Source organism: Anomalospiza imberbis, chromosome 3 (assembly GCF_031753505.1).
Source record: "Anomalospiza imberbis isolate Cuckoo-Finch-1a 21T00152 chromosome 3, ASM3175350v1, whole genome shotgun sequence".
In the NCBI taxonomy this organism is placed as follows: Eukaryota; Metazoa; Chordata; class Aves; order Passeriformes; family Viduidae; genus Anomalospiza; species Anomalospiza imberbis.
Genome location: NC_089683.1, coordinates 3,870,507 through 4,002,449, shown reverse-complemented (window position 1 = coordinate 4,002,449; position 131,943 = coordinate 3,870,507). Strand labels below are relative to the sequence as shown.

Below are 131,943 nucleotides of genomic sequence, written 5' to 3'. Positions count from 1 at the left end.
CCCCACCTCCAGCGGGAGAGGGCAGCAATGCTTGTCCCAGGTCCAGGCTCCCTGCATGGAAACATAAATGTACCTAGGCTGATAACAGCCCCCTTGAAGACTGCTTGGCACCAGGGAAAGGGAGCTTGGACATGGTGCTCAACTGCTTCCTTCCTCTTGAGGACCAGGAAAAGATGCTCCAAGCAGTCTCCAGTGATCAGAGAAAACACTGAGGCTGTGACTGACAGGAAGCTGTTGATCTTGAGGTGTCTGTTAGAGTTAATATCTGACCTGGCAGCCAAGCAGTAGGTGGTGAATTTTGTATGGGACCTCTCCTTTTGGAGAAAAATAATTTTGTCATCCAGAAAGAGCAAATTCATCTTACTGGTTTGGCTTACTGATTCTTCAGGGAGCTTGGGAAATTTGCTTTTACACCTTGGGAAATCACCACCTGTGGTCTGTATTCTAGACTGTGGGGAAACCAGTACAAATATCTTTGGCTCTGAAGTAATTTCCCTGCTTTTAATTACAATTATGAACAGCTTTTCTGGCTGATCAGAAGAGGAGAGTTAATTTAGTGACAATCTCTTCTGTTCCAAAAGTAAATAAACAGGCAGAGGTAAGAAGCGGTGTTGAGTTCCCCTGTCCCAAAGTTAAGGAACAAGTGACAAAGAGAGGGACAAGTGTTTGCAGCCACAGTGAAGGTGACAGTGGGCAGAGGATACACGATGTTCATTCTCCTTGACAGAGCACTCAATAAAGGCTGCTCATGCATAAAACTGATTTTCAGTGGGGAAACTCCAGTCCCAGTGACAGAAGTGCCTGCCCAAGGCCAGTCATGGGACCACCTCCAGTCTTTGTCCTGGCCATGGACCAGAGCAGGGAGGGACATAAGTCACTGATAGCAGATTTTTGGAAAGCCATGTTCCAATCAGCATTTTGAAAACTGATCTGTTCTTCAGGTTACCAAGGATGAGCTTTTCTGAGGTCCTGCATCAGCTTTGGAAGGGGAATATCAACCAAAACAACCCTTTTCTCCCATAGCTTGAATACTACCAAAGAGTTTGGTTTGAGCTGCTGCCCTGCCAGCCCTCCATGGGAAAACACTCGTGGTGTCCTAGGAGACAAGTTCTCAATAGACATGGAATGAGGAAATCCTTGGGAAGAACTCTCAATGGTCACTGCAGGAGAGAAACAAGGCAGGGAACTGGGATGGGAGAAGCAGATCCCTGTAGGGCCATCAGCAGAGGACAGCAGTGGGAGTTGTCTGACATGAGGCCAAGCCCAGATTCCACTCAGGCTCATGGGGAGTGCAGGGGTGAGATGGACACTCAAGGGACCCTGTAGAAATTGGGCACAAATGGAAGAATGAGCCTGGAGTGAGGGTGGCTGCTGGGCTGAAATGGATGGACATAAGGTCCAGCATTCAGAGACAGGAATGGAGACAATCCCTTTTGGAATAACACCTCCGTGATTTATACACCAGAGATGTGTTTCATTGGGGTAGCAGGGAAATCTGAGGCTCTGTTCTGAATTTATCCAGATTTAATACCAGAGATTTTCTTCAGGATGTTGTGGTTTAACCCAAGCTGGAAATTCAGCTTCAGGCAGCTCTTGCTCACTTCTGCCCTAGTGGAATGGGGAGAAAATCAGAAGAGTGAAAGTGCAAAAACTTGTGGGTTGAGATAGAGACAGATTAATAGCTAAAACAAAATCTGTGCAAGCAAAGCAGAACAAGGAATTTATTCACCACTTCCCATGGGCAGGCAGGTGTGCAACCATCTCCAGGAGAGCAGGAATCCACCACAGTTAACACTGACTTGGGACGAAAAACTCCATCACTCCAAGTGTCCCTTCCTTCCTTTTTCTTCCTGCAAGTTTTATTGCTGAGCATATCCCCACATAGCCTGCAATACCACTTGGGTCACCTGGGGCCAGCTGTCCTGGCTCTGTCCCCTCCCAAATCCTTGTCACCCACGCCTCAAGTTGGTGGAGTGAGGAGCAGAAAAGGCCTCGACTGAGTCCTGCCCAGCCATAACAAAAAACATCCCTGAATTATCAGCACTGTTCCCGGCACAAACAGAAACCACCACCCCATACTGGGAAGCAAATTAAATCCATCCCAGCCAAAACCAGCACACAGAAGGAACTTGAGGAATGTAGAACAAATCATCAATGTCTGTTTTTTAAGTTTGTCATGTCCAGGCTATGGGCAGTGAGATGTCCTTGCTACAGTGTGTTCTTTAAACATTGAATTTTGTGACTGCTGTTGAAAACAGGTCTGATGTTTTAAAACCCAGTCTATACACCAGCCAAAATCTTGCCTCTGTGGAGGGATAGTTCAGATCCCATTGTTGTGTTAATAAATTCAGGTGTGTGTGTATATTTGTAATGCTAATATAATATAATATAATATAATATAATATAATAATTATTATATTATATTATATTAATTATATATATTATATTATATTATATTATATTATATTATAATAAAATTTGTAATACTGCTGGTGTTTATTGGTAGCCATACAATTATCCTCTGTGTCCAGGCTTGCCTGTAAAGTTCTTCCCACTCATCTTTCATTCCTGTCATCCTAAATACTTTATTACCATCATCAAAACTGGTTGCTCCTTTAGTCATTCCCTTTCCCAAATCCTTTGGGAATATGTGAGACTTCACAGACTCACTTGTTTAAAAAATACTGCATCACTCTGAGCCTTGAGTCAAAACCAGAGAGGAAATTACTGTGAGTAACAACAAAGATCACAGGTTTTGGTTTAAGAAAACCTTTATTTCATGTGCGAATAAAATAATAATATATATATTGCTTCACATCCTCCAAGAGCTGCATGAACCTGATGTGATTGAACCTCCAAACACCCCTGTGAGGTAGGCTGGAATAGGTGGCCAAGGAGCCAAAGTGGCTTGAGTATTAAAAGCAAAAAGGGAGTGACTTCAGCGAGGAAAAACCCAGATCTCCAGAAGCGGTGTGCTAACAGGACATGCCCTCTGGAAGCTTCTTTTAAAGCTCATTTGAAGGAGGCTTTAGATAGAGGAGGAATCCATGAAAATCAGCTCCTCAAGGCAGTGGAAATGTTGCTGGTCCAAGGGCCCTGATCCAGGAAAGCCTTTTCTTCTTACTCTGCCAAAACCCTGCAAGGATACAAAGGGCCTTGTTATTGTGCTGCAGTGCCACCTCAGCTCATTCTCTAAAAGCCTCAAATACCTCTAAAATACCTCCTAATTACCTTTCAAAATGAACCTACAGGGTGGGTTCAGCCTGCAGGTTTAAGAACCTACATCTCTGTGTTGGGTGTCAAGGTCTGCAGATTACCAGTGTATAGGAGCTGTGGCCACTGGCAAATGAGTTATATGAACACTTGTAATGACTTTTTTTTATTCAGTTTACACCAAAATAAAAATCGGTGATTTGAAGTGGTTACTGAACACACAAGTCTAGTACCATCTGAAGTGGTCTGGGGTATCTACTTCACCTCCAGACCATCTCTCTTTTCTGAAAATCAGTGTTTTCTCTTAGAGCTAACTCAGCCAGATACATTGATATGATTTAAATACTCCAAGACACCTCAAATGCCACTAAACATCTCAATGTATCCTGCTGAATCAAGCCCTTCATGTCTGAATTCAAAAATTTGTTTTCAAGCAACCCGAGCTGGAAAAAAATATTTATATTGTCCTTCAGAATACCCCGTTGGTTTTAACTTGTGATTGCCACAAACTTCTACTCTTGTATTGGTCAGCTCAGCTGAAAATCAAACAGCCAATATAAGAACTTTAATCCTGAACACTAACATCCATCAGTATCAGGTACATTCTTCTAAGAAGGAGTATTTCTGTAGGAAAATTACACCTGAAACCAGACTCAAGAGGTCTTGTTCCTTTCCCAGGCTCAGTTTTCTTTTTGTCAGGTCTAGCAGATGTTCTGACAGAAATTTGATGTTGGAGCTCTCCCATCTGCTCCTACCAGTCCATTTGCTATCAGTGGAAATTGCTTCCCAAGGAGGATGAGTGGTCACAGAAAGTGAGGGATCACATCACTCCTTTGTAAAATCATCTAATATCAGATTCCTTCTGTTCCGTTTATTTTCCTGAATTCCCAAATGCATCCTTAGCATCTTATTCCTTAGCATCTTATTCTCCTGGCAACAAACCTGTCCTATTATTGGAATTACTTGGTTTCCTGAAACCACTGAGGATCCCCACTTGGTGAATAAATGTATAAAACTTTTTTCTAGAATCATCTCATCAGATTTCTTCAGTTTCTGGGAGCCTTTAAGCCCTGGCAATTCTATAAACAACAGAATCACAGAGTAAGGAGTTCTGGAAAATTCAGACATCACAGATCTTAGCTCTCCCTTTGTTTTGAGCCAAGGTCTGTCCTGTCATATCAGTGGCTGGGGACCTGCCTGAACATCGTGGCTGGGATAAATTTTATCATCACACCAGTCCTCTTCACCAAAGGTACAGGAACCTCTCCTAATCTGGTGCTGCATTTGGGGGTGTGAATGTCACTGCAGCTGGCAGGGATCATCTCGTGGCCATTAATAGAAAAAAGATATTCTAAGAATTAAATAGCTGGAGAATATATTTTATTTTAAGATGAAGAGCATTCCCCAAAAACATGTTCAAAACCTTAAGGAAAGAAAAAATCTGCCTATGAGGGTAACTCCAGACATTATTAGAAAGTGGTTTCCCAGATCAAAAGTGAAACGCACACTCAAATCTCCACTCACTGACAAATTCACTCCTCTTTGCCCTTCTAAGAGCTGTGCAGTGGTGGGAGGAAGGAGAGATGGGGAGAGGTTGAAAAGCAGAGTTCTGTGAATACTTTTCCCTCTTTAAATGTACATTTTCTAGGTAAATTTTCAAATAAAAACAAGAGGGATGATAAAAAGGTTCCTCTGATGGGTATAAATACTGTGAAGTATTTTCCTAATAATTTCTTGAAAAAACTTATTTCTTTTCCCATTAAAATTCAAAATAAAATGAAAAATAGTGAATTCTTGGAAATTTTGACCGTTCTGAACCCTTTCTCCCATACACAACTTCCATTCAAATGAATTTTTTCCCTAAACACACATCAGCATTATACACGTGTTCCTCCTCCATTGGGGCTTTCCCACCAAGGGTTGCCCTGCAAGCCCCCCAGAAGTTTTGCTGATTATTCAGAGAAATAGTGGATAAAACAGGGGACCTTCTGAGGCCCCTGAGATGTTTTGTCACCTACTTGGAGCAGCAGTTCAGCAGCCCCCCGTGGCACGTCCCCGTGGCAGCGAAGGTGGGTGGGCACGCCCCGGCACGGCAGAATTTTCCCTGGCTCCGGCACTCGACAGTGTCAGCAAAAAGAGGGTCTGCAGAACCTGTGGGGAGTGGCAGGAGTTAAAATCTCAGCTTTCTGCCTGAAATTATGAGAGGCAAATGTTCAACAAATCACGTGTTGTCTTTTTTAGCAAGAGGGTCATCCTGAGCGCAGATGCTCCTGGTCCCACCACTGTACCATCCCTGTGGGATCAGATTTTGCCTTTCAGCTGATGGTGGCTTTTCCCCCCCATGAACACTCTTCTGCTTACAAACCCTTTTGCTCTTTGTAGGAGTTTTGCTTCTCACCTGAAGTAGCCTGGAAGAGGAGGAGGAAGACAGCGAAGAGCAGGTAGAGGATCTTCATGGCTGTCAGTTGTTTGTGGATTGTGAGGTCCTGAAAAGCACCTGAAAGACCAATGGTGGCTGGAGCTGGCTTGAGCAAGGGCTGAGACAAACATCCAGTATTTATAGGGCCTGTGGGGTTGTGCAAGTGTGACAAGTCAATGAGTAACTGCCATGAACTTTCTGGAGAGGGACTGGACCCCTTATCACAGGTGGCAGTGAATGTGTTGCAATCCCCCAAGGGTGAATTTCCACTTCATGTGTCAGTTATATAATCTGACCATCGGCCAAGCCTGACTGAGCTGCACCAATTTTCATGGCTTTTGGAAACCTCTTCCCAACACAAGCACCAGGATGGGTCGGTGGGACTTGGAAGTCAGTGACCATTGGAGTGGGGACCCAGCTTTGACCCTGGATTCGTCACTCACTGACAGTTCATGTAACGTTTTGTCTCCATCTCCCCATCCCTGTAGCGAGGTGGATGATGTCAAAAGCAGAGGAAAGCATTGGGAAAGACTTGAGGTGATGCAACTGTTCTCTGTCACTTTCTAAACCGGTCACAGGACAGCCTCACCCACTGCAGGGGGCTGACACAAAGCTCTCCCCCTCCTTCAGTCCTCACTTGTATCATAGAATAACAGAACAGTTTGGGTTGGAAGGAGACCTAAAGATCATCTCATTCCAACACCCCTGCCATGGGCAGGGACACTTCCACTAGAACAGGATGCTCCAAGCCCCATTCAGCCAGGCATTTCATCCCACATCATTCCCACTGCTCTGCCTTCAGCCTTAAGGCGTAAATTCTGACCTCTTTGCATTCAGTTTGTTTGTCCATATTAAAAACCTCAGGAGTTAAGAGTTCTAACACTCACTAATATATCTCTTTTCTTTTAAAGGAAATAAACTACTTCATATACATGCACAAGTTTGTGCAAAAAATGCCAAATATTTCCCCTCTTATTGCCCTTAAGGTTGGGAGAATGGGCTAAAGGTTGGGAGAATGGGCTGATTCCACAAGAATCAGCTTTGAAGGGCAACATCTTCTGGGGTTTCACTTCAGAGCATGATCCCTGTGGCTGTAAATTTTATTAAAATGAGATCAATGCAGGGAAGGTTCTTCTTCACAAAATCCTGGGCTAATAAACACCTTAAACACTATCACAGCCCAGGTGTTTCTGCAGTTCCTATCTCTGACATTCTGGTTCAGTGATTTGCTTCCTTATTACCTCATTCCTTATATTTAACTCAGAGTTAATGGCATTTTTGTTCCAAGATTTGTTTGAAGGATGAAAACATTACTGAGGTTTATGTTTAATTTGCACGGTAATGGGCCAGCTTGAGCAGCTGAGAGAGGTAACAAGGTGAGTTTATGCAGCAAATAACAGCTAGATAAACACTGATTTCCCCCTTGCACTCATAAAATCTAATTAACCAATAAATGCCAAGCCTTCCTTTTTTGTCCTTTTTTTGTACCCTTGCCTTGAAAATTATCTTTTCCTTTGCCAGCAACTCTTCAGCTTTCCCCATTTCTAATGGAGAAGAAATTTAATTTGTCACCCCTCTCTTTTCTCTTTAGTGGGATACAGAGAGGCAATTGCCTGACCTGCAACACCAGCATGAATAAACCGCAAAATAAAACCCTTTTGTTTTTCTCAAGACACATTGACATGTGAATTCTCCTCACCTATCTTTCACACAGACAGAACAGTTGGGAATGTTGTGCGAGTGGAAGTACTTGTCCATAAGACATCCAAGTTAGGGAGGAGGGGTGTTTTTCCCAAATAAAATCAGAGTGTGGCGCCAGGGAAGGTTGTGATTACTTTTTGTTATTTTAAAAAGCTCCACTTACTTCCATGGCTTTACTTTTTCCCTCTTCTGGAACTGAGTCAATCTATTATTAGAATTAAATTACTTAAATTTCATTTGTATGGATTGCCATAGCACTCAGATTTTGCTGAACAGCCTCCTTCCTTGCAGAAGGAGAATGGCCCTCTAGGAAACAGGGAAGAAGATTTTTGCAATGAGGGTGGCAAAACACTGGCACAGGCTGCCCAGAGAGGTGGAGGATGCCCTTGGAAACAATCAAGGATGGGGCTAGGAACAATCTGGTCTAGTGGAAGGTGTCCCTGCCCCTGGCAGGGGGTTGTAATGAGGTGAGTTTTAAGGTCCTTTCCAACCCAAACTCTTCAAGGATTCCATGATTCGACAAAAGTGACCAACACTTTGAGCCCTGCTAGCACAGGCAACCCAAAAATGTCAGTCAGAGCAAGAGGAAAATTCCATGACTTCGACTTCTAACAAAAACAAAGACAGGAGCAAACTGGTTGCTTGAAACCGGGCAAAACTTGTATAAATCAGGCAAGGAGCAGAACAATTCATGCAGCACAGCAATGACCTGGGGCTGGAACATGGAAGTGTGTGCATGGAACCCTATCCCACAGTACCCAGGGCCAGGATGAAGTCCTGGAGATCTCTGTTGAACATTAACTTCCACACATCAGCTGGGAATTCAAGGAGCTGCAAGTACCTATCCCAGAGAAATCAAGCTGTCTAAGCAAAGAGGAGCTGGGAGGACTTTGCAATTCAATTTTCCTGAATTTTGCCCCAGCAGTCCCTTTCCAAAGCTGATACTGCAAGGAAAATCTGAAATGTTGAGTGGGGAAAACTGTTGCAAACAGCATTTCAAGCTGATTTTTCAGTCTTCTGCAAGACAGGGGTTTTTCTTCTCTTGTTCCCTCCTTGGGTAACAAACTACCCCCATAATAATTCACAGCAAGCACCATACATGATGTTATATAGGAGGGGTTTGTCTCAGTATTTTAAGTGTGACTCATCAACTAATGACAAATGAAGTCTAAGAACTACTATGCTTTTGAGAAAGGTTGTTTAAAATAGGGTACATGTGTTTGGATGGTGGCAAAATGTCAATTTACCATTGTAGATATAAATATGCCTTTAAAATCTCATAGGCACATGGTTATTTAAGAAATCATGTGTTTATGTTCCATTAAAACCAAACGCATGTTAAAACATAATCCAGTATTGTCCCGGCTTTTCTAATGATAGTGCAAATCATTATTATAGAATCATAGAATCATAGAAAGATTTGGGTTGGAAGGTGTGAGAAATGAATTTATAGAAAATTCTTGAAACCTGACAGAAAGCTCACTTAGCATACATCTGTATGCAAACTTTGAGATAAAAAATGCTGACTTAGAAATACTATAGAATAAAATAAACATTGTTGAGAGAGTTTTTCCATTCAAAAGAGACAGGAAATGTAAAAAATAAATTTATAAAAATTTTCATAGACTAACAAAAAACTCGCATAATATACAACTGTATATAAACTTTAAGATAAAAAATACTAACTTAAAAGTACCATAAAATAAAACAAACATTGTTGAGCGAGAAATAGAACTAGAAACAAGTTTCAAAAGATGGCCTTACAAATAAGATTAGATACTTAAAAAAAAATAAAACTATGAAAGATGCATTGTAGTAAGACCCATGAAAAGTAATTTTAGATACTTAACTTCAAAACATTTACAACATAGTGTAACTATAGCTAATAGACCAAGAAACACTTATAATTTAAAAATAGTTACCTTCTAATTGTGATAACATCAATTATAACATCTATATTGTCTCACCCTTAACATGAGACTAAAAATAGAATAAAAGCTTTTAAAACACTTCTCAGTTGCCCCATCTCTGAGTTAGAAAAGAACATAACCCAACAGGAAAGGACCTTAAAGGTCATCCAGTTCCACCTCTGCCATGGGCAGGGACAGCTTCCACTAGCCCAGGTTGCTCCATCTGGAACAGCCTGGTCTAACAGAAGGTGGAACATCCTTGGCACTGTTTAAAACCAGGCTAGATGAGGCTTAGAGGAACCCGGGGTAGTGGAAGGTGTCCCTGCCCATGGCAGAGGGTTGAAACTGGATGGTCTTTAAGTTCCCTTCCAGCCCAAACCATTCTGTGATTCCATGTTTCGACCCTTTGACATCATCCTGCTAAGGGCATGTGGAAGAGGTTTTACAGTGACTTCTGTGAGCCAGAGAGAAGTCTGATAAGAGGATCCATGTTTACCCCTGAAAGAATTTTCTATCAAGGTTGTTGACATAGAAACTGAGAAAGAAAGAAGGATAAATAAGAGAAACCTGCAACTGCCTATTCCAATAAGCACTTTGTTTGTCTCGTGACCAATGAGCAAAGTGTAAACTTATGAGCTTTGTAAGAATGTATAAAAAGCATGCATGCTATCATAAAATCAGTTTGGAGCCTTCTGAAATGGTTTTATATTGTCTCCGTCTCAGCTATGACAAGGGCACAATGAGAATGGGAAAATGAGGGCCAAGGTTGCTTGAAAATGAAAATTTACTAATGGACATCCTCTAATGGATACACTTGGCTCTCACACACAATATTCCCACATGTCACTTGTCATTAGAGTGGTTTGTGCCATTTCCCATGGGCTAAATGGGTGCACAGGACAGCTTTTACCTCTGTTTCTCCATCAGTCCTCACTGCACTTGGCAACAGCTACAAAGGTCTCCAATTAAAGAAATATCCTAAAATTTTTAGATGAGGAGAAATACAGCAGATCAGTTAATGAATCCTGGTGTGTGAGACATTGGTTGGTGCCACTGACAGGGCACAAGGGGAGGCCTCTGCACATTTAAGGTTCTGGGATGGTGCCGTGCTGAGGTCTGGGAACCTGGTCAATTATTAGCTGCCCTTGCCTGCTTTGATCTCAGCTGCTTGTGCCTTCGTGTTGCAATCCAGACGCTGAGTCAACATTAAGTAGAAATTTAAATGACAGCACTGAACACCAGCTGGGAGAATGTACTGTCCTCTGTGCCTCTAAGCTAAAGGGGAATTCCTCTGTGGAGGGGAGGGTGAGGAGGAATAATAATGAGTGTTTGAGAGGAAGGAAGAAGGCAGGATCTCCTGTAGGTTGTGGAGAAAAGACTGGTACTTCTCTGGTCCTGATGAGGAGTTCCCTGATCTGTCACACAGCCCTAGTGCTGCTACTTTTCCTGAAAATACTGAGACTTCTGTGTGGATGGTATCCTACAGAATAACACAGAAGCGTTAATTTTAAGAGTTATTGTACAGTTGATGATAAGCTAAAACACCAGAAGTGTCTTCATTAGACAGTGAGCAGGGTCTAAATGCTTCCATCGGTGCATCATTTAAATGTCTACTCCCATGGTGTATTGGGTAGGTTCTGCTGCCTTTGGCACCATCATCATCAAAACCAGAATCATGGAACTCCACTGGTTCTTGTTAGATAGGAAGCTGCTAATGCTGCAGCCACAAGAATTGGATTAATATATATTTATATCTGTTGCCCTGATTTTTTAAAGTGCTAAGTTTTCTTTTATAGTTCTTTTGAAAGTTTTAAAGTTCTCATAAAACTTTTTCAGCCTTCTGATCTGTTTACATATTTCTACTGGAGTTCTCATGCACTGTTAATGTAAATAATGATTGTTTTACATTCTTCTTTGTAACAGGAAAAAATTGATGGACTGCTAGTGTGACCAGTGTGGTTGGAGAGGTGGTCATTCCATCCTCCAATCCACGATCACCTCTGAAATTCTATAAATACCAGATGTTTGAATAAAACTTTCTCTTTTTTCTCCTTTAAACTTACCAAGTGTCTGTGTACTCCATGTCCAATAGCGACATATATCTATAATCAGTCAAGTCAGCATGGCATTGACCTTCTCCTTGTTTTCATCTGAGTAGACAATTCCCTTGTGCCTGCTACTTCCAAGATCACATTACAATTTATTGAGCTGCAGCTAGTTCAGGTAGCAGAGTGTGAGCAGTGAGTCAGGATGTGACCACTGAAAACTCATCATCCGCAATATTCAGTTGTTAGAACAGCCCTGGCATTTTTGTCCTCTGCTAGCCCTCTGCCAAAAATCCCTGGCTATCTCGATGATTAGTCCTGGATAGGAACTATTCCAGCAGGCAGCCTGGTGTGGTCACCTTGGACTGGAAGCCAAAAATTGCACAATATGGGTATGGTCAAATGATGTCATCTTATAACCCAGAGAAAGGCAATGTTATGAGTCCAGAAGCTTTCCAGACTGTATTTGCAAATAATCATATTACAATGATTACATATTGCAGCTGACAGAATGAGAGGACACAGTCTTAAGCTGCACCAAGGGAAATATTGACTGGATATTAGGAAAAAGTTTTTTTACAGAAATTATCAAGTACTGGAATGGCCTGCCCAGGGAGGTGGTGGAGTCACCATCCCTGGATGTGTTTAAAAGTGATTGGATGTGGCACTTGGTGCCATGGTTTAGTTGAGGTGTTAGGTATTGGACTTGATGGTCTTAAGGGTCTCTTCCAACATAATGATTCTGTAATTCTGAGAATTATTCATATTTGTCTGGTTTGACACTAGCTGCAAATGAGGCTTTTATAAGATGCTTAATCAAGTGTTCTTCTCCCCCTCCTCATGGTTCAGGTGTCTTGAATTCGTCTGTCCTGCTGCTAGCAATCTTTCTTCTGCTATAAATGATAATTTTTTTTGTTTTTGTTTTTTTTTTTGGGGATCTAAATATCTGTCTTCTACAAAGGTCAGTGTCCTGATCAAAGTTTGGAATTGCATGGAGTTTCATTCCTGTCTCTGCTTGGATGCCACTGTCCCCAAGAGAAATCACAGTGATTAAGGACGTCTAAATCCCACTCTGTGAGTCAATCACTGCAGATCTCCACTTTTACAGATGGCACACAGTGAGGGATAACACTAAAAGAAAAGGTATCACTAATCTAACAAAAAAGTGTCCATTCAGTTAGAAAAGATGGTTTGAAATATCATATGATGGTTTGGGTTGGAAGGACCTTAAAGAACATCCAGTCCCACCCCTTGCCATAAGCAGGGCCACCTTCCACCATCTCAGGTTGCTCCAAGCCCCATCCAGCCTGTCCTTGGACACTTCTTAAGAGCAGAGAAAACCAGCTACCTGGAGGAGTCGCCTGAAATGATTAGATACTTTGATTTACTTTGATTTACTCAGTTACCTCTTTCTAGCCCTCTGTAAAGCAGCCCACAACTTCGAAAGTCAGTATCAGGGACAAAACCCAGTTGCGCAAGCCATGACATCATCAAGCACGTCACCAATTTCCAATGAGGCAATCAGGGCATTGTGCAATGCAGGGCCCAGAGATGGGGGTGGGGTTTGCTTTCTCCCACCCAATGGGCTGCATCTGCTGGGGATGAGAAGTGTCAGTGCCTGGCTCTTCACCTGTCCCTACATCACCCAATTGTTTGCTTCCCAGGTTCTAGTTTAAATTTAAGTTAGTTTTTTCTTGAAACTTTTTTTCCTGAAATTATTTTTTCCTGGAACTACACCCTTTGAGGATTGAAAGCACTTTTTAGATGACTATGTTATTTCTTAGGAGTCATAGAGACAGGATTTTGAGAATTTCCTTGATATCTGATGTCCTTTAAATATCTCCTTGAGATAAGCATGAAGGTGGTGAGACCCTGGCACACGTTGCCCAGAGAAGCTGCTGTGGCTGCCCCTGGATCCCTGGAAGCATCCAAGGCCGGGTTGGACAGGGCTCTGAGCAACCTGGGATAGTGGAAAATGTCCCTGCCCATGGCACAGGATGGAAATGGATGATCTTTAAGGTCCCATCCAACCCAAAACATTTCATTCTGTGATCTATCAGATTAACCTCTGGGAGCATCAGCTAAATATACTTTCTGCCTCTCCTTTCATTTCATCTCTTTCATTTCATCTCTCCATTCACAGATGTTTTTTCCCCACCATGCTGGTCTCCATGCTGGGGGGATGAGGTTTGCTCCAACCTCAGCTGGGAGCAGGGCTGACATTGCAGCAACTGTACAGTTCCAGCATGGAAGAATCCCTCAAAAAACAGGGAATTCAAAGAGTTAATTTTTTATCTCCCTTCTTCAAAGACACGTTGACATGGCATGAACCATCCTGACTCTCATCTGCTGAAGTTTACAAAACGTTCAAGATTATTTCCAATGACCCCAAGCCCCCTGTGCACAGAGGTCTCCACAGAGCCACGCAGGGCCAATAGCTCCTGCTCCCCTGTGCATAACTTTCCTGGGAAACCAGGTCTTGAACAGCAGCACCTCATGCCCTCCTTCAAGGATGGGATTCCTCCTGGGTAATGAGCCACACACTTCTAGGAAATTGACCTTTGGAAAGGCCAAGACTTCCTAGTAGCATTAGGGGCTGCATTTCTCAAGTCATCTGCACATTTTCACTCCCACGCCTTTGCTGGGGGTATAAAACAGAGTTTAACCCACCTTTTACCCCCATCTCTGGCCCTCCAGAGTGGCAGTGAGGTTGAGTTTGTGGGTGTAGGTGCAAAGGTCCTTTCCAGCCCAAACCATTCTGTGATTCTGAGGCAACAAGGGTGGCTGGCCACATCCATACTGTTAAATTTCTTCAGCTTCAGGAACAGGTGGCTGGATTTAAACTATCCACAGGGAGTGGTTCCTAGCCCATACCAGCCCTAAAGGATTTGTGGCAGTTGTTCTGGGCCCAAACTGAGCCAGTTTAGCTGATATTACAGATCCAGGCCCTGTACCTCTGTCCCTACACTGCTTTACTGCCAACATGGACATGGTGCTGCCCCAGGACATTTTGTTATGGATGTTCTCACAGGAGAGGGTAAATAGAGCTTTTCCTTCACTCCTTCCCCTCCACTCACTCCTCCTGCCCCAGGACACTCAGCAATTCTGCTGGTACATTATTTGTACCACAGCTGTTGCAATCACACCACAAGTAAGTGAAATCTCTGGCTTTTACCCGAAAATCTAATTGGCCTTTCGGATTACAGCAGTTCTGTATTTAATCAGCCATTTCCACCATGTAAAGGACATAGGTCTAGTATGTTGATTTAATTGCAAGAATAATTTTGGTCACGGGAATATGATATAAAATCTCAAAAGCATAAAGGAAGGAAGGAAGCAGCCAAGCTGTTGATCAAATCCCATTTGCAGACAGCTCCTGTTCTTACACGAGGGACAAAATCCCAGGGAAATTTCAGGCAAAGGAAAGAAATTTGGTTGATTTTACATGCTCAAAAGTGTAAGAGCTATATAATTTCTCTATCAACTTTAGGAGATGGGGAATGAAGTGCTGAGCAGGGCCATCTGCTCCAGCCTCATCTTGCCATTTTCTTTCTTGGGAAAAATTCCCATCATTACTTTTTCACCGCAAATATAAAACATAAAAAGTGTCTAACACACTTCTGGGGCTTTGAAAAGCTAATGGATTGTGATAGGGAAGGGAATGCAATTAGAATGATGGGTACCTACAAACTGATGAGCTCTGGCTTGTATTCATTTAGACATTTATTCATTTTATATATCTATTCTTGATTACATCTCACTGCCAGCGTTGGTGTCTGCTCACAAGGCTGACCGGTGCTTTGTACAGGTTTTCTTGGAATTTATTCTGATATTCACCCAGTTCCTAAGACAGCAACCTGAAAATCACTCATGAGTACATCCTAGGTATGCACCTGGCAAAACACCTGAAAAAATAGGAAAAAAATAAGAGTTTACAATAAATTAATTATGAATTAATGTCTGGAATCTGATGACAAAGAAGTTTGACGATTTTCAGGCTTGGGTATTGCAACAGAGATAGAGATAAGAGATTGCTTTGAGCCTTTTTTATTGTTGTTTCCCTCTCAAATAAATCCAAGGAAATATTTCTCTCTTGAAGATTCTTAGCTGATAATCAATCCCATACTGGTTATGGCCTGATTTTAAAGATATCAGTGTACAAGCTGAAAGCCCTTCTGCATCTTGATAGCAAAGAAAGATAAATATCAACTTCATGCTGTCAACAAAATGTACATAGGGAAAGAAATTATCCAGTGTCACAACCTGCGTTATTTCCCCCTAAATCCATTAGCCCTGAGTACTTCTCTTATATATTTTCCCACTTGCTCCATTTTATGAAGTTCTCTGCTGTTGGTGTGGCTTTTAAATAACTGAAATAAAATTGTCAAAACCCCACTCTTTGGGGTTTTTTCCACACCATTGCTGAAGATATAAAAATTCATCCCCACATGGAAGACTGAGCAATCACAGGCCTGACACCCCCATCCTGCTCCACACTAAGGCAGGAGTGAGATGTAGATGTAAACAGGGAAGGGATGAAAGCAGCAGGGACAGGCTTGGACAGAAGAAATGAGAGACACAAAGTTTGTTAGAATCACAGAATCACTGAATTATTTAGGTTGGAAAAGAGCTCCCAGACCACTGAATCCAACTTGTGACTGATCCCCACCTTGTCAGAGCACTGAGTGCCACATCCAGTAATTCCATGGACACTTCCAGGGATGGAAACTCCACCACCTCCCTGGGCAGCCCCTTCCAACTCCTGACCACCCTTTCCATGAAGAAATTCTTCCTGGTATTTAAATGTTAATAGGTTCCTCCATCACTTCTCCAGCAGTAACTTCATTGATTGATTCAAGTTCTGAGGGAATAACGGCTAAAGGCTAAAGATCTTTTTTTTTTTTTTTTTTTTTTTTTTTTTTTTTGCAAGGAATGAGCCTCCCTCCACGAACAGGAGGACCTACAAGTTGCCTGGAGAGGGTGTGGAATCTCCTTCATTGGAGATATTCCAGAACTGTCTGGACAAAATCCTGTGCAATGTCTTCTAGGATGAGCCTGCTTGAGCAGGGAGGTTGGGCCAAATTACATCCAGTGGTGCCTTCCAACATGATCCAGTCTGTGTTTCTGTGGTCTTTATCCTTAGGAAGGTCCTGCAGACCAAAAACAACCTTTCCCTGGTCACTCACAGGGAGATGTGACCTTGTCCTCAACTTGGACATTATGACTTGAGCCAACAGGGTGGAAAGAAATGAAAACAAAATTTCAGCTTCCAAAACAGTCATGGGATCATTCTAGAAGAAACCTGGTGACACAAGAGTGACACTGTTGCTTATACAAACAGAAAAAAAATAAAAACCAACCTTGCTGCCTGACAAAACATACTTCAAGTTTCTACAGAAAAACATTTCCACCAGACACAAAGAGTCCAGAGTTGAACCCAATCTGTCACTGCGTGAAGGAGTCCCAGCTTCAGGTTTCACATCCTCCTCTGGTCAAGCTACTTCTGTGTCAATTTTCAGATTAAACGACTTTGTGTAACAGACCTCAATTGGGCTGATCACAATTCTCTGAGAACTGGATTTTCACTGGAAAATAAAGTTATATAGGGAAAGAGAATTTGTTACAGGAATTTACAGCAATATGGAATATTTTAAGCCTTTCTCCCTCACATTTCTCCATTTGATACAGCTTCAAAGATTTCCTTGTTTATGCAAGAGAGAGTATTTTAACTGGAAACATTTGGAGAGTCTCAAGATTATGAAATAATCTTGGTTATTAAGTAGTTTATGACAACTTTCCTTGAATTAGAGACATCAAGTTCTACTCTCTGTTGAAGTGTCCCTTTGATTAAACCTCACCAGGCTCTTCATAGAATCATCAAATTGTTTGGGTTGAAAGGGGACCTTGAACAAGATCCTCTTGTTCTAGCCCCCCTGTCATGGGCAGGGACACCTTCCCTAGACAGTGACTCAAAATGCTCCTGCTTTAAAAAAAAAAAAAAAAAAAAGGCTTTCAGAAGTCTCGAGTTTGGCCCTTTGAAAAGTGAGAATAGTTGTAACTCAGCATTTTTTATGAAATGTAAAACTGTTCCCGTTGCCTGCAGTGAAAATATTTCTGATGAGAAATCTACAAAAATAATGCTTCCTACCAGATATCCTTTCAAGAGAGTGCCAGTTGTCCCAACAACAGCATCTTGAAAATTGTACTCTTTGGGGCTTTTTCATCTGTGGAAGATTTACAAAAGGAAATACCTGAGTTTCTTTCCATTCTGAGAAATCAAATGGACAGAAAATCACATTATGGAGACAGAGCCAAAGACAAGGACATTTGACTTAATGGTCTTGGAAGTCTAGTCCAACCTCGATGATTCTGTGACATTGAAAGCAGGGAGGCAGCGACATCTTGAGGAAATCCCTGCTCACTCAACCCTTTGGTGGCACTCCAGTAGCTATGGAATATGGGATCTTAGGTTCTTGTCTGTCATTGATCCATTGTCTTATCTCAGTATGTCTCCTGTTTATATATTTTTAAATTCACCTTGAAAGAGCCCTTAAAGGAGTTCAACTACTTTTTATGAATTATAACTCATATAAGGTCATTCCTACGGATTCAAGCCTTTTTTAAAGCGCTCTCTCCCCTCTGTCCATCTCACCATGGGGAATCAAGAGAAGACTAAGCAGAGAGTAAAAGATCCTGATGACCAGTCCTGATGGCTCAGCTTAGGCTCCCCACAGCCAGGTGTTTCAACAGAATCAACAAAAAAACCTCACTGACATAGTGAAACAAGTTCAGTGAGAACTGTCAAGGTGGTGGGGGAGTTGGATACAGGGGATGTGAAGAGAGATGGGGAGAAATTGGGTTTATTCAATCTGAGGAAGAACATACTAAGGGATCTTATCCCCCCTAACAGCTACTTACCCTTCCAAAGGGGTTTTGGGGCCAGAAGAATTGATACCCAGACATGAAGCCACATCTGGGGTGCCCACTATTCCTGTCAGATTTGCAAACATAGGATAAGGGAAAGCTGAAGTTATACTTTGAAGAAGCATAACTTTGAAGATACTTTGAACACTCACCCAGCAAGGAAAGACCACTCTGCCATGGCTCATCCACTGCCCTTCAGCAGGGATTTGGGGTACAGAGTTATGGAGTGGGAGGGCAAAAGGGAGCACCCATCTCACATGCCCACAGAGGAGGCATCCTGACCCCGGTGTGATTTGAACACACAGCCTTCTGATCTGGAGTCAGATGCGCTACCATTGCGCCACGAGGTCAAAGGTAAGGCACTTTTTGCTCAAATATCATCCTGGAGTTTGGGGCATTCTTTGGGGAAATGGGAATTTTGCTTCACCTGACAGAGGAGTGGCACCATCGTTACCTGCCTTGCCTTGCTAAACAAAGAGGGCTCTAAAGGAGATACTTCAGAGGAAGAAGGCCAAAAATGGTCACTGCCCAGAGCAGCCCTGCAGAGCCTCTCCCAGGAGAAACAGGCTCCTGGATGTGGTGTCTCTGGAGGGACAGGAAAAATGGTGGCCCAGTGTTGGAACCTTGGTTACTGAGAATTTTAGACTTTCTGTGCTGACAGACACTGACCCCCAAGAGAACACTGCATTTGACCTGAGGCTTTGGAGAAAGCTTCCAAAATTGAATGATAGAACTGGGATTATGGGTGTGTAGTTTGAATAGAAGTGTGTAATATCACATAGTAGAAAACTTAAGAGTTTAAGATTTCAGAATATAGTAATATAAATAAAACAAGATAGAGGTTTTAGAGCAGAAGCTAGTCCTTCTTCTTCACCTTCTTTTTCATAGTATTATGTCATTAGATATAAAAAAAATCCACATTGTGAGCCACGAGTAGTTAGTTATTAAGTCAAAAATAAAAATAATTCAAGTGTCATTTTGTAATTAGTTTATCCTTAAAAAAACTTATAGAGAGATACAGCTCCATTTTTATTTTGTTGAAATAAAATACTGTAGAACTCACAATTTGTAAAACTATAATAGAGATATGAACCAATAAACATCTGAGTCCAAACATGAAATACCATCTCACGCATTTAATCCTAACCTTAACAAAAAAAAATAAGCAAAAGCTCCACAGCCCAGCACCTCCCAGGGACAGAGGCCCCATTCACCTGGAAGATGCATGGATATCAAACACATGATTCACGTGTCACAGGTCATAAACAAAGTGCAGAACAAAACAGGGAGATGTGGTGGGTTTCTGCTGCACTTTGCCTCATGAGGAAGCTGAAGGGGGTGAAGGCTTTCTCTGAAAAGTGGAAAATGCTTCACAACTGTAGGCTCAGTCACTCCTGCGGGACCTGGACTTATCTCCATGTGGTATTTCCCAAATAGGAAAGACCAGGTGAGGTGGTACAGTCAGTCCTGGAGTGTTTAAGGACAATAGTTCAGTGTAAAATTATGGAAATAGAGAGAAGTTCCTGATGAACACCACAAGGACATTTATCAAGAAAAGAGTAAAAAAGAGTCTGGTCCATCCCACCTCAGAGGCCAGGTGAGAATGCTCCTGAAATGAAGGAAGAATGTGATACTGGCTGGAGACAGGGACCATGGACTTCCCAAGGGCAGAACACTCTGGGACAGTACAATTTCTTCCTCGATGGCCAAATGGACACTGAGGAACATAATTTATCTTGACTCTGGTTTCACCTCTGACAAGGTCTCCCAGACATGTCCCTGCAGCAGGACGTGCACACAGAGCAGCTGAGCTCAATCCAAAGGCAAAGCAATGGACCAGGAGCAGGCACTGAGGGCACTGGGGTCAGGGGTTGGTGGTCCAGGGAACCCTTCACTGCTGGATGCTGAACTGGGCGTGGTTTGAGGTCACTGTGGTGGGAGCAGAGGCGGTTCCACAGAAGGAAGGACATGGCCAGCATGGGGGGGACATGGGAATGGCAAGGGGATAGGGCCAGTGGCGCAATGGACAACGCGCCTGACTACGGATCAGGAGATTGCAGGTTCGACTCCTGCCTGGCTCAACACTTTTAGCCCACGGAAGTTCCTCCTGCTCCCTTTGTGAACACCTTCCTTCTCCTGCCCATCATCCATCCTCCCTCAAGCTCCTGATGTCCTGTCCCACACTCCAAAAGGGGCAGGGCTGGGGCCCACACCAAAGCCAGGGACACCACAGCAAATCCCACAGCAGAATGCAGGTACTGCTGTCCCACAGCCAGGACAGAGCCAGCACTCCTAGGATGTGCTGGCACCTCGTGTGCCCTGGTCACCAGCCCCCTCCAAGGCTCACACTGGCCTTGCTGCCCTTTGTCAGTGCCTTGACAAGTTCTGCTCTGGAAGCAGTGCCCTGCTCACAGCTTTGATGTCACAAAATGATGTTCCTGTGATGGTGATGTTGGAGACATGGAAGGTTAAGGACCTCAGGAAGACAGCTGTCCTTTGTCACCTCCACCACCAGTTTCAGGGTGATTCAGGCGGGACTTAAACCTGCAGTCTCCTGATCCATAGTTAGGTGTGTTCATAGTCCATTGAGCAACTGGCCCCAGCCTCTGATCCCACCTGCTGTCCTCATTTCAGGACCACCTGGATTTATTGGTGATTAAAGGAAAGTGGCAGGATTTCACCTTGCTCCCACCTGCCCATTCCATGTCAGCCTTGCGCTCCTCACCTGTGGTCCCACCGGTTCCACCACCCAGCATAGGAGATGCCTGTACTGAGCTCCAGGCACAGCTCAGCTGCTCTGTCTCCTGCCTTCCTATGGGATGTGTAGTTAAACTTCCCAGACCTTATAGAACTCTCTGGAGCTGTGGTGCCCAATGGAGGGGAAAGCTTAGCCCAAGGCCACCTCTACTTGCTCCTGCCTGGTGACAGAGGGGCGGGCAGGTGAGCTGTAGCAAGATCTTGCTTGATGGCCAATTGGTCTGGGCTACCCTGCACATGGACATCTTCAACCTTCCTGGCCCAAGCCACAGACACCGTGAAGGTACAAAACAGTGATGATAGGACCACGAACAAGCAAATAAGGGATAAAGCAACAAAAGAAGATCAAAATGGAAATTTTACATCAAATAGCAGTGATTCGTGTTGGAAATTACATGGCAGTCTCCAGTCCAGATCTCTGCTTAATTTATAATGTGCAGATCAGGACTGCATCCTCAGACTAAATATCTCCAAGGATGTAGAGGCCACAGCCTCTCTGGTCTCCTCTCTTAGTGATTTACCATCTCACAGAGAATTTTTTTCGCCAGTGTGTCCAGTCAGAGCATACCCTGATGCAAGGGAAGTTTTGCTGTGCAGGAAGCCCATCAAGAAGGGACAACACCAGAGAGCGGCAGGTCACCATGGGGGATGATGTCCCCTGTCACCACCAATATGACAGCCAGGCTGTGGACAGGAAAATTGCGAGCCAGGCAGGAGTCGAACCTGCAATCTCCTGATCCGTAGTCAGGCGCGTTGTCCATTGTGCCACTGGCCCAGCCCTCCCAGAACTCTGGGGGCTTCCCATCGCTGGATGGGCTTTGTGACAGAATTAATTAAGTAGTGGAAAAATAGATTTAGGAGATCCCTGGGAAGCAGGTGATCTAATCCCTGCTCAGGGAACAACAGTCTTTGACAAACCTTAAAAAACCTTAAAAATCTTAAAAAACTCCAATGATGGAAACTCCAAAGCTTCTATGGGACCTTGTCCTACTCTAAGACCACTGTTGTCACATGCAGAACATGTCAAGGCACTGACAAAGGGCAGCAAGGCCAGTGTGAGCCTTGGAGGGGGCTGGTGACCAGGGCACACGAGGTGCCAGCACATCCTAGGAGTGCTGGCTCTGTCCTGGCTGTGGGACAGCAGTACCTGCATTCTGCTGTGGGATTTGCTGTGGTGTCCCTGGCTTTGGTGTGGGCCCCAGCCCTGCTCCTTTTGGAGTGTGGGACAGGACATCAGGAGCTTGAGGGAGGATGGATGATGGGCAGGAGAAGGAAGGTGTTCACAAAGGGAGCAGGAGGAATTTCCGTGGGCTAAAAGTGTTGAGCCAGGCAGGAGTCGAACCTGCAATCTCCTGATCCGTAGTCAGGCGCGTTGTCCATTGCGCCACTGGCCCTATCCCCTTGCCATTCCCATGTCCCCCCCCATGCTGGCCATGTCCTTCCTTCTGTGGAACAGCCTCTGCTCCCACCACAGTGACCCCAAACCACGCCCAGTTCAGCATCCAGCAGTGAAGGGTTCCCTGGACCGCCAACCCCTGACCCCAGTGCCCTCAGTGCCTGCTCCTGGTCCATTGCTTTGCCTTTGGATTGAGCTCAGCTGCTCTGTGTGCACGTCCTGCTGCAGGGACATGTCTGGGAGACCTTGTCAGAGGTGAAACCAAAGATAAATTATGTTCCTCGGTGTCCACTTGATCACCAAAGAAATCATCTCTTCAAAGAAATCTATTCTTTTGGTCTAGGTGCTCTGCCTTTGGTAAGTCCTTGGCCTTCCAGTCATTTTCATGTTTTCTCCTTTTGGGCATGGCTTTCTGAAAGATAGCTTCCATACTGTTCAGGCAGACTCAGAGCTGTGATTGCCCAGAGTACAGCTTTCCAGATGGTCTTAATATTCTTGAAAAAATCTTTCTGTATTGTTCATCAGAAACTTGTCCCTTTTTCCATAATCCTACACAGAGTAATTGCTCTTGATTCCCCTCCAGATATGCCCTGGACTGACCATACCACCCCATGTTACCTTGCCAGGCAAGCATGTGCAGGTCCTCCAGATGTGACTGAGCCTGTAGTTAAAAAGTTTCCTGCATTTTCCTGAGGAAGGCACTAACTCCTTCTTGAGGTAAATTATGGCAGACCCCCACCACAACACAACCTCCCTGTTTGCATCCTGACCCATAATTTCCATCCAGCACAGCTCTCTGCTCAAAGGAGAGCTCTGGGCATCATGTTCCCCATATAGTCTATTCCATACCCCTACCCCCTAAGCCCTGCCCCTCTGTCTTGGTTTGAAAAGACAGGTGTCTGCTGAGGAAGGCAGAAGCCTTCCTTGAAATGGAAAATGTAAACCCTCTCCCTCCAAATTTTTATAATTTTGAAATTAAGGGGTTCTCAGGCAAAGATATGGGAAGAAGAATAACAGTTCTTTAGTAGGAAAATTAAAACCACAAATGCAATAGTACAAAAAGAAAACAAACCACTGACAGAGTCCGAATAGGACCTGACACCCTGTGGTGGTGAAATCCCATTAAATGGTGGCTTCAGTCCTCCTGGAGTGTCAGGTGTGGTTCCATTGAAGCAGTGGTCCCGTAGAAGGGTGGAGTTTTCCTCTGAAGGTCCAGTGCTGGTGTAGATGGGCCTAGTCTTCCTCTGGGAATCCAGTGGAGAAGAAAGCTGCTTCTCTGGGAATCCAGTGGGAAAAGTTTGCCTGTGCTGTTCCAAACCTCAAATTCTATCCAGGTAGGAATGCTTGGCTCCTCCCCCTGGGCAAAGCATCTCCCAATGGGATGGTGGAATTTTATCAGCCATGCAGTGACACTCACTGGCCCATTAACAGAAGATAGCTCCCTGGAAGGAGGATGGATTGTGGAAGATATAAAGAAAAGCTGCCCAATTAACAGAAGACAACTGCCCCACCTCCAACAGATGGAAATAGAATATACACCCCCTGCCTAAGACACCCTCCCACAGAACAGCCCCCCAGAAAAGCAAAGGGGTGCCAGTGGTGCCCCAGAGTGACCCCGGTGTGATTTGAACACACAACCTTCTGATCTGGAGTCAGACGCGCTGCCCTTGCGCCACGAGGTCAGGGTAGAGAGCTCCAGGGGCCTTGGATTGGCTGCTGGGAATGTCCTTTCCATGGGGACCACCCTGGGGTGTCCCTGCACCCCAGGAGCAGGGCTGTGGCTATGGAGGGGCAACCTGAGAGGAGCGTGGCCAAGGCCTGGCTGCAGAGACCAGGCTGCAGGATGAAGGTATGGGGTGGGATGAGGGGACCTACAGAGTCAGTGAGGGCAGGAACCAGGCTCAGGGATGCTCCAAGGGAGGATGGTGGCTCAGGGGGGAACATAGGGCAGCCCAAGGTGGGTTTTGGCTGTGGACCCAGACAGAAATGGTTTTGGTAGAGTAGAGCACATGTGAGCTCAGGCCAGTCACAGATCCTGATGTCCTGCCCCAGGCACAGCCCTGTGCTGGCTGGGAGTGGCACCTGGAGCTCCTGCAAGGCAGGCAGGATGTCCCACAACTGCAGGCAAGGTCCACCACCAGCTCCAGCTGCCCAGTCCTTTCCTCATGGGCTCTTAGGGAAAGGCTGCCGTGGACAACAGTATCAGTAAGGAGGTGAAGCCTTCCTTAGCCCTCTCCAGCTCCATTCCCAGCTTCACTCCCACCCCATGGGAGACATACTGGAGACAGTCTGCTGGGCACCAGGGTGTCTGGAGAGGGGCAATACAGGCAGGGGCTGTGGCCAGCAGTGCAATGGGCAAAGTACCAGGAAACTCCTCTCTGGCTCAACCTAATCCTGGCAAGAGAAGAGCTCTCAGTATTACTGTAGTTACAGAGATTTTTAAAGTTATAGAAATGTTATAAAATTATGTGAAGTGAGGAAATATTAAAGTTAAACACTTACCTTGAATGTGACTCCCTCCAAAAATTCAATTCCTCTGTAAAATTTGACGCCTGAAACCAAATCTCATCCCTGCTGTCCAAACATATTAATAATCATCACACATTTTCCTTGTGAACTACCAGTGCTAAGGAGGGAGCATAGAGGCATTTTCTCTTGCTTTTACCTTTCCACCTGAGCAAATCCTGTACCACGGGGTCCCTTCCTCCTCCATCACCTTTTCCCACAAGAGGGAGCCAGGACCCAGCTCATGGGCTCCATGAGCTGTAAGTCAGGCTGGAGATTAATTTTGTTCCATGAAGGATCCTCCATCCCTAGGTCAGACTGGAAATTCAGCTTGTTTCCTTCCTGCAAATACAGTGTTTTTTTCCTCCACAGCCCAAAGTTTTTGTATATTTAACCCCAATGATTGCTATTAGATTCCCCCCCCCCCCCCCATATTTTTCCCTGCTGACCACCCCCAGTGGCACCTCTCCTCATCCATCCTACTCTGTCACTTACTCCTTACAATGTTGTAAATAAAGTCGGGTCTTCAGCCAGTTCCAGGACCACTTCAGCCCAACTGCAGTCAAATCCTGCTGATTTATATTGCCATAACACAAATCTGGTTAAGTGGTCTGGGAAAGCAGATGTTTCCCATAAATCTAGCATCCCAGGTATTATTTTCAGAACTGTCCCATTACTCAAAATTAAAGAGAAGTCTTCCCTTCTCATAAAAACTCCCTTACTCCAAGGGATGTGAATCCCAGGCCAGATCAGCAAAACCCTCCAGGGATGGGGACTTCACCACTGCTGTGGGCAGCTGTGCCAGGGCTGGGCAAAGCTTTGTGTGAAGGAATTGTTCCCAGTTTCCAATCTAAAACTCCCCTGGTGCAATTTGAGATGATTCCTATTGCTCTGTTCTTTGTTTCTTGGGTGAAGATCCCGACCCACCCCTGTCTGCCCCCTCCTGTCAGGGAGTTGTGCAGAGCCAGAAGGTCCCCCCTGAGCCTCCTTTTCTCCAGGCTGAGCCACCCCAACTCCCTTGGCAGCTTCTCACAAGAGATCCATAGGTGAGGGGCAGAATTTCCACTGTGTGTAAGCATTTCTTTTGTGATACATATAAAACATGTCTCTGACCTGAAATAACCCGGGAAAGTAACCTGGGAAAGGAAGAGAGAAAAAAGAGCAAACAGTGCAGTGGCATCAAGGCAGACTGAGATGGTATTTGAATTTCAAAGAGTTGGGGTTTTTTCTAGGATAATTTCTGATCCTAATTTGAAGGGTACTGTGATTGTATAAGCACTTGTGGTCTGATAGTGAGGACATTCTGGGAATGAGGAGGGATTTTGAATGTGAGATTACTGGGCAGTCACTCCTCTTCCATCATTGTTAACACACTTGAGGTTTTGAATTTGTACTTCACCTCCCATGGAAATAAAATTTTAAAAGGCAAACAATTCCAGTCCATCACTACAAAAAAGGACATTATTTTGTGATTTAAAAAATAATTGTTGAGAAAGCTGAGTGTCTGCTCCAGTCTGACAAAGTACAATGACAGATGCTGTCTGAGAGCTGAGATTAATATCTCAGCCAGGATCCCCTTGGATTCAGTGGGAACCTGAGCCAGCTGAAGGGTTCTCGTTGCAGCCTTTGTTTCATCCTTGTCCCTGGAGTACCTGGAAATGGACACAAACATCTCTCCTTCACTAGTGCATGGCACCTGCAAATTTGCAATTGAAAGCAAACAAGAAAGCAAGGAGGCAGACAGAGAACAATGCACATGGCTGAGAGGGAGGTTTGTATTGTTGATATCGAGGCTGCTGGGTCAGAACAACATCAATAAATACCTTGTACAGAAAGAGGCTGAAGTAAATGATGGAGGGAGAACCTGAGCTGTTAGCTGCCACTTCCACGTGTCTGTTGATATCATTCAAACTCTGCACAGACAAATGCTGAGGAAAACTCATTAATCTCACTTGTCACATGCTCTTTGTGCACCTACAAAGTTGAAGGTTCTGCTGGTGACACCTGAAAACTGATAATCTGCACTTAATGTATCATAGAAACATAGAATGGCAGAAGTGTTGGGTTGAAAGGGATCTGAAAAATCATCTCGTGCCAACTCCCTGCCATGGACAGGAACACCGTCCACTTTGTTTTTCTTCACAGAACCTTTGACAGAAAAATATACAACAATTTTATATGTTTCCTGTACATTAAAAATGTACACACAAATTATCATTATCATTTATTTGTTTCTCTTGGGAGCAACTGTTACATCACAGGACATGCAGTAGGATCAGATATTCTCTGTTGCCCAGAGAAGCTGTGGCTGCCCCACCTCTGGAAGTGTCCAAGGCCAGGTTGGACAGGGCTTGGAGTAACCTGGGACAGTGAAAGCTGTCCCTGCCCATGGAAGGGGGTTGGACTGGATGATCTCTAATGTCCTTTCCAACCCAAACTATTCTATGATTCCATGGTGATTCTATGATATTCCATCTGCCTTCTCTCCCACCCAACGATGGCTAATTTCCTCCAGATTATCCATTACCAAGTACATTGACTTTTCAAGTTAATGATGCTCTCTGGGTGGATCCATATTGATAAGGGACACTCACAGCAGCCTTCCCAGTGGGGAAGGCAGGGAGGCACAGCTATTTGTCCCCTTGTTTTTGTGCCCCTGAGCCATTGTTCAGGTTGAGCCATGTGCAGAGGTCAGCCTGTACCTGCTGCCTTCCCCTGCCACCCCTGCCAAGGTTCCCGAGATAGCCACAGCTGTTCCCACTGCCCTATAAATGCCAGAGTTCTCCCCCCTCCCCTGCTCAAAGCTTCTGGCATTGTGGCCCTGTCTCCACACTGCAGCTGAGACCTTCCACCATGAAGCTCTTCTCCTGCCTCATGGCTCTCCTGCTTTTCCTCCTCCAGGCTGTTCCAGGTAAGGGACAAGCCCCACGCCGGGGTTTGCCTGTGTAGGAGGTACAGCTCGCTCGTGTGGTGGTGCAGAGTGTTCTCCTCAGCTCCTTACCTTAGAGCAGTTCCCTTTCTCTCAGTCTAAAAGCAGAAGTGAAAAATTATGCTATGGTGGGCAGGTGTCACACCAGAACCTCCCCACAGAAGCCTCTGCCAGGTATAATGACTCTTTGAAATATCTTTATGCTACTTTGTGGCACTATTGGATGGTGGCACCATGGAAATCACCTCCTCTTCTAAACCCAGGGTTAAAAATTGTCTCCTCTGTGTAGGTAGAAGAGAGCAGAAATGCTCCCTGGTATTTTTCAAGTTGAACTGCACCACTGACTTCAGCTCTCTGAATATTCTGGTTCCCCTTCCTCAGCCCTTCTGCTGCACTGACTCATTTTCTGATTGTGTTTTTATCCTACCTATTCTTCATGCTTAAAGAAACTCCTCACCTTGAAGAAAGGTTTTTAGAGAAAGAAGGGACTGGGCAAACTTTTTGTTCCTGTTGTTAATTGAGCCAGATCCTGCTTTTGGGAGTTTTTAAAAGTCATAATTTTATCTTCAGAGCATGTGATGACCTTGCATGTCCCTTGCATGTCCCTGCAGCACTGCAGTCCCAGAACTCAGAAGCATCCAAGACTGGGCTGTTCCTTGCCATTATAGCACGAATGGCCAGGATATGTTCAGAAAATTGCCATCAACCTCTATGTTTCACTCCAGTTGTACAAAAACCCTCCTTGAAATGCTCTGAGGTCCCATGAGTTCCTCAAAACTTCTGGGTTTTGAGGGTATTTGTGTCAGATCCCTAACTGGGATCTGTGGGGTTTCAGCAGGAGGAAGACCATGAGAATGGACTGATCCTGCAGCACAAGTGGGAATCCCATTCCCCCTGTAGATCTCGGCTTGCCCAGGGACACCTTGCGTTGTTTGGAATACCACGGCTACTGCTTCCATCTGAAATCCTGCCCGGAGCCGTTTGCTGCCTTTGGAACTTGCTATCGGCGCCGGAGGACCTGCTGCGTTGGTATGTGTGGGAACCCTGCCCAGGAGGGAAAAATCTGGGGGGAAATGGCTGAACTCAGCAAAACAAACTTTGCCTCCAAATCATAGAATCACAGAATGGTTTGGGTTGGAAGGGAATTTAAGCTCATCCCATTCCACCCCCTGCCATGGGCAGGGACACCTTCCACTATCCCAGGCTGTTCCAAGCCTCATCCAGCCTGGCCTTGGACACTTCCAGGCACAGACTCTAAGCCATCTCTTTCCACGTACAAAGATGGACCTGTGTGTTCCTCCACTGACATCAGTGTGGAGCTTTTGGTGCTGGCCAAAAAGACCCAAAGCTCTACGTCCAGCTGGGGAAATAAAATAAAAATTTTGGCCCACAGAAGAGTCCTCCTTCCTTGGTAAATCTTCCTATAATCATCTGTTGGGGGACTGCTTGCTGCACCCATCCTTCTGTGCTTAATAGGTGCCAACTGACCTCTTCCCTGTTCTTTTATCTGAATCTTCCCAGAATTGCTTGGTTTTGCTGCTCCTCACTAGATAATCCTCAGTATAAATCATTCATGAATATATACTTTAGAAACAACTGTGTTAATCCTAAAGTTCCTCTGATCCAGCATCCTGGATCTGCCCATGGCCAGAAGTGGATATTTCCTCGCAGTTACTCTGTGTGTGTAAAGTGACCACAACCATATCATTACATTTCCTTATATATCATTCTGGCTTTCGTGAAATTGCAGCTCAGGATTTTTAGATTTAGGCATCCTTGTGTTTAAAAGTCCTTACTGGCTTTTTTTTTTTCCCCAGGTTAGGAATTCCTTCCATTTATTTTAAAACCTCTTCCGTCACAATTTTATTCAGTGCCACCTGCTTGAAATGTAGTCATTCTGCATCCATCTTTTTCACAGCTCTGCAATATCCCTCCCTCATTTAATTATTTTCTAAGCTGGTGGGTCACAAATTCCTTCTTTTACAGAAGTGCTGTGATAAGCCCCAAAGCTCATCTTTTTGTCTTTGCTTTTGGGGACACAGTAAACACAACTTCCCAACAATCTTTTGTGTATGAGATGGTTTGGATGGCACTGTCAGGTTTGACTGGTTTGACTTAAGCCCTCTGAATTGCAGACACGACATCCAATTTCCACATCTGCCAAGATGAGGGGGGCCATTGTGTGCCCCCAGAAATCAGATGTGTGCAAGAGCAAGAGGGACTCTGCCCTCGCAGAGGATGGAAGTGCTGCACAGAAGTGTGATAAAAACCTCGTGGGACTGCAGAAAACCATGGGAATGAACAGCCAAGAAAAGAAACCAGTTTTATTCCAAGTGTTGTAGACATGTTTGCTCTTCTTAACATGCAAAGTGTGTAATTAACTAGAGGTGACATGTGTCTTTGTATAAAGAAGGCAATAAATGATAAATAAACAGGTATAACAGTAATTTATTTATGGAAAGAGGCAGAATGTCTCTCTGTTATGTATAGAATTACACAAAAATTTGCTGTTGTATCCTTGGGAACCCCATCCCCTAATCCTTCTTACCAGCCTAATCTTATTTACCATGTTGATTTTGCACTTGGATGCTCTAGAGGACTGAGAACAATTAATCACAGAATCATTAAGGTTGGAAAAGATCTCCAAGTTCATAGAGTCCAACCCATGACCAATCCCCACCTTGTCACACAGACCAGAGCACTGAGTGCCACATCCAGTCATTCCTTGGACACTTCAGGGAGGGGCTGAGGGAGCTGGGGAAGGGGCTCAGCCTGCAGAAAAGGAGGCTCAGGGGGGACCTTGTGGCTCTGCACAACTCCCTGACAGGAGGGGACAGCCGGGGGGGTCAGGCTCTGCTCCCCGGGAACAGGGACAGGAAAAGAGGAAATGGCCTCAAGCTGTGCCAGCAGAGGGTCAGGTTGGACATCAGGAGGAATTTCTTCATGGAAAGGGTGGTTAAGCATTAAAACAGGATGCCCAGGGCAGTGATGGAGTCCCCATCTCTGAGGGATGTAAAAGAGAGGCAGATGTGGCATTTGGGGACATGATTTAGTTGTGCCTTGGAAGAGCTGGGAAATGGTTGGACTCGATGACCTTGGAGGCCTTTTCCAACCTAAATGACTCTATGATTCTAGTTACGTTGTTCTGTTTGGGTACTTTTTTAGGGAGAAAGGGGCTTTTAATTTTGCTCTTTAGCCTGTCATTTTAAGATGTGTTCACAGAGCAGTTTTATTACCACAGCTGAAGGGACAGCAAACAGCAGGGCCAGGCAGGGCAGCTGGAATATCACATTTTACAGCCAGAGCTGCACACTCACCACAGATTTACCACCACGGGGTGCACTGCTGAACTAACAGCTCTTCCACCAGCACTGTGTGCTCATCAGACTCAGGAATGAAGCCTCCCAAATTCCTTGGAAGCCAAAGCTGGGAAAAAAAAAACAAAAAACACCCAGGTTTCAGCTGGAGAAAATATTCACACAAGCTCAGATTAAAAATTAATCACTCCCATCCTGCATCGTTCTCCTCCTTGCAGATCCTCAGAAGTCTTCCCTTGCAGGTTGCTTCCCTCCTCTCTGTCACTTCCAAGGGATTTTGCTGGCTGCAGGTGAAGGGCAGAGGATCCCTCTAAGCTTCTTTTTTTCCGGCTGGAATTCTACCAGCCCAAAATGCCAGCTGCCAAGGAGAGGAATCAGGAAAGCCAGTAACCAGTGAATGTGAAAAAAGTCAACATAGTTTGGAGCAGCAGCGCTGGGTCAGAACGACAAGAAAGGGTTTCCCAGCACCAAATGTTACTCTGGGACTGGAATATAATTAACTCCTGCCTACTCCCCACCCTCTTCCCAGATGCCATCTAGCATGCCAGCAGCACACAGAGGCTTCTGTGAAATCTCACTCCCAGCCCTGTGATTTTCCAGCAGAGCCAAAGGAATGGGGATCCTTGTGCTTGTTTTCATATTCATCTCCCTGACCCAGCACGGTAAGACCAGGAAGGCCTGGGGTGGTGAACTGGATATTTGGGAACAGGGATGGTCTTTCTTCACTGTGTGATAGGTACAGAGGAAAGAGGTTTCCTGGGTGAGAGAGTGGGTGAGGTACTTTGGGAAAATTCAGTATTTGATTCCTTGGGGAAATACAAAAAATGAGCAGGGAGGAAGCTGTGAAAATGGGGCACACCACTGAGTTAGGAGAAACCCTAAAAGAGGAACCCCGTGCTCTGGGAAAATGTTCCTGCCTTTTCTCAGGCTGGGAGAGGACAACCTCTCTAACCTCCCATGCACAGTCTTTGCCAACATCCTGAAAAAACAACTCCATGATAAAAAATTCCTTGAGGGAGTTTGGCTTAGCAGCTTGGGATTTCTAGCATGGATATCTGAACCTGTCTGTGGGATGGGGATCCTGGGTGTGCTCAAGATGCCCAGGCTCTCTGTGTGCTCCCAGTGCTGGTTTGGCTGGCTGGGAACATGGTGCCAGAAGGAATCCCACAAATTTTATCCAGGAATTTGCTTCTCCCTTGTCCAGGAGATGCTCATGGGCCAGACAGCTGTAACCACGGAGGGGGCTTGTGCCGAGTGGGAAGCTGTGTTTCTGGTGAATATGTGGCTCAGTACTGCTTTGAACCCATCATTCTCTGCTGCAAAAATCTGACACCTGCCACCACAGAGAGCTGAAGGTCTCCAAAGGAGCCACTGCAGCACATGGAGAGCTGCAGGCTCCACTGGCACGGCATGAGCAGCTGTTGGGAAGGAGATTTTGTGGTTTCTGTGACTGTTGCTCCCCTGCGAGAATATGGCTGTGGATTCACTCGTAGACTCCTGAACACTTTGGTTTTGCTGTAACTTTTCAGGAAATACTGTGACAAGAAGAAGTTGGGGCCACCCATATCTGTGGCTCTTTTGGGACTCTGATTGTTATCTGACATGCCCAGGTGAAAAATTGCCTTTCTGCTTACCTGAAACCAATAAACCTGAGGTTTAACAAAGCAGCAAGTGCCCACCTGTGAGTCAGCAACGCTGACAGTGGTGGGATGGCACTGACCAGGAGTGAGCACAGCATTCCTCACCTCCCCAGAACACCAGGGGGACTCTGTCCCTTTATTTCCCTTCCCAGAGAAAACAGCTGCAATGGAGAAAGTTGTTTTGGCATCACTTTTGGTGCAAAAGGTGCCTGGTTTGACATAAAAGTGAGTGTGGTCTGTGCTTCTCAGGCAACTTCCCCCATACACTTCCCCTTTCCAGGCTGTGCCAGGTTCTCAAGGCAGTCATGGAATCCCAGAATGGTTTGGGCTGGAAGGAACATTAAAGATCATCTCACTGCCACGGGCAGAGACACCTTCCTCTATCCCAGGGTGCTCCAAGCCCCATCCAGCCTGGCCTTGGACACTGCCAGGGATCCAGGGGCAGCCACAGCTTCTCTGGGCACCCTGTGCCAGAGCCACACCACCCTCACAGGGAACAATTTTTTTTTCCCCTAAGATCCCAGGTTTACTTGTTTTAAACATGGTAAGGAGGGGATCTGAAAGCTCTGGACAGCCTGTCAGGGCTCCATTGCTCTGACAGACTGCCCTCTCCACCCATGGGCTGCATTTCTGGTGCAACTCCTTTCCTTTTTGGTCATGCAGCCCCAAGGAAATCACTCTCTTTGTCCCTCACAGCTTTCTTCCTATGAGCTCCCTCAGCCTAAAAAAAATTTCTGTCCAAATCCACTCTCAACCCTTCTGTGTCTTTTCAACATAACATTTTGACACTTCCCGGCCTTTGTCAGCTCCTGGTCTCCCTTTCCAGGTAAAATATTTCTCTCTGGGTCAATCATTTCTGTGAAAGCAAGGAAACAATGATGTAATGAGAGAACTATGCCAACCAGCTGAGGCACTGCTCAGACAGAGCCAGGGAAAAGTCCTCTCTGGGAGATGAAATTCTTGTTCTGATGAATCAAACAGGAAAATTCCCACTAACCTCACCAGGGTCAGGCCCCACTGCCAGAGGGATGACAATTCATTCATCCAAGAGTCTCCATTCACTGAAGAGCAGCCCAGTTACTCTCCTTGGGTCATCACTGGGACTCCAGCACACACAGGAGATGCCTGCGCTCCCCTGTAGATCCCTTGCAGCTGGATGAACCCTCAGGAGAGACAGATAACCCAGAGCTGGCTGTTGGCCTGGGAACTGATTGTGAAGACAGGGACAGGGCTGAATCCGGAGCCAAATTCCTGCCCATTTCCAGCCCATCCCTCTGACGCGCGCTGATGTACGAGTACAGCATGGGGAGGAGTTTGAACCACGGCACCTCTCCAAATCAAACAGTTTATTTCTCACATTCATCCACAGGGTTCACTGTTCGTGCCCCTCATCTGGGAATGCTCAGCCACGGTGGTTATAGCCTGGTTTCCTAGTAAAGTGAAGAGTGGGCTCTTGCAGCTCATCTTGCACATCTGCCTCATAGTCACTGGGCATCCTGCCCCTGATATGCTTCAGACCTACTGGCCAGTCCACCAGGAAAGGTGGAAAAGCTCACTTTATAGGGAATATTGTCCCTCTGGCACTAATGGGCATGCTCACAGGCATGGTCCTGCTGTCCCACTGCTGGGTGATCCCTTCCAGTCTCACAGAGAGGGAGGAGAGAGAAAGCACCAAGGGTAGAGTGGATGGTGGAGAGTGGCACTTCCAGACCTTATAAAACTGTTTTTTTGATGTGGTTTCTTTACCCCTGAATTTACCTGGGGCAAAGCAGCCAGCTCAGTTCATGGGGAGTTGCTTGAACAGCAGCATGAGCTGCTTTGGTGTTAGTGTATGACAGGGAATGCTGCTCAAATTAATTAAGCCCTAGATGGAGTATCCTGTAACCCTGGGGAGGAGGAAGAATCATAAAATCATCATAGAATCCCAGAATGGTTTGGGTTGGAAGGAACCTTAAAGATCATCCAGTTCCAACACCCTCCCATGGGCAGGCAAAAGACAAATGAAGAAGAGGATTTTAGTAGGAAATTCTTGATTGAGCTCTGAACTCCAGCTGTCTGTAGCTGATAGAGCTCAGAAGGATGCAAATTGGTGTTCCTTAGTACTACTTTAGCAGACCTATACCTAAAGGAGATGCAGAAATCATTGGGACATCTTGGGATGTATATTTGGGATCTCTGCAGCCACACAGACAGCCAGGATAGAGCTCTACCTTCATGCCAGGTCTGTCAACCAGCACAAGCCTCCTGGATAACTGGGGATTTCAGTCCATCAAAGCATGGCATGGATTCCCTCAGCGGGATTTGTTTGCTGTTCCCAGGCAGCAGGCCAGTGTTTGTTTGGCAAAGAGAGCCAAATCCTCCTCTTCTGCCCGAAAAATGTCATTGTGATGTGCAGTCAGGTGCAGGATGGTGTTGGATGGGCTCCTGCTTAGGGAAGGTGAGGTGCCATAGCCGTGGCCAGCCCCTTGGATCCAGTTGTCTCTTACATCCCTGGCAATCCCACACAAACCAGTGCAACCCCCTGCAAGCCTGGATCTTCCTTCACCCCAACCCAGTAGAAAGGGGGTCACATTCCAACATTCCACCCTCTCACATGGAGCTCTTCCAAATCCTCTGGGGTAAAAGAAATTACCTCATCACAGCCCAGCTCCAGGGCGTGCTGGGGAGATAAAACAGGTCAGGATTCAGAGGCTGTACCTACATGAGTAAATCAAATCACATGAGACTCAGAAGTTAGTGGCTATTCAAATGTGCTGTCAGAAAATAAACTGTTTTCCATGCTGTTCCTTGGCACAGTTTGGAGGTGGGCACATGAGAGGAATGATCCATAGCTGACACCTGGATGTGGCCCTGCACTGGAAAGGAGAAGTTAATTGCACAAGGTGTGCTCTGACCATTTTCTGTGGGGCAAAACCTGTTATTTCTTGCTGTGTCCAGCTCTGGAGGCCTCAACTTAAGAACAGACATGGACCTGTTGTACAGAATACTGAGAAGGCCATGAATAGTGGTCTGAAAGGAGAGCCATGGGGAGTTTCTGGAGGGCCGAGCCCAGAGCTGAGCCCACAATCATTTCTTCACAGGTGGAATTGCAGGGCTCTACCAGTGCTTGCTTGTTTGGCAAGATGCTGTCAGTGGGATTGGGAGTAGGAGGTGGCATTACAAGCTGGCAAAAAGGTTCATTCTTCCAAGGAATTGCTCCTCCTGGCAAAAACTTATCCTAGGATGCATTTAAAAATGAGCCTGCTCAGGTCCTGGCCTGAAGGCAATGAAGTCAGTGGAAACATCCTTCCCGTTTGGGGCCAGAGAGCAGATATAGATTGATTCAACTCCTCCCAGCCCCAAAACCTCTCAAGCACCCAGGAGCCGATTCCTGTGCCACGTGTCTGAGCACAGATCAGCCTTTGTGCATGGTGAGCTCTGAAAAAAGACATCTGCTGGCAGGTTGTGAAGCAGGGGAGGGTGGGAGGCTGCTGGGCCTCACCAGAGGCTGAGGCCAACACAGCAGTGGGACCATGCCAAAGGAAGACAGACCAGCTGTTGTACAAGCAGTTGCCCAAGGGACAGAGATTTCCTGCCCCTGATTTCTGGAGGAAATCTGTTTTTTGTTGGTACTGTATAGCCCTGGATTTCTTTCCCAAGGCACGTTCTGCAACTCAACCCATGTACCACAGCTGCAGAGCTGGGGTTTGTAGTGGTGTGGAGGATGCAGCCTTGTCCCCTTGGAGCCTGCAGCATCCAAACAGCTCCAGGAACAAATCACCCTCTGCAGTGGTGCTGTCCTCAGCACGGGAGAGCAGCTGAGCTGGAGACAAACACCTGGAGTTTTGCCATCCGTCATTGGGAACACCATGGCCACGTGGTACCCTGGCTCCGTGCTCCACATCCTCTCTGGAGAGCACCAAGCCATCTGCACACACATGTTCAGACACTTCAGGTCACACACTCAGAGCAGGACACTCACAGGAGCATACACACATTCCTTCCTGCTTGGACTGTAGCTCAAGAACTGCTGTCTCCTTTCTGCTGGATAAGCTCTGCCCACATTTTTTGCTTTGCAAGTTCTTCCCTGTGAGGGTGGGGAGGCCCTGGCACAGATTGCCCAGAGAAGGTGTGGCTGCCCCTGGATCCCTGGAAGTGTCCAAGGCCAGGCTGGACGGGGCTTGGAGCACCCTGGGATAGTGAAAGGTGTCCCTGCCCATGGCAGGGGGTGGGACTGGGTGATCTCTAATGTCCCTTGCAACCCAAACCATTCTATGATTCCATAATTCCAGGAAATCCCGCTGCACCATCTCTCACATTGGAGATGCCAATCCTCAGAGGTACAGGGTGGGTTATTGTCTTCCACCCAGGCAGAGCACCAACACTTTTCCAGAGGCTCACACACATCCTTGCATCCAGCTCTCCCCCAGGTGGGTTTCCAGATCCATCTCCCTTCCCAGGCTGTGTGTGGCCAGTTTGCAGGACACCCTGGTTAAGAGCTCAGTGTCCCCTACTCCAAAGTCCAACTGGTGAAGGCCCCTTTATCTGCACTGTTTGATGAAGGTGATCCTTGTTCTGTTCAAGCAGCCTGAAGGACACGGGGTTTGCATTTTCCAGCACTCCCTGGTATCCAGCCTGCAAAGAAAAATACATTGAGGTGACCTCTGAAGGGAAAAGGGAAAACTTGCTGATGGCCTCCACTGCATCGCCACTGTAAAAAAAAAAAACTTTTATAAAGTTTCTATTTCCTCTTCCTCCATTTGTTGTTGGCTGGGGGACACTCCTGCTCATTGTTTGCTTTGTGTTGTTTTCCCAAGTTGAAATGCAGGTCTCACCTCTGCTGATTTCCTGGAACTGACCTGGAGAACTGGTACAAACCTGAGAGCCTGCCAGGATCCCTGGGAGAGCTGTAATCCACCTGCTTTCCTGATGCCACTTGAGTATTGCAAGGAGATATCCCAGCTTTCCCATTGAATGAGTACATAAATGAATAAAATATTAAATTTCCATTTTTTTCTTGACAGTTGTAAACAAAACCTTGGCAAGCATCCTCTCTGCAGCCTGGAAGTTGAGAAATTGAAGCAGACTCATGATTTTTTTAAGGATCCCATTATTTTCAAGTCAGCTTTGTGAGCTGGGGAGTGCTGAGGAGGGGACTCTGGATTTTTTCACACTTGACTGTGTCAGTGCTAAACACAGAGAGTGAGAGCTGGAAAAAAAAAAAAAAAAAAAAAAACAGAAAAAACCCCAACCAAACCAAAACCCAACACTTTGATACTGCAAACACTTGGATAGGATTTTAACATCACATGCTCAAGCCTACAAACAGAGCCAGACTGGGTCAGTCCCAACATCCTGTCTCCAGCAGCAAGCAGTAGCAGACTCCCCAGTGCTCAGTGTAATTGTCAACAAAACCCTAATTTTCCCCCCAGGTTTTGGTCTTTTTCCTTCTATTTTTTTTCCTTTATTTCCCCTTTATACTTTCTGTCTGTGACACGATGTGACTGAGAGCAGGTACACCCTGTGCAACTGTTTGCCGTCATGTTGAAATGCACCTGAGATTGACAGTGTTCCCTCCACTCCAGGAAAATTACACAACCCCCCTGGCCTCTATAAATCCAGAATTGCCCTCTTATTCCTCTCTTTAGGGCCCTTCACTGCTCCTCGGGGTGGAACCTCCACCCACATCAAGCCATGCGGGTTCTCCTGCTGCTCTTTGCAGTCGTTGTCATTCTTCTCCTCCAGGGTGCTCCGGGTAAGGACAAAATTCTCACGGGGGTTCCTGCAGGACTATGGAGAGAGAAAAGGCAGGTCCCTACTCTTCTGAGGTAGAAGAGGACAAGACAGGGCCCTCAAATCAAGGCTCACCTAACTCATCCTTCCAAGGAAAAAGTTTCTCCTGAGATGGTCTCCATGAAGTTCCTGGATGCAGCTGTGCTGAGTTCATAGGTTGTGCATCCCCTCCTCTCAGCACCCTCAAAACTCATGCAGAAATGCTGAGCCTAAGCCAGGAGCCTGAGCTTTGCTCCTGACCAGGATAAAAGCTTCATCCTCCACCAAACATGGAGAATCCTATTAAATTCTCCATGAGTGGACTAAAGATGTGGCAAATGCAGGAAAATGCAAGTGTGACCAGAAGGCTGAGGGAGGCGATTTTCACCCTCTGATCTGCTCTGGAAACATCCCACCTGCAAAGCTGTCTCCAGATTTGGGATCCCCAGCATAAGAAGCTGATGGAGCAAGTTCAGAGGAGGCCATGGAAATGCTCCAAGGGCTGGAGGCCCTCTGCTCTGGGGCCAGACTGGGAGAGCTGGGGGTGTTCACCTGGAGAAGTGAAGGCTCCAGGAAGACCTGAGAGCCCCTTCCAGAGCCTAAAGGGGCTCCAGGAGAGCTGGAGAGGGACTTGGGACAAAGGATGGAGGGACAGGACAAGGGGGAATGGTCTTGAGCTGAAGGAGGGTAGGTGTAAATTAGATATTAGGAAAGAATTCTTGGCTGTGAGGGTGGTGAGGCCCTGGCACAGGTTGACCAAAAAGGCTGTGGACTCTCCATTCCTGGAAATGTTCAGGGCAAGGCTGGACGGGCCTTGGATCTGCCTAGGATAGTGGAAGGTGTCCCTGCCCATGACTGGGGTGGAAGTAGACAGTCTTTAATGTCTCACGCAGACCAGTCTTTAAGAGACTTCCAGAGCTTGCTGGATGGAGAAGCTCCTCCCAAGCACAACTGATTCTCACCGTGGAACCAGCTGAATTTCCCTGCTGCCAGCTGAGAACATCCCATTGCTCAGCCACCAACACCAGCACAGTTCCCAGTAGGTTTTGTGGCTCTAAGCAGGTTCTAGCTCTCCTAACAATGTCTCCTGCCCCCTTTCCGCAGCAGCCAGAGGCCGTTTGGACACCCAGCAGTGCAGAAGCAACCGTGGCCACTGCCGGAGGCTCTGCTTCCATATGGAGCGCTGGGAAGGGAGCTGCAGCAACGGCCGCCTGCGCTGCTGCCGGTGACAGCAGCCACACCAGGGTGGTGCGACAGCCCCAGGAGAGCCAGCCCAGTGATCCTGCAGCCAGAACTGTACACAGAACCTGCCCTCAGACACCTCCGTGCCTCCACGTGCAGCTCAGTTTGTCGGTCACCAATAAACCTCTGGGTTTTCTGTGTCCTGATGGGTCCAGAGTGCAGCCGTGCTTCCCACTCAGATGGACCACCCTGCCTGACACTCGGGGGTTTATGGTGCTAGAGGTGCACTGGGGGATCCAAATTGTCTGCACAAAGGTGGCAGATGTGGTGTAAGAGCAAGGGGTGTCCTTCCAGATTGGCAGCAAGAGAGGGATCTGCTGGGGTGGTCCAAGCAGTTCTGAAGCTTCTCTTTGGACCCATTCCTCCACCTCTGTCTCAGTCACTGCCTTTAACAACCTCAATTTCTAGCTCTGTTCAGAAGAAGCCATGGCAGGATTCATCCTCTTCAAGGGGATGGACCCAAGACAGAGGTATGATTTTCCCTACAGAAATTTCTCTTCCTCTCCCATAGCAACAAGGTGAACCTGGGTGGGTGACTCAGGTCATCCAACCTGATCTCCTTGAAGATGTCCTTGCTCATTGCAGGAGTGCTGGACTAGACGACCCTTAAAGCTTCCTTCCAACCCAAACCATTCCATAATTCTGTGATCCATCTCTGTGAGGGGGTAAAGGTAGGTAAGGCTGAGAAATCCCTGTGGGGAAAGCAATTTAAACAATTCACCCAGTCTCATAGGGAGTGTGGTGGGTTCTGCATCTGCCCTGCTCCTGCATGGAGCAATTCACAGGTGAAATCTTACTTCCATAGTGCCAGTGATTCCAAATTCTATCCCAATATTACCCGAGGGGTATCATTGCCTCTTGTCTTGCATAGGCTGAGTAGAATTAAGAGTGGGAATGAGCCAAGGCCAAGCTCACTTCCAGCAGCTCCTCACCAGGGAGTGAGAGTTGCTGGCTGTGGACTGTTGTTTACTGAAGCCCACAGTGTGCTCTGGAGCAGGACCCCCAAAGCAAGTCTTCACCTTGGAGGTGGTGAGATGGAAATGAGGTGGTGTAGGAGGAGCAGGAATAGAGATGTCTTGGAGCTGTGAGTAGAGAGTTGGCTTGAAAGGGTATGAAAATCTCAAGAGAAAAGCTGGAAGATTTATCCCTGGAAAACACCCAGTGTGGTACTCAGGACATGGAAGAAATGAGGTGTGCAAAATTCCCACCCTAAAACCCCCAGCTGCACACCTGGTTTCAACCTAAACCCACTCTGCTATCCATCCCAGAGGCACCAGTCTTGCCCGGGAGGAAACCAGTAAAACCAGTGACCCAGTTGTGCCAGTTGACACCCAGTGGAGATCTGACCCATCTCTGGCTGGACTGCAAGCAGGGAATGATCCCCTCACTCCTCCCCACCATGAATTGAGGCAGTGAGGGACTGCTGGGCTCCATGCTGGGATGCCCCATCCTGGCTCGTGTGGCTCTGCAGGCTGCAAACACGGTGGCAATGCCTCCATGCAGTCCCCTCTCCTGGACGCTTCTTCCCTCCGTTGAGTGACAGTCTGGCTCCTCAGGGACCTCGAAAAGCTCAGCCAGAGGTTAGCAGCCACTGCAGCTCGCAAAAGCCATCAGCCCATCGAGAGATAAGGCTCTCCTTGATAACAAGACCTGCCAGAACTGAGCCTCCAGTTTTTCCACCTTTTTGAAGTCTGGCCGGTGAAGTTTTGCAGAACTTTTGTCTTTTTGCCAAAGTAACCAACTTCCAGCTCCAGCCTTTGCCTTCCCTCTTTTTCCCCGGCCTCCTCCCCTTTGCCTTCCCTCTTCCTCCTCACTCCTCCGAGCGCAGCCTCTCCGTGATAGGGATTCTGGGGGGAGGATGAACACGATTCTGGGGGGTGATGTCATCTGTTTTTGGCCCTTCAGAGGAGCGAGGGTTAGACATGTCTGCCTCTACCCAGCCTGGCGCCGGGAGCAACTGGGAGCCTTCCTCTGGCAGCCGCCCCTGCGCCTTATCAGGGGCAGGATGACATCCCGGGGCCGGGATGCCGGAGCTGCGAGGGAAAGGAGGTGGGGAGCCCCTGAATGTGAGCCCTGTGAGAGGCGTGCACGCCTGGCTGTGCACAGGGATGTCTGTGTGTGTGTCTGAGCTCACTGGCAGCAGGAAAATCACTCCCAGCAGGATGGAGCCGGCTATCAGCCACCGGAGAAGGGGAAAGCACCTCTGTGCCAAAGCCCGGCCAAATCAAGGGTGATGCTGTCACCCAGATCTGCTCCTGGAGGGGTTTAACCTCTCATATTCCAGGCAGACAATCTGGAAAATTCATCAGAAAAAGGTTAGAAGATGCCCCTTGCCATCAAATGAGAAGGTCAGGGCAGATGGAGTGAGATAAATTAATTTGTCCCATACCCAAAGCTCAGGGTCTGGAGTGCTTTCAAGCAGAGCTGGGTACAACTTTACCATGGAAATGGGTTTGGGATAGACCATTGTCTCCTCCTCTTGTTTTGGCACCTTTCTCCAAGGTGGAATGCAAAACTTTTGTTCTTTGTAAAACACTAACACCACCCCCTCTTTTCTTCTCTACCCCAGAAAAGTGGTTTGATCAGAAAAGTGTGAAATATTTTAGCCTAAATTCAGGGAAAACTGGGCCTCCTATCTCCTACAACACAGGCCTCAGAAGGGAAAAGCCTTGTGGGACATGGGAGCCCAAGGAAAGAGACAGTTCCCCACAGAAATGATCTCCAAATAAATTTAATTTTGTATTATTTTTTTATGTTAGAAAGAATATTTTCCCCCCATTCTGATGGATCATCATGCTCGCTTTGGAGACCAGTGTTCTGGAAGGAAAGAGCAGAGCATCTATAGCTCCTGAGGATTGGGACAGAAATCTAAACAACTGGTAGGTGTCCTTCCAGCTGGAAAATTTATTAAATTTATTTTCTTTTGCTTGGAATAAATAAGGTTTTCTGCAAAAGTAATTCTCAGTTGTTGTAAGTAGAGTGAGAAAATAGATACCGAAAAACTAGGAGTGCTATAAAATTAGAGGGAATGGCCTCAAGCTGTGCCAGGGGAGGTTCAGGTTGGACACCAGGAGGAATTTCTCCATGGAAAAGGTGGTCAGGCTTTGGAAGAGGTTGCCCAGGGAGGTTTGGAGTCCCCATGCCTGGAGGTATCTAAGAAATGACCAGCACTCAGTGCTGTGGGCTGGTGACAAGGTAGGGATCAGTCACAGGTTGGACTCGATGGTCTTGAAAATCCTTTCCAGCCTGAATGATTGTGTGATTCTGTGTCAAATGAACCTCTGCCAGCCAAACCCTGGCACTTTTTTTCCATTAATAAATTGGTGCCCTGTTCATACATCCCTTCTTCTCCTGGGAAGAAACGCTGGCACTGGCACTGCTCCGTGCTGACCTTGGCTCTCCACATCAGCACAAAAACCTGGCAGTGGCTCAGCCCCAGCATCTCAGAGGCTGTGCAATAAAGTACACATTTTTCCTAGGCATAAATAAATGACTTCACCCTTCTGGCGAGCTGCTCTGGGCTCTTTCAGCAGCTCCACGTGGAAGAAGGGCAGCATTGGAGCAGCACAGCCCCTCTCCCCACAGAGGGAGCACTGGCTGATGGGGAAGCTCCAAAACAAACAACGTGGTGAGTAGCTGCTGGGCTGCTCCCCAGCACAACAGCAAAGCCATCTGAAGCCAAAATCTCGTGGGTCTCCGTTTGGAGATGCCCAAGGGCAGGGAGGAATTTGGGGAATGTGCAGGGGAATGGCTTTGCACCTCAAATGGGGAGAGTGGATGAGCCCTTTCCCCTCTCCAGCCTCCTCCCCAGGACCACAGCCTGCAGGACCTTTCCCCAGATCCCACAATGATTCAGGTCTTCTTCCAGGACTATCCCCCCATGCCTGGGATGGACACGAAAGCTGTCAGGAGTCTTTATTGTCCAGATCTTTGCGCCATTATCAGTGACTCCCACACACTGGAAGTGAGATATGTGTGACAACATTTTTTCCATCAGCGAGCTTATCATGGCTGAGAAGAGTGGAAGGGGTTGGGGAGGGTGATGGGGAGGGGGAGGAGGAGGAGGAGGGAAGGAGGGGAGGTACATGGGCATGAACACCCACCCAGCCCATCCTCCACCCACCCCATGATCCCACATCTACGGAAGAAGGAGAGGAAGAAGAGGGTTTTGGAGCAATGCATTGTCAAAACAGTTGTGTCAGACCCAAGGCCTCCTGATGCAGTAGAGCCAGTCCTAAATTCTTTGGGTAAGATCTGAAAACACCCTTCCTGCAAACGCATCTCTTAATTCATATGGGTGTATATGCAAATGAGGAGAGCCTCTGCAAGGATGTTGGCTGGGCTAGCAGAACCCCAAGGGGTTTGACCCCTCCTTGGTGTCAGGCAGATCCTTCCCAGGGAAGGGGGAAGCTCCAGCCAGCAGGAAAAACATTAATGTGGAAAATATCTCAGCTGTGTCAGACCACAACAGAGCTACTGGGACCCCAGCACTGCATCTGTGATTGTGAACTGTGTGCTGCATCTCGCTGGGTTTCTGCTGTTGCCACTTTTCTCAAGCTCTGGGCCTACAACCCAGGTTTGTAGGGTAGAACCTGAAACCTGCCCTTCCCTGTCTTCATCTGGAGAAGGTAGAAGGAGCAAAAGCAGGGAATAATTCTTTAAGACTGGAAATTCATCCCCAGCCTGGAGGACCTGATGCCATGTTCCTGAGGCACCAAGAAACAGCAAAGTTTGTGCTGCAGGAGCTGTGGGGACAAAACACAACCTGCAGCTGGGTGTTGGGAAGATTTTAGGGAGCTACAAAACTTGGTAATAGAGATGTGGAGCTGGCAGCACTTGCCAGGGCAACACGTCCCAGTGAGGTCTGCAGGACAAGGTAAAAATACAGATGTGATTTCACAGAATCATAGATTGTTTAGGGTTGGAAGGGACCTGAAAGACCATTTCATTCCACCTCCTTCCATGGGCAGGGACACCTTCCACTATCCCAGGTTGCTCCAAGCCCCATTCAGCCTGGCCTTGAACACTTACAGGGACAGGGAGTCCACAACTCCCCTGGGCAACCTCATCACCCCCTATAGTAAAGAATTTCTTCCTAATTTCAAAGGCTCTGTACATTTGCTCTGGAAATCACTACGTTTATTCCAAGTTCATGCATATCCCAAGTTTGCCATGAACCCCTTTTCTCCCAAAGATCTGGGTGTCTGTTTGGCCCATAGCAGCCACTTCAAATTAAACACATTTCTTTTGTGTTGGGGTGAAAAACACAGAAATTAAATAATCCCTCCCTCCAGGCTGTTACTTTCAAGGAAAGCCCAAGAAGATGCTACCCTGGTTTTACTTCAAGGTGAGGAGTCTGGCAGTGCTGTCTTGAGACCATGGGGAGTTGGTTGCCCAAAGGAACCAGCTCTGGAAGCAAAGGTGAAGCTGAGGTCCCCCTTGCTGGCATGGGAACAGCCTTATCTCCCCAAGGAGGACAGTTATAGATTTGCCTGTTAGGATCTGCACGATGGACTCTCTGCCCCATGAACAGTTAAGGATTTGCATTACAGACTCTCCAGGCTGATGTTTCCAAGGATGAGGCTGGATGACAACACAATCCTTCAATATATGATCCACAGCTCAGAGGCAGCCCTATCTGAGCACCAGACAACTCCTGACAGAGAACACATGGAGGGAAAACACATGGGAGGGTAAAAATGTGGATGCTTTGTCTGCTCGGGGCTGTGACTGGTTCTGGTAGCTGGGATGGGGAGGTGGTGGCTATGCTCCTGTGATTAATGGGAGGTTTCACCATCAGCATCTTTGCTCCCAGGCTGCCTGTTCCCTCAGGAGCTGCTATCTGCTGGGAGATGCTGCTCTTCAAGCACAGCTCGTTAGCAAGGTCCCCTGGGGGGTGACAGACTGTGGTGGGTTCAGCACAGGCTGGAAAAGGGGATTTTGGATTTTGTGAGCTGACACGGTGGGGGATGATCCAGGGTCCTGCTGACTGTAGGTAGAAGCAATTCTGGCTCAAGCTAATCCAGTTATCAGCCCCCACAACAGCCCTGTCACTCACCAGAGTCACGTGGTGAAATACTGCAAAAATACCTTCAGAGATGGGAAGTCATCCCACCAGGCATTGTCAGTCACCAGCTGGACAATCCTGAGGTAAAAGTTGATCCCAAAATATGTGCAGAGACAGTCTGTAACTTGGGCATGGGACAGAGATGAGTGGGTTTCTCATGCATGATCTGCAGCAGTGACTCTCTCGTCAGCCTTAGACCAAGAAATGAGGTTTGTGGATGGAGGTGATGCAATGAAAGATGGCGACAAGCTTTTTAGCAGAGGCTGTTGTGACAGGACAAGGGGTGACGGTTTTAAACTAAAGGGAAGTCAATTAAGATTAGATATGAGAAAACACTTTTGCAATGCAGGTGGTGAGGCCCTGGAACAGGTTGCTTTGGCTGCCCCGTCTATGGAACTGTTCAAGGTCAGGTTCTGTTCAAATCAGTGTTTTCAGGGCTGAATGGTTTGGGTTGGAAGGGACCTAAAAGCTCATCCAGTTCCACCCCCCTGCTATGGACAGAGACACCTGCCATTATCCCAGGCTGCTCCAAGCCCCATCCAACCTGGCCTGGAACACTGCCAGGGATCCAGGGGCAGCCACAGCTTCTCTGGGCAGCCTGTGCCAGGGCCTCACCACCCTCACAGGGAGCAATTCCTTCCCAACAGCCCATCTAACCCTGCCCTCTGGCAGTGGGAAGCCATTCCCTGTGTCCTGTCCCTCCATCCCTTGTCCCAAGTCCCTCTCCAGCTCTCCTGGAGCCCCTTTAGGTACTGAAAGGGGCTCTGAGGTTTCCCTGGATCCTTCTCTCCTCCAGGTGAACACCCCCAGCTCTCCCAGCCTGGCTCCAGGGCACAGGGGCTCCAGCCCTTGGAGCATCTCCATGGCCTCCTCTGGACTCACTCCAACAGTTCTGTGTCTCTCCGTTGCTGATGACCCCAGAGCTGGATTCAACATATCTCTCACTTCATTCTTTTTATGTTGGAGAGGGAAAGATGGGCTGCTTCTCTCTGCAGCCCATGCACAAACACCTCACTGAGCCCTTCTTTTTTCCCCTAATTAGTGGCAGTTTTGTATCACAGTTGTCCTAGGCACCACTTTCTCATATCCAGGATGTGTCACCAACCACATCCTCATCAAGTTCCCTGTGTGCTTGTGACTCTGAGGCTGGAATTTCAGTTTCCATCCCCAGCACCGTCAGTGTTGGCTCCTGGATCAGGCCACTGGGATGATTCTGCTCAGGCTCCTCTGCTCACACCTCTTGTCTGGCAGCAGAGTTGGTGTTCTGCATCCCATCTCATCCCAGGGGACACCAGCACCGTGGAGGTCTCTTCAACCACTGCTTGTGTCTGGAGGATTGACCTCTTCCCTTCTGGGGTTATCATCTACCAGACCCTCACTGCTGCAAAGTTACCTTGGCAAGACAGGGATAATCCTTCCCATCCAGGAGGGAATTAAGTTTGTCTGCACTTTCAAGTTAGCCACTCGTTGCTTTTAACACTGACCAGTGAGCACAGAGCTAAACAAGCCCTTGGCACAGTTTGGCCATCAGGACATTCCCAGGAGGCTCCTGTAGGGAAGAGGACCCAGAGAAATGATTCTGAAGGAACACCAGGTTAGGTGTGCCTCCATTGCACCCATCTGTGTTTTGGGAGGGTTCCTCCACAGGTTATGGCTGTGATCAGGAGGGAGCTGGATTGGGGTTTTATCCATGTAAATGAAGAAGAAAGGTAATGTCTTGGAGTAATGATGAGATTTCCATGTGCCACAAGTGTGGCACCTGCTCCAAGGTGAGAATGTGGAAGTGATCAATGCCTGAGAGATCAGCAGAAAGTGGTGGTGACTGAAGAAACCAGCCAGGAAATGCAGTTGTGGTGTTCTGCCACACTGGAATTAAACAACAGGGCACCTCCACAGGGAACCTGAGGCAAGACACACCTGGGATATGGACACAAGCCCCTCTCTCTGGTTTGTTCCATCCCAGCAGGATCCAAGGGACTGGTTCACACCAAGTCATAGAAACATGGAATCATAGAACTATAGAGTTATGGAATGGGTTGGAATCATAGAACTATAGAGTTATGGAAAGGGTTGGGTTGGGACGGACCTTAAAGATGATCTGGTTCCAAACCCCTGCCATGGGCAGGGACAGCTTCCACTAGACCAGGCTGCTCAGAGCCCCATCCAGCCTCCAGGACTGTCCCTGTGCCAAGGATTGTCCCTCTTTAGGGACAGCATGCACAAGGCTCATTCTCACAACAATGGGAATCAGGCCACTAACAGATTAACTAGCAGTCTTCACAACAGGCTAATTACCATTTTCGTACAGGGCTGTTCTTGGAGTTTCCTGGCCAGGTATGACCCACACCTGCTGAGCACCCCTGTGCTGTGAGGCTGAGACCCATTTCCCAGTACAATGAGAAGGATATTTCTGGGCTGCTTTCCTTTCAGCAGCTTCCTCTCGCGGCACGACGTCTGCTGTAATCTTTATTTCCCTCTTACCCTCCATTATTCCTCAATATTCCTCTTCCAGGTCCTTTTCCTTATCTGCCGCCACTTTCCTGTTTTTCTTCCTTGCTCAGCACCCTCCAGCCTGCCCGGCTCCTGGACCATCAGCTCCTGTCGAAGGGCTTCCTCCTCCTCTGGCCGCTGTCCTCCCAGAGATAGCCCCGAGCATCCTGGGGGACTGTGGGCATCCCGTGGGATCCTGTCAGGAGAGGGTGGCGGTGCTGACCCCGTGCCGAAGGAAACGGCACCGGGAGGAAACGGCAGCTCTGGGATCCCAGAATATCTCTGCTCTGGGTTACCCCAGGGATGCAGAGATAAGCAGAAAAAGGGGGAAGGAGGAGGAGGTCAGGGCTTTTCAGCAGAGATGTTTGTGTGTCTTCTGGCACAGACACCAGTCTGGGCTTCCCTAGCAGGCGCCAGTGTTGTTTTGGGGGGCAATTGTTTGTTCAGCTTTGCTCACCTTGGAACGTGCAGTTCAGCACCAGGCAGCCAGGGAGATGCTCAAGGCCATGGGGAAACAATGCTGGGAGAGCCAAGCCCTGTCACAGCAATTCCCAGGAGAGGATCCCCTCTTTTTGTGGTGTTTGTTGCCTTGGGTGGGTGCCAGTTCAGGGTTAGGACCTCACTGTGCCTGGTGCTGGAAAGACTCAGGGTTATCCCTTACCCCTCAGGTGGGACAAGAGGCACTTGGCGTCACAGCCCATCCCATGGGACAGATGCCTGCTGTGTGGGGACTTCCATGGACGATGTCCACCCTTAGCGGGGCAGTCCCAGGAGCTCATGGTCCTTGCAAGCACCAGCAAACAGAGTTTGCCAGGTACAAGTCCTTAGAGAGGCTGCACATGCTTGGAAAATGCAGCAAGGCCCCTCTTGGAAGATCCCATGGTGTTTAGTCAGCCCTGAGACCCTGAGGTCCATCCCAAGGCAGGTGACCAGGGGAAGTGGCACAGTGGAGGCTGCAGCCAGGAGTCACCTCTTTCCCCATTCCAGGAACTTCCTGCAGCCGAGTGATGTCTTGGCAGATAAATAAAAGACCCTGGAAGAGGGATATTGAGGAATAATGGGGGGTAGGAGGGAAATGAAGATCACAGCTACTCCTTCAGCACAGGCATAGCTGGAGATAGTGACATTCTATTCTATTCTATTCTATTCTATTCTATTCTATTCTATTCTATTCTATTCTATTCTATTCCATTCCATTCCATTCCATTAAATTCATTCAAATGATTCATGGTTCCATGACTGTGCCATGACCATTGTTATGTGTTGGGACATCTGCCACCCTCTTCTCTGGAGAGAAAAGTCACCTCAAAACTAAAAAAAGCCCATTCCAATCCAGCTGACTTGCTACCCCATCAGCTGAGAAAAACACCCAGCTGCCAACTTCCCCTCCAAATCCCAAGGCCTCTCCAGAGTCCCAGGACAGCATAACTTTACACTTAGGTCTTGCTTTAAGCACGTACACGTGACTCTGTTGCAACGATCACAAAGCTGTCCCAGAGCCAGTTCCCTCCACCCGTCCCCAGCCAAACCTTCTGCCTTCCTCCTGCTATATTTATCAGAAGGATTTGGCTGGTTGGAAAGTGCTTGGGGAGGCAGCAGGGGTGGAGCCACCTTGGAGATCAGCCATGGGAGAAAACCTGGAGCCAGCTCCAGCCCCATGTGGCTGTTTTGAGATGGTCTCACATCCCCCTCGGGGTAATTCCAGTGCAAACTTGGGAGGCTGCTCTTCAGTTGGTGGATTCCTCATGCTTTACAGATAATTTATAAGTCTTTAGCACCTTTGTAATTGTCCTTGTGCTGGGGTCTTGCTCCCCTCTCAAACCTTCACAATCCTCATCTCCAAAGAGAGATTTCCAAGGAGAGATGCCGCCACTTTTTTTCTATCCAGAAGATGTTCAAATGATTTTTTTTTTGGTCACTTTTTCTCTCTGGGACACAGGGTTTGTCACTCTAACCTGGGAATTCTTACAGATACAAGTGAGATCGGTGCATTTGAGTACCTAAAAAAGCTTTGTCACTCCCACACTCTCCTGTAGCAGTGAGACCAGGGGAGAACAACACACAAAACCTCTCCCAAACCTTCACAGTCAGACAGGACAGTGTTAGCTCCTCACTTTTCTGCATCCCCTGGGAAGATCTGTTCGCAGCTGGAAGCCTTGCCTGTGCCAGCCTGGAGGCACTCCCTCAAATCCCTGCAGCTGCAGATGTTGAGCAAGCTGTGCAGAGATTCCTGCGCACACCACAGCACGTGGGCTGCTCTTGGGCAACCAGGCTTGCAGCAACACAGGATCAAACCTCTTGGACCTAGAGGTGTTATGGTGCTCAGCTTCCTCGTCATCCCCAGAGCACACGCCCCTGGAATTTCGGGCTCTGAATATGTTTTGTCTTTCTGTGCTGGGATCCCTCTCTGGGCAGCCTGTGCCAGGGCCTCACCACCCTCACAGCCAAGAATTCCTTCTCAGTATCCCATCTGACCCTGCCTTCTGGCAGTGGAAGCCATTCCCTGTGTCCTGTCCCTCCATCCCTTGTCCCAAGTCCCTCTCCAGCTCTCTTGGAGCCCCTTTAGGCTCTGGAAGGGGCTCTGAGGTCTCCCTGGATCCTTCTCCTCTCCAGGTGAGCACCCCCAGCTCTCCCAGCCTGGCTGCAGAGCAGAGGGACTCCAGGCTTCAGAACTTAAAATGAGATAGGATGAGACAGCCCAGCTCCCTTGAGGTATTCAGGATGGCAATTCCCAAACAGACATGGGGTAAAGTGATGGAAATCATCCTCCAGGAATGAGACCGTTTCAAAGTGACAGGGCCAGGGGCAGGTTTCACGATCCTGCCAGGGAAATTACAGCAGGAGCTGCCCAAGTCCACAGTTTTTTGCTCAGCCAAGGAAAGATGCTCCACACATCCCTCTGTAAAACCTTCCCGGACCACGAGATGGCATCAAAAACCAGGGCAGCCTGAACCAGACAGGCTTTCCCTCTGGTCTGGCCTCCACCAAACCCAGACTTTCTAAGGTTCATCCTGCTGGGATGAATGGCACAGCATGTCTCTTCTTACAGGAATGTCACTTCTGCCCCAGGAAACTCCTTGTTGGCCCCCTCGTCCTGCACAATTTTTTTTTCCTAAATAAATTAAATTTAAATTAAAATTAAATCCAATATACTTTCAGTTTCTTCCACATCCCAAACAGGTCCAGCTACCCATCTCATGGGTCCCTTGCTGCTGACATCAGAAAACCCTCCTGGCACTTTGCCCTTCCTGCCCCAGCTCCTTAGGAATGACCCCGATTTCCAGTCCCACCAGTTCTCCTCCTATTTCCATTTCCCCCCTGAGGCTCACGTATAAACAAAGCAGAGAACAGGGAAAAACAGAGTTACCAGGAGAAAATGGGTCCCGAGCGGCGGGTGGCATGTGACAGACCCTCCCACGTCACCGGGAGCCTGGCACAGTGCCTGACGAGATAACCTTTCACTGGAGCACCAAAAACACCCTTTTCTGAAGAATCTTGGGAGGTTTCCCTTCCTGCTAGGAGCCAGCAGCTTTTCTGGCTTTGCAGGCAGTCAGAGGGTGCCAGAAGCACAATGAGGGCATTGCATCAAGGCTCTCCATGGGTCAGCACTGTGGCTTTCTCCAGCTGGACTCACCGTGGGAGGTAGCCTTCCTGCCTCAGTTTCCCTTCTGCAAGAGGAAACAAAAAATCGCTCTGCAGAGAAAATGGTCTCTCCCCAAAGCCAAATTCTGCCTGCACCAGACACAGTCTCCATCCCTGTATCACCTTTCCAAAAACTACACAGAACAAATGCTTGGGCCTAAGGAATGCCCCCACCCCATAGCTGTTTCATGCTGTGGGCAGGAGACATCAAGAGATGAAGTCACAGACACAAAAGAGAATCTGGGGGTCTCCTGGAATAGACAAGGGCAATCACAGCCCCATTCCTTGGCCAGACACCAGAGTTGGGAAAACACCTTCCCAACTCTGTGTTGGGAAGGAAGACTCAGGTGAGTGTAGGAGGAGCCAAGAGCTCAGGTGATCCCTTTGTCCAGGCTCTGATCTGGGCCATGGCCAATCTCTGAGCTTGCAGAGAATGGCCAAATTGTGAAACACTCACTCAAAAAGCTGTGTCCAGAGCTCTCCCAGTAAAGCCAGGATGGCAAAGTTGCTCTGGTTGGAAGGGACTGACACACTGGTCATGCAAAAGAGCAAAGGACACAGAACAGGGGTTTTGCTTTCCCTCTCTATAACACCCACAGGAAAGTGCTTTGGATGCAAATTCTCACATGTCACTGTCCCCACTTCTCTCTCACTTCTTCTTTTCAGTGGATTTTCTCCTCTGGGGTCAGCTGGGAGTTTCTTTTTGAAGCATAAGGTCCTCACCCTTAGATGCTCCCATCCTACATCTGTCATCTGGGCAGTGGGTGATCACAGAGGGGCACAGAGGGGAAGTCAGGCCCCACTTTCCATCACAAGCCAGGATTGATGGACACAGATTGCAGCCAAGTGGCTCAAAAGCACAACCTCAGCAAGAAGTGGAAGGACGAGGTCAGGATCAGGTGACTGGGCAGAGCAGCTGAGTCCTGAGCACTTCCCAGAACTCCTGAATTCCCTGGAGGTTGGGCAGGAGCAAGAGCAAAGTCGGGCTCTTGCCCCTTTGTGTACCACAAAGGGAACAGAGATCACAGTGGCTGCTCCAAAGTCTGAACATGCCTGACCCAGCTGGGTATGAGCCAGGTGTGCCCAGGTGAGCAAGAGAACAAGAGAGACATTGCTGGAGCGTGTCCAGGGAAGGGAATGGAGCTGGGGAAGGGTCTGGAGCACCAGGAGAGGCTGAGGGAGCTGGGAAAGGGGCTCAGCCTGGAGAAAAGGGGGCTCAGGGGGGACCTTTCCACTCTGCACAAGTCCCTGACAGGAGGGGACAGCCAGGGGGGGCCGGGCTCTGCTCCCAGAGAACAAGGGACGGGACAAGAGAAAATGACATCAAGTTGTACCTGGGGAGGTTTAGATTGGATATTAGGAATAATTTAAATCAGAAATGTTCTCCAACCCTGGCACAGCTGTCCAGGGCAATGATGGAGTCCCCACACCTGGATGGATTTAAAAGCCATGAGGATGTGGCACCTGGGGACATGGGACAGTGGTGGCCTTGGCAGTGCTGGGGGATGGTTGGATTTGATGATCTCAGACAGCTTTTCCAAACTAAATTATTCTACAACACCTTGTATGGAAAGCACATGGCAAAAGTGCCCTGGAGTTAAGGTGTTTCCAAAAGGAACATCCTGGACTATCTGGGGCCGGAACAGCTGCCCCAGCCAGCCCCGCATTGATGGGGACACAGCTCTGGGGAACTGCTCCAGCCTGAAAAGCTGAAAAACACAATCCCTTGCCAGGGCAGAGAGAGAATACAGAACAAGTTCCCATAGATTCAAAAATCTGTCAGATTCATGGAGGAAAATTCAGATCTGATAAAGTTCCACCTTTGACTCCAGGAGTGCTGCAGCCAAAAATTGCTGGGAGAACGGGAAGAGAGGTCTGGCCATGCTGAGCAGTGACATTCACACGGGTTTACAAAGCTCTGTCTCAAGCAAGACACGGGATAAGTTTGTTCTCTGCCTCTCTGATGTGCCACACATGAAGAAAAACTATTCCATCTTTGGATGAGAGCAGCTGGGCATGTCCTTGGGCACAGCTGATGATGTTTACTTGAAAAATTAGAAGGGGAGACACCCCAGGAAGACAGGATGGATGGAGCACAGGAACCAAGGAGAGATTCTCAATAAAAATACATCAAACTATTAATGTTTAATCTAGACAAGGACTCCACCTTAAGCTGGTGCTGAGGATCAATTTTGTCACCCTGCAAAGGGACATAAACGTTGCAGGAATGAATAATATCCCTGTCCTTGCCTCCCCATATCCCTGGAAGTCTCGCTGCTCGCCCAGCTCTGGGCTCGATTGGTCCCAGCGATGGTGTGAAGAAGCTTTTTGCTGATGTCATCTGTTCCCGAGTCACCTCCTGGCGGTCACAGGGCTCCTCGTGAGCCAGCCCAGCTGAGTCACCGCGGCCGTGGGGTTGTGTAACCGGAGTTCCCTGTTTGCACCGAATTTTTGGGGAATCAGAGCTCTCTGCAAGGATTTGCCAAAAGCAGGGGCGAGGATTTTGCAGGATCCTCCAGATCTAGAAGAGGCCTTCAGCCTTTTAAGCAGCATCAGCAGCAGAAGGCTAAAGGTGCTGCAGATGGGTGTCCAGGGGGTGTAGGACACCAAGACCCCCTGATGCCTCAAATCATCTCCCATCCACACCAGGAGCACACAGCCCCCCCCAGCCAGGACAGCCTCTCTTGCTCAAGGAGGCAGCAAAGCTCATTTTCTGTCCAGACAGAAAAAATCCCATCAACAAACCCCGACTTCCAGCAGACAGGCCTAAATCCCTCAGAATTAGCCAACAACCCACCCAAGACATGTTTCAGTGAGCTTTTTAAAGCCACGTGCTCCAGCAGTGACTCTGGCAGACACTGAATGCTTGGGGGTGAGGACTGGAGCTCAGGATGTCCCAGCTCCCATGGAGAGGTGAGGATTACATCAGGGCCCAACCCTTCCAGCAAGGATTTCTTAGGCAGTGTTATGGCTTTACAAAATCCTGTTTTAGTTGCCCTGGGTGAGTATTTTACCTTGGCAGCTGATGCAGCCATGCAATAACCATCATTATTCCCATCAAGGCCACACAGATGTTCTGCTGCTGCCAGGGAGAGCATGTCAGCTGCAAAATCATGTCACAGAAGTCTTAGAATCACAGACATACTTAGGTTGGAATGAACTTTAAAGCATCTCATTTCAACCCCCTGCCATGGGCAGGGGCAGCTCCCACTATCCCAGGTTGCTCCAAGCCCCGTCCAACCTGGCGTTGAAAACTTCCTGGGATGATGCTCAAAGAGGGAAAAAAAGGCAGGAATTAAAGAACTTCAGGAGCAAATATTATAATGCTGCTTGAGCAGTAAAATTACAGTGTTTAAAAGCATCAGAAAAATGATGAATCAGGAAAAATCAGGGTGGATATTCCCCAAAGGAGATCTGGCAGCCCAGCTGGACAGGCTTTGGGTTCAGGGAGGAGCACAATTCACTACTGCCCCAACCAAAGCAGATCTATTTGGTTATTAAATAAACCTGCATTTCATACTCTTTTTGTAAGCAATGATGGTTTTAAACCCTGAAGATTAAAAAAAACACCCCTGTATTAATTAGGACCATAAAAAAAATTATGGTAGAAGATGAATATGCATAGAAACTTTTTTTTTTTCTAAAACCTATAGGTGTTGGCCCTTCAGCAGCCGCCTTAAGAGCTATTTGCTGTTCAGTGCTGAAGCAGGCCACGATGATTCAATCAACACTGATTTAACAAGTGATAAGAGAGGTTTGCCCAAGGCCTCCTGACCCAGTTCCTTATCTTGTTCCTGTAGTGTTGGATTTTGCTCCAAAGGCCAAAGCCTCAGCAAACACCATTCATTTTTTTCTGATAGGCTAAAAAAATACAATGAGAAAAAGGGGATTTGTTTCATGCCTGGTTTGGGCACACAAGGGATTTTTGAACTCTCTGGGAAGTCTCAGATGGGGAAAATTTCCTGGCTGCATTCAGCATCATGTATAAAAACTTATCATTGAACCACAGAATGGTTTGGGTTGGACCCTGCCGTGGCCAGGGACACGTTCCACCATCCCAGGTTTCTCCAAGCCCCGTCCAACCTGGCCTTGGACACTTCAAGGGAAGCAACAACTTCTCTGGGCACCCTGTGCCAGGGCCTCAACACCCTCACAGGGAACAATTCCTTCCCAATATCCCATCATACCCATTGTCCCTTGTCCAGTCTTTCCATCCCTTGTTCCAAGTCCCTCTCCAGCTCTCCTGGAGCCCCTTTAGGCTCTGGAAGGGGCTCTGAGCTCTCCCTGGAGCCTTCTCTTCTCCATGTGAACACTTCCAGCTCTCCCAACTTGGCTTGAGAGCAGAGGGACTCCAGCCCTTGGAGCATTTTATCTCAAAAATTATCAACTTATCTCAAAAACTGACACGTTCTCAGTCCAAACCAACTGCAATAGGGGCAGCAACTTTGACACTTCCCCAAAGAGGGTAGAAAGTCAGCAGTCTATGCAAAGTTTTAGTTCATACTTTCATTTCTTGAAAAAGACACCAAATATTTGCAGGAAAAACAGGTGGCTGCTCCCTCCTGAACAGGCCACAGAGGACATCAGCAGAGCCTGAAGGATGGGCTCCCTGGTGGCTCAGAGCCAGGCAAAATAAAAGGTGTTTTATGGGACTGCACAGGTTTAAAATCACTATTCTGTGACTTCCGGGTGAAAACCTAGCTGGAAATAAGGAGGTGTGGGGAATTCAGAGGGAACTGACTGAGTTACTGGAATAAATAAGTGATGTCCTGACTGCAGCTCCACATGACTGAAGGCACTGAGGCTTTTGGAGCCAGATTGTACAAAGGGCAGGACAAAATCCAGGTTATTTCTCCTGTGTTTTATGCCAATAAAACTTCGCAGACAATGTGGAAAACTGAAATCAACCTTCAAAGGAGAGCGAAGATATCCTGTGGAGTCAGAGGGAAGTTAGGCAAATTACAAGTGATTTTTTAAAAAAATTATTTTCATTGTTAAAACACAAATAAAAACATAGTGAAGAGGTGGTTAAATATTACATGCAAAGGCATGCAGTGGTCCAAGGGCCATTGCACATAGAGCATTGAAGAATAAAAACATTTAAACACATCAAAAACATCTCCCATTTTACTGCCTAAATGCTGGGTTGTGCAGTCAAGTGTATTAAATGTTATTCTGATTCTTCTCATCACTTCACTAGGAAATCTTCTCAAACCAAAATAAACCGTTAAAATGTGATTCTGACCAAAAATTGATTGATATAAATGGAAACAGGGGGGAAAAGGAATATGCTCACTGTTTTTTGATCACTGATTAATTATTTTTAGTTCTAGGCCACATGGCCTTTTCATTTCTGAGAATGGTGGGGAGTATAGTTTTTACCTCCTCCTCACAGAGAAGGGTGAGAAAATAATAAGATGTTTTTTCTCGTTAAAGAGAAGCTTTAGTTTCATTGTGGTTTAGAACAGGGCTTGAAAATGGTTCCTGAGATTATTTTTCTGTTGTTCATACTCCTGAAAATTGGCCAAAATGAGGGGAAAAGTGTCAATCAGCACAGCAATACAGTGAAATATTTCTGTATTTCCAGATGAAAACTTCAAGAGATGCTGACAGGACGCAGGTGGCATGGTGACAGGATAGTGGTGGGGTGCAAGGAGAGTGGAGTAGGAAAATTAGATGAGCTAGAGGCAGGCTGGAGGAGAGAAGCAGGAGGATCACAGAACACCAGAATGGTTTGGGTGGGAAAGGACCTTAAAGCTCATCCCACTCCACCCCCTGCCATGGGCAGGGAGACCTTCCACTATCTCAGGCTGCTCCAAGCCCTGTCCAACCTGGCCTTGGACACTTCCAGGGATCCAGAGACAGCTACAGCTTCTCTGAGAAACCTGTGTGACGCAGGTGGAGTTGAAAAGGGATGGGTGTGGGATGCAGGAAGGTTTAGGAAGGATACAGGTAGGTTGGAGGAGGAAAACCAGATGGGACAGAGGCTGCTGGAGGAGAGAAACAGGAAGGAAAAGGTATAGAGGCAGGATGGAGACAGGATAGCAAAGGGTGGGATACAGGAAAAATCCAGACAGGTTGCTGGAGAAAAACTAGATGGGATGGAGATAGGATGGAGGAAGGAAGCGGGAAGGATGTGGATGGGATTAAGCCGGGATAAAGGTGGGATGCGGGTGGGATTGAGGAAGAATGCAGGCAGACTGGAAGATGAAAAGGAAACGGGATGGAGTACGGCAGGAAGGGAGAAAGGCAGGAGGGAAGATGCAGGATGGGATGGCAGAGGGCGGAACATCTGTGGGATCGAGGAAGGTCAGAGGCAGGCTGGAGGAGGGATACAGGTGGGCTGGAGGTGGAACTGGGGAAGGAAGGATGCAGGCGGGGTGGAGGTATGAAAACCAGGTGGGATGGAGGTCGGCAGGAGGAGGGATGGAAGCAGAGCAGGGGTGCAGGCAGGACTGATGGAAGCCTGCAGGGGCAGGGATGGAGGCAGAAGGGAAGCGGGCAGGAGGAAGGAAGGAAGCAGAGAGGATCAGTGTTGGAGCCGGGAGCAGGGGTGGACGGAGGTATGGATGGATGTAAGGAGGGAGGGAGGCGGGCTCTGGGGGCGGGCAGCCGGCAGGATGCTGTCACGCCGGGGGCGGGCCGGCCCGGGATGACTCAGCCTCCGGGAGCTGCCCCGGCCGTGGCTACCGAGCGGCGGCCGTGAGTGCCGGTGAGTCCCGGGGAAGCGCAGCGGGCGCGGCGGCGAGGAGCGGTAAGGGAGGGGATGCTTAGGGGCAGGGGACACGGCAATGGGGCACCTCCTGAGGGCCACGGAGCACCCGCAGGGACAGCAGCAGCAGCGTCTCCCGCTTTTTCCAGCGGCGTTTTGGGGGATTTTTGTCCGTGGCTAGTGCGGGATGCGGAATGCGGGCTGAGGGAGGGGGATGCGCTGCGGCGCAGATTGTTGCCGGGAAAATGAGCCCTCAAAACTCATCAAACCTTCAAGAAAGGTCACGGGAGGAGAGGGGAAGCCTTGTTTTTATGATAGGGACAGGGAAAACAGCGCAGCTCTGCTCGTCAGCTGACGCCGAGGTCGCTTTGGCACCCTGGGAACATCCCGTGATGCACAGCCCAGCCTGGGTTTGGACCAGGACCGTGGCTTGGGAATGGCGGTGGAGAAGCTGCCATGCGTCCCTCTGGCCTGGAATGAATCTCTCATCCCCGTATCCCACTCTCAGGGATGCTCTGCGGGCGTGATGTAGCAAAGATCGCTTCCTCCTGGCATTTCCCTCGAAGGAAGGGATTTCCGTAGCATGGGGTGTCTGGGGGCTTGTGCAAGACTCTGGTTTATGGATTGGTCTGTAAGAAGAAGAGGGAAAAAAAAAAATCAGTGCAGCTTCATTTGGGAGGAATCTTGTGCTTTCTGTGCATGGAAGCTGCAGAGGTGAGTGCTGCAGCTTGTCTCAGGAGGGAATTACTTTGTCAGATACAGAGCAGCCAGGTCTAGTAGGCTTGAAATTAGGTGACCTTTAGGATCTCTTCCAACCCAGATCTCTCTAGGATTCTGTTATCTGAACTGTGTTAGTGATCTGGCTTTGCTAGAAGGGAATAAGCGTGGGGAGGAGCGCCTGATGTTTTTTTCTTGATGAAAAAATAATTCAAGCTTTGGTAATGCAGCGAGGGCTGTAGTGAAGTCAGCAGAGCACGGGTTTGGTGCTGCCAAGCTCACCTGGTGATGCAGCAGGCTGAGCTGGATCGGGAGCTGGAGCTGAACCTCTCTGGGTTTGCTTTGTTGTGGCTTGGAGTCACAAGCCCTGGCAGAGAGAACAAAGGACAAAGCTCGGCCCAGGCTAAGGGCTGGTGCTGAGCAGGACACATGATTTGGGCTGTGCCGAGCACCCCTGGCCCTGGAGGGCTGGGGGGTGTTGTAGAAGGGAGGGTGGGACAGCTTTTACCTTCCTCAGAGCCTTGGAGAAGGTGTGGACGCCTCCGTCTGTGCCTGCAGGGGGTTGGCCCAGACTGTGCAGGAGCTGGGAGAAGCTTCAGGGCTGTGTCTTATCTGTGGTCTGACCTGCCCCGGCTGAGTCATGTAAGCTGGGCTCGGAATAGCCGGTTTGGGGGTTGGGTTGTTGCTTTTTCTTAAATAAAGTTAAATGGCACCTGTGGGCTTTGTTTTGGAGGAGGAGACCTTTGTGGTGCAAGGGTGAAGGGATTTGCTGCTGTGGGCACCTGTGTGCCTCCCTTGGCTGCTGGGAGGGTGATGTGGGATCCTGCTGAGGTCTGGGATGTCAGGGTTCGACTGTCATGAGCTCTGTCCTCGAGAAAACAGGCGGGGAGCTGCCCTGGCTCCCGGATCTGGTCAGGAGGGATGGAGATGGCACTTGGGTGGTGTCTCCTCCTCCTCTGCGGCAGCACAGAGGGCTGTGGGTGGATGCTGCAGCAGCAGCACAGCCACAGCCCTTCGGGTGCTCTCCTCCCTCGCAGGCTGCAGCTGCTCCGAGCAGCTCCTGCAGAGCCTTCGCTGCCTCCTCCTCGCTGCCTGGGAGAGGGGCTGCACTCAGCTGGCCCAAATTTCCTCTTTCTAAGCGACCAGCTGGCTGAATCGTGAGTGTCCTGTCCCACCCAGGGGCAGGTGTGCTGGTGGGTGTTTATTTCTTGCTCATCCTTCAAGAAATGGCATTAGCAGATGCTCTGGATCTCAAAGTATTCTCTGCTCTCAGTCCAGGGGAAGGTGGAGCAACCCGAGGGGCTCTTTGCAAGCCCCAAACATCCTACTGCCACCTGGGGGACTCTGTAGGGTGAAGCTGATGTGTCCTGAGAATCCCAATAGCCTTGTTCCTGTTTCCAGGCTGATGGGCTGTGGTGGGATGTGAGCTGTGGATCAGCCTTAGCCAGGGTTATTCTGAAGCTGAGGCACCTCTGGAGATGTTGTGGGGTGCAGAGGGAAAGGATCTGCTGGGGTTCCTGGGGAAACTGCTCTGCCCTGTTTGCTGTGCACGAAGTGGGCAGCAGATGTTGGGGTGCAGCAGCTGTGATGCAATTTTGGTTTTGGGGCTGCTGCTCTGGGGTTTAAACGGCCCTGAGGTTTTAGGTGTGAGGAGGAGATAGCGGTGCTGGGGGAAGCACCAGCGTGATAATGCTGCCAGGGGAAGTTTTGCTGCTCGGATCAGCTGGGACAGGGGGTGAGGGAGGAAACCAGCAGCTTTTTGTCGCTGTAGGGTCTCTGGGGTTGTTGTGGTTGGGCTGCAAGTGACCCACGGCCAGTGGGAATCCGTCCTGCCAGTCCCGTGCCTGTGTCCTATTTATAGACCTGCTGTACACAGGATAAAGCCAGGGAGAGGGGGGGTAGGGAGGAAGAAATCCCACAGGGGTGAGGATTTCCCCTTCCTTTTCCAGACAGATCTTGGGACACCTGATCTTGTGTGTCAGCTGTCACCACCCTAAACTTCGCAGCCATAGGAGACCTCATAGAATAACAGAAAGATGTGGGGTGGAAGGGGTGTTTAAAGGGCATATAATTCCAACCTCTCTGCCATGGGCAGGGACATCTTTAACTATGTATTTTAACTGTATGTCAGGTTGCTCAGAGCCCTGTCCTGAATGTTTTTTGGGATGGGGCATCCCCCATCTCTTGGGGCAACCTGTTGTAGTGCCTCCTCATCCTCACAGGGAACAATTCCTTCCCAGTATGCCATCTGACCCTGCCCTCTGGCAGTGGGAAGCCATTCCCTGTGTCCTGTCCCTCCATCCCTTGTCCCAAGTCCCTCTCCAGCTCTCCTGGAGCCCCTTTAGGCACTGGAAGGAGTTCTGAGGTCTCCTTGGATCCTTCTCTTCCCAAGGCTGGACACCCCCAGCTCTCTCATGACCCATAGGGAGGCTCCATGCCCACAGGAGACTTGGCAAGAAGGTTTTTTTTGGTGGTGTTTTGTTTTCTTTTGTTTTGTTTTGGTTTTTTTTTTTGTGATTTTTTTTCCTTTTTTTTGCCTCAAGAGCCCTCTGGCTCCCAGCTATTTGCTTTGCTGGGTTTGCTGGCCCTGGGCCATGTCCATGGTGCAGATGCAAAGCGGCAGAGCTGAAACTCTGCCTCTTTCAGGGGAAACTGCTGGAATCTATTTTCAGTTTGGTTTCGGGTTGCCTGGAGAGTGTGGTCTGGTAACCCGAGGCTGGGAGATGTCCCGTGTCTGTCCCTCAAAAGCTGGGTGTAAGCAGCACATCGATGCCTGGCAGGGTGGTTTTCAGCCTGTCAGCAGATTTACAAACATCTTGCTGGGAAAAAAAAAAAAAAAAAAAACCAAAAACCAAAAAACAAACCAACTGTAATCATGTGATTTCTGGCCTCAGAAACGCCTCCTGCCTATGCTATGGGAAAATACCGAGTTGACTGCAGGAAGTACAGAGTGTTTTGGGGTTTGATATTTGTGTGTGTGTGTGTGTGTGTGCATTTTTTAATTATTATTATTTTTATAAGATTTTTCATTTAAAAGGTGCTTCAGCTCAGGCTGGTTACCTGCAGGCTTCCTGTGGCCTGTTGTGGGCAAAAAGCACAGTTGTATTATATGTGTGTATTTATTTTCCTGGGTGTAGCCTCCGGTGTAAGCAGGGGAGCACAGCCAGCAAGTCCCTTGCCTGCAGAAACGTCTAAGCAAGGAAATATTCATGAAACCCCTGAAAATATGCAAAAAAAAAAAAAAAAACCTTTAAAGAGGTGATATTTAGGAGTGGGAGGACCCAAGTGCTGCTGAAACTCAGCTGGTTTTTTTTGGGGGCTGAGCGTCCTGCTGAAAGCACAAAGAAGGGGGAACAAATAAATAAATGGTGGAAGGAGGAGTGGGAAAGGAAAAAAGCCCCTTTATACAGCGAGCTGCAGCCGCCTGGGCTCACTGCTGGCAGAAAGTAGGACACTCCTGCTGGGTTTTCTTCTCTGGAAAGGCTGAACTTGGCTGGGAGTGGGTGGAAGCAGCCGGCAGGGGGGTGTGTGTGTGTCTCCCATCCCCATGCCCTGCTCGTCCAGCTCTGCTGCTGTGGGGCTGCTGGCAGGAGCTGCGTGTCCGGTTTGAGCCCGGGCTTGCAAAGGTGATTACACGTTCAGCTCGCTGGGTTGAGCAGGAATTAAAGCCTGAATATCCCTGCTGTGGAGGGGCTGAGGTTCTGGAGTGCTCACCAGGCTTGGGGTGGATGTGGGGCTGGTGGGAGGGAGCTGGGAGGGTTTGGAGGAGGAGGAGGGTGCCCTGGTGTGTTTGCAGAGATAAAGGAGCTCGTGGCCTCGTGGTGTGCCTGAGTCAGGCGTGGGGACGTGGAAGAAGTGGCTGCTGGCACTGGGGGTTAATTTGAAGTTGGGCAATTCGATGTGAATTAGGTTAAAGGGGAGCAGGGAAACCACAGAGCCCTGGGGTGTCTGTGGGCTGGATGGTGCTTGTGCTCCTGCACGGGAGGCTGTGGTCCTTTCTTTCCTGCTCTTCCTCTGCGTCTCTGATCCCCAAACTGGGGCTTTCCTCGCTCCCCGCACCTCCCTGGGGAAAAGCCCTGGTGGGAGAGGAGCAGAGGACAGCAGCCACAGGCAGCTCTGGTGCATGCTGACCCCCTTGTGCATGGACAGGGGGTCACACCTGGGGCTGTGACACCCCCAGGGCAGCGGGCTGGCCAAAATGAGGCTCTTAAAAATGTAATTTGGAGTAATATCTTAAAAGGGAAGAGCAGGGCCAGGGCCTATCAAATCCCATGCCTGAAGTTTGGGGTGGAGATGGGATGTCACTTGTTCCTTCTCCTGGCCCTTATTCTCCATTGTTGTGGAAGTAAACACAGGTTTTAATACCCTCCACATCCTTTGGATCTGCTTCAAAAGGTATTTTCCTGCTGCTGCTAATCCTGCAGTGGTCAACAAACAAGGGTGCCTTGTCTGATTTCTCCTGAGCTGCAGGGGGAGGTTGTTGCTCTGTTCCTGTGTTTCTCTCCTGACCTTTGGGGCAGTTTGGGATCTGGGGGGATCTGGTGCAGCCACACATTTTATCCTCCCACGTGTTGCTGCAGCTGAACCCACCCTGGGAATGTTTCCAACGATGCTCCAATCTGGCTGCAGGTGGAGTGTCCTGTTCAGCAGCCAAGATGTGGCCACCCGTGTCCCTCCTGTGTGTCCTGGTGGCCTTTGCCAATGCTCGCAGCATTCCTTACTTCCCTCCTCTCTCTGATGACCTGGTCAACCACATAAACAAGCTCAACACCACCTGGAAGGTGAGTACTGGGCTGATTTGGGGTTCTTTTAGGGAGGCACTGCTGACAGTCTCTTTGTGGGATTCAGTGGCTGAGCTTTGGGAGCGTCACGGAGGTGGTGACATAGATCCAGCCTTGGTCCCAGCTGGCTTTTCCAGTGAGGTGATGCCCCCACTGTCAGGGGATCCTGCAGTGACAGGAACTGTGAGCTCCTCCTTGAAGCAGAGCAGGATGAATATGTGGAACAGGAGCAATGTAAGAGTAGGAAACTCTGCAGGGGGCTGGAGACAAGCAGTGAGTGTCCAGTTATTGGTGACCTGACCCGCTTTGGCCAGTTTGCTGTGTCCAAAGCCTCAAGCTGGACCTCACTGGTCCTGATGGGCTGATCCTGGGCTGTGTTCTGTGTCTGTAGGTGCTTGGCTCTTGGCCCCTGGGCTTTGCAGCAAGTGTCAGACTCTGGTTGGGGTTCAGGGAGCTCTGGAGCACCAAACTGTGATCCCAGAGGTGCTCTTGGTGGCTCTGGAGAGTCTTGTCCCAGTGCTGTGTGTCTCTCCCCAGGCAGGACACAACTTCCACAATGCTGACATGAGCTATGTGAAGAAGCTCTGTGGCACCTTCCTGGGTGGGCCCAAGCTCCCCGAGAGGTGAGTGCAGGGAGGAGAAGGTGAAGCTCCAGTAAAACTTGTGTGGATCCTTCATGAAGATCTGGAGCGGGTGAGGGCCTCTACTGGCAGGCTGTGGGCAGCAGGGTGGACATTGGTGCAGCTTGGTGGACATTGTTCATGGAATTAAGCACGGAGCACACGTGAGGGGAAAATCCATCCTGTGTCCTGCCAGTTGTGCAGTTTGTTTTCCTTGAAAATGAACATGCCAGAGGAGCTGCTGACCTGGTCTGAGGACAGCATAAGCATTAATGTTCCTTCAGTAAGCAAACAACACAAACGTCCTCCAGGCCACCTTCAGAGGAGGCTGGAGAGTGCAGTGCACCCCGTCATGGTTCACTGGTTTTCCTGAGACAGGATTTCCCTCTCCTCACAGGGTGGATTTTGCTGCAGATGTGGAGCTGCCCGATAACTTCGACTCGCGGACGCAGTGGCCCAACTGTCCCACTATCAGCGAGATAAGAGACCAGGGCTCCTGTGGCTCCTGCTGGGTAAGGACAGGGGAAGTTTAATGTTGTGTCCATAAAATTTACTGGGCAAAACCCATGCCTTTGTATTTGCTGCTGAACCCCCTACCATGGGCAGAGACACCTGCCAATGTCCCAGGTTGCTCCAAGCCCCGTCCAGCCTGACCTTGGACACTTCCAGGGATCCAGGGGCAGCCACAGCTTCTCTGGGCAACCTGTGCCAGGGCCTCACCACCCTCACAGCCAAGAATTCCTTTTCAATATCCCATCCATCCCTGCCCTCTGGCAGTGGGAAGCCATTCCCTGTGTCCTGTCCCTCCATCCCTTGTCCCAAGTCCCTCTCCAGCTCTCCTGGAGCCCCTTTGGGCCCTGGAAGGGGCTCTTAAGTTCTCCCTGGATCCTTCTCTCCTCCAGGTGAACATCCTCAGCTCTCCCTGGCTTGAGAGCAGAGGGATTCCAGCCCTTGGTGCATCTTTGCTGCCCTTTTGTAAGGGGACACTGTGGGATCCTGCAGTGTCTGAGCTCCTGGGTGGCTTCTCCCAGCCAGGCCATGCTTGCTGCTCTCATTTCCAGGAGGTTTCCTGGTTTCTCTCCCATGGCCAGCTCTAATGGGTGTTTTGGGGTTGCCCTCAGGCTTTTGGCGCCGTGGAAGCGATTTCAGACCGGATCTGTGTCCACACCAACGCCAAGGTCAGCGTGGAGGTCTCAGCTGAGGACCTGCTGTCGTGCTGTGGCTTTGAGTGTGGCATGGGGTGAGCTGCTCCTGGTCCTTGTGCACCTGGAAGGTGGTTGGGAGGAGCAGGGGCAGACCCTGGAGGTGCTGATTGCTTCAGCCCTGCCTTCATTATCTCCCTTACGAGCACAGAGCTCCTCCAGAGGTTTGTGCTGTGGATGAGGGAGTTAGGAGGGAACATAAAGGTGATTCCTGGGACAGGGACACATCCTGCCCCCAGCATAGTGGGTGGTGATGGCTGCAAGCACATAGTGCTGCTCTCCCACACAGGGCTGGCAGCTGCCAAAGCCAAAGGACAGATCTTTTCATAGTCCCAGATCCTTGGTTTTCAGGCACAAGCCTTTTGCCTGTGGCTTTCCCAGTTGTTGAGCACAGGGCAGGGAGTTGAGTCTTCAAGTTCTGTGCTCCTGGCAGCAGAAGCTGGTCAGGGACCTGGTAAGAAGGCAACTTTGGAATTTGGAGCCATGGGTGCTATTACCTCCCTGCCCGAAACCTTGGTGTCTCCAGGCAGATCCTGGGGAAGAGAAGAACAGACTAAAAAAAGGCTTCATATGCCCAAACCTTCCTTTGAACCATCCCAGGCTGGCTCCATTCCCTTGCCTCTCCCAAAATGGGATGGCTGGGGCTGGAGCTGGTGCCTCTCCCCCCAGGTGCAATGGTGGTTACCCCTCTGGTGCGTGGAGGTACTGGACAGAGAGAGGCCTCGTGTCCGGGGGTCTCTACGATTCCCACGTGGGTAAGTCCTGGCAGATACCCTTGGGGAAGCAAGGAGGAGCATCTCTGCTTGGTTAAGGCTCATGTTTTTTGGGGTGCTTCTCTCCTGGTTTGCATCCTTGTGGCAGCTGCCTCCTTCAACTCGAGCACCTCTGCAGTCCCAGCTGGCTGCCCCTGCCCCCATGGCTCCTTCCAGTCACTCCTTTGGGACAAGGGTCCCTAAGCAGCACCCAGAGGCAGGAGGCCCATCTGGGAAGGGAGCCAGGAGCCCTCAACCCACCCCCCAAGGCTCCTGTTTCCATGGCAGGAATGAATCAGGCTGTGAATTTTGTGTTGTTGCTAGTTTTGAACCAGTTCACTACGCTTTGGATGAGGTCAGGAATCTTCCTGGCATGTTCCCCCTTCAAAAAATAACTTCCAGACTTGAGCCCTCTCCCTGTCCCTGTCATTACCATCAGCTGGTTCACGTTTCCACCTTTTCCATCACCATTTGGAGAGGGAGGTGGTGGGAAGCAGGTCTGGTGGGAAACACGTTGCTCATGGGAGGGATTGCCCATCTGGCAGGAGAAGACCTCCTGCAACCCGCTGATTTGTGGGGTTCCTGGGGCAGAAAGGCTCTTTCTTGGGGCTTCTGGTGCCTTCTCCAGCGCGGCTCTCGGGATCTCTGGGGACAGCCAGTTGATGTCACCTCTGTCCTGGACAGGCTGCCGGCCCTACTCCATCCCACCCTGCGAGCACCACGTCAACGGCACCCGGCCCCCCTGCACCGGGGAGGGAGGGAGCACCCCGAGATGCAGCCGGCACTGTGAGCCTGGCTACTCGCCCTCATACAAGGAGGACAAGCACTATGGTAAGGGAGGTGGCAGCTGCAGAGCTGCTCCTCATGGCAGCTGGGAGGGGTGGGCAGGATTGAGCCAGTTCCTGGTGTTTTTTTTCCCTGTGCCCTTTCCCTGGAGGCTCCCTTCTGGTGGTCCTGGAGCAGGCCTGAGTGTGACAGATGCACAGTTTGTGTTTGCTGAAACTCAGCTGGGAAGGGGGAACTGGTGGAACTGGTTTGAGTCCTGGTGGTGCACATGGCTGGCTTGAGGAGTGTGGTGCTGAGCCCCATCTGGTGTCAAAGCCACCTCCAAGTCTCCTTGGCAGCAGCCAGCCCTGTTATTTTAGGATAATCCATCTGTTTCTTGGAGATTTGTCTTTACCTTGAGTATTTTGGGTTTTAAAAAGCAGAATGTAGCAGGGAAAAATGTCCCTTCCCACTAAAGCTGTCTGGAATAGGTCTTTGGGTACAGAATAGGAGTCAGATTAAATAATTCCCTCTGGAAGAGGGGTGGCAGGAGCCCACTTTTCTTGCTTGGCTGTGTCAGTCCCTCTGGAGCTGCTGGCTTTGGATTTAACCTGCATTTAAGTGCAAGAGGCCTCCTGCAGGGTCACACTGAGCCGTCCTGTGTGGCCTGACCGTGCCATCCTAATGGTGGGAATTCTTTTCCTTTTAGGCATCACATCCTACGGAGTCCCTCGCAGTGAGAAGGAAATCATGGCTGAGATCTACAAGAACGGCCCAGTGGAAGGAGCCTTCATTGTCTACGAGGATTTCCTGATGTACAAATCTGGTGAGCAGCAGCACTTGGGCTGTGCGGGGGGAGCCCTGTTCCCTGCTTCAATCTAAGGTCCCTCTTTTGTGGCCCTGGTCTGTCTTCAGTGTTGGAGATCTCGACCTCACACTTGAGTATCTGGTGTGGCAAGGACATGGGCAGATGCCGGTTCCTGTATCCATAGCAAGGGTAATTGGTTCTTGGGACTGGATCAGGGAAGAAGCCCTAATAGGAAGCACCCCAAATTCCAGCTGACAGCAACAGCTCGGATTTAGGACCCCAAAACGCTTGTGAACTGGCTTTGAGCCCCTTGGGGAGTGTCTCTGGGTGTCCTGTGTGCTTAGCTGGTGCTGAGCATCAGTCACAGAATCATGGATTGGTTTGGAAAGATAATATTTTAAAAATCATCTCGTTCCAACCCCCTGCCATGGGCAGGGACCCCTTCCACTATCCCAGATTGCTCCAAGCCCTGTCCAACCTAGCCTGGAACACTGCCAGGCATGGGGCAGCCACAGCTTCTCTGGGAAGCCTGTGCCTGGGCCTCACCACCCTCAAAGCCAAGAATTTCCTCCTAACACCCAACCTACATCTCCCATCTTTCAGTTTAAAACCTTTCCCTTCTGTCCTGTCGCTATCTCCCTGTGCAGAACTCCTTCTTCCAGACTCTGCACTAAGTTTCAGTTTCACATTTAACGAAAAACCCCTCCTCAGCCACTCTGGGGTTTGTGATACCAGGTGGCCCCGAGGCTGTGAGTGCTCTGTGCTGTGGACAGATGGTGCCTGTTGACATTTTGGGGTGTTTTTCCCTTGCAGGGGTCTACCAGCATGTGTCTGGGGAGCAGGTGGGAGGCCACGCCATCCGCATCCTGGGCTGGGGCGTGGAGAACGACACTCCCTACTGGCTGGTGGCCAACTCCTGGAACACCGACTGGGGGGAGAATGGTGAGAACCACCGGGAATCCCCAGGATTCCCCGTCCCATTTCCCTGCCCCATCCCCCTTGCCCCATTCCCCTCGGGTGGATGAAGAGGGTGACTTTTTTTTTTTTTTTGGTGGTTTCTTCACAGGTTTCTTCAAAATCCTGCGAGGAGAGGACCACTGTGGCATCGAGTCTGAGGTTGTGGCCGGCATCCCCAGGACGGAGCAGTACTGGAAGAGGATGTAACTCTGATCAAACCACAAATAATCCTGAGTCCCTGATGCTTTTAACTGATAGCGGGTTGGGTGCAGAGACCCTCCCTTCTAAAAGAGACTCTAGTTCAGGTTACTTTATTAAAGCTTTTTATCTTTCTTTTTTTTTTTTTTTCAATTTTTTTGTTAGGTTTTTTTTTCCTTTTAAAAATTTTTGGGTTTGTTTTTGTTTTTTTAAATTGTACGGTGGAGCTGGAGGTGGAACTGCTTTCTGCCAACCTCCTGCTTCTGGTGGGTCACAGCAGGACATTGGGGCATTCCCTGCTCAGAGGACTGCTGGAGAGCTCGCTGGCCTCCTGGAATTTGGCTAGCCTGGACTCCTTCCAGCCCAGTTTGCTACTGGGAGGGCAGGAAACAGTAGCTTTGTGCTGGGATTAGGGACTTGGTGGGGCAGCAAAGGTGGATGCTGCTGGAAAGCCATGGCCAAGGGGGCATTTGTGCACCCCCAGATGGATTGATCTGACTGTTACCACCCGAAACAAGCAGGGAAGAACTTCCTGTGAGTGTGTGCCTTGAATTGGCTAAATTTAGACATATTAATGAACAAAATACTGATGAACTTGATGTGGGGGTGGCTCTGGCCAGAGCTGCCTGCACCAAGTCCCTCGTGCATTGCTTGCTCTTCTCCATCCTTCTGGCTTTTCAAACCACTTCTTCCTCAGCTGTTCACTGACTTTTTTATCTGCTGTAGTCTGGGGTTATTGATGCTGGGGAAGGGCCTGGCTGGAGCTCCATGAGCCTTTGATCAAATATCCTGCAAGCATCTGGGAGGGAGCTGGGAAGAGTAAAGCCCTTCTCCTCCATGGCTGAGCAGCTTGATGTGTGCAAATCATGCCTGGGCAAGGGTGCAGCACCCAAATTTGGGGTGCTTTGGGGCTGCGGGTGCTGGATGCTGAGCTGAGGGATGGTTCCCAAGTCTGCTGCAGGGAGCTCAAGCAGATGCTTGAAGATGTCTCACTAACTTGGACAGGATTAAAGCTTTTTTCTCTTGAGCCACAGTTATTGAGGAAGGTAAAAACCCTTATTTTTGTTACTGGGGGGAGGCAATAGCTTGTGTATAGGAGGAATCATGCGATTTGCAAAGACTAATATAGCAAAGAGCTTTTTTTTAATTTTAAAGCACAAAATATATTAGTGACCTGAGGCTATGGGTCTGAAATGTGTGAAGCAGGCTCTCCATGCACTGTAAAATAGCCCCTTACCTCTGCTTGCTCAGGCACCAGTGAGGCAGAGCTGTGCTGTACTTGGCTGGAACACCTGTGCCAATAAATGATTTCTCCAGTGTCTCGGCTCCTGGCTCTTGGTTGCTTCTGCTTGGCTTCCACCACCTCAGATGGTTGTCTGGAGTAGGAGCCAAGTGAGACCCTTCTGTCTTCAGAGAATGGTTTGGGTTGGAAAGGACCTTAAAGACCAACCAGTGCCACCCTCTGCCATGGGCAGGGGACACCTCCCACTATTCCAGGCTTCTCCAAGCCCTGTCCAACCTGGCCCTGGACACTTCCAGGGATCCAGGGGCAGCCACAGCTTCTCTGGGCACCCTGTGCCAGGGCCTCACCACCCTCACAGCCAAGAATTCCTTTTCAATATCCCATTCATCCCTGCCCTCTGATAGTGGGAAACCATTCCCTGTGTCCTGTCCCTCCATCCCTTGTCCCAAGTCCCTCTCCAGCTCTCCTTGAGCCCCTTTAGGCCCTGGAAGGGGCTCTGAGGTCTCCCTGGATCCTTCTCCAGGTGAACACTCCCCAGCTCTCCCAGCCTGGCTCCAGAGCAGAGGGGCTCCAGCCCTTGGAGCAGCTCTGTGGCCTCCTCTGGACTCTCTCCAGCAGCTCCACATCCTCCTGCTGTTGGCCCCAGGGCTGGAGGCAGCTCTGCAGGTGGGGTCTCACCTGAGGGGGGCAGAGGGGCAGAATCCCCTCCCTTGTGCAGGTGTGGTCACTGCCAGCCCTGTCCTGTGGCCCTGCTGGTGACAGCCACCCTGTGGGGTGTGTGCTGGTGGTGAGGAAGGTGCTTCCACCCAGAGCAGAGAGCAGCCAGGACCTGTCCCCAGCACCCCTGAGGATGCACCAGGGCCCTGGAGCATGTGCCTGCAGCCCAGGGCTGTGCCATCACTCCTTTCAATGTGAATTTATGGACCCTCAGCTGTCCCTCTAGTTAAAATTCTTCCCCAAGGTCTGGCACATGGGGCTGTACTTTGATACCCAGAGTTGGCACCAAGGGACCACTGGAATTTCATGAGCTGAGGGCTTGTAACTTGTGGGGAAATTACTGGTGTAAAAGAAATGACAGCTGAAAAAGAAAAAAAAAAAGATCCAGCACTTTTTTTTTTTTTCCCAAAGAAAACTTTTAATTTCAACAAGACGGGAAGCTGCACAAAGAGAGCTACCATGAGTTTCTTTAGAACAGCTTAAATCTACACCAGGAACTGTGGAGTAGGGTTCTCCTTCTGAGTAACAGCCTGGCCACAGGGGCTTGGCCTTGCAAAGGCCACCACCCTGCACCTAGTAGCTCTGTCCTAGACCAGGACATGGGCTCTCCTTCCCTTCCCGACAGCACAGCAGCATTTGAAGGGGGTGGGTAGGGACCTTGAAAACAACAATCCACCCCAGGAGAACAAGACTTGCCTTGTTCAGAGTGTTGTTTCCTCTTGTGAGTCCAGCCAGATGTGTTTGAAGACAGGAGTGGGAGCCTCTTGCAGCTCACACATCAGTCTGACCCAAAGCCAGAGCCAAGTGGGTCAGGGAAACCTGCCCTGGTTGCCCCCTCGGTGGCTCCAGTGTTCCCAGCTCCTGGCAGGGATCATTCCTGCCTTCCAGGGTGACCAATGCCCCCCTAAAAAAGCATCCCATGAGGGACAGCAAGGTGCAAACTTTCACTCCCCTGCCTTGCTCTGCCACGACCACCCATCCACTGGGGCTGAGTCAGTGCAGAGCCCAGAGCCTGCTGTGGAGTCAGGCCTGGGGTTATGAGCTCAGGGTTGTGCTGGCAGCTCCCTTCTCATTTTAACCACCTCCCCCCAGTGCTGAAACAAGAGCTGTGTCACTGCAGGGCCCATCTGTCCCAGGGCAGGGAGCTGCACAGCTGCCTTTCAGCTGGGGGCACATTCAGGTGGACAGAGTACCTCACCTCCCATAGATTTAACATTAAAAGGGATCATTTCAGCATCCTTCAGCACAACAGAAATGTGACTACGGCCTCTGCCTGTTTCCAGGCTGCAGGAGGTCAATCACTGAGGGCCAGAAAGTGGCCAGAGCTTTTTCCTTGGATAAAGAAGCACATTCCTCTCCCAGCTGAAGCAGCATCTTTCCAGCATGGAGCAGGCACCAGAGGTGAGGGAGAAGAGGCTGCCTAAGGAAGGGAGGCAAAACCTTCAGGGTTTTGCTCAGCTCTGAGCTGGAAAGATGCCTCAAATCTCAAGGAAGAAAAGAAACAACTGGAGCTTATATTTCAAATTATCCTAATGGAATAAACAAAACAAACAAACAAAAAAAACCCACCAAAAATATTCAGGTAAACACAAAAGGGGGAAAAAATACTCAACCCCAAACACTAAGACTCCAGTCAGCATTTGCAGCCATCCAAGCAGACAGCAAGGGCAGTGAGGATGGAGTCCAGCAGTGCCACACTGTCACCCCGGGGGCTGCAGCTCCCCAGTGTCCCATCCTTGTCACCGTCCCAGTGCTGGGCCACCCCCACAGCAGGGGACGAGGAGCCTCTTGCCCTCACTGCCCATCTGCCACCACTTGTCCCCCCACCCGGCCACTGCCCTTCAATTGTCTCCTGCCTGCACGTACTCCTCGGTGGCCTTGGAGAGGGTGCTGAGGTACTGCCAGCTCAGGGCTGCCAGCAGCATGGCACAGGACAGGTAGATGGGGGAGTAGTGGTGGCGGGAGGCCATGGGGCCGCCGGGCAGGCTCATGGCGCGGATGGAGGCGATCACCTGCTGCGTCTTGTTGGACGAGGGGTCCGTGCTCGGGATCTTCTGGTAGATCTGAAGGAGGAGGGAGGAGGAGTTACGGCTCCCACAGGAAGTTCAGGAGGAAAATGGGACGAGGCTGAAGTTTGAAGGGCCAAGAGTGTCCTCGGTGGTGGAGTGCCACAAAGCAAGGGATGACTGGGTGGGTCCAGGACCATCTCCCTTGGGAAGTGCACTAAGCCAGGCTGCCTCCTGAGGGCACCCCATGATGGGACATGGACCACATGGCCTTGGACACGATCCCTCAAGCCCCAGTGGTGTTACTGGGACCAGTGGTGTTACTGGGATCAGGGGTTCTCACCCTGCAATCCTCACTCACTCTATAGTGGGAACATTCCTGCCTGTAAACAGCCACCTCATCACCTGATTCGGTGGGGTGTTTGGGGTTTTCTTCTCATGGCCTCTGAGATACTTCTCTGCAGGAGTGTGAGCAAGGTGGGCACAAGCAGAGACCCTCTCCTGGGTTAAAGCCCTGCAGTGTCACTGTCCCTTGCCATGGGATCGGCCAGTTCACAAGAGCAGCTCTAATAACCCATGGTTTGGGGTCTTCCTGCTGCAGAAATGAAGCCTTTTTATTTAACAGCCCTCAATGGAATTGGCTTTTGAGGAGGGGGGTGATTTTTTCCCATGAAACCACCCACCAGTTGACTCTCCACGTGAACTTTTAATCTCCACAGGACCCTGAAGTAAGGAGGAAGTTATAAGGTCCCCCCTGAGACACCTTTTCTCCAGGCTGAGCCCCTCCCCAGCTCCCTCAGCCACTCCTGGTGCTCCAGACCCTTCCCCAGCTACATTTCCTTCTCTGGACATGCTCCAGCCCTTCAATGTCCTTCATGTTGTGCGTGGCCCAGAACTGACCCCAGAACTGGGTCAAGGGGATGGGCACTGCCCTGGTCCTGCTGGACACTACTGCTGGTCCAGCCACTGGCCCCAGCCCCTACTTCTCAACACAGACCCAGACCCAGGGTCATTCAAGGGAACACATCAAACACAGTTTGGTCCAGGCCAAAACCACACAACAGGGTCACCACTCCCCATCACCACTGAGCCAAGGACAGAATGAGTAGATCCCCAAGATCAGGGACAGGAACAGCCAGAAATGACTCAGAGGAAACTGCTGAGCCTACCTCTTCCACATACTGGTACATGATGGCTTTGACCGCTTGGATGTTCGTGGCATCCATCATGAGGGTGACGGCCTGGCCCTTGCGGATCTTCACCACCCCCCTGAACACCTGCTGGTTGTTGTAGCAGGCAGCCAGCGTGGCAATGGCCATCACCTGAGGAGAGACAGGAACTTGCAGCTGCAAGGAACTTGCCAAAGGATCACCCTGTCCACAGTGACATCCATGGAGTGGAGCCACAATCTCAACAACAGCAGAAATGGCAGGAGCCAAGAAATAAGCAAAAAACCAACGACATAGAACCTCCTCCACCTCCAGCTCCTCACCAGCTGGCCTGCAGAGGATGAGGAACCACTTGGAAGCTCAGCTCACCTGGGGGATAGCGCAGAAGTTGAAGACACTTTGGTTTTTGAGGCGGGACAGGTAGGTGAGGACGTCGGGGACGTGGTGGAGGGCATTGGTGATGAGCTCATTGAGGCACTGCACGGCCACGTCGATGTTCTCTGGCTTGGCAAAGTCCGAGAGCTTCTTGGCATATCTGCTCCAAACCTAAACACCAAGATAAGTGTTTGTGAGTTGGAGGGTGCATTGATGTCATCAGAGAGACACCAGGTCTGGGAGAGCAACAAGAACCACCAAAAACCCCCACACAACAGCCTTGGAGCATCGCTGGGGTAAAGAAAAGCAGGCAGGGCAGGCTGTGGAGACGTGACAGTGGCCTTGGTGTACACAAAGAGACGGTAAAGGAGGAGGGTGCAACTCATCTCCACATCTTTCCTAGGGAGGGCAAGGAAAAGGTAAATCACACATCAGGAAAATGTCCTGTGAGACAGCTGAGAAAAGGGGGAGAAAAACTTTTGGACATCATGTCAGGCACAGGCAGAGCTGATCTTGCTTTTGGGAGCAGACCAGATACCCTCCTGGGATCTCAGCCAGTCTTCTCCTCCCTCACTCCTAGAGAAAACCTAGCAGAGAGGGGAAAGAGCTGCCTAAGTAGCTCTTGGCAGTGTGTGGTGACATCACCTTGTCCCCACATCTGCACAGATGTCAGCCAGCTGTCATCAGAACTGTCATTACCAAGATGTACAGCCAACAGTAGCAATTTTATGAGGTTTTTCCTCACCTCTCTGGGCCAGAATTCCCTTCCCTCCAGCTGGTCCTCCAGATAGTCACGGATGATGTTGGTTTTCTGTAGGAAGAGGCCCATGGAGTTTGCCAGATCTGTGTCCTGCCCCACGATGGAATCTTCCAGCTCCGATGCAGAGAAGAGACGGGAAAGGCCAATCCCCACCAGCCCAGCAACGTAGTGACAATACTGCCAAGGAGGTGCCAAGTTGAGAAAGGGGGGAAAGAAAACAAAATAAAAGGAGCAGTTACAAAGAGCTGCCTGTTTGCCACAGCAAGTTCTATGAAAAGCAACTGACAGTTCATTTGATGCAAGCTCTCCCTGGGATCTCAGCTTTCCCATGAAAACAAACACTTTTTCCCAAGAGGCATGCTCTGTCTCCTCCTTCCATAGAGACAAGATAGACCCTACCTGGAAGCGTTCAAAAAAACCTGTGGATGTGGCACTTGGGGACATGGTTCTGTGGTGGCCTTGGCAGTGCTGGTGGAATGGTTGGACTTGATGATCTCAGAGGGCTTTTCCAGCCTAAACTCTGTGACTCTACTCATGCCCAGTCCATTCCTCTGTCTGGGCTGACTCACCTCATCCCACTCACGCTGAGAATCCACCTTTTTCTCCAAGAACTCTGCCATCCCAACACCCATCTTGTGACAAATATCCGAAATCACATCCTGGTAGACCTTGGACAGGTTTCTGAACTCCATGGAGATCTGCAGTGTGGTAAAAACAGAAAGAGAGTGCTCAGCAAGAAGAAAAAAAAAAAAAAGCAGTACAGCTCAACATTTATTAACAAATCAGAAAAATACTGTTTACCAGGCTCTAATCCTGCCCTGGCTGGAGATCTGGGACAACTCCCTCAACCTGAGCTGTTTCAAGGTCCTTGGAGCTCAGGCTTAGCCTGTTCCCAGTCTAAACAGGATGGTCTCTGGCAGGAAAACAGACACAGCAAAATCTTTGGGAAGGCTCTGTGGCCTTGGACTGGTATCATCTGGGAGCTGCAGGACAAAACTGACTGCACTTGGTACACAGAGCTGTTTTCCTCTGTAATTTGAGAGCATTCCATCACACCAGCCTCGGGAAAAGGCCCATGGGATGTTTCTAGTGCTCTGTTCTCCCCAGCCCTCACCAGCTCTAGCTTCATAGGGCTCATTTGGCACAACTGGAAAGGCATCAAGTACTGAGGGAAGTGTGAAATCCTGCTACTGCATGTCCAGTGATTATAGAAACATAGAATGGGCTGGGTTGGAAATGACCTTGAAGATCTTCTAGTTCCAAACCCCCTGCTATGGGCAGGGCCACCCGCAGTGTCTCCATCAGTCTCACACTGAAAAAAAAAATTAAAAAGTGCATCCTCCTTTTCCCAAAACTGTGGAGCATCATGTTTCACTGTGCTAAGCTTTATTCTCCATCAGTGGGTGACAGCAGCCAGCCCAGGGTTTGTGTGCAATAAGGGTTTTTCTGTAAAATAAATGTATCCACTCTGCTTCTGTCTCTGTGGCTTCAGTCCCCTACACAGAGGAGCACAGCCTGCAAATGCACCTCTAGGAAATATTATTATAAGTTTTTTTTTTTTTACTATAAGGGTGGTGAGGCACTGGCAGAGGATGCCCAGAGAAGTTGTGAATCCCCACCAGAAAATTCAGGGTCAGGATAGGGCTTGAAGCAACCTGGTCTAGTGGAAGGTGTCCCTGCCATGGCAGGGGATGGAATGGGATGAGCTTTTACGGTCCCACCCAACCCAACCATTCCATGGTTCTACAATTTTGTGATTATTAAAATCATACCTGAGCACAGATTGCCTCAAATAAATAACATATGCACCAAGAGAGAACAGCAAAGTGCCACAAACACCTTCTCAAAAGCTCCTCTAAAGCCAAGCCACTGACACATCTACTGCATCCCTACATACCCAGAATCCCAACACAGACATCCCCTACAGCACTCCACCCTCTGACAGGCCACAGCCACGGTCACCCCAAACCTGAGCATCAAAACTCATAACACACCTCAGTTCTCCAAACAACTACCCCATTCCCACTGCTAGGGAAAGCCTGAAAAGGACAGAATAAATTAAAAATGATAAAAACTTGAACAAAACAGAACATCCTCTGAAAATGAGATGCTCCTCACCAGAACTATTATATTTTTTCTTAAACAGAGCAAAGAAAAAAACCCTAAAAAACAACTCAATAATAAAAAAATCAACACAATATCATTACTAATAACAGTGAGGGTGCTTTTTGTCTTTTATCACGGAATTATGGAATGGTTTGGGTGAGAAGGGACCTTAAAGCTCATTTCATTCTACCCTCTGCCCTACCTGGGGGCAGGGACACCTCCCACTGTGCACACAGGCAATTCACCATGTTGGGTACCAGCCCCAAATCTCTCCCCACAAGTCAATGGTCATCTGCTCTTCCAGCAGAGGAGGCAAAAAGCCACTTTCCAGGGCTGGCACTTTTCCACAGCCAGATCCCCTCTGCCTCACAGCGTTGCACAATGTTTGAATTTCTCACCCCAGCTTGGCACCCAGCCCCACAGGCAGGTGATGGAGCCCTTGGGAAGACCTGTGGCACTGAACAAGCTCATCAGGCACCACGTGGAGACAACCAGGCACCCAGAAGTGCCACAAGGAGCAAGGAGGAGGCTGCCTTACCGTTGGGAAGTCTTCCAGCACCTGCCGGTCCTTCTCCTTGCTCTCTGTGTACTTCCAGTCTGGCTGGTAGAGATGGGAGTGGAACTCGTGCAGCATCGGGACCTTGACATCCAAGGGGATGCTCATGTCATCCTCTACAGTGTCCAGGGCACGGAGAACTAGGTAGAATATACAGACTGCATGTCTGGGAGGGGAGAAAAAACAGAAATCCCTTACTTGGGAGTGCCTAGGAGGCAGGACAAGCAGCTGGGATCAACCACAGAGCCTTCAGAAGAGGCACTCTGAGCTCAGCATGTCACACACTGGCACTGCCAGGTGCCTTTGGAAGACACCAGCCAGGTTAGGAAATCCAGGATTTTCCCTCATGAGAACTACAGCATGATTTTGGGGTTTCTAAGATGTGTATCAGGGAATGGTGAGGCCTGTGAGCTCCCTGAGCAGGGAAGATCCAACCTTGCAAGCAAAGCCAGTGCTCACCTGGACCCAGAGGACAGAGCCCGAGGTCAGCTTATTGGGAAAAGCAAATGTCAAACAGGGAAGGGGGGGAAAAACAGGTGTGTTCTCCCCATCACTCCCCCTCCTCTGCACCTTTTACCCTGTTGGGGAGGAATAAAGGGGTCACACTGTGCAACAGGAACATTAGGACTGGCAGAAAGAGCCAAAATCACCCTGTATTTTATATCTCCAGGAACAAGACACTGGGAGCAGCCCATGTGTCCCAGCATCCCAACAGGAAGCTGCTGGAGAGCCACCTCCCCTCCTGCTCCCACCACCCCTGCCCTCCCCATCCCTGCTTCCTTCCCTATCCCTGCCTCCACATTTCTGCAGCTGAAGAGGAAAAAAAAAAAAAAAAAAAAAAAAACAAAAAACAAAACAAAACAAAAAAAAACACCAAACCAAAACCAAGTCCTGATGGCAAGAAATGCTGTTTGCAACTCCAGGATTTATATAAAAATAATCCCCAGATCTCCATGAGCACAGGGATATATGCCAAGGAGATGAGGCATTTATTAATTGTTTAACAAATGGAAAGTAGCTTGGTCTGCTTAAATGCTCATTACCAGGTGACAGTGCCCTACTCCTGGAATGACAATGTGCAAGCGGTGATTAAGCATCCAGGGAAAACTGACTTGCTCTTAGAGCCAATACTGTTAAATTTGGCTTTTTTTCCTCACTTATAAGGGTATTTAACACCTCTGTCAAACCACATGAGCAGCTCTCTCGTGCTCCTGTTCCCCTGCACATGACTGAGTTTTTCCATTCCAGCCGGGCTGCAAATGTTCATCCAACAGGATGCAAGTGCCCAAGGCACCAACCCGCTTCCAGGAGCTACCAAGAAAGGCACAGCAGAACCTGGAAATGCCATCCCAGATGCACCTCTCACATGGGCATCATGCCCAGGGAAGAGCCAGCAGTAATTCCAGAACCCAGCAGAGTTAAAACACTTATTTAACCCCAATTCTGCATCCAGACCTTACCTGCCTCCCTAACTTCCATCACATACTGAATTTAGACCTGTGGCACAAATGGAAGCAGACATTTGCAAAGAACAAGTGTGGATCTTCCAGAGCTCAAGCTCCAGCCCTGTCCTGGGTGCAGCTCCCTCCTGCCCACGTGATGAGGTCTCCTTTCTCCTTGCCAGGACATACAGCCTGTGCTGAACCCTCAGGAACAGATCCTGAAGAGTTCCAGAGACCATGGAACTGGCAGCAGAGAGGCAGGAGCATCCCTCTCCTCTCCATCACCAGGAGAGGAGCTATGAGCTTGGATCATTTTCCACCACCAGCAGTTATGATGCTGTTGGCTCAGTCGTGGATGAAACTGCAGTTTTGAGCCTCCCACCTTCCCAGAAAACGCCCTAACCATGGAGCAATGAGCTGGACAGGGCTCTGGCCAGCAAAACAGGTGGTTTATGGGGCCAAAAAAAAAAAAAAAAAAAAAAAACAAAACAGAAAGGAGGAACCAGACATTTCAGCTCAACTATCAATATGCTGTCTGGCCAGAGAAGCACTGCTCCAAGCACTCCTCCAAAAGTTCCCCATTTTCCAGCAGCCCTTCTGGGATGTCTGTCTGCAACCATTGGGGCTCAGCTGAAGTCCCTGATGGGGTCAACATCAATGCAAGCACTTTTTTTGATCCAGCAAAATTAATTCCATCTGTAAGGCTGTGGGTCTACCTACTTCTCTATCCTCCCTATTTTGTATTTTCCCTGTTTGTCCCTAAATTCTCCAGTGGAACTCCTGGGCTTTGAAAATGAGTATCTCCTGATCCACTACTGAGCCAGCTGTAATCCAAGCACCATCCCCAACCGTGGGTTGCAGAGATCAGGCAAGAACATTTTTAGGATGCCAGGCAGAAGTTTCTGTGCCCTGAAGGGTGATCCTGATCCCAGCAGGCTGCAGGGCAAGGATTAAAGGACAAAAAAGACAGACAAAGAAAACTGCAGGAAGTTTGAGGCAAGCACAGGGCACACACATTGCTAACAGGTTTCATAGTGTTTTCTTAATTTTTTTTCTTAATTCCTGCACAGAAAAAGCATGGAAAATAAAAAGCTTAATTCTTGGCCCTACTTGTAATTTTCCACGCAATTCCAGCCAAACCACTGAACTTCTCTGCCTTTCCTGTCAACCAGGCTGCAAACACCATTTCATAATCACTGGACACAGCTATGGGGCACCATCCAGAATGCCAAACCAGGGCTCAGAAACCCCACAGACCACCCAGTGTTCGGGGTGGTGCCTGCAACTGCTCAGATCAGAGCCATTAGATGTGTCTGGAAAAACTTCCAGAACCCCTAAATTTGATCATCAACCCATCTTGGGATTAACTGGGGATTTAAAAACTGAAATCAGTAATTGTCAAATGAATATAAGGAATTATTTGGAGAATCATTACATGGCATGAGGCCCCCTGGCCAGCTGAGCTTTACATCCTCTGTTACTATTCCCATCTGAAGCTTTTCTGCACAGGGCAGCAAAATTTGCACAGCAGAAAATGAATGTGCAACAAACCCCCTGTGACAACTGCACAGGTTTTGAGGCGGCTGCTTCCAAAAGCACCTCCCAGGTAAGGCCCAAACCCTTGGTCAGTCCCAGGTTTTTCCTCACTTTGTCCCTCCAGCCTTTGTCCAGCGCCAGCCTTGGCACTGCCAGGACACATTCCCAGGGTGTCACACACGGCACACTGCCAAGCCCTGCGTTTAACAGTCTGCTGGCCAGGAGGCTCAGCCCAGAGACCCAGTTTGGGGAGGGATGTGGTGTGGAGGGTGGATGTGGTACAGCCAGCTGGGACGTGAAAAGCCCCACGTCTGCTGCACGGGGTGGGGCTGAGCTGAGCGAGTCCAGTCAGCTCCTGATGGGAGAGGGAGCGTGTCCCAGCAGCTCCACTAGAGAAAAATGGAGTTTGGGGGTACTGCATGGGCCCAGCTCTGGTGTGGGGGGGGCATCACACCCACCAACTCCTGGGGAGACCTGAAAATGGGGGGCCACTGCACCCACTAAGTTCCCCAGGATCCCCAGTATCAGGGTGGCATGGTACCCACCAGCTCCCAGGGAGGAGAATTACCCCCAGCATCTCCAGGGGATTCCCGGTGTTGGGGGAAAGCTGCGCCCACCCCCTCCCGAGGATCCCCAGTGTTGGGGTGCCACCCTACCTACCACCCGCAAAGATCCCCAGTGCCAGGGGTCACCGCACCCCCTCCCCGGCCCCCCGGTGTCCCCCCGCTCACCGCAGCTCTCCATCCAGAGCCTGGATGACGGCGGCGAAGCTGCGGCTGGTCTGGTTGAGGTACCGGTAGCAGGTGCGGAGGCCACATCCCAGCGAGTCCTGCGGGCAGAGCGGGGCGGGGGCCGCGGGTTGGAGGCGGGGGGCGGCGGGCGGCGGGGCCGGGGGCGCCGCGGGGGCTCCGCAGCGCTGCTGCTGTCCCCGCCGCCGGCCCGCTGCCCGCGGGGGCTTCCGCGGCGGGGACAGGGTCAGTGTCCGCCGCAGCACGGACACGGCCCGGGAGCCGGCCGCCATGGGGGCGCGGCGGCGGCGGGGGGCTGCGGCCGCTCCGCCCCCGGCCCGCAACCCGCCCCTTAACCCGCCCCGTCCCGGCTCTGCGGGAGACGCTGCCATGTACGGACAGCGCCGGGGCCGTGCGGTGTCCGGAGCCGCCGGGATGCGCGCAGAGGAGGTACCGGCACCGAGCAATGCAAGGGATGCTCGGAGCCGGTGGGATGCATGTGGGTACGGGCACCGAGCAATGCATGGGAAGCCTGAGATGCTCTGAGTCAGTAGGATGCTGGCAGGATACCGGCACCGAGAAATGCAAGGGATGCCCGGAGCCGCGGGATGCTCGGGTAGCACCGGCGCTCTGCGATGTCCGGCACTGGTACCGGTACGGAGCAATACAAGGGATGCCCGGAGCCAGTGGGAAGCTCGCAGGGTACCGGCACCGAGCAATGCAGGGATGCTTGGAGCCGGTGGGATGCACCAATCTACAGGATGCCCGGAACCGGTGGAATGTCCGGAACCGGTGGAATGCACACACGGGTACGAGCAATGCGATAGGATGCCCGGAGCCGGTGCAACCGGGAAGCACCGAGGCGCACACAAGGCGCACAAAGCCGGGCAGGTCCTATACACGCTGGATATAGGATGGTCACCCGTGGCAACACCGTGTCCGCTCCCGGACATGACAGTGCCCTCCACCTCCTCCTCCTCTCCCCGTGCCCCGCTCCCCACCGGGAGCACCGCGCCCCGGTGACAGCGAAGCGCATCCCGCCGCCCGCGCATCCCTCGCCGCTCACCGTGTCCATCCGCGGCATGACGGCGCGGTAGCCGCCCATCTTGAAGCGCAGCAGGTTGTAGATGTCCTCGGGGTGGCCCAGCCATTTCCGCAGCAGCTCCATGGGGGCCGCGCTCAGACCCCAGCGCCGCCGCCGCGCGCTCCCGCCCCCCCCCCCCCCCCACCCGCCGCTTAACCGGGCACGGGCGGGGCCGCTCCAGCCCCGCCCCGCAGCCAATCACAGCGCCCCGCACATCGCTCGGTGGGGCGGGCGCGGCGCCGATTGGCGAAAGCGCGCTCGCACCAGGGCAGCGTCAGCCAATAGGGAGGCGGCGCGGCTGGTGTGACGGCCGGCGGCGGGCGCTGATTGGCGGAGGTGTGCGTCGGCACAGGCGGAGCGGGAAGGAGTCGGCGGCCCCCAACTCCCTCGCGTGAGCGGAGCGGAGCCGCCATGGAGGAACGGGAGGCTTGGCGTGGGAAGGGAGCTCGAAGACCTTCCAGCTCCAACCCCCGGCCATGGCAGGGACACCTTCCACTATCGCAGGCTGCTCCAAGCCCCGTCCAACCTGGCCTTGGACACTTCCGGGGATGGAGAAGCCACAGCTTCTCTGGGATTTCATCCTGGCTCCCACCTCCCCCTCACAGGGAAGAATTCCTGGCCAGTATCCCATTTAACCCCGTGCTGTGGCAGTAGGAAGCCGTTCCCCCGTGTCCAAAGTCCCTCTCCATCCCTCTTGAGCCTCTTCAGGCACTGAAAGGGGCTCTGAGGTCTCCCTGGAGCCTTCTCCAAGCTGGGCACCCCCAGCTCTGAGCCTGTCTCCCATAGCAGAGGGGCCCCAGCCCTTAGAGCACCTCCATGACCTCCTCTGGACTTGCTTCAACAGTCCACATCCTTCCTGTGCTGACAACTCAACACATACCCAGCTCCATCCTCATCCTTCAAAGTGCAAGATTCAGCTTTTGGCGTTCTTTATTGTGAGTGGTTTTCTTCCAGAAGTTGGGCTTTGATCATCATTGTGGTTCCCTTCCAACTCAGGATATTCTATGATTCTTTGTTTTGGATGGGCACTTGGCCAACACTCTGCAGAAGGGACATAAACTACCTTCTTTGGCTCCATAACCCCATTAAATTGGTTTATTCAGCAATCCCATAAAGTGTAACCACTCAAAGGTGTTGCAGTTCACAGGGGAGAGGCTGTGCAAGTCTTACCTAGGAAGCAGCTGCCTACAACAGAGGTGTTTACCTCCAGCATTCCCAGCTGATTTGCAATCCATCTTTAAATCCAGTTCCCATTAAGGAAAGTCACTGCTACCACCCTCAACTGGCAGCACCAAAGAGGTAGCTGTTAACCAATTCCAGTCAGCTGGAACTTTCATATACAGCCCAGTTTTTAACCAAGAAACTAACAGAAAGGACATACTTGAGATGAACATCCCTGATTCTAATTCCAGCTTTTATTTTTTTGCTCAAGTCAACAACTTATTATTAAAATTAACTCAAATCCAGGGAGGGAGGACAGCAGCAGTTCCCACCTAGTGAAATAGAGACACAGCTCTATTTCCAAACCTTCCTGCTTTCAGGTTTCCTTGGAGATCCTGAGTTTTATGCACACTGTCACACACTGTATTTTTGTTTAATTTTACAGCAAGACCTGGAATTGGCAGTTTGCCACAAAGCTGAAACCTGTGGGTGCAGAGATGAGCTCCACCAAGCACTGCTGATGTATATTTTGTACATGTTGACATGGAAGGAGGGAGCTGTTCCTGTCAGATCTGACACAGGGAACAGCCCCTCACATTTAACCACACCCAATCACAGCCCAGCACACAGGCATTCAGCTCCAGACAGAGGCAGGATTATTTAATTCCAAATTAGTCAAGCTGTTTAGGCAGAGGGATATCCTCTGTTTTGCTGACTCCTGCAGGGTCAGGGGACAGGGTGACTTCAGACCACAGCAATCCCCTGCTCAACCATTTACACTTCCCATCCACTGCCACCTGAACAGGGTGACCAATGCACCTCAAACCTGGTCAAACTCTTTACACTGTTGTGCCATTGTAACCAGAAAAAAAAACCAAAAAAAAACCAAAAAAAAACAAAAAAAAAAACCAAACCATGAACAGCCACTTTTTCCTTTCTGCAGCCACTCAGGGGACCTGGGACCTCCACTGAGCACTTAACTCTGCCAGCTCCCTAAGGACCAAACTCAACAGCCTAAAAGAAACCACAGAGACCTTCTAGGACAACGAAGAGCATGGATCAGAGACCACCCAGCACCCTGCAGGACAGATCACTCGGTGACTGGGGAAGGGTCTCCATCCCCTGGCAGCACCGCAGGCTGGCACTGAGGGCACCACCAAGTAAGTCTCTTGAAGCCACCCGAGGGTCCAAAAGTGCCCTTCATGACGGCATGGCCCAGGGGACACTGCTCCTTCTGGTACACCTGGGGGTGCAGCCCTTGGCCACGCAGTTTGTTGTGCAGCCACTCAGAGCTGAACTGAACGGCGCAGTCCAGCAGACGCTCCAGATCTGAGAGAGCCAAGAGGGAGCCTGGTGTTAACGGGTGGATCCTGGCCAGGTACAAGATCTCGTTCTTAATGATGTTCCCTGGAAGGGGTCAGAAACAAGGAGACAGCAAGGATATTTCTAATCAAGGTAATGCAGGTAGCTTGTTCTGTCCTGTGATTTCTGCCTTAAGGATCACAGCCAGCAACACCATTCCCTGTACCAGAGGTGGCATCCAAAGAGTGGACTTAGAGCTGAGATTGGACTGGAAGAGGTTCTCTTCCCTCTACCATTGTTACACACCTTGAAGATGACCACATGCCCTCAGCTGGATCAACCAGAAGCTCTTAAACTAAAGAGAAAGCTGCCCAGACATGCACTTCCGCATCTGTAGACATCCCACCCACCTTCCCCCATTTCTCCTTCTGCCCCTATTGCCTGGAACTCACCCAGCCCTGAAAAATATCTTTGATCTTGGAGGGTGTAGCAGATGGGATCGGGTGCACAGAGGGCACGCAGCGCCCGGCCACGGTGGAATTCCACAGACAGGATGTCAGAAGCAGGATCAGCCCTCGGAGAGGAGCACCAGAGCATCCGGCAGTTGTAGAAAACAAGGAAGCCTCCACTCTCAAAGTGCAGAACCAGCCTGGGAGAAGCAGGGAAGTTGGAGTCTCTCATCAGAAACATCTCTGAACTACTTGTTATACTCTGCAGCTCGCCACTGTCTCAAGGCAAGGTGGCATCTTTAACAACTGCAGCCATGAAGCTTGGTGGTGAACCCACACAGCGGGTGGAAAGTTTTTCCTTCTGCTGCCCTGTGACTGTGGTTGACAAAGCCTTCAGCAGGACAGTCCACAAATCAGAGAAATGGATGTTAAAAGTAGCACAAAAAACTGTCTAAAAATACTTGTATAGAAAAAAAATCATCCTTCAAAAAAATCATAGAACTATAGAATATCTTTGGGTTGGAAGAGAACCCAAAGATCATCTTGGGCCACCCTCTGCCATGGGCAGGGACACTTTCCCCCACCCCAGGTTGCTTCAAGCCAGGTCCAGCCTGGCCTTGGACACTTCCAGGGATGAGGCAGCCACAGTTTCTCTGGGAAGCTGTTTCCCCTTGCTCTGTACAATTCCAGTGGCATATAGGATGCAAACCATAGCCATGTTTTCAATTCACTGCTGCCTTCAACAGCATCACTCCAGCCCATGATTCCAGGTGTATGAGACATTTGCTATTTATCCAAGTCTTTTTAAAAAAACACGTAATTGGGAGAAACTGGCATTTTTAGGGCATGATTCAGCCTGGCATCCTAAAACTTCTCTCTTCAAGACAAAAATCTTAGCAGAGCTGGTACTAAAATCCACAGACAACTGCATCCTACAATTCCACTGTGGATTCTCTGGTTGAACACACCCTACATTCATTTATACCTTAAAAGTTATCAGAGAAAATCAAGGCTAAGAGCATTCCCACACAGATTTGCTAAGAGAGAAAAGAGAAGAGAAAATACTTGGGCACAGGATCCTTCCAGTCCCCCCTTTTATTGGCTCTGCTTGCCCTCGAGAACTCGTTTGCCCGGATGCTGCCGAACATGCCAAAGTGGATGCGCAGCCAATTACCCCGACCCTCTGCTGCCTCTGGGGCTTCAGATCTTGAGTGCTGGGCTTCCTGCAGCTCCTCATCCTGGGAATGGGGATGTGGAGCACCATCCTGTCCTTGCTGTCCCTGGGGAGGACAGTGTGCCCCACAAGCAGCCTCTCTTTGCAGCGCTGTCTCTTCTGCAGTTGGTCCAACAGGACCTTCGGCTGCCACAAATGCCAGGTACAAGTTCTTCCCATGAACCTGAGAAAAGAGGTGGGATGTGCTGACGATCCATAAAGGATCATAACATTCTAGAAAGACCTGGGTTTGAATGGACCTTAAAGCTCATCTCATTCCAAGCCCCCAGCCACGGGCAGGGACAACCTCCACTAGACCAAGTTGCTCAGCCCTCATCCAACCTGATTTTTAACACTTCCAGGGATAAAATCTCTGCCTGCTTCTATACAAGTGATTTATTTTCTACAACCTTTATTAGAGGGCACATCAGCCCACCCTGAACATGGGATTCATCAGTATCCAAGCCATTCCCATCAGAGCTGGGGCCATCCTTGCAGATTCCTTTCTTTGCCTGCCTGAAGCACAAGGTGTTCAGATGCCACTCAATTCTGAACCCCTCCTAGAGGCTCCCATTAGGCCCACCAGGACAGACACTCAGGGGTTTGAAATTTGTCATCATTGCTTCTGATTCATCTTCCCACTTTGTGTTGGGTGCACTTTGTGCTTTTAATTTTGCTCCCTACCTTTAATCAGAGGTGAGGCTGCACCAGGGTTTGGCCAGTCAGGTCCAAATCATCATCTGAGGGTGTCAGGCCAGTGAAGCCCCAGCAGGACCAACCCAGTGTGACTTCTGACAAGTACCCACAGAGCAGACATCTCAACTTAGCCAGGTGAAACCCTCAGGGAAACATTCACAGGTTCTGCACCTTCTGTCACCCAGGTGTGGGACAATGGTGATTTCTGCCCTTAGACTTGTCATGGATCTGTAAATTCAACTCACCTGGGAGTCCTGGAGCCTCAGGGCATTCAGGTCATTCACATTGAGCTTCCGGCTGCTTCCCCCCACCTTGGCCACCACTTGACCCACAAAAGGGGAGGTCAGCAGCTGGAACTTCCTCACTGATGGGCCCTCTGGCATCTTCAGCAGCTGCAGAGGGATTAGCAGGTCCTTGTCACACTCTGCCCTAGATTTGAAGGGAAGCTGCAACTCAGAAATACACAAAACATTATCTTAATTTTCCTCCTTAAGTTCCTGTGACAAAGTCTATGAAGATAAATAGGACCAGGATGGTGGAGGAGTTTCCATCCTAGCAAATATGTATAATTTAATCCAACACAGCCCTGAACAACATACTCCAACAGCAGTTTTCACGCTACAAGTAGGAATTTGGCCTGGGGAATCCCCCCAAGTCCTTTTTTCCTGGGGCAATTAGAACGTCCCCACCCCTTGCTTTACCCATTGCTTGCCCCACTGACTGCAATGGCATGGAACCAGTTGGGGAGCATTCCTACACTCTGCTAACAGCATCTGGGAGCAGAAGGCTCTGGGTGAGGGGGAGATGAAGCAGCACCATCCTACAGCTCCTTCCAGGAAGTCACACCAATACATAAGAAGTTATTTCTGGCATGAAGCCCCTGTCATTTGCATTTCTTCTGAGGACTTCTGCTGGCTGTGGGTGTACAAGGAAAGCTCAGCTTGGCTTTCATCCCACAGCACCAGTTCTCCCTGCAAACTAATCTCAGAGGCCAGCACTGATCAGAGGCTCAGCTTCAAGCTCCACAGCACTCAGTATAGGGCTCTGAGGCACCTGGCACAGCTCTGAGACAGTTTGATGAGAAAATCAACAGCAATCCTAGGGTTCCCCACCAGAAGAGCCATTCCCACCTCATGCCAGCCATTCCTATGCTGCAGCACAAACTAAATCCCTTTTGGAAGGGCTCAAGAGGAAAACATGTTAGGGAACATTAATTTAATGTCTTAGATCCACGTACAGATATTAAGTGGTCATCAAAACTAGATTTAGCACAGGTAAAAGACTGAGCTTTAGTCCTCTGCCTTCAAGGGCATATGATGATTATTCACAGGCCTCCTCCAGTTTAATCCAAAAAATCTGCATATTATGTTGATCAAGAGACAGCTAAACAGATGCTTCTACTGCCAAAGGCACCAGCAGCAGTTTGGATCCCTGGAAACAGCTGGGCACAAGTCAGTCAAGGAGTCTGCCCTGACTATCCAGGCACTGGCTTCATGTCAGGCAGCACAGATTGAGCACCAGGACAGCCCTGTGAGCCCAGAGCTCACATCCCAGGGAAGTTCATCACCTGCAGAGCTCTGACTGCTGCCAAGCCAGTTCTCCACAGCTCTTTGTGAGAGACTGGAAGTGGTGGGAGCTCTGTAAGGTATTAATGCTCACACCCCCCCAGCTGTAGCCTGTCTGAGAGCAAAGGAACACTCCTCAAAAGGGAAGACTGCCCTGCTCCCCAGCACATCAGAACCACCAGCATCTGCCATCCTTATCCCATGTACCTCCTTATTTCACGTTTTTACTCTAGACCCACTTCAGTCTCATCCACAGCACTCCCCCATCCAAGGAGAAAGAGGAGAAAAACCATCCCCTGCCCTCTGCAGGGCATGATACCCATCTCATCATGAGCATGGCCACCTGAGCTGGTACCTCTGCAGGTCTGGGGCAGGGAGCCAGGCCTCGAGGACAAATCCTCCCCCTGTATGGGCTCATTCCCAGTCCTTGTGCCCAGACCAAAGCCCAGCACCCACAGCAGAACAGAGAAAGAACAAGGCTCATGCAGCTCACCCCAGCTCTGCCTGCACCCCCACAGCACCATCCTGCACCCAGGGACTGCAGGAAGGCTCCCTGTGACCTTACACCCCTGGGCAAGGCTCCTGCAGGGACTTCGAGGCACAGCTCTGACCCTCCACATGCAGTCAGGGGGGTGCAGAGCTCTCCCTCTTCTCACATTCAGCCAAGCATCAATTTGCAGCCATCCCCAGAAAACAGGCACTGAGTTCCCGCCCCGTTCTCACCCACATTGCCCCAGGGCAGTGAAGGCACCCACTGCTTTTCCCCCAGGCCCCACATTCCTGCATCCAGCTCTCATCCACTGCTCTCCCCAGGCCCACCCTGTGCATCCATTTGGGGATCAGGCTGGGCAGCCTTCCCCCCCTTCTTCATTACCTCCCCTCTACTCCTCACAGCCCTTCCTATGCCCCCAGCCACGTCCCACAGCACCTCCACCTCAACAAGACCTCGCACAGCCAAGCCCCTTTCACCCACTTCTATTTATAAGGGAGGAAGATCCTCCCTCCCCCCCACCAAAAAAAAAAAAAAAAAAAAAGCAGGAGAGCTCCGCAATTGGCTGCTGGGGAAGGGATGAGCAGGTTCCAGGTGCTGGCTTCACTCACCCCACAGCAGAACCGGTCTGCACACCGGTTGGACTGGAAAGGAAGCGGGGCAGTACCTGGCAGGGTGATTGGGTGCCCAGAGGAGGGCTGTGCCCTTACAGAGTGGGAGGTGGCTGAGCACAGCCCTTGCTGGCAGCCTAATTTCGGCTCGAGGCTGTTGTCTTTGAGTTCAGCTGGAAGCGTTCAGGCTGAACAAGACCTACCGAGTAGAACTCAGTGAGAAGATCAAAAAGCTAAGGCATGATGGTTTTTAAGTGCCCCCAAGGGCTTTTCCCCTCTCTGCTGTGTTCGGGGTGTTACCAGTACTGGGGCTTTTCCTCATTTATATCAAAATCATAGTAGACTGGTTTGGGTTGGAAGGGACCCTAGAGATCATCCAGTTCTGCCTCTCTGCCATGGGCAGGGACACCTTTTACTAGACCAAGTGCTTCCAAGATCTGTGTCACTGCTGAGTTTTTCATGCTGTGTTGGCAATCCCAAATCCAATGTATGGGAGGGGGCTGTGTGTGGCTCTGGGTCCTGGGGACAACATTGATTTTCCTGCAATGACTCATTGCTTGGGAATTCCCAGGTCTAGGCAAATAATTTAACAAAGATTTTGGTTCTCTTTAATAATCTAATATTTATTAAATCTAAGCTAATATTTATTAATTAAGGAATTTTATATAGGACAAGGAGTAATGGGTACAAGTTGAAGGAGGGGAAATTTAGATTAGATATTAGGAAAAAATTATTAACTTTGAGAGTGGTGAGACACTGGAACAGGTTACCAAGGTGGTTGTGGCTGCCCCATCCCTGGAAGTGTCAAAGGCCAGGTTCAATAAGGCCTTGAACAGCCTGGTCTAGTGGAAAGTGTCCCTGCCCATGGCAGGGGGTGGGACTAGTTGAGCTTTAAGGTCCCATCCAACCCCTTAACATTCTGTGATTTGGGAAAACATTTCCATGATGAGGAATGTTTTCAGACACTGAACAGGAGCCCAGAGAGGTAGTGAGATTTCCATCTTGGGGTATGTTCAAGACTTGACTGAACAGGTCTCTGAGAAACCTGATCTCGTATTTTCTGACTTTAATTTCCCTGTAATTTTTTCATTGTGAGCTCTCTGGGACAGGACTCACTTCACCATTTCTTCTCCAGGTGCATTTCATGTTTTCAGTATTTCATCATTTACCCCCTGCCCTCCCCAAGAAACCTACAAGGGAAGACAGAGTCAAGCAGAAACCTTCTGGTTTTATTATCATTGTTTTATTTCCATTAGTTCTAAAGGTGTAGAAGTTACATGGATTGGTAGCCATACTACTTCATAATAGATATTTTTTTACATCTTTAAATAATTACAGCTTGTTCAGTTGGTTGGTTTCCCTCTCCCCCTTACAAGTAAGTGTCTGTTTCCATGAGACCTTCCCAGATGACCTGGGAAGCTTCAAACTTTATACATGGGGAGAAAAAAAAAGGCAAAACAAAACACCACCCCTGACATAGTCACAGCTTGAATGTTACATTGAGAGTTGTTGATTGGTTCTAAGCTCCCTTGCAATATTCCTGAGCTCTTCCTGATTGCACCCTCTCCATCCAAGCCCATAAGATTGCAAGTGATCTGTGGATCTTGTCTGATCAATTTACAAAGAATAACTGAAGTGGATCCAGATACTCCACTCCCATAAAGAACAAAGACATTTAGAAGTGGTTAAATGACCTTTCTTGGCTCCCTGTCCTGGTTCTCATCTGCCCATCTCACTTTGGTGGCCACTGGGCCAGTGCCAAGGTCTGATTTGACACAACCAAAATGAAACCCTTCTGTAAAGCCTAACTGTAAACCCTTCAGCATCAAAAATTTCCTGATTAGGGATGGTATCAAGGGGAACAAATCCCACAAATGCAGTTTTAAATTTGCTGAGGTGTTTTGCTGGAGTGGGCCCTTCCCTCTTGCTCCTCAGAGAAGGTATAGTTCTCGGTCCTGTATTTGTGTAGGACATGGTATGGATCTCATTAGGTTCTCCAGCATTAAAAGCAATAATAAAATCAATAATTACTTTGCCTTAATGGGTATCTAATAATTGTATCTAATTCATTACCAAAGCAGGCTCCAACTGCCTCCCCCATCACAGGCAGGAAAGTAGAACTCAGGTAGAACCTGGAATTTTGTAATTGGCTCCTCGCTGGAAGAAGCTGAGTGTCCTGAAAATGGTGACACTTTAATCCTCTTGTCCTGTGAATATCCCTTGGTCTGTTACTTCTGGAGTTTGCCATCCTGCATTGGCTATCCCAGCTCCTACCTGCAAGACGTGGCTCTGAGTGATTCCTGGGCTTCAGCCTCCCACAATGACTCCTTACATGGGAATCCCCAAATGTGAGTAATTAATTTGCAGTGATTCTTGGAAAAACATTTCCAGCAAGAGGGTGGTCAAACACCGGAACAGGAACCCAGAGAGGTGGTGGGATTTCCATCCTTGGGAATATTCAAAAGTTGTCTGAACAGGGATTTGAGAAACCTGATCTCATCCTTTCTCAGTTAAATTATTTTGTATTTTGATCATTAGAAGCTCTGAAGAAGGGGACTCATCAATTATGGTGTGTTTTTACCCCACCTGAAATGGTGATGCTGCATCTGAGATCAGTCTCTCACCATCCTGGTATCAGCACTGGCCTGAAAAAGACAAAATCTCTTGGGCCAACAGCAGCTCTACAACAGTTTTGGATGACTGAAAAGAACCACAGAACCTGGTCTGTCCAAACTTCTGCTTCTGGTACAGAAAGGGGGACAAAAGAGCTAATTTCTACCCCTAAAGAGTTGTCCTCTACCCCTAAAGCTGTCCTCACAGCCCCTAGAGCTTCACCTTTTGAAAGCAGATACCTTGTTCTGTTATCAGGGACTTGTAAATGCTCCTCACTCTGTTTCAAAAATTGTTTTTCAAGCTTTGAGGAAGGCTAAAATCAAGTTCATAAATCTCTACCAAGGAGACATAGGCAGATATGTTCTGCAGGGATTTTTGCTTCTGGCATTATAAGCAGAGTTCTTTCTGGCATCTCTGAATGGGTTTTCTCCTGCTTAAGGGCAGGAGAAAAATCCCACCGGGGAATTTGGCTTTGAGGGAAGGAGGAGCACAGCAACAGGGAAGGGAAGGTAGAACCAGTGTGAGCCTCCAGATGGAAGGAGAAATGGGGGTGTGGTTGGTCTGGACTTTTAATCCTCATCAGGAGGCTCCACTCCCTCTTGGGCTTTCCAGGGTAGTTCTGGATATCTCAAAAGTTGGCATGAGCCACATGGCATTTTGTGGTGCAGGCTGCTGTGTTATGACCAGGAATTCACAGCCAGATCCCAGGAGAGCTCAACTGCCATTTACAAAGGGATTTACTTCAAGGAGGAGTTTGGCTAAAGATCTTCCTGCCAATGGAGAAACAACTTTGTGTTTTCACCTCAAATTCATATTTTTCAGTGCTATTTCTGGCCTCTTCTCTAAAGCCTAGCAGGTCTGAACAAAATCACAGAATTTAATTTCTTTATATTCGTGTTTCATGAATGTCTTTCCCTCATCTGTAATTAGCACTAATGAGGCTAAACACTACATTAGCTCCACAAAACAGTGGGAACTGGTGCAAACAGCACCTAGCTGTTCCCATGGAAGTATTGCCATGGTGTTTTTCTCTAGGGAGTGTGGAGGCTCTGTCACCCCTACAAAACCCTGCAAATCTGAGTTATGGAGAGAACGGGGAATGCGGGAGGGTCCAGGACTCTCCAGTCATGACCAGTCCAGTTGAATCCTTCTCCTTAGAGAAGCTTTTATACCACAGGGAGAAAAAGGGTGAGTTCAAACAAAGACAACACAATGCCATTCTTTTGCTTCAAACCTGTCCGTGGCTCTCCTCTTCACCAAGTCATGTGCCTTAGTTTATGTGGAAGAACACTCCTTGCAGAGTGGGAGGCAGAGGGTGGCACATTTGGGAGGGTTGCACAATCCCCCTCAGAGATTTTTCACTTGGTAGTTCTGTACTCGAGTTCTGGATGCGGGGAAGAAAAGAGAGGAGCTGGGAAGGCAAGAAGGGTAACAGAGCTTGGGAGCAGACAGAAACCAGAGTGAAGAATCTTGAAGGATGAGGTCTCCCAGGAACTCTCTGCATGGACAGGCAAAGCTGTCCTTCCTTGGAAATGTGAATGCAAACGTCATGGGAAGCATCTGGTGAAGCACTTGGACTGCCCAGGAGAGCTGTGGTGTCTGCCATGCTAGAGTTTGAGTTTGTTAAACCAGAGGGAGAACAGTCTGGGCTGGATTAGGTAGGACTGATCCCTTTGGGAAAAGGGAATGAGTACTGCTCTTAAGCATCTCTTCCAGCTCCATTTGCCAGGATTCCCTGGTAGCTGAGAGCCTTATGGGCAAGCAAGCAGTCGAGTCTCGTTTAATGGAGTTGTGCTTCTCTTGCAGGCAAGCAAGTCTGTGCACATGCTTGATAAGGAAAACGGCCCCTGCCACCTCCAATAGGGGCTGAAGCCACTGCTTGTTGCAAAAAGTGAAATCCTAAAGGATTAAATGTGGGAAATGGTCACGAGCCAGCTGTTAGGGAGAAAGTGGGCACTCACAGTACAGCCAAAAATAAGTGACAGTCAGATTTCATCAGTGGCATCCAAACCAACATAAAAATAGGCAAAATAATTAAATCATCTGTCTGAAAAGAAGTGGCCCAGCAGTGTTAGAAGAGCATCTTTCACTTGCTGTGCTCTTGAATCATCTCTAAACCTGGCTTGTCGCTATCCATCAGGGAAGAGCCCAGCCATTTCCTCCAGGATTTGATGACCAGCATGGGTCTCATCTACCTCCTTCCAGAAGGTTCTTTCTTCCAAAATCCTCCTTTGACTTTGCACAGACCTACTCCAGGCTCAGCCAACAACCTTTTGGAAACACAGTCCCATGATTTCGTAGTGATAAATAGGAAAGGAATTTCTATTAAATACGGACATTTATGAGCTTTCCAGACCATCTAGAAAAATGAACACAATGCTCTACCTGTGTGAGCTGAGGAGGAAGGGAGATGTCTCTTTTTCTCTCTGCCCTACATCATATCAAATCCACTAAAGCCACTAAAGAATCTCTAGTGAAGTCTGTTCAGCAAACTGTCTTGGAACTGGCTCCGTTTGGTGGAAAATCACTGAATTTGGGTCATGAGAAGACAATGGCATTTTCTTCCATTCAGGAAAAGAATGGGTGGTGACAGAAGAAGTGTCTCTGTTCCACCATTGTCTGAGTCTTAAAATGCCAGATATTGTTAAATAAAACTCAAGAACTGTGTCCATCTCTGTGTTTCTGGCTGTTTCAAAGTAAGTGGTGACAGTCAAATAGAGAGGCTCATTTAAAGTGGGGAAAAAAGCCTTCAAATCCTTGAGTTACTCTGAGATTTGAGTCTTCTCTGTTCATTTCATAAGAGCTCCCCTACACCTCGGTAAGTTCTCTCTGCCTCTTTGCTGGAACACCTCACAAGGGGAGAGAAGGCAGGAGAGCAGGGGAGGTGGAAACAACATTGACTTGATGATTACGTGGCTTCTTCTTCATCTCTCTAGCAGATCAGCCTGGAGTTCATAGGGAAAGGGCCAGGTTATGCAGTAATGATGTCCCCATGGTTCTCAGCCAGCACCAGGCTGTTCCAGGAGTCCTGTTTGGAGCTGGTTTGGGGCGACTGGCTCATGGCTGACTGGTAAGCCTGGGGGGAAAGCTTCAGAGCTGAGATTGCAGGGTGAATGGATGATCCATGTCCAGACATGGCAGAGACTGAGAATGCCTATGGAAAAAGGAGAATGCTGTGAAAAAAGCTTCAAACCGTAGAAGACCATGTGAATCCCTTTAGAGTGGGCTGGTGCTGTTGTAAAAATGTGTCTGGATTTGCTGCAGGGCTGGAGGTTGCAGCCTATGTGGGATACCTTGGGCAGGCTCTCTCTTCCTGTCTCCCTTTCTTTCTAATTCTAGAAACACAGAATGATTTGGGTTTGAAGAGACCTTAATGATCATCTCCTTCCCACCCCCTGCCATGGGCAGGGACAACTTCCACCTTCCCAGGTTGCTCCAAGCCCCATCCAGCCTGACCTTGGACACTTCCAGGGATCCAGGGGCAGCCGCAACTTCTCTGGGCACCCTGTGCCAGGGCCTCCCCACCTTCACAGGGAAGAATTATTTCCCAATATCCAATCTAAACCACTCAGTTTGAAGCCATTCCCCTTTGTCCTGTTACTCCAGACCCTTGTAAATAGTCTCTCTCCATCTTTTCCTGCAGCCTCCCTTCAGGTGCTTGTCTTTAAGTACCTAAGTAAAGTTATGAGGATGTTCTCCCCATGTCTACCATCCTATTTCCCTTTTTTTTTTTTTTTCCCACTGCAAACACCTCCCCTCAGTACCTGAGAAACGGGGCTGGGGTGCCCATAGTGAGATGAGAGCCCAGGTTCTGTTTTGATGGGGCGCATTTCCTCGGTGGTCGTGGTGCTGCTGCTGCTGCTGCTGGTGGAGCTGGTGGTCGGAGTCAGACTCTCACTGCTGGATGGGCCTGGGAGAAACCAGAGGGTAAAACAGGCTCGTCCCAAAGACCTTTCAGCACAGACCTGTGCCCACTCACCCAGAAGCTAGTGTGGTAAAAATAAATTTTAAAATAGTTGGAAGGGTATTCAGGTATTTAGACATCCACCATTTTTTAAAAATTGGCTTGTTTTGTCATTGGATCTCTCTAATTTGAGGGCACTGTGGTTAGAAATACAAGTGCACACACAAATACACATTTAAAATAAATTTCTTCATTCAATACTTACCTGCTGGTGCCTTTGTTTTGTTAAGGTTCTTAGGCTTGCGTTTCCTCGTCTGAATTCCCTCTTTTCTCATGGCTAAAGGCCTTGGGACCTGTAGATCCAAACAGAACAGCTCATTGGTTTCTGAATGTCCTTAAGGTCATCTAGGAGAACATGATTCCAGTTCTAACTTGTGGTCGAGCTGGTTTAATTGAAAGAAACAACAAGATGGAGCCCAAATTCCCTGGTAAAGGGAGATTCAAGATGTGCATCCAAATGGGAATAAGAAGGCAGATCACACCATGGTATTGTGTGTTTTAGGCCCAGAAGGGAACTACAGCTAATGTATTTGTGCTTTTGACTTGGCCTTTTTACTAAAAGTGCCTGAATTTATGTGGGAAGAATCTGGGCCTGGTTTTATTAGGTTTTAAGACTTATTTGCAAAGGGGACCTAATTAATAAGTGAGAAATACCCAGCGTGCACACCCCTTTGCAGGTATAAACACGATGTAACCTTGAGGGGGACTAAACCCAAAAGGACAGCAGGAAAAACAGCTCCAGGAGAGTGCAGAGCTATGTAAAGAACCCAGCCCCCAGCCTGGTGCCATGAACACCCTCCCACAGCAAGGATTTACCCCATGGAGCTTCATGTAGAGCCCGCAGGCATTGCAGACGGGTTCCCCCTCGGCGTTCCTGCGCCAGAGCGTGGTGGTCGTCGTGTGGCAGTTGGCACAGGACAGCCCAACACGGCGGGATGCTGACTGTGGGGACATCAGAGCAAGGAAACAGTCAGCCCTGCAACGCCCTCACCAGCAGCGCCCCACATCCCAACCAGATCGCTCTCCCATGCCTCAGGCCTCCCTCTCCTCTCGCCTCTTGTATTTCTCTGGCTTTTTATTTTTTTGACCCTTTGCAGTTGTCCAACTGCCTCTTTCTGCCCCTCATGCCTTTCCAGTGACTCCAGGAGGTCTCAGCTCTCCTAGGCCATTTCAGATGGCACCAGAGACATGAAATAGAATCATTGGAAAAGACCTCCAAGACCATCGAGTCCAACCTGTGACTGATCACCACCCTGTCAGCCAGCCCAGAGCACTGAGGGCCACATCCAGTTGTTCCTTGGACACCTCCAGGGATGGGGACTCCACCACCTCCCTGGGCAGCCCCTTCCAATGCCTGACCACTGTTTCAGTGAAGAAATTCTTCTTGATGTCCAACGTGAACCTCTCCTGGCACAGCTTGAGGTTCTGTCCGCTCATCCTGTCCCTGTTTCTTGGCAGCGGAGCCCAAGCCCCACCCAGCTGCACCCTCCTGCCAGGGAGTTGTGGAGGGCCAGAAGGTCCCCCCTGAGCCTCCTTTCTCCAGAGTCCCACATCACCTGAACAGAGCCCCGGATCTCCAGCAGCTCTAGTGGCAGCTTAGAGACCCCCTGCATGTGTACAGACCTACACTAAGGTGTCTGGATCCCAGACCATCCTGCCTTTTCCAGCTCCCAAGCCCTTCCAGGCATCGTGGCTATCCCAAGAAAATATTATCAATACCATAAATGTTACATATTCCTTGCTGGCTTTGTGCTAGGTTGCTTATAGAGCTCAAGGGGAAGATAAAAAAAAGAGAAGCTTCCAGCAGTGTTTTCCTCCTCTTGATGAAAGAGGAATAATTAATAGGAAGTCTCACTAATGAATTACTGCAGGGAGCAGACCCAAAGTTCCTTTTCTGGGTGAACTGGTTTAGTCAAGCTCAGAAGGCAACAGGAGAAAGCAACGGGCTTGAAGCTGTATAAAATCCAAGTTTTGAGCTGGGAAACAGTGGGAGGTGGAGGAAGAAAAAGCCACATTCTCCACACCTGCCACCTCTTGCCATCATCCTTCAAAGCTCAGGCCTTAGAGGCCAGTAAATGAGAGAGGGAATGTCCTGGGTGGCCGGGTGAGATCCTGCCTGGATCAGTCGGTCTCTGGAAAGGCGTTTCACAAGAGGGCGCTCGGTGCCCGTGTCACTTTTGTCACTCGCAGGGGACGGCTGGGTTTGGGCGCAGACAGGGCTGAGCGACGCAAAGGGCAGGGCAGTGTGGGGATGGAGCCTCGTGGAAAACAAGGAGTGTGGAAATCTGGCTTTCCGAAGGTGGCTGCTTTTGGGTTCATGATCATAGAATGTTATGGAATCACAGAATGTTGTAGGATCATAGAATTTTAAGGGGTTAGAAGGGATCTTAAAGCTCACCTAGCCCCACTCCCCTGCCATGGGCAGGGACACCTTCACAAGACCAGGTAGCTCAAGGCCTTATCCAGCCTGGCTTTGAACACTCTCAGGGTTGGAGCATCCACAGCCTCCCTGGGTAACCTACTGCAGAGTCTCCTAATACCTAACCTAAATTTCCCCTCTTTAGAGTTGTACCCATTGCTACTTTCCTGTCACTCCAGTTCCTGATGAAGAGTCACACCTTCCCTGTAGGACCCTTCAGATACTGGAGGGGGCTGTGAGGTCTCCACAAGACCTTCTCTTCTCCAGGCTGAACAGTCCCAACCTTCTCAGCCTGTTGTGATGGACTCATGTCACTGGGGACACAGAGACCTTCCCAAAGCCCCTCACCAAATCATCCAGGGAGCAGCAGGTTATCAACACTGAGCTCACAGAATCATGGAATTGATTGGGTTGGGAGGGGCCTTAAAGATCATCAAGTTCCACCCCGTGCCATGGTCAGGGACACCTTCCACTATCCCAGGTTGCTCAAAGCCCCATCCAACCTGGCCTTGGGCACTTCCAGGGATCCAGGGGCAGCCACAGCTTCTCTGGGCAACCTGTGCCAGGGTCTCAGTACTCTCAGAGGGAAGAATTTCTTCCTAATATCCCATCTAAACCTGCTCTGTCAGTTTGAAACCATTCCCCCTTGTCCTGTCATCCTTGTAAATTGTGTCTCTTCATCTTTCCTGTAGGCTTCCTTCAGGAAAGCTGCAATTAGGTCAACCCAAAGCCTTCTCTTTTCCAGGCTGAACAATCCTGTTCCTGTCCTCCAGGTTCCTTGTGCATATCCAACCCTGACCCCAGAGTCTTTGGGATGTCCTGACCTGCCCTAGAATAGTGGCTTCACCTCACCCAATGGATCTAGGAGCAGAGTATCCAAAAAAATACCCAGAAAAGTCACCATGAAGTGAGGGGCTCACCCAGCAATGATCAGGGACCCCTGTGGATAAGAGAAGATGGACTGGTACTGTGCTGGAACTGGAAAGAGTTGCCATTCCTCCAAATATACTTGCAATAGTACTAAAGCAAAGACACCACAAATCCTAAAATCACCCTGTGTCATACAGCCCCTTCCACTCCCTGGCTGAGTGTCTGGAGAACTGCTCTGGGCAGTACAAGGGCTTGGAGTATCCCAAGCATGAGAAAATCTGGCTTGTTTTGAAAGTCTGGACCTCAGCTGGGCAGATGGGAGTTGAAACACCCCTGGCATCTCCAGCTGGCCAAGATTTCTTTGCCTCCTCCTCAGCCCACATGTGTGATCTTGACTTACCAGCCTCCTCTGGGGTTTGAACAGGGGCCGGTTGATGCCATTCATCTTGTGGTAGAGCCCGCAGGCGTTGCAGAGGTAGTGCCCCGTGCCGTCCCTCCTCCACAGCGGGGTGGACATGGCCCCACAGTTGACACATTCTCGCCCCTCGGAATAATCATCAAAAAATTCTGCTGCCAGGATGGGAGAGAAGGAAAAAAACTCCGTTAATTAGGTGGCTGTACTTTTAATTGCTGCTCTGCTTCTCAGTTTAGCCCAGAAGGGATATTTTTAGAAATCACAAATACTCAGATTTTATTGAAATCTTTTGCAAGAAACAGATTTTATAGAAATCTTTTGCAAGAAACAGCTCTTCCTTCCCCAAGGAAGCCCTCCCCCCCCCCCCAGGATACTGGGAAGAGGGACTACTTTCCCTGCCATGGCTGCAGGTCTTCTGTGGCAGCAGGGATGTGCTGGGACACAGATAACAGGAGACAGAAATAGAAACCTTTCCCTTCTGCTCTGACGTTATCCAATTTTTGAGATTGGCCATAGCCAGGGCAAGCAGATCAGGGCAGGTGAACAACCCTGGTTACAATCAAACAACCCTGAGACCACGGATAAACACAAACCCCACAGAGCAGAACTGCCCAGAAATCAGGCAGCTGCATCTCAGCTGGGCAGGGAAAACCATTCCATGCGCCCTGCTCCCTGTGGGAATGCTCCTCACCCAGCCCCTCTGCTGGGGGGAATGGCTGCAGGGAGCCAAGGGGAGGTTTGTGTGCCTTCGCCCCATTCTCTGCACAGAAAACCTCCTGAGTTGCAGGAATCCACATGTACAACATGAAGATTCCCTGCCCATGGAAGGGGGTTGGAAATGGATGGTCTTTAAGGTCCCTTCCAACCCAAACCATTCCATGGTTCTGGGATTCAAACCCCAGGTCAGGCTGACAGTTAACAGGGATTGTTGGGAATTAATGTGTGTTGGAGGCTCAGCTTTTGATGGAAATCTCTATTGTGCTTGATGCCACACTCCAGGGCTTGCTGCATTCTCACACTGCATTCCTGGTACATCCTGCACTGGGGCTTAGCTGCAGCTGGGATGTGAGGGACAACTGGGCATGGAGTGATAGGAGAAGGAGGAATGCATTTAAACTGACAGAGGACAGGGTTAGGTCAGATGTTAGGAAAAAATTCTTCCCTGCGAGGGTGGTGAGGCCCTGGCACAGGCTGCCCAGAGAGGCTGTGGCTGTTCCATCCCTGGAAGTGTCCAAGACCAGGCTGGACAAGGCTTGGGGCAACCTGGGATACTGGAAGCTGTCCCCGCCATGGCAGGGGCGTGGAATGAGATAACTCTAAGACCCCTCCCAACCCAAACTGTTCTGTCATTCTCTGAACTGCCCTGGGCTGGGCCAGTCCAGTCCCTCTGGCTGTGGCAGGACCAGGAGGTTCAAAGGTCAGCACAACACAGCTCGACTGCATCATCCTTTGGAAACACACAGCTCCCTCCCCATTCCATACAAACCCTTCCAGAAACCAAGAACTTCACTGTATTTTTTGCTTGTCTACCTGCTTTTTACACAAAAATCTCAGCTTCCTGCTGGAAGACAATTGCTCCTCAAGGAGCAAACCAACAACATTTGGCTTACGGCTGAGTTGTGCCTCAGTCCCATGTGGATTCTCTGATGTCTAGCAAGGGTTATGTCCAGACGTGGCCTTTTATTCTCTTTTCCCTGGACTATTTTTGGAAAATCTGCAGGAAACTGCATAACCGTGAAGCGGCCAAAGGACAAAAAAAAATTAATGAAGTGGCGCCAGTTAACAAGAGACAAATATTCACGTGAGCCTAATTCTCCCTAGAAAATCTGGCTAAAAATGGCAGCAGATTACACCGTGTGCCCATGGGGAAGTGGTAGAGAGCAGTAATTTATTGTACCTAAGCAGCTCTGGAGCCAGAAAAGCAGGAATCCAGTATCTTCCCAGCAGTTTAGGAAAATCTCATTACCCTGGGGCAATTCTGGTGGTTTCAAAAAGATGGGAATCCCCCCAGGCGATTTTTGTCCACATGGATTCAGTGATACCATAACCCTCACTTTCCCCCTTAAAATGACAATTGAGTCACAGCTAAAATCTAGATCAAATAAACTTCCTTTGAAAAGAGAAGGGATTGGAACAGCTGGTCAGGAAAGAACTCGTTTCCTTGAAAAATCTCAAGAAAGGAAAACATTTCACTTTTTTTTTTCATCTTAGAAGTTGCTGAGGTTTTTGATTATAATTTTCCAAAGAAAAAGCCAAAGTATTTTCACAGTAATTTTGTTCCTGTAAAAAATGCCCTCTTCTTCAAAAATGATTCAGTACAGAGTTGTGGACATAATCCAGGGAGAATTTAGCAAAGCAGAGGTAAGCAAAAGGTAACAGTTAAAACTTGAGTGATTTGAGTTGTGCCCTTGACTAATTACAAAATACAGTCTTTCTTGGAGATTTTTCCACCAGGAAGCCAAAATATAAACGTTTTTAATCAAAGACAAAGGAGAAAATTCCTAAGAGTCCCTTGGAAATGTTAAGAATTGGACTAGTTCTTGAATAAGAAGGTCCCTCAACAAAAAAGTCAAGTATGGATATATTTCTGCTTCTATAAAAATGTAAGTCTCCTATCTTCTGGCAATAAAAAATTTGTTGCCAAGTGTTGAGTGTTATTTCCCAAAAGTGGGGCATCCAGTTCCAGTGCCACGTTATTTTCAGTGTTGGCTTCTCATCAACATCCAAAAGACTGGTGTAAACCTGCCTTGGCACCTGCTCTCCTTTTCCATCTGCATTTGACTGATATTCTTCCCTACTTCTTTGGTGCCTTTGGGTTGAGTTTTGGGGTTTTTCCCCAGTCTCCATGGGATTTGGTCTGGAACATCTCTCTCAAGGGACTACCATAGAATCACAGAATGGTTTGGGAAGGAAGAGACCTTAAAGCCCATCTCATTCCAACCTCCTTAAACCATCCCAGGTTTCTCCAAGCTCCTTCCAAACTTTCACTAGTTGAAGTTTCCAAAAGTCCCCTTCTGCTTCTCTAGCAATAACATTTGTGAGACTTTCCCCTCTCAGCTGCAGGCAAAGGTGATCCTTGTGAACGTTCATAAACAGGAATCATTGGTGCTTGAGACAGGGAAGGGACAGACTTTGTTCCCTGGGGACACTGAGGCTCCACACAATGGCTGGCTGTGCCTAATCACAGCCCCTATCAGATGGGTGTGCCCCCTCTGGGCACCACCCAGTGCTGAGTCAGATGACACCCACGGAGTGCAAACTCATTAAAAATATTCCTGCAGCCCTGACAGAGCAGGGAGAGCTCCTTGACCTCGGGAGATATCACCTGGATGAGAGATATCCTCACCTGCTTCAAAGAATGCTTTGGGATGGCACAGGAGGTGTCTTGAACACTGCTGGAAGTTGGTTTAGAAATGATGGTATGGGCTTGGTGTGTGTCATTTATTGAACAAAGGGCTTTTGGGCCCTAAGGAAGTGGGAAGCAAGGGATTGGATTTCTTTCTAGAAGAAATTATATTTTTATAATTATTATTTTGTATATATACAATTATATATATATATATATATATATATATATATATAATTTCACAGCCTTGCTGAACTCCAGGATGAAGTTGCCAAGGGGAGCTTTCTGAGCTGTTCTTCTGGCTGTACATCCCCCCTGCTCTGAAGAACCCTGAATATCTACAAAATAATGAGAAAGGGTCACCTGAAGACCTGCAGCCTGTGCAGTTTGATGTGGGTGGGTGTTCAGGACCCAGGAAACCAGAATGTTCCCAGGGCTCAGAGCCCACAGGAACTGGGATCTACCATCAGGCTGAGCTAAATTGGGCATGGAGGTCACTGGGCTTCAAATGCACTAATTGTTTAATTTGTCACTGTTATTAATAATGGGGATTACGGAGACTCCCCAGGAAAAAGCAGCAAAGTGTTTCCTTGGCTTCTGGCTCAGGGCTGGAGCTCTAAATCCTGGCATTATGAGATCCCCTGACACTTATTCCTTGTACTTTGCAGCCGGGAAAGGAAACGTTTATTCAGGCAGCAAATGGCCCGAGCGGCTCCCGGAGGGCCCTGAACAATGAGGGGGGAAGGAAAGGCTCCCCCAGTCGCACTCAGGGCAATAATTTCCGTTCTGTGGCACAGGAGCCGCTGCCTGATAATGGAGATTTATGGGTCCATCCGCTGACCTCTGTAATGGCCTTTCTGCTGGAAAGATTTACTCCCTCTCCCGAAGCCAGGTACAGCCAGCACTGGGACAGGGTTGAGGAAAGGATTTGCTGATCAGGCTGAGAAGGATGCCTCATGTGTGCTGAGTGGCCTCATCTTCCTCTTTGACTGTTCAGCTTCCCCACATGCCTTTGCCAAGCCCATATCTTGTATCTTGGGATCATTCAGTCGTTTTTATGGGCTGGGTCCCTGGTGTTGGCTAATCCTGATGGCCTTCTACTTAATTCTTCATAAAACACTGCATTTAGTCAATGAAGGAGCTTCTCACATGAAAGCAGATCATGAAATCTCACTGAATGACCAGTGGAGAGGATGGATTGAGTCCCATCCCTATCCTGGTCATCAACTTGCTGTGTAAAATGAGATTTTTTTCCCCTCACATCTACTGTTTATGAGCACTGCAAGGTCCCCAGGGCAGGAAATGTCACTTGTGTGTTGCACAACAGCCTGCTAATCTTGGGTGAGGCCTTGAGTACACTCATGTCAGAAATACTTTCCACAATGGGATATCCAGTCCCCAGGGTGACAGGAGTGACTCCTGAGTGGGGCACGGGGGTCTGGTAGGGAAAAAAAAATCTTGGATGTGGCCCTTCATGACACTTGGTCGTTGGGAGGGGTCCTTCACATCCACTGAGATCGGCCTGTGCGGACAATGCTGAGATCATCAAAAAAGCAGATTGGAGCCAGCACTGTCAGCCCACACCTCCAACACCTCTGGCTCACCAAAAGTCTGAGGAATTTTGCCTTCCCATACAGGAGAACCAGATACCCACTTGCAACTCAACCCAAGGCTTGAGCCTGTAGAGTGGCTTGAAGTGACTTCTTTCTACCATCTCTGCAAACCCCAACTCTGCCAGCCTGGCACTACATCCATTCCTGTGTAGGAACCCATCCCTGGAAGTGGTCCAGGCCAGGTTGGATGGGGCTTGGAGCAACCTGGGATAGAGGAAGGTGTCCCTGTCCATGGCAGATGGTGGAACTGGATGAGCTTTAATGTCCCTTCCAACACAAATCATTCTGTGATTCTGTGATTAAATCTGTGTGCACAGGAGAGATCATCTTGAATGCATAAACCTGATGGATCAGGATCCTAAGGAATGATAATAGAAAAAGGAAGGATTTTGAATCCTTCAGTTCAGGCCCAGCATCCAATTTATTAATTTCTCTTCCCAAACGATCCTGTGGAAGGGAACAAAGAGCCCTCCTTACCCTGGTTTGGGTCAGACCCTCCTGCATGAGAAACAGTAAGGTTGTCTTCTACTTCCCTCCAGCCCCCTCCTGCTTTCACCCTCTCTGGATGGAAAGAGACTTCCATTAATATAGCACTGGAGTTTTGTTTACAGCTGGAGAGATATTTGATATCAACAGTTCCCGCTGCAGAAGTGTCTTCTCAACCCAATGAAGCAACTCAGCAAAGGAGGAACTGTCCTTCAAACACAGGCAGGCCACTTAGAGGCTCTAAACACAGCCTGAGAGCAGTTTTCCCAGCAGAGAAGCAGTTTCCTAAAACAATTTGTTATGATAAGAGGTGAGAGCCACGATCCTGTGTATACACAAACCCCAAATGGACTCTCAGGGGCACTCACAGCTGAGGCAAAGGACATGGACACCCTGGAATCCCACCCAGGACACCCTCATCTGCTTCAAGGGGCAGCCACAACAGCATGGCAGGGGAAACAGGATTTACCATTCCCACCCACTCTGTCCCAAATCCCAAAATTGTTCCCATTAAAAAATGGCAGTTTGGAAATCCTTCCTATTCTTCAAGCCTTTTGGGGGTCCTTAAACCAGGATTTTGCTGCAGCTAGAGGAGCTGAAAGTCCCATCTTCTATTTCTTTGGAATGGGTTGAGGTGTTTCCATGAATTGCATGATTCCAGAAGCTGAAGTTTCAAGGGGAAAACCCACCAAAATGTTTCTGGTCAGATCACATCCCAGCTAAAAGTGACAGTTGGTCCAGGATTGTGGCAGAGAAGGAAAAAAAAAAAAAAAAAAAACCAAAAAAAAAAAAAAAAAAAAAAAAAAAAAAAAAAAAAAACCAAGGAGAGACAAAAGGGGAATGGGCAGGGAGTGACTGGGCAAATTTTAAAACCCCAAATTTATGCATGGGGGAGCTCTGTAGCCAAAGGAAAGCTGTCACTGATCCTTTCCTTTGTCCATGGGGGACATCACCATCTTTGCACACAGGCTGAGATCAGAAAATGAGGATGGAGCTAAGGGAGCCAAGGGTGTTTCTACAAAAACAGGTTTTGCTCATTGGCTTTTCCCCCTCTGCTCCCTCTTCTCTTCCTGTTTCCTCTCAGACAGAATCTGGGGACAATTCACCCAGGGTTTTATAGATTAATAGGATCTAAATACAGGGAGAGCAGGACAGTGCCTGACTGAGCAGTGCACATCACTGGGCTGGGTGCTGTGGGAATGTGGCTCCCTGCTCTCCCCTGGTCTGGGTTAACAGAAGGCATCACCTGTGTGATTAAGGATCTGCAGGAAGTGGGGAACCAGGAAAAATTCCCCACACTTAGCCAGAAACATGGTTTCAAGCAAAAAGCATCATTGTGCAGCCTCGCAGAAATGGCTTGGTGCCATCCCAGAAAGTTTTAGGGTTTATCTGACACGTCTATGGTGGAGAAAATGGCTGTGTACCCAGTTAGCTGTCTGGGCCAAACATTTTTCCCTCTGAAAACATAAAGACTCTACTTATTGCTGAGGAAACATTCACCCTACAGTCTGGCTTTCCAGAAGGCAAAGAAATCTGCTTTTTCCCTGGCTTCGCGAAACACCACAGCGAGACATTTCCCGTGCAAGCCTTCCCAGGCCAAATGTTTCACGTCAAGGCAAAGGGAACATGGTGTCCCTCCCCTGCAGCACTCCCTGCTCTGCCTGCAGCAAGCCAAGGTCTGTGGCACACACCATTGCCAGCAGCCAGGAATACTCCTTTTCCTTTGTGGATATGTTTTCTGCGCTTTGAAGGACGGTGGAGGTGGAAGCAGCCAAAGGACCAGCTGAAATCATGTGCAGGAGGACCACAATGGGAAGGTTGGGCAAATTCTGGACCTGGCTTGGAGCTGAGTCTTGGCTCTGCAATAGGATGCCCTTGAGCAAGGCTTTTCATCTTGTTATGACACTGTCCTTTCCCCATGGCAAGGAGAGACACTGGAGGGAGGCAGGAGGACAACTTTCAAAAGCCACAGCTGGAGATAAAAAATTGATGGAAGAAGGGTGGGTAGAAACAAGATGGATTCCTCTAAATCAGCTCTAAACAGTACTTTGGGAAGGGGCAGGAGCTGGGGGAATGGCCAACCTGGTAGCTTGGAAAAGCACTGACAGCTCTCCAGCACACAAAAACCACCAGAGCCCAAACCATCCAGCCCTGTGGTTGTTCCAGAGCTGAGTGGAGAGACAGTCCACACACACACTAAGGGACAATGTCCCACATCCCAAAGGTGCACAGCCTGCTCTGAAGGAGACAGGAATGCAGACATCCCTGAGGGTCTTTTGGGGGGAGCCTCTTGGCCACCTCTTTGAGACTGACCTAGTGTCCAACAGCAGCTTCTGCTGACTGTCAAGTTGTGCCTGAGTGAACTCCCACCCACCAAGGTGACCCTCCCCTTCCTTATTCCTCCTTGCAGTTCTTACACTTGTAAATATCCGAGGCTCCTCTGATAAACAGAAGATTCCTCCGCTTATCGACTGTCCAAATATTTTTTAACAAATCTCAGATTAGCGTGGAGAGCCCAGGGAATGGGCAAGATGGGGTCAGCCCAGCCTGGGGTCTGCTTGGCAGGAGGCACCTGGAAATGGTCTGTCTCTCTTTTGACAATGAAAAAAGAGCCACAGCCTTGCCCTCCTTGAAATCTGGCCCATCTCCAAGTGGATGTGCCCATCAAGAGCCTTTTCTTTTATGGCCTCAGGGAAGGGACAGTGGGTGAAAAAATGAAGAAGATCAGAAAAGCTTGGGATTTACAGTGCCATGATCCCTCCTGGGCAGCTATTTCTGAGTTGGGAACTCAGGTAGTGGATCATGTGCAGCCATTCTTGGTGTCCCCACAGGGGATCACAAGCAGGTGTGCTGTGGAGTCCTGCCAAGCTGCTGCTCCCTGGTTGAGCCATGGGAATTGGCCTTATGGTTATGGGGTAACTGGTGAGCCAGGACCAGCTACTGGGTGGGTGGTGAAGCCTGACCCTGAGCCCAGCCAGCAGAGTCTGGCCATGTTCAAATGTTCTGAGACCCCAATCACATCCAAACTTCTTCCCAGGAGCTGCACCAGGAGATGCTGGGCTCAGGCTGAGATGGTCTGTGCTTGGACCATGCCAGGGGCTAACAATTATCACAGAATCACAGAATATCCTGAGCTAGAAGGAATCCACAAGGAGCATTGAGTACAGCTCCTGCCTCTGCACAGGACACACCCCAAGATGGTGACTGAAGATTATGGTCTGTTGGGTTTTCATTAGGAGATGAGGGAATGTCCATCCTTGGGCATTCCAAAGCCTCATACACATGCCCTCAGCCATTGCTGAATTGGTTGTCCTGCTAGGGATCCTAAAACATGTGTTTCTACAGTCCTACAACTCCAGGAACTCCAAGTTTGGGGTGGGGTTTTTTTTCCCAGATCGAAAGGACAGACATTTATCTAAAGGAAATGGGCAAAATCTTCCTTGTAGGAATAAAATAATACAATTGTATTATTGTTATTATATTTGTGGGCATGTGGCATACATATATATAAACATATATATTTGTATATATACACATAGCATGTCCTAGAATCACCGAATGGTTTTCCTGGTTGGAAAAGATCTTAAACATCATTTAGTTCCAGACCCTCTTTCACAGATAGGGATGAATGCCCGGGATGTCCTTGAGAATGCCAATGTAGCAAGTTAGGAATCATCTCCAATAAATTCTTTCTGGTTTTGCTATTAAAATTATTATTATTCTGTGACCATATAGAACTTAGCTATACAGAATGGTGTGTGCATATATATGTGTGCACAAATGCATAAATATATATATATTTTTAAAAACTAATTTTATATATGTAAAACACATATGATATATTAAAACCCCTCACTTTATAAATATAAAACAGGTCTATACCATGTGTAGGAATATATGGAATATGTAGGACTGCTCCACATGTCCAATCCCTCCCTGGGCATCACAGCACCAACCAATACTGACATATCCAAACCCCTGTCCCGGTTTTGTTCCAATTTCACTGATTTAGACACAGGCTCTGCCTCCAGTTCGGAGCTGTTCATTGATAAATCCCACTCAGAGGAGCTGCACCAGCACAAGCCAGGCCAGATCCCAGCCTCCCAGTGGGACTCCAGCCAGGGACAAACAAAAAGGTGTTTACTACGGCTCATCACGTTAGAGGGGACAGTGAGTTTGTCTAACCCCTGGCCCTTCTCTTTTCCTCTTTTATTAGTTATTCTGGATGTTAAGTCAACTCAGCCCCCGAGCGGGGCGGGAGGAGGGGATGATAAAGCATCTGCAGAGGTCACTTCGCAGCCCAGGCCAATAAAACGGCAGGTACTGAACTTATCAGGGCCACATATAACTTGCAGTTTTTCTAACTCAATTGATTGGACTTTTTATCTAAAATAACAGGCATTATAAGATAGGCGAAAGTCAAGATAAGGAGGAAAATTGAGTAGCCTCGAATCAAGATCAGCCTGGGGACAGGTTCAAACTCCCACACCTGCCCCAGAGGAATCAATGAAAGTTTCTTGGCGCCGTCCGCTCGTTTTGAAACGCTGCTGAAGTTGGGTGAACTTTGAGACCGCGGCGTTTATTCTGTGATTATAATTAACCTGCTCACCCGTTGTTATTGATTTGTGTGGAGGGAGGTGCCAAAGACTGACCGGGATGTGGGTTTGGGAAGAGAAGTGCTCAGGGAGAGCAGGCAACAGTGAGACCCTTCCCTGGCTCGAGGCAATGGGAATGGGGTGCAAGGGGGATTTCACCCTCCTGCTTGTAGCCGTATTTATTCTGGGAAGTGAAAGGACCCTCAAGCCCAGATCTTCATGTCCAGAGGGGCAGGATAAATTACAGCATCACTCATCTGTCCCAGGGAAGTAATGAAGGACTGAAACATGGGAAAAGTCGTACCAAGATCCAGAGCATCATCCCAGCCCAGGGGAGTGTGAGGAAGAGACATCCTACCCCCAAACCAGCTGCCCGTCTCATGCTCCACACCACCCAGGAATGTCCCAGCCCAGAGTCCTTCCCAGCAGCCAGCCCCCCGGACAGGCAGCCCCTGGGGCCAGCACTCCCTTCCCAAAATAATCTCAGACATCTGGGACCACACGTCATTTGGAGGAGCCCTGATGTCTGGGGCTCAGGGCCTCACTGATTTTTTTTTTTTTTTTTTTTTTTTTACAGCTCCAGCATTGTGAGCCCTGGATGTTGAATAATAGTGGCTCCCTGGCTTGCAAATCCAAAAGCCTGGCTTGGAAAGTCATAGGAGTTTTAATAATAAATATTAGGTTGTTTTTTTTTTTTTTACCTCGTCTAGGATTTCAGCATGAAGGAATCGGGTTTTTTTCAGCCTCTGCCTTGTCCAGGAAAGCTGTTCTTTCCCTTTCTGAAAGAGCAGAGACTGACATATGATAACAGGACTCCGGAAGATGGAGCTTGAAGGAAAATTGAGATGCACCAAAGCACGAGGGCTGCAACAGCCAGGGGTGGGTAGCTGGGAATCCAGCAAGACAGAGATGTCTCCTGAACTGTCTGGAGGTGTTTGCAGAGCCAAAGGAGGCCCTCGAGGTCAGAGGACAGCCTGAAATTTGCTTAAATATTATGGACACAGGGAGCTCCATGTGGAAAAACCAGGAAGAATTGGCAAAATCTTGCTTGGAGGGACTGGCGTGGCCTCGTTCTCCCTCCCTGCTTCAACTCTGCCCCCAAATTTGGGTTTTAACCTTTTAGGAGAGTTTGATGGCAGTGGGAACCCAGCCCCATCCCAGCTCCCTGTAAATCCACTGTGCTGGAAGCATTGTCTAGCAGCAAAGGGCTGAGCTCTGGGAAGGAGAGCAGGAGCAGGGAGCGGCGTCCCACCACGGGACCTCTCCTGAAATGCTCCCCCGGCAGACACCAACTTAATTCCCAGGGATTAGGAGGAAGCATTTCCAGGCAGCGATTTTGTTATCCCAGATTCAGAAGCAATCCAGTACCAGTCCCTGGTGGAGACGGGAGATCAGCCCTGCGGGATCCCTCATCCGGCTGCCCTCACCCCACCTCTGCTGGAAAAATTATTAATTTTTTGGCTTTCCAGGAGTTATTTCTTTTCCTCTTTCACAAACAAAATGAATTTCCAAGTCTCTCCCAAGTCTGGTGTGAGTGGTTTGAGCCCAGCTGACTCCGATATGGGACTCACAAGCTTTAGGGGTGACTAAAAATAAATAAAAAAACATCATGAATTCCTTCATGCTGCAGCTTATAAATGAAGTCACTGCTTCTCAAGAAAAAAAGGAAGGTCCCACTGGATTTTGGGGTTTCACCTCCCTGAGAACACATGTAAATTCCCATGTAATTTGCAGAGGGCTGAGTTTTTTCCCTATGGAAGCTATTTGCATGGGCCTGATCCTGCACCAGCTCCCAGTGAACTGCCCTGTGCTTTCAGAGATGGCTTCAGCTCTGAGCAAGGAACGTGGGTATTTTTGAGGTTATTTTTTCTTCGTCACTGTTTTTTATGGTTTTTTAGGGGATGGCTGATCCTAAAACCTGAGCAGGTTTGGCCTTATAAAGACAGAGAAAGCAAAAAGAGATTGGAAATACCCAACTTGCTCCCTCCAAACAAAGACTTCATTCTACAATTAGGTATCCACCTCATTAAGCAAAAAAAACCCTCTGTGCCAGCAAATAATTGAGAAAAAAATTAATCATTGGGCACTTCTTGGAAAAGAAAAAATTATTTTCACTTCCAGTTGACGCTGCCCCAAATTTGGCTTTAAAATCCAGGTCTTGCCAAAACCCCAAAGCTGAAACATTTCAGCACTGATGACGGGGTCAGATCTGCATCCAACTTGGAATATCTCTGCCCGGCTCTTCTTTTGGAGCACACCCAGCACCCGCCAGTTCTTTTTCTGGGGGATGAGAAAATCCAGCCAGAGCTTATCGTATTGAAAAAGAAATCGCTGCTGAGCGCCGCGAGCATTTAGAAAGGTGCAAGAGCACGGGGAATGCTGCAAACTCAACGTACCCTGCAGCAAGGAGCTGCTGGAGAAAAGGAAAAAGGGAAAAAAGGGGGAAAAAATGGTAACAAAATGGAAAAAACGCAACACTTTTTGGTAGGTTTGAAAACACAGGCGTTTTCAGAAGAGCCTTTAATGCCATTCGTGCCAACAGTGCTGGAATTATTTTCGAGCGCTGTCATGCAAGTGCAAGCACCCGTGTGTGGGAAGACCTCAGTGCTCAGGCCTGGCAGATAATTGGGTTTAATTTGTCATTACAGATGTATTTACAGCTCGGGCCCGGTCACCGTGACCGATGATGTGGGGAAGCCTTGGAAAGGCAGGAAAAGTTTTCATATTTTGCCATAATGTGGGATGTGATCATAGACAGCTGCAAGAGTTCTGTCCCATGAAGGAGAAAGACCAGTTTTTCTTAAAATTAAAAAAAAAAAAAAAATTCAATCCGACCTTGTAATGAAATTTGCTTCTATAATTTGGGTTAATTTGGGAGGTCAGAGCAAATTCTCACCTATTTCCCTGGTTATTTAAGCAGCGTTTCACACTCACACACCAAAGGCGAATTTACACCTTCCTGCCAGACGGCAGCGTGGATTCCGACCCGCCGACAAGGTGAATATTTGGCATTTCCAGATATTCCCATCTCCTTTTTTGCAGTCCTGCAGGCATAATTAACACACATTCCCCGCTCCAAAGCAACTCAGACCTGTAGCAACCCAACCTGGCCATTACAACTGAAGGGTTTTGGCAGCATAATCACATTTTTTGGGATCCCACGTCCCTAAAATGTGTGGCTGGCACAGCAAAAGTCTGCATTTCTGCCTTTCCCTCCCAGCATCAGCAAAACTTTCTTCCCTATCTCTTGAGGTAGATTCCCACCTGGTTTTGCAGCCAGCAATGAGCCCCAAAGGAGAAGCAGACTCTTTGTTAAGTTTTTTGTAGTTTGGTTGCAAAAGCCTTGAAGAACCCAAGATTTCGGCTTCTTCTTCCCCGTGAATCCTCAGGAGCGTCACTGAGCAGGGGGAGATCCCCGAAAATCCCATTTCTGCATCTCCTTTTCAATAAGGAAATTCCAGAGAGGGAAGGACACACCGGGCTGGTGTGCAGATTTGGGAATAAAACCTCTCAAAGTTGATATATTTGCATTCCTTTTTTTCTGTATGCTTGTAAAGCACCGCAGGGCTGAAGGAGCAAAAGTTTCAGCCCAGAGCCCTGCGCCGACAAGAAACAAAACTTCTGAAGGGTTTGGGACAACACAATAATTTTTTAAAATTGAATTTTCCTTAAAATTTCACCTTTATTTTAATATCCTCCCTCAGAAACAACAGGCTGCCAACCTCCAGGCACATAAAATGCCACTTTTTCACCCAGTTTGGAATTTTATTTGCTGTTTAGTGCTTTTGTTGGTGTTTTTTTTCCATACACCCATAAATTTTCAGAGAAAAATGGTTTGCCCTTTCAAAATACCTCTCTGCATTTGGCAGAACCAGTTTTGGGGAGCCCCTTTCTGCTGGCAAGGTTTTCCCATCATCAGAAGAGCACAGAAGTGTCAGGATTGGGCCTACTTTCCTTTGGAATACTTTGCCTGATAAACCCTCATCTGTTTCCAAGAATTTCACCTCTTTCCCTTAAAATTTCTGGCAAAAAAAATATGTAGAGATCAAAATATAAGTTGTCTCATTAAAAAAATATTTCTGCTATTGTTACAGGGATAAAGAAATGCACATGGATGGGTGAAAAATAATTAATCCTGGTTTAATAAAGTCTTAGATTAAGCACCACTATCAACTGCCTTAAGTTTTTCTGCTCTACAAAAATTTGCGAACATTTATTTTATATAGTACCCCGTGGCTGTTCTGTGCAAAATAAGCTGAGCTTGGTAACACAGTGCAATTTTTAAGTAAAGAATTCAATTATTAATAGGGGTGACAGAGTGCCCGTGATTGTGTTATTTTTATTATTACCATTGATTTATTTGCAATTTAAATTATACTGCTTGGGAGCTTGGAGGGGGGAATAAACACTTGTGTGTTCAAGCTTGATCTTGCTCAGAGATTAGAAACCCTGATTCTGTGGGTTTCGTCCCAAATCCCAGACTGACGGGTGACAATTAAATTAGGAGGGAGAGCAGAAGGTGGATTCAAAACCGGAGGGGGGAACAAAGCCCTGGGAGAACCTTCCCCGCCGGCGGGGCTGGGGTGAGAAATGCGGCCGCTTGCGAAACGGGGGATGGAGGAAAAGGCAGACACGTCCAACGGCCCCATCCCGATGTCCAACAGCCCCATCCCGATGTCCAACAGCCCCATCCCGATGTCCTACAGCCCCATCCCGATGTCCTACAGCCCCATCCCGATGTCCAACAGCCCCATCCCGATGTCCTACAGCCCCATCCCGATGTCCAACAGCCCCATCCCGATGTCCTACAGCCCCATCCCGATGTCCAACAGCCCCATCCCGATGTCCTACAGCCCCATCCCGATGTCCTACAGCCCCTTCCCGATGTCCCACAGCCCCTTCCCGCTGTCCCACAGCTCCTTCCCGACGTCCCACAGACTTTTCTGCCATCCTACACTCACATCCCTCTATCCTATGGCCCCATCCCTGCGTCCTGAGGTCCCATCCCTTTAGGATCAGGGACAGGACGATGCTGGGCCCCCCTCATCGCCTGCCACCCCACAGGGATCAGCCACCTTGTCCTTTGGTGCGTGGGGAAGGTCAGGGGCTGCTTGTAGGGCAGAGGGTTGTAACAAATGCCAATGAATCACTGGAAATGTCAGCCTCGGGATGCGACAGGGCAGATCTCTTAGCATCCCTGTGGGAAAGCTTAAGATCTGGTTCCCAATCTCTCCCCCACCAGCAGCAGAAAGGACATTTTCCAACCCAGTGTCTGCTCCAGGCTTTGATCTTCCCAGATGCTGCTGCTGTGTTCCAGCAGAGCCTGTTAGAGGAGCCCTGACTTCGATTTAGCCAAAAAACAAAACAAAACAAAACAAAACAAAACAAAAAAAAACCACCAAAAAGTACCCACCAGGAATGTCCACAGCCCAGTTTTATCCTCAACCACAGCAATACCTCCTCGATGCCACAGCGAAAGTAAAATCCCCGCTGTGAGCAAAATAAAAGGGGATCGGAGGGTCTGAAAAGATCCAGGAGGCAGCGCGGAGCTGCGGGATGGATGCGCTCGCAGCCCTGTGCCGCCCTCCATCCCCGCTCCCCTCTGCCTGGGGAAGGGGCAAGAGCAAACTGCCCATCCAGGGTAATTTTGGGAGCGATTTCAATAGATTTTCGGTGCTGGCGGGGAACTCTTTTGAGAGGGGATTCTGCAGCTGGTCCTTTTCATGCCTCATTAAGTCGGGAATTCACAGTAACTCCATCCCAGGCAATGCCTGGGGCAAGTTCACTGCCTCGACTACAGGGTCTGATCCTGCTCTTCAGAGTAATGAAATCAGTCACCAAACTTACCCTGAAAAGCCCAAATTTGGCATTTTGAACTCACACCAGGGAAAGTTTTCCAAACGGGGCCGTGCGTTTTGCCCATCCTTCCCAGTGCTTTATACCATGGTTTAACCCAAGAAAAAATTCCTCAGTTTAGGAAAAAACAAGAAGATTTCTAATTCTTTTAGTGTTATTTTCTTTGAATACATTTTCGCTAATCTTCTTTTCACTGTGTGTTGCATTATTGTTACAGGGATATATTTATATAAAACAGGGAGGAAAACGTCATGCCCAATTGTATAGACTGAATTCGTGTCTGCATATTCAGCTATAGCTGCCTATACTTGATCTTTATTTTTAAAAAATCATAGTAATTAAAATTTTAATGACCCCAGGGGTGCTCTGCATTTAGCTCTACCCAAAGGTGGGTGGTTGTTTCTCTGGGAAAATAAAATGAGAGCGCTGCAAATACCACTCACACATTTAAAAGGATTGCGTTTCCACCTTGATATTCCTCGCTGTGCAGAGAATAAAATTACTTTTAGCCCTAAGAAAAGGCTAAGAAGGAGTCAACTCCACCGTTCCAGGGATTTCTCAGGTGCTGACCAGGCTCGAATGTGGAATTAAAGTGGGTCTGTGATGGAAATAATCCACAACGGTGTCCCCCCCCACTACATCTTTCAGTGCCTTCAGTTTTTCAGGGTTTTTTACCCTAAAAATCATTAAAACAAAACACTTTCCCAGCTCAGAACCCCACAGCCAGCCTCTATATGCTTTACTCAACCCCCTCGATGCCCAAAGCATCTCTCGGTTTCAAGGAGAGACCCGGCGGCGGCCGCGTCCCGACTCGGAGAAGTGGGAACGGGGAAGGTCTGAACCTAAAACTACTTCCCGGAGGAGCTGCCTTCTAAAAATCCATTTAAAACTCACCAGCTCTCAGGCAGTTTTGTTTTGGTTTTTTTTTTGGTGTTTTGTTGTTGTTGTTGTTTGGTTTTTTTTTTTTTGTGTTTTTTTTTTTGTTTTTTTTTTTTTTTTTTTTTTTTTTTTTTGTTTTTTTTTTTGTAACCAAAACCGAAGAACTTTTGTTTTAAAATTCGAACGCTTTTCCATATCCAAGGCAGAGGCGTTATTAGCCCCATGCTAATGAATCCCGCAGATTCGGCCGCGCTGCCGAGAATCCGGCACTCGAGTCGGGACGTGGCCGTGAAGGAGTGTCGGCTCTTTCCTCCTTCATTAAAAACCGTTTTCTGCACTGGCTCAACTCATCCCTTCTTCCCAGTGCTATTTAAAACTCCATTTTTTGCCATCAATATGCGGAGCTGCAGCACAAACCACCAGGTTCAAAACCCCCAAATCCCCACGCTCAGCCCCTAGCACTTTAAAAGCTGATTTGTGTTTCTGCAACTGCAATTCTTCATTTGCATTATTTTGGGTTTAGGCTGTCTTTATTATTAAGAACCCTTCAGAAACCACCTCAAAAAGGTGTTTTGTTTTGTTTTGTTTTGTTTTTCCCAAGGAAGAGATGGCACCATGGTAAAATACAAATATTCATATGTGCTTACTGATATTCAATTGATATTTGATTGTTTAATTCATTCTGATTTTTTTCCTCTATGATCTGCTGTCTCATGGCTTCCAAAAAAATATTTCCTGATTGGCTAAAATTTTATCCTTAATCTGTTCCTCATTTTGAGAAATTTTCTAGCACCTAAAAAAAAAGCACAAGATCTTGGCAAGGCCAAGCCTTCACCAGCGCCCAACTTTCCTTCTTTTAACATCTTAAAATAATGCTAAAGACAACGCAAATCCTGCTGGACATGATAGAAAAATCACTCTCTAAAATTCATGTTAGAGAACACAATCATAAAATAGATCTGCAGACAAATTTGAGGTGTTTTCTTTGTTAACCCCCACCCCAAAGCTGACAGCAATACCTTCATGGAGAGGAGACGGGAAGGAAAAAAGGATTTCTGAAACCACGATGCAAAGATGTGCCTGCATTTCTCTCTCCTTTTATCCTTCTTCCACCCCACGAAATATAAAAGCAGTATTTTAAGCCATTTGGACAAATTCTTCGTTGTGGGAACCAGAGGAGTTTAATTAAATTAAAGGCTCCAAGACTGAACTCGGCACAAGAGATCAGGGTGAGGTTTTTTGGGGTAAGGATACTCTGAAATACCAGGGCTGCGTCATTCAGATGTGCCTGAGTTCCCCAAAAAAAAATCATTATAAATGTGGATGCATTTCTTTTAATCCTTCTCCATCATCTCTTACATCTTAGCTCTAAATTTCTCTTTGCTCTCCCTTTTTGTAGCCCAAATGAGCTTTCCAAAAGAATTTTTAGAAGACCAGAATGTAAAACAGCCCGAAGGGAAGATTTGGAATTCATGTACCCAACTTTGATTTCTTAATGCTCCCAGTTTTGCACCTAAAGCCAGCTCAGGAAGGGGCCGCCTGCGTGTCCATGGAACATCGTGGTCCTGCACCCCACAATAATCCCCATCAGAGCTCCAAAATCCCCTCTGAGCTGCTCGGGACCCAGCAGGCCCTCGCTCCAGAGCTCTGCGCATCACTCCTTGCCCCTCTGGGCCTGCCCTAAATTTCGTTTACTTTTTGGAAACTGTGGCCTTTGAGGATGTTTTGAAATGGTGATTTTGCAGAATAAGTAAGAGTAAGGACCCCAGATGCTTTCCAGACAGAGAGGCCACTCAGACAGCACCAACCCCAGTACTCCAAATTCCTCCCTCCAAAAACCAAAACCACTACATGCCCGTTGTGCCTACGCACAGAGGGGTGCGTGCCCCAAAATCTGGGGGGTAACGGGGTGAAACCTCCCCTCCCATCTCCCAGCCCCGTGCTCACCGATGTTGGCGTGGCGGGCGGCCGCGGGCGTCCCTCGGCTCTGCAGGTTGTGCAGCATGGGGCTGTCAAAGGGCGAGGAAGTCCAGGTCGTGGCCATTTCGGGGCTCATGTAGGCCGGGTAGGGGCTGGAATAGGAGCTGCCGAAGCCCCTGCTGTACTGCTCCCTCCCGTTAGCAGAAAGGTTCAAGGAGCTGCTGTAAGCCGCCGCCGCTTCCCGGGAAGAGGTGGCCGGGATGGGGGTGCTGGTGGAGAAGGAGAACCGAGGTGACACGGGAGGGTGAGAAGATCCAGGGTTGTAAGCGGCGCTTTCGGCTCCGGGCTGAGTCCAGATGGAGTGGCTGGAGACGGGGCTGCCTTGCTGGGAAGAGCCGCTGCTCTGCAGGTAGGGCAGGCTGGGGAGCATGGAGGTGACCCTCGTGGTGGGCACATAGACCGGGGACGCTGCGGCCGCGCTGTGCATGAAGCCACCTGCCCCCTCGTACGCCGGAGGGCCGGGGTTGGCTGCCATGGCTAAGCTCTGGTACATCTCGTGCGGGGCCTCCCCAAAGCCCAGCCGGCTCCCCGGCCGCGATCCAGAGCGATGGGGAACGCGTGGAAAACCCTCGGCTCCACTTTTCCCCGGAGCGGTCTCGCGTGGGCGCAGCCTTCCAGCCAAAACCAAAACACCACCAGCGATGCGATTTTCCTCCGACCCCCCCCTTCCCCACCGCCCACCTTCCCCACCTTCAGCAGGTCCCGCCGCCTCTTGCAGACCCCAAACAAGAAGTCCAGGTCTCTCCGGAGGGGAAATTTAGCTCCCGCCTGGATTTAGCTGCTCCCACCGGGCTCCATCCATCACCTCCCGCCCCCCCCCCCCGCCCTCCACCATGGGGCTGGGCTGTTTAAAACCCTCGGTCAGTCTCCTCCTCCCTCCCCCCCCCGCCCCTTCCAACACCCCCCGGGGGAGCAGGGGGAGATGCTGCCGGGATGCGGGATGCGGCGGCGGCCGGGCCGGGACCCCCCCGGGCGGGGAGATAAGGAGGTTAGAGAAGGGGGGGAGGTGAAAGGAAGGGGGACACAGCCGGGAAGGTGAGAGACAGCGATGCTCTCTCCTCTGGCCCGGAGCAAAAACCTTTGTCCCGCAGGTACGATCGGTGCTTTAAGTTGTTGATGGCCTCCGGGGCCGGCGTTTGATGTGGGCGGCTGGAGGCGGCTGAGGAGGGCTGGGGTGGGGGGGAATTAAATTAGGGAAAAGTAGGGGGGGAAAGAGGGAAAGGAGGAAGGATGGCTCGACCCTCCCTCCCCGCGCCTGCCCCACGCGTGTCCGCACCCTCTAAAGCCCGGCCACGCGTGACCGAGGGGGCTTACAGGAGAGGGCGGAGGGCATAACCCACTGCAGCTCCATTAGTGCTGCCCAAAGTGGGGAGCAGAACCCAAGCAGCGCCCACAAAACTCCTGCTCCCAGGCGTTTTTTATCCCTGTCCCCCGTTTTTGCCATGTGGGGAACTGGGAGAAGCTGGGAGCACAGTGGGTGACCCATTGGGTACTGGGAATGCTGTAGGTCTGGATAGGGAGGAATGTCCCAGAGTCGTGGGACAGGGTGGGGGAAAGGCGTGCTTTACCTCATGTTAGGTTGGTTTCGAATGTGGGGAAATTGGGGGAAATTTGAAGTGGGTTTGGGCCTGGGATGCCACTGGGGCCTTGTGCGTGGCTTGCAATGGCAAGACCCCAAAACCCACTTGTGGAAAGGGGTCAGGGTGAAACCCCTTTCCCAAGGAGGGTCCGGGAAGGGAGTGAGGTGAGTTGAGGTCCTGTTTTCTCTGCAAATCATGGAGAGAGCCTCTTGGACGGGGCTTGGAAAAACCTGGTCTGGTGGAAGGTGTCCCTGCCCAGGGCAGGGGGGGTCAGAACTGGATGAGCCTTTCGGTATTTTCTAACCCAAACCATTCTGGAATTATAGGATTCCATGAAAGCCACCTCACACCGGAGAAGAGCTGGATAGGGTGCTGGGGGGGAATTACGGCCGGAGAGTTAGCTCTTGTGACTGCTTTAGGTTTAACCAACAGATTCCCCTGGCTGAACCCCTCCGCTGGGCTGAATTTAGCAGCAGAACAGATAACCAGCAGATAAGGACTGATACCCTGGGAGGACAGCGGGAGACTGGTAGGCGGCCGAGGAAAGGGAGAGAAGCTGGAGGCAGCGCTGGGAAGGGGTAAGGATGGAAGCGAGCCGGGAAGAAGGGGCTTTAAGGGAGGTCTGTGTCCCCCAGACCCCCAAGGAATGGCTGGCGTGTAACCGGCCTAGGACGGAGCGTTTCCACAGGATTCCCTAAAGAGGAGCAGGATTCACAGGAGGGGAGCAAGGAGCGAGTTCCCCTCTTGCCCTACAAATAGTAGTGGTGATAATAAAAAAGAAGCAAAATCGAGTCACTTTTCAAGCCCGCGGAGATAATAGGAGGAAGCTTTCGGGGAGGCCTCTAGGAAGGGGTTTTCGGGGGTCCCGGCATGACATCGAGGAAGAGGAGCGAGGGGACAGAGAAGCGCTACCCACCTTCAGTGTTGGGGGGGCACAGGGGTGGAGGGGGGCGAGGCCGTGGGGCAGGACCCCCCCACCCTCGCTGTGGGGAAGGCAGAGGGCTCAGAGATGCCCGGCTCCTGCTTCTTTGGGGGGGATTAGGGGCAGAGTTGCCCCCCTCCTGTCTCCCCAGTATGGCCAGGCTGCCCAGTTCCAGTCGCTGACTGGTTTGCCCACGTCACGTGGAAGTGGGCGGCGATGGGAGGGAAAGGGGGGGTGAAAGGGGTGGCCGGTATCTGTTGCACCATCAGCCGGGCGCCAGGTTTCGTGGCTGTGGAGAAGAGGGGAAAAAACAATTAAAAAAGGATAAAATAAAATAATAAAATCAAACCAGCCCCACGGCCATGGCCCCACCAGCTGGACAGCCTCGCGTGCCTGCGCACCCCAGGGATGCCCGTGCCCGGCTCCCAGAAAAAATCAGAGGGATTTTCTGAGGGGTACGGACACCCCCCTGTCCCCCAATCCCGCTGGAGTCAACCCCTTTCGTTGGCGGTATTGCACAAGGGAAATTTTTCCGTGCTTCTGACCGAAATCGTGATCCCAAGTTGTAGAGTGAGGAGGTGGCAGCTGGTCTCCTCTCTGTCCCAGGCAGTTTGGGGGTGCTCCCCCCTATCTGGACACCCATTTCCTGTCCCTCCATGCTCTGATGGGTTTAAAGGTTAATGATGAAGTGCAGCGGGGGTGCTGCACCCCTCTGCAATTTGGGGTCCCACTCGCACGTGGGGTCAGTCCCCCATCCACAGCTCCCCTTCCCCAGGGGCTCATTTCACCCTGGGGTCTCTCCAGACATCGGGGTGTCCCACTGCCCTGTTTCCCGGGAATAACTCTTACGCCATTAACACTTCCCACACTCTGGAGCTTCCCGTGGAAATTTGGGGTTCCTACCCTAAGTCTGTGGGAAGTGGGGGAGATGTCAGCGGATTTTGCTACTTGGAAATAAAAATATTGAATTAAAATTTCAAATCTCCGTTTAAAAGAGACGGGGGGGGGGGGGGGGGGGCGGGGGAAGAAGGGACGGGGAAAGCGATTTATTGAATGGGGATGGAGGGTGAGGAGAGCACCTGGGGGGTGCTCCAAGGTTGGGAATGAATCCCCGGGGATGTGGGATCACCTCATCCTCTGCCCTCACGTTATTCTGGAATACCCAGGGGGCACAGGGACTCCCCAAACCCCAAAAAGTGTGAAAACGCAATTGGAGATAACACCAAATATCGGGATGAAAGTATTTATAGCCCAGTATAGAAATAAAATTTTAAGCACAGAAATATATAAGAAATAAACAGCGACGGTGCCACTCTGTGTATTTATAATTTCAGCGCACGGGGAAAAATATGTAATTAATAAAAAGTGTGTAATTTTTTACAGATCGATACAAAAATTAAGTTTAGATGGGACTTAATGTATAATTCACAGAACGTGTGTTTCCTGCAAACATAGATGTACTGTCATACCGAAATAATTTATTGTTTATAATTTATAACGCCCTGTGGTATTGTTTTTGTATATACGTAAATTACGAAATATATAAAATAGACGTATAACATATAAACTGTAATGTTTAATAATTCATATATAATACATATATGTAAATGCACATATTTAAAAGTATATATGAATACAGATTTATATAAAAATATGCTTATGAACACGGGGCTAGCAGCACACAGGGAAAAAAAAAGGAGAATTAAATATATCGATGTCTCTTTTGATATCCCTTCTCCGAAGCAGCTGCCTATCCAGATGTGCCAGGTTCGGGACACTCATCTTTCCTTCCTTTGCAAAATCCCTGACGGTTTTCTCTTTCAAAGCAGCGATTTCCTAAAGATTCGTTGAATTCCTACGGAAAAGCAGTTCTTTCCTTACTAAAAAAATAATAATAAAAAAAAAATTTAAAGTCACAAAAAGCGAAAATGCAATTTAAACCGATTAAACCCGCCCAAGCAGCAAAGCAGCAATACGAGGAGCAGAGAAGATTTCAAGGACCTGTTTTGGCTTTGCTAATTTCAGGAAAAAAGGTGCAAAAGCAATTCCCGTGGATTGTTTCGCGTGCGTGTGGCCGGATCCAGCCTTTTTCTGCGGGGAATCATCGGTCGGTGGAGCCGGGAATCGCGGGGACGCACATCCCGAAAATCGGAGAGGTGAGGAACCGCACCGAGCCCAGCCCGGCGTGACCCAACAGCCGGCAGGGAGAGGATGGATTTAGGACACAGTTTCTCCCGGAAAAAGCAGATGGGACACAGCAAATCGCAGTGACAAAAAACAAAAAACAAAAAAAAAAAAAAAAAAAAAAACAAACAAACAAACAAACAAACAAACAAACAAAAAAACCCACACCAAACCAAAACAAAACCAAACCCAAAACTCTGTTCTGCACGCCGTGAAGATTTTTATTTCCTTGCGATTAACGAAATCTGTGTGAAAATAGCCCAGGGGAACAAACTTTGGCCTTGCCTCTCTCCTTTCCAGTCTCCACTTCTGCCCCAGACAGGAAAAACAATCGACACGATGCCTATTTTTTAGTTTTTTTTTCTTTTCCTTTTTTTATTTCTCCGTATCGAACTTAGTTCCGTGGTGGTTTTAGAGTTAAAGCTCCGGGTGTTGATACATGGGGGAAAAAAATTAAACTTCCCTTCCAAAAAAACCCAAAAAATCACTCAAAAACACTTTAGGAACTGGAGTGGGGCTGGGGGAGGAGGGGAAGTGAGGAGAAAGTTAATTTAAATTTTTATCTGTGCTAAAACTTGAATTTTTAAAACAATTATGAAGAAAAGTGGTTAAAAATAGGGGAAAAAACAGCGGGGGAAGTGTGGTTTCAGCAGAGCAAAAGGGATAAATGCGGCCGGCGGCTGCTGCGTATTGGGCATTTGGGAGTATTTGGGGTTTTTATTAGCATCACGTTAATTCTTTTATTTATTCCTTGCTTTGGCTACAGCCGGGAAGGGTCTGGAGGAGGGGGCTGGGGAGAATCGGAGAGTTACAGACTGTGGGAGGGGATCGGCCACCCCGGGACAGCGGAGAGGGGAGAAATCGGCTCCAAAAAAATCGGGTGCCTACGTCTGGGTGGCATCTGCGGGCGGGTATGGATCAGCTGTAGGTATCTATCTATAGGTATCTATCGGTATCTATCTATAGGTATTTATCTATGTGTATCTATCTATGGGTATCCCTAGGCTGTCCCTGGCTTGTGTTAGAGCAGCCGGTGCAACTGGGGAGGGAAAGGGGGGATCCCAAACCGGGGGCAGGACACGGCTGCACCCCGGATTTTCTGGGGCTGCGCTGCAGGACCGGGGTGGTTTGGAAGTGGGGGATGGCCGGGAGTGGGGGACGAGCCTCCCTGCGAGCCAGGAGACATCTCGGGGCGGCATCGCCTCCTCCCGCCCCCTTCCCACCCGTCTGGGGGGCTGGGGATGGACAGGGGGGTGCTGCCTCCGGCCCTGCCTCCCCAGCCCTCCCCTGGTCCAGCAAAAGGGGGAAATCCCGAGCGCCAAGCCCTCCTGGAGCTATGCGGGGGGAGGGATGAACCCCCCGCCCTTCTGGGGAGCAGATCCTGGACCCCCCTCTCTGCGGAGCCTTGGAGTCCCCGTTCTGGGACCCCTGTGCCCGCAGACACCTCTCAGGACACCCCAGCGCAAGGAAAACCCACGGGACGCTGCGGAGAACACAGCTGGCAGGGACAGGGGGACAGCCCCACACGGAGGGACCGTGAGCCGCTCACAGGGGACACTGCTGTGGCTGCCACCCCCACCCCGGCTTATCCAAAGCTCTTGTCACGCCTTTCAGAGACACTTTCCCAAACAAACGTCACATCTGTTTACGGGACAGCAGTGGTCCTAAAATGCCACCAGCCCCCCGCCTCCTCCCCCATCCCAAAGGCCAGGTACTGCCCTTCGCAGGAGGGTGGCCAAGCATCATCACGGCTCAGCGGAGCTTCAGGGGAATTTCTAAATCCACCCTCTCTACCGCCAAATACTATATTATTCCTTTTTCCTGGGTATTTTCCCTTTTTTTTTTTCCCACAGTGGAAACAAGCACAAGTGACTTCCTCAGGGACAAATCCGTGGCATGCAGAGGTGCGTGGAGCAGCGATCCGTGTTCTGATGCCACAGGAGGGGAGAGGCTGAGAAGTGAGGGTCAGTGCCGTGGAAATCTGGGGACAGGCAAAATCTAAAACCCACCTGGAACGGGGGTTTTTAGGAAACGGGGATTTCTAGGAAACGGGAAGCACAGGACATGTGGTGCCCTGCGTGTCTGTGCCACTGTGTGTGCGTAGCGGGGACAGATGTGTCCCAGAGAACACCGAAAATACAGCGTGAATCAATGCGCTGCATTCCTGTCAGATTTACTGCCAAAATCCAGTGAATTGAGCCTAAAACGTCCGGGCTCTGAATTTCCCGGTCTGGGATTCTCTGGATTGCTGGGGAGACGTGAAAGCCCAGCTCAGAGGGACCTTCCCCGGGGGACTGGGGCTGTGCCACGGCGGTGTGACGAAAGTCTGCGTGGCATCTGTGGACACACGTCACCCGTGGATGGGGGATTCCCTGGGGCTACCAGCACGGGGACGAGCGGGCGGACATCACCTGCGGTGTGGGGGAACCCGCTGGGGACGAAGGGGGAGCGTCACCAGCCGGGCTCCTGTCGCCCACTCGCAGCGCCCTGCACTCGTGTGGTTCTGCTGTCATCATTGTCACCGCCCTTTGAGGCAGCGACAGTGAAACCACCCGTGTGGAACGCACCTGCTGTGACATCCCGGCCGCCGGGGACTGACCGACCCCGGCAGAGCCCCGCGTGTCTGGTAGGAACAGCAGCGGTGATGGAAAACCCCTTCCCATTCTTGGAGAGGCTGGAAAAGCCTCGTGCATCAGGCGGGGAAGGCTGCTCTGCCTGGAAATGCCTGGGATGGAGCCCTGGGATTGTGGAACCTCAGTCAGTATCACCACCCATCACGTATCCTTATATCCATTTATCCATCATCTGTCCATATATCAATTTATCCATAATTTATCTATATATCCTGATATCCATCCTGGTAGCCATATATCCCTATATCTGTCATCTGTCCATCCATCATCTATCCTGATATCCATCTATCCATCATCTAGCCATATATCCCTATATCCATACATCTCTGTAACTCCCTACTCATTTCTATGTCTTATTTGCTTTTTTGTGTCTATCTACTTTGACAGACTATAGATTTATTTATCCATCTATTTATCCACGTGTCTATATCTCTCTCACCAACGTGTCTTATCTTCCTACTCGCCTGTACCACTCACTGTGTATCCTTACGTGTCACTGTGGGGTCCCCTAGACCCCTGTGACCCCCTTCCAGCCCCCTTGACCCCCTCAATCTGCCCCACTGGGATGGGCAGATTCGTAGCCCCTCACAACGATGCTGCGTCTATCCCAGACCCATGGGGCTGCTGCCTGGGGGAATGCCGGGATCCCTGGATCCCTGTGGGATTACCTGCAGCCTGACCCCCGTGGGGTTCTCTGCACCCCGACTTGGCCGCTTCTCTCCCCAGATGCATCCCGGCTGGATGGCGCTGCCTCCAACCCCACCTTCGGGGGTCTCCCTGCTCTCAGCCCGCACTCCGGGCCGTGCCAAGCCGTGCCGTGCCGGCGGCGGTGCCGTCGGGGCGGCGGGGCCGGGGCTGTCAGCCCCTATTGATGAGGTGTGGGCTGACGGCGGCGAGCGGCGGCCGCCGGCTCCGCTCCAGACTCCCCGGCGCTGGGGTCAGTGCCCCGGGCAGCCCCGCCGCCGCCGGGAAGGGAAGGGCTGCATGGCCGGACCCCGAGGCGATGCCCCTGCGCTGCCTCCGAGCATCGCGCACCGGGTGCTGGGAGATGCAGCGCCGAGGTTGGATGTGGTGATGAAAAAAAAAGCCAGTCCTGACCCAAATCCTCCGCCCCTGCGTGGCAGATGCAGGGTCAGGACAGAGGTTTTGTGGCGGAGTTCCTTCTGGGCTGAAAAAATTGTTTCTCTCTCTGCACTGATGTATCAGTGGTTGAATTAATCCACTTATTCTGGAGAGGAAAGCAAAAAAGAAAAGAGGTAAATTTCACGTAAAAGTAAAGCCATGAAGCCAAAATAGTTTTTTATGCCAAAAAATCCAAGCACTGACTTTCCAAGCCCAAATCCATGTGAAATGCCCTCACATGAGCAAAGGACAAGCAGGGTTTCATGTACAGGCAGTGCTGGTGGGACTGAGTGGTAATGCAGGAGGATGGTTTGACCTTGGACAAGATGCCAGTCAAAAAACCATAAAATACTGACAATTATAAAAAGGACAACTTGACAAAAAAGGTAAAAAATTGATCTTTTCCAAAAAGGAAAAAAACTCCCTAGTGCAGGGTGAATTTGTGATCTGAGGTTGGCAATATCTCCCAGCAAGGGATACTGGGGGCAGATGGGAATTTCTGGGAATCTTCCTGTCTTCACCTAGATTTGCAAAGGGTTGAATTCCCTGAGAAGATGAATTCCCTGAACTTTGGACACTGGGCTGGAACTCAGCCTCTCCCAGATCCCCTGGCCTCAATTTTGCAAAAGAAAACAGGACTCAAAGGACTTCCCAGGACAGTGGTGGCATCTCCATCCCTGAAGAGATTTAAAAGGTGTGCAGGTGTGGAACTCTGGGGCAGGGTTCAGTGGTGGTCTTGGCAGTTTTGGGGGAATGGTTGGACTCAGTGATCTTAGAGGGCTTTTCCGACCTAAGCAACTCCATGGTTCTATTAAGTGCTGCCAGGGTTCCTTCAGATTATATTTAATTTCCATGTCATCTACACAACAATTCCTGGAGCTGAGGCAGCAATGTGGGTTATTTTTTCATTTCCTAATTAACATCCACCCAATTTTCCAGAAATATCCCACCAAAATCCCCCTTGCACTGCTGTTCTCCAGCCAAGTGAACATTGCAGTCCTCCCCAACGTCTCTCAGGGCATCAGGAATTCAAACTATGCCACTGAGGTTCTTATGGCTGCCCAAGTAAAGATCCCAGTTTCCTTCTACCAGCAGAAATATCCTGCTCCTTCTTCTTCTCCTCTTTTGGGTTTGTAAAGAAAAATATCACTGGTGTAATATTTTTGATGCACCAGTGTTACCAGAGAGAAGCAGAGTTGGTGCTCCCTTAAATCTGCTGAAATCCAGTCTGCCTTTGGCTTTTGGACCCTTCCTGCTGCTTCACACCCACCTAGGAATGCTGTCCAGGATGGGAAACCCTGGGTGAAGGTGGGATTTTGTCATCCATGGGGAAAAGCGAGAAAATAGGCCACAGGCTGTAATTGTAAAAGGCACAATGACATGAAGGTTCATTTTATCAGAAATGATATTATCATCAGGCAAAATCCCAGTGCAGTGCATGGGGAAAGAATACTCAGGTATGTTGCCAAATTTATGTGTAATTAGCCCTCATTCTTAGATCATTATTGCAGTGTTGATATTATTAATAAACTGTGGTATCTGTTGGGCAGCTGATGCACTGCTGAGTTTTCATGCACTGGACAAGTCAGAGAAATGATGTGCTTCCCAAGACTCGCAGTGTAACAGGAGACAGGTGGTGGACAATGGTTTAGGTTTTGGAGGGTTTTCGTTGACCAAAAATCCCACCAAACCAGTCAGAGACAGGAGAATTCTGGGCTTGAATGTGTAGTTCTGGCTGTTGTACAGAATCAGGGAATCATGAAAGGTTTGGTTTGGGAGGGACCTTAAAGATCATCCATGGGCATGTGGGACCATGTAGGACACCTTCCACTATCCCAGGTTGCTCCAAATCCTTTCCAACCTGGCCTTGGACACTGCCAGGGATCTAGAGGCAGCCACAGCTTCTCTGGGCACCCTGTGCCAGAGCCTCTCCACCCTCACAGGGAAGAATTCCTTCCCAATATCCCATCCATCCCTGCCCTCTGGCAGTGGGAAGCCATTCCCTGTGTCCTGTCCCTCCATCCCTTATCCCAAGTCCTTCTCCAGCTCTCCTGGAGCCTCTTTTAGGCCCTGAGAGGAGTTCTAAGATCTTCCCAGACAATTCCCTTCTCCAGAAATTGTCTTTTGGCTTGTGTGACAGATCAGCTCGGGCTCAGCTCCATCCTGTCCTACCCACCAGGGACAAGGTGGACAAAGCAGATTTGGTTCAGTACAGAAAGACAAAGACATCTCAAAGGGACAGCTCTTTCCATGGGCTGGAAAAATGTCCCTGCAATGTCACCCTCGCTGGCAGCCAGGAGCATAAGGGTAGCTGCTGGGCTCTGCAGTGATAACTCAGGCAGAGACAGCTGGTCCTGAGCTTGTCTTTGCCACAAAATCATGGAATCATAGAATGGTTTGGGTTGGAAGGGAATTTATAGATCATCTGCATCTCCCTGGGAGTCACTCCTTGCCTGTGCGACACCAAAATCAGGCTGGATCCTACTATATATATATATATTTTTTTTTTTTCTCTTTTCCAAAAGATCCCATGGCACTTTATAAAGATTACCACGTTAAGCCTCCCAACAGCACTGCAGGGTAGGTGGATCTTATTATCTGGGAAGACAAGGGGAAGGGGGATTAAAGGCCTTGTGGGGGACAGCAGATCCAGGACAGGACCCGTCCCTTCCAGAGCACTTAGTCCTCTGCATTTTCACAGGATTATGGATTTTTGGCAGAACAGCTGTGAAATCTCACTGTAATTCCAACAGGACACCGGAGGCATTGGAGCATATTCCAGTTGTTAACACCCAAAGATACCTGAACCAGCATGGATAAATGGTTGCAGGCACCCCAAAGAGGGCTCCTTCCCAAAATATCTGCTGTTGATGAACTGTCTTTTTCTGACAATGAAAAAAGGTTCATTTTCAGCACCTTTCCATCCGGTCTGTGGTAAAACTGCACGTGTAATGTTCACTCCAGGAAAATACCCATGAAAGAAGTAGAACCCATTAGGGAACACTTTTTTTTTTTTTTTTTTTTTTTCCTCCAGTGGAAAATCCTCCCAAAATCAAGGAAAATGTTATTTCTGTTCCATCTAGAAGAGGTGGTGGAAATAAAAAAACAGCAAACTGGAACATTCAATATTTGATGTTTCTGGCTGGACAAAGCTCCAAAGTTTAATAGTTGGGGTTTTTTTTAAATTTTCTTTTTAATTTAATTGAATTTTGCTTTCACTTTGGGCTTTTTTGGTTGGTTTTGGTTGGTTTGCTTGTTTTAATAAAATTCTCAGACCTTTCTCATTATTTAAACACAATAAAAGGAAAAGCTGGGCTTGAACTGCTCTGAGCAAGAAGTTTAAATGTTTCTAATAATTTTACTAATTATAGATGAAAAAATATGCATTCTTCTCCTTCTTGTTTTGTGGGAGGGTGGTTTGTATAGAGAATAAAGAACAATTTCAGAATTCAGCCTTCTTATTGCAGTAAAAAAGCCTTGACTGTTCACAGTGTGCAGTGGGAAAGCCACAGCAGGGGAAGAAGTTGTTAACATTTTATATAATTTCAAGCAAAACCAAAATACACAAAGGAGGAAAAAAAGCCCGAAAACAATGGGGCTGTTTGTGTTTAACTCTTTCTTCCTTGCTTTTCCTCTTACATGGAAAATTAAAAATATGAGAACCACAGATCTCCACCACAAATACCAGGATATATAAGAAGTCCCCAATCCTTTTTTATCTTGGTATCAGATTCCTGTTTCTGCCATCACCCCTTGCAGATGTTTCTTGTACTCAGCTCTTCTTTGAGCAAATCCCA

General features: G+C 49.1%; 8 protein-coding genes, 3 long non-coding RNA genes and 5 other non-coding genes across 21 annotated transcripts; 7 read left to right on the top strand and 9 right to left on the bottom strand.

The window, feature by feature from the left end:
- The first annotated feature begins 120 nt into the window (after positions 1-120).
- LOC137470147 (uncharacterized) lies at positions 121-1,642 on the top strand. The gene is made up of 2 exons (XR_010996908.1): positions 121-245; positions 942-1,642. It is a non-coding gene; the product is annotated as an uncharacterized lncRNA (long non-coding RNA).
- Positions 1,643-5,227: 3,585 nt separating this feature from the next.
- LOC137470137 (gallinacin-10-like) lies at positions 5,228-5,770 on the bottom strand. Its single transcript, XM_068183180.1, has 2 exons — positions 5,612-5,770; positions 5,228-5,364 (listed from the first exon to the last, which is right to left on the bottom strand). Exons 1-2 carry the CDS (start codon positions 5,667-5,669, stop codon positions 5,228-5,230), a joined length of 195 nt encoding a protein of 64 aa, XP_068039281.1. The 5' UTR covers positions 5,670-5,770.
- A 9,223-nt stretch (positions 5,771-14,993) lies between these two features.
- Positions 14,994-34,388, bottom strand: LOC137470148 (uncharacterized). 3 transcript variants are annotated; one of them, XR_010996911.1, is made up of 3 exons: positions 33,754-34,388; positions 31,117-31,225; positions 14,994-15,193 (listed from the first exon to the last, which is right to left on the bottom strand). It is a non-coding gene; the product is annotated as an uncharacterized lncRNA (long non-coding RNA). The 3 variants fall into 3 exon arrangements; XR_010996909.1 differs by lacking the exon at positions 33,754-34,388 and adding an exon at positions 32,796-32,907; XR_010996910.1 differs by lacking the exons at positions 31,117-31,225; positions 33,754-34,388 and adding an exon at positions 15,928-16,093.
- Positions 18,491-18,562, bottom strand: TRNAW-CCA (transfer RNA tryptophan (anticodon CCA)). Its single transcript has one exon. It is a non-coding gene; the product is annotated as a tRNA-Trp (tRNA).
- Positions 20,221-20,293, top strand: TRNAR-ACG (transfer RNA arginine (anticodon ACG)). Its single transcript has one exon. It is a non-coding gene; the product is annotated as a tRNA-Arg (tRNA).
- On the bottom strand, positions 21,672-21,744 carry TRNAR-ACG (transfer RNA arginine (anticodon ACG)). Its single transcript has one exon. It is a non-coding gene; the product is annotated as a tRNA-Arg (tRNA).
- TRNAR-ACG (transfer RNA arginine (anticodon ACG)) lies at positions 22,291-22,363 on the bottom strand. The gene has a single exon. It is a non-coding gene; the product is annotated as a tRNA-Arg (tRNA).
- TRNAW-CCA (transfer RNA tryptophan (anticodon CCA)) lies at positions 23,976-24,047 on the bottom strand. Its single transcript has one exon. It is a non-coding gene; the product is annotated as a tRNA-Trp (tRNA).
- LOC137470145 (gallinacin-11-like) lies at positions 27,550-30,245 on the top strand. Its single transcript, XM_068183194.1, has 3 exons — positions 27,550-27,781; positions 28,700-28,828; positions 29,935-30,245. Exons 1-3 carry the CDS (start codon positions 27,724-27,726, stop codon positions 30,060-30,062), a joined length of 315 nt encoding a protein of 104 aa, XP_068039295.1. The 5' UTR covers positions 27,550-27,723; the 3' UTR covers positions 30,063-30,245.
- Positions 31,283-37,997, top strand: LOC137470144 (gallinacin-12-like). The gene is made up of 4 exons (XM_068183193.1): positions 31,283-31,778; positions 32,321-32,981; positions 37,323-37,448; positions 37,553-37,997. Exons 1-2 carry the CDS (start codon positions 31,730-31,732, stop codon positions 32,467-32,469), a joined length of 198 nt encoding a protein of 65 aa, XP_068039294.1. The 5' UTR covers positions 31,283-31,729; the 3' UTR covers positions 32,470-32,981; positions 37,323-37,448; positions 37,553-37,997.
- A 376-nt stretch (positions 37,998-38,373) lies between these two features.
- DEFB125 (defensin beta 125) lies at positions 38,374-39,889 on the top strand. Its single transcript, XM_068183192.1, has 2 exons — positions 38,374-38,490; positions 39,615-39,889. The coding sequence occupies exons 1-2, from the start codon at positions 38,430-38,432 to the stop codon at positions 39,734-39,736; spliced, it is 183 nt and encodes a 60-aa protein (XP_068039293.1). The 5' UTR covers positions 38,374-38,429; the 3' UTR covers positions 39,737-39,889.
- Positions 39,890-52,156: 12,267 nt separating this feature from the next.
- Positions 52,157-54,097, top strand: LOC137470146 (uncharacterized). The gene is made up of 2 exons (XR_010996907.1): positions 52,157-52,295; positions 53,781-54,097. It is a non-coding gene; the product is annotated as an uncharacterized lncRNA (long non-coding RNA).
- A 4,513-nt stretch (positions 54,098-58,610) lies between these two features.
- CTSB (cathepsin B) lies at positions 58,611-70,779 on the top strand. The gene is made up of 10 exons (XM_068183186.1): positions 58,611-58,702; positions 64,007-64,158; positions 64,696-64,781; positions 65,176-65,290; positions 65,900-66,018; positions 66,650-66,735; positions 67,417-67,563; positions 68,207-68,323; positions 69,119-69,247; positions 69,372-70,779. The coding sequence occupies exons 2-10, from the start codon at positions 64,033-64,035 to the stop codon at positions 69,467-69,469; spliced, it is 1,023 nt and encodes a 340-aa protein (XP_068039287.1). The 5' UTR covers positions 58,611-58,702; positions 64,007-64,032; the 3' UTR covers positions 69,470-70,779.
- A 1,032-nt stretch (positions 70,780-71,811) lies between these two features.
- Positions 71,812-83,341, bottom strand: FDFT1 (farnesyl-diphosphate farnesyltransferase 1). The gene is made up of 8 exons (XM_068183182.1): positions 83,165-83,341; positions 82,102-82,199; positions 78,375-78,558; positions 76,300-76,428; positions 75,716-75,907; positions 74,965-75,141; positions 74,596-74,748; positions 71,812-73,483 (listed from the first exon to the last, which is right to left on the bottom strand). Exons 1-8 carry the CDS (start codon positions 83,264-83,266, stop codon positions 73,262-73,264), a joined length of 1,257 nt encoding a protein of 418 aa, XP_068039283.1. The 5' UTR covers positions 83,267-83,341; the 3' UTR covers positions 71,812-73,261.
- Positions 83,342-85,217: 1,876 nt separating this feature from the next.
- Positions 85,218-88,437, bottom strand: NEIL2 (nei like DNA glycosylase 2). Of its 2 annotated transcripts, none has more exons than XM_068183187.1 (4): positions 88,249-88,437; positions 87,160-87,491; positions 86,098-86,294; positions 85,218-85,750 (listed from the first exon to the last, which is right to left on the bottom strand). In XM_068183187.1, exons 1-4 carry the CDS (start codon positions 88,384-88,386, stop codon positions 85,434-85,436), a joined length of 984 nt encoding a protein of 327 aa, XP_068039288.1. In that variant the 5' UTR covers positions 88,387-88,437; the 3' UTR covers positions 85,218-85,433. The 2 variants fall into 2 exon arrangements, with proteins under 2 accessions (XP_068039288.1, XP_068039289.1); XM_068183188.1 differs by having other exon boundaries at positions 87,160-87,332.
- A 5,125-nt stretch (positions 88,438-93,562) lies between these two features.
- On the bottom strand, positions 93,563-120,497 carry GATA4 (GATA binding protein 4). Of its 3 annotated transcripts, XM_068183185.1 has the most exons (7): positions 120,396-120,497; positions 119,673-119,914; positions 100,936-101,105; positions 98,063-98,188; positions 97,452-97,539; positions 97,047-97,192; positions 93,563-96,436 (listed from the first exon to the last, which is right to left on the bottom strand). In XM_068183185.1, the coding sequence occupies exons 2-7, from the start codon at positions 119,779-119,781 to the stop codon at positions 96,254-96,256; spliced, it is 822 nt and encodes a 273-aa protein (XP_068039286.1). In that variant the 5' UTR covers positions 119,782-119,914; positions 120,396-120,497; the 3' UTR covers positions 93,563-96,253. The 3 variants fall into 3 exon arrangements, with proteins under 3 accessions (XP_068039286.1, XP_068039284.1, XP_068039285.1); XM_068183183.1 differs by lacking the exon at positions 120,396-120,497 and having other exon boundaries at positions 119,673-120,379; XM_068183184.1 differs by lacking the exon at positions 120,396-120,497 and having other exon boundaries at positions 100,936-101,102; positions 119,673-120,379.
- Positions 120,498-131,943: the final 11,446 nt, after the last annotated feature.

Excerpts from the sequence above, each read along its gene's own strand:
- LOC137470137 (XM_068183180.1), bottom strand. The coding sequence starts at position 5,669 with ATGAAGATCCTCTACCTGCTCTTCGCTGTCTTCCTCCTCCTCTTCCAG. Across the intron at positions 5,365-5,611 it reads CCTCTTCCAGGCTACTTCAG|GTTCTGCAGACCCTCTTTTT; the intron begins GTGAGAAGCAAA and ends CACTCCCCACAG.
- LOC137470145 (XM_068183194.1), top strand. The coding sequence starts at position 27,724 with ATGAAGCTCTTCTCCTGCCTCATGGCTCTCCTGCTTTTCCTCCTCCAG. Across the intron at positions 27,782-28,699 it reads CCTCCTCCAGGCTGTTCCAG|ATCTCGGCTTGCCCAGGGAC; the intron begins GTAAGGGACAAG and ends TTCCCCCTGTAG. Across the intron at positions 28,829-29,934 it reads CCGGAGGACCTGCTGCGTTG|ACACGACATCCAATTTCCAC; the intron begins GTATGTGTGGGA and ends TCTGAATTGCAG.
- LOC137470144 (XM_068183193.1), top strand. The coding sequence starts at position 31,730 with ATGGGGATCCTTGTGCTTGTTTTCATATTCATCTCCCTGACCCAGCAC. Across the intron at positions 31,779-32,320 it reads CATCTCCCTGACCCAGCACG|GAGATGCTCATGGGCCAGAC; the intron begins GTAAGACCAGGA and ends TCCCTTGTCCAG.
- DEFB125 (XM_068183192.1), top strand. The coding sequence starts at position 38,430 with ATGCGGGTTCTCCTGCTGCTCTTTGCAGTCGTTGTCATTCTTCTCCTC. Across the intron at positions 38,491-39,614 it reads TCTCCTCCAGGGTGCTCCGG|CCAGAGGCCGTTTGGACACC; the intron begins GTAAGGACAAAA and ends TTTCCGCAGCAG.
- CTSB (XM_068183186.1), top strand. The coding sequence starts at position 64,033 with ATGTGGCCACCCGTGTCCCTCCTGTGTGTCCTGGTGGCCTTTGCCAAT. Across the intron at positions 64,159-64,695 it reads AGCTCAACACCACCTGGAAG|GCAGGACACAACTTCCACAA; the intron begins GTGAGTACTGGG and ends GTCTCTCCCCAG. Across the intron at positions 65,291-65,899 it reads GCTCCTGTGGCTCCTGCTGG|GCTTTTGGCGCCGTGGAAGC; the intron begins GTAAGGACAGGG and ends GGTTGCCCTCAG.
- FDFT1 (XM_068183182.1), bottom strand. The coding sequence starts at position 83,266 with ATGGAGCTGCTGCGGAAATGGCTGGGCCACCCCGAGGACATCTACAAC. Across the intron at positions 78,559-82,101 it reads GCTCTGGATGGAGAGCTGCG|ACATGCAGTCTGTATATTCT; the intron begins GTGAGCGGGGGG and ends CTCCCCTCCCAG. Across the intron at positions 76,429-78,374 it reads TGCTGGAAGACTTCCCAACG|ATCTCCATGGAGTTCAGAAA; the intron begins GTAAGGCAGCCT and ends ACCACACTGCAG.
- NEIL2 (XM_068183187.1), bottom strand. The coding sequence starts at position 88,386 with ATGCCAGAGGGCCCATCAGTGAGGAAGTTCCAGCTGCTGACCTCCCCT. Across the intron at positions 87,492-88,248 it reads TGAGGCTCCAGGACTCCCAG|GTTCATGGGAAGAACTTGTA; the intron begins GTGAGTTGAATT and ends CTCTTTTCTCAG. Across the intron at positions 85,751-86,097 it reads AAGATATTTTTCAGGGCTGG|GGAACATCATTAAGAACGAG; the intron begins GTGAGTTCCAGG and ends GACCCCTTCCAG.
- GATA4 (XM_068183183.1), bottom strand. The coding sequence starts at position 120,198 with ATGTACCAGAGCTTAGCCATGGCAGCCAACCCCGGCCCTCCGGCGTAC. Across the intron at positions 97,540-98,062 it reads TCTACATGAAGCTCCATGGG|GTCCCAAGGCCTTTAGCCAT; the intron begins GTAAATCCTTGC and ends TTGGATCTACAG. Across the intron at positions 97,193-97,451 it reads CAAAACAAAGGCACCAGCAG|GCCCATCCAGCAGTGAGAGT; the intron begins GTAAGTATTGAA and ends GGTTTCTCCCAG.